The sequence below is a fragment of the Mercenaria mercenaria genome, chromosome 9, assembly GCF_021730395.1.
Source record: "Mercenaria mercenaria strain notata chromosome 9, MADL_Memer_1, whole genome shotgun sequence".
NCBI classification, from domain to species: domain Eukaryota; kingdom Metazoa; phylum Mollusca; class Bivalvia; order Venerida; family Veneridae; genus Mercenaria; species Mercenaria mercenaria.
Genome location: NC_069369.1, coordinates 4820277 through 4936371, shown reverse-complemented (window position 1 = coordinate 4936371; position 116095 = coordinate 4820277). Strand labels below are relative to the sequence as shown.

The following is a 116095-nucleotide window of genomic DNA, read 5'->3' as shown; positions in this document are numbered from 1 at the left end:
GACGTGAGCTTTGATTGGTGCTATTTATAGAACTTGTTTTTGATTGGTCCAAATTTGTACATAGTATTTTATAACGAGTACTTGCTCTATCAAATATCAGGTTCCCTTTAACTATTGTTTATGACATAATGTGTGATGCTGGGATCCAACTATCGGCAAAATGAGCCCAAATCAGCCACACATGACCCAAATCTTATTATTAACAGCAATTCAACAAAAATTATAGAAATGATAGCATGAAAAGGGAGTCCAGCACTATCTGTGCTTATGTGTTACGTTATCAATATATCAGATATACAAATTTTTCTGACACGGTCTGCATACAGAAAGCATCACTCGATAGAAACTGCACTTCTCAAAATTCAAAATGACATTCTTCAATCCCTGGATCAAAATGAAGTCACGTTTATTGATTTGACCTACTTTGTCTTAAACCTAGATGATTTTAGGTTCTTTAAGTTTTTGTGTTCTTTTTTATTCGACTCCCTTATACTTCTATCATATGCTTTTATTTTCTGAACTATACCGCAGGAATTCAAACTGACAAGCAAAAAGTCAAGATTTCTTGTCTGAATATTAAAAAACTAAATAAAGGAACATATTACCAACGTCTTATTAAAGCCAAAGCATACAGAAAACCGTGATACGACAAGTAAAAGGATAAGACTTCAATCACCTCTCAAAAGGCTCGATCAACATAAGAGTCATTGACTTTTGATTTATTTTTAGATGGTAACACTTCCTTTCTTTTACTTTCAAAATAATGATGAATTCTCAATTTTACAGTAATATGGGATATTACTCCATTTTAAACTCTCGAAATAGTTACATTAAAATGTCACTTTCTAATTAAATATAATTCATAAAAAGCAAGAAAGGAACCAACAACAAGAAAACAGTTGACAATAGTTTTGACTACTGACTGCCCAGCCTTTCAGTAAGTGTTATATTATATTACATCAGATATTAATTTTTTCAAGTCCAGAGCACCAGCTAAGCTGCGTATTAGCGTAAATGCCCAATTAGATTTGTAAACTACCCAATAAATAAATAAAACTCATGTGTAGAATCAAAATACATGTACTCGGAATTTAACAGTTGCTGCTCGTAATATCTGACAGCTGCTAACCGGAACGTAATCCGAAAATATCAAAATAAAAGTCTTCACTTGTTTATGGTGTGGCTGAAAGTATCTGGCTCTGGAGTAACTGTTTAGGTGGTAACGAGGCTCTGCCGAAGGCTTCTCCTGTTACCCAAAAGCCAGATATTGCCACCCACGCCTACTACCAGTGATATAATTTCTTTTTCTTGTATATCGTATTCTTTAAATAATGGACGAAATAAGATATTTTTAAGCTCTTTTTCTTATAGTAACGTATGAATTTAAGCATTAATACATAATTCACAGCACGTGAGTCATCTTACACCCATGACCTTGCCTCATGGGGTATAAAATGAGTTATTGCAGAAACGGTAAAACATGGGAATGCAAGGAATGTAAATAAAGCACTAAAATAAGCTTCTGTATGCACAATGGTGGAAAGAAATAATTTAAAAACAGAAAGCTGTAATTACCACATTTTTTCATACAAGTAATCGGCCTCGGTTTCGGAACAACATTTTCAATAATGTGATACAAAGTTGTCCGATGTATTTTGTAAATAAGAATGTTGATAAGGAACTTTAGCATTCTAGCAATCGTGTGATTAAAAAAAACCTTTAAGTGAAACGGCAAAAAGTATCTATGAAGAAAAACTATATAAAACCCATGTGAACAATTTAACTGAATACACATAGTGATAGAACGTCCTTAATTCTGTTTATTTTTTAGTACTACAGTTTCATCCGTGATGAAAGCATAAACAAGTTAATAAGCTCCCACTGTTATGCATGGATACAAATTTAAAGCAAAAAAAGTTCAATTTAGGCCATACACACAATTCACACTAAAATGACGGGATAATATTAAAACTCATCCTGAACATGCATGCACTGTATAATATCAAAACTGTTTACATATTAGCCAAGTAAGTACGTGTTGAAAAAGACCAGTCAAACAGCACAAACTATGGGTCGGTGATTTATGCAAGTAGTAATGTATAAACATAAACTATTTCTAAATGTTGAGTTAGTATGGGTATCTGGATGCAATGGTCAAAAGCAAGTCAAATCCCAGGAAAAATGAGGTTTATTAAGGTTTAAAGCCCAGACCGAACATAAAAGGAATCGGGAACACCATAATGCGTTGCAATTGTATCCACCGCCCACTTAGTTTTAGTCATATATAGTCGATCATTTTATGTACCTGTACTGAAATAGAGAAAAGTGGAAACTTCACAGGTCGCTCAACACGACAAAAACGAAAATGTTGCAGGCTCGGTTTTATTGGAAATGCATGCTACCTTCCACGCCCTCTAGCCTCGGGTTGAGCAGAACTCAACATTTACTCATGCTAAAAGTACAAAAAACAATTTAGAGACATCCGCAGATGTATTCAAACGGTGGTGAATATGGAACCTTCAATGATACACGTGTTGAGGCGTGTAAATCCATGAAGAGCGGCGTTTGGTCCCCAGATAAAGTAAAGGGTTTGCCCCAAACGAGAAAACAATGGGCAGAACTAAACAAACTGGAATTTAGGAAGGGGATCTGAGGTTATGGAGCCTGCGTATCACAGGAACTGTCGAAAGACAAAATTAAAAAGCAGGCACCATATCCAAGGGGTGATTAAACAATACCCAAGGCTATGAAAGCGGAGGTATTGGAACCACCCAGGCCGAAATGGTTATGTTGAAAGTTCACCGAATACAAGGAAATAGTTGTTGTCTGATAGTGTCATACTTACGCTGTGATGGAAACATGATCAAACATATACAAAATTACAACCACTTTAAAAGAAATTCTATAACATCAGCAGTCCCTCGTCAAACTGTATAAAAGTGTTTACATTAATGGCAAAGAAAGGTATGAGCTGTGTGATATTATATACCAGAAGTGGATACAACAGGAAAATTAAATTCCATATCAAGAAACAGAAGAAACTAAATATAATCAAAAGCACTAACAAAGTTAATGGGGACAATGTGCTCCCTGACAGCTACCTAATTTGAATAATGTCATAGTGGGCCGGCAAAGGGTGTGAAATTATTTAAATTAGCCGTTTCAATCCATAAAATTAAGTTCACATTATACAGATATCAGGAAACTGCCGATCATGGCTTTAGACTAATTAAAATAATAAGGACCACCTAAAGAACATTCCTGTTTCTGTTGAAAAGAGCGACTATGTCCTCATCCTCCGCCTTGAAAGGCAGGTTTTTTTCCTTCTATATACATAGGGGCCATTAACAGACCCTTCCACTCAGAACATGTCTTTTAAATCATGAAGTTAGCACAGTCCTGTCCCCTTCCCCTCTTGGTAAAAAAACCTGCCGAAAGGGGACGGTGATCCGACCGTCCGTCTAATACTCCAAGTGCCCTCCCCCTCCCCACCCTTCGGATTAAGATCGACAACTCAATAACGTTTCAGTGCCTGGGCTTCATACTTGGAAGGCAGGTTGGTCGCGATTGGCCAATGACATTTCACATCTACATTTACGACTGTCTTAACTTCAGCTGTGTCTAATAAGCTCTATGAAATTTGTATTTACAAAGAAAGTATTTTTATGCATTTCCAATTGCAATACCCTCTTTAAACGTGTTATTTACAGGGGAAACCTCTTTCTACAGGAACAGCACCCTTTGCATGTACATTTAGTGACCTACACTTTATAAATTGTTCTCAACTGATATGTAAAGTCAGTGTTTTTTGTTGCTGTTTTTTTAGTTTGTTTGTTGTTGTTTTCTTTTTGTCATTTGTTTTTTAAATAAATTATGCATCCCGGCCAACGGCAGCAACGTCCTCATGCATTCAGACTGTGTAGATCGATAGGCAGAATTCGTAAAGGACAGGGAAAGCACATATGTTTCAAAGACAACTGTGTGTGTAATAAAAGTTTTTTTATAATTAATACGACAAATATATTCAGATCGTAAAGTATTTACTTATCCGAAGCACCTACCTTTAGCTGCATTTATGTTGCATCTCTCAATAATGCTGTCCACTTCCGTTTGTCCCGCTTCAAGAGAGTCGTATTCATCATTACCTTTATGTAAATCTCCGGAACCCATATCAAATATATCCTGTTTAATTTCATATTTTTCTGTTTGGTTTACAGCTTTAGTCTGTTTTTTGTCATCTAAACCGGGTTGGCAAACCAGCGGTGAAATTCTTTCTGTAAATATATCACCACTAGAGTCTTCTTTAATTTCGAAGAAAATGTCGTCAACAGCAATAATGTTTTCATCTAAATACACTTCCCTTGCATTGTTAGCAAATTGCAAATGTTTAATTTTACCGCCAGCTTTTATTATCCAATGTTTTCCAACTTTTTTTAACTCGTAGTAGTTTTTTTGCCGCGGGTCGATTGCCCTTTGTTCAAATTCATTAGATGCCATAACTGCTTATTAAAATGGCGTTGGAGAATGAAGTATAGGCATATCTGAAAAGAAAATATGATATGTAATTAATCGTGATTGATCTTTAAGTTGTTTGTTATATCATATCTGCTTTTGGTGGAAATTGTTTGAGAGGTCCATGTATATTCATTCAAATATATTGGTAGATCTTTTTGTGCCCAACGCGATCGATTCATTTTTAACACCACACGTCTCTTTGCAGGTAGCACTGACAAAACAATAATGTTCTTGCAAGTTTTTTCTTCGATTTTGTGTTATATAATCTAACTTGTACAAAAAAAGTTAAATGCCCTTTCAAAGTTTTGTTGAATGGGATGTGGCCATGAAATTATAATACGCTTACATTTTTGTGTTAATATTTCTTTATTACATAACATTTACAATATATTTGCCTAAATGTGTGCCAAATTTCAGAATAAGTGTACCACAGATAAGGCTGATATTTTGGCAAAATGTCAGTTAAGTGCTTAATATTAATTATATAAAATGACTTAATTATATAAAGTTCATATAATTTAATGCTAACATATACGCTGACAAAACTAGCGGAAGTAATAAAACATTTAGATAATAACTTTAGTTTAAGGTAATGTTTAGCACTCTGTATTTGAGTAATCGTGAGATAATGTCATATAACGTTAGTGAAATATCAAAAGTTAAACTCTTTCTTTTTTTTGGGTTTTTTTCGTTTTTTTTTTTTTTTTTATAAACTTAAATGTTTTGAATAAGACATTTATGAGTGTAATACCCGAAAGGGCCACAAATATCGGTAAAGAAAATAGCTTATCTTATCAGATTTCATATTATTGATTTCTGATAAGTCAATATTTAAACTGTACTACCTACATGAAAATATATTGAATAAAATCAGCCTTTGGCACCAGCTGTTAATTTAATATCTAATCTTCACTTTCTAAGTTTCTTTAATAATTTAAGTTTTTATAGCAACGTTAACTGGCATTCAAATATTCCTATCAAATACATGAAGTCAAAATAACTCGTCATACGCTGACCTCGCTATACATTTTCTTAGCATAACTTACCACATATTGAATCAAACATTCCCTTGGTCAAACAACACTGTTTGCAATTTCACATGAGAATGAATAATTTAAAGCAGGTAAACCGACTTAAACTATGTAGGAAACATATTTATCGAATCTTGTATTCTCAACCTGATAAAACTTTAATTATCTAAAATCAAAATCAAAACTATTTACCTTTGTTTGACCTTCGTAGTGTTTAAATAAAATTAAGTAAAAGCGAAAGTAGGAATAGCCCGTATTTAGGTTACAGACCTGTAAATATTGGCCTATATGATATTTAGAAGTAAGTAAGTAAGTTTTATTTGGCACAAGTGTACATGACATGGCAATATAGCGATAAAACAAATGACAAATCAATGCATAATAAATATTACATAGTGACAAACCAACAAATCATTAGACAGTTATATCATAGTAGACCTTTCTAACGTAAACGTAAATCGGAAACGGAATACTGAATTCGTAAATGTTATTTGCAAATAATGGTCTAAGGGAGATACTGTTGCATTAATATTGGATGAAATTGTCTCCCCTAGACCACAAATTAGCCTAAAATTTTACGAATTCAGTATTCCGTTTCGTAATTACGTTTACGTTAGAAAGGTCTATTACTCAGCAAAGCCATGTAATGCTCACCAATACCAGGGATAACACAAAAAAGATGAAATGATTCTTCTTATTTCCATTGTGGTCCCTGTTATTGGCGGCATGACACAGAAAGTCATGTTTAACTGTTATATTTTGAGTAATAAAGCAAGATACATAATCTTAAATACTGAATAATTTATGAAAGCTAATTTATCACATAATATTTCATGAGGAATGATCAGTGAAGGATAAGATGATCACAAAGTTGTCAGCCAAAATAGAAAACTCACTACTTCTGACGAAAATAAAAATATTTATACTTTAAAAATGTAAGTATAGCTACATTTAAATGAAATCAGTACAGCAGCAAAAATAAAAAAAATATAAATGACTGAGATAAGAATTATATTGTCTGTTTAAATCAATTAAAAGATTTCAATATGCTACAACTAAGAGACTATTAAAATCAATTAGGCATTAAAAAGGATTTGATGGCTTGCTTAAATGAATGGGAAGATTCAATATCCCTAAGATGTTGAGGGAGACCATTCCACAAAACAACCCCATTGTAAGCAAAAGACTTTCTACCAAAGCTACCCATCCTCTCTGGCAAAGAAAACCGACCAGTATCAACAAAGGAATAATTAGAATCAAAAGAATTTGATGATGGAAGTGCAGACACTCTAGATCTGGTAAAATGGTCATGGGCTGGAAAATGGGATGTAAAATGCCCCTTAAGATAGGTTACAGACTAGAAAATGGAAACATAAATACCTTGAAAGTGTGTCTCTTCTAACTCACATACAGCTTTGCAATGCACTCCATTTTGCAGAAACGTCGTTTAAAACCTTTACAAATGTACATACCTTATGCTTTGTATCTGGTTTTAATTAATATAAATTGAATTGAATTTACTTGCAGAGCATACTTAGTTATACAGAATTTTTTATTCTGAGTTCAGTGGTTTTTGACACTTTCTTAATGTGTTGAATGGCATCACTGTCCTGAAATAAGCAAAATGTTTCATTCCCTCTATACCCCAAGATTATTTAAACCGAAAGTTTTATGTTTTATGAATACTATGATATTTTTATAATATAAAATGATTATATACTTGCAATCATATTTTATCAATCAGAGGATCGAACACACAGTAGTCTCCCTAGACAAAACTGATTTTTGCCGAAGTTTTGTATTCAATTATTATCATTTATTATGAGAGAACATATCGTATTTTGAACAAACAGGGAACATGTGTACGAATCTGGCAGATTATAATACCCGGTATGTAAATATTTATCTTAATGAATTTTATGTTACACCTATGAAATTATTACGTCCGACGTATAACCGCCCATTGTGCATAAATAGTGTTAAAACACTCTTTTGCTATAAATTATTTCTTAAGCAAATCGGTGTTTGAGTATTATTGTTTCGATTTTACACGTTATCGAAGATTATTATGTACAGCTTTGATGACATTCTAGTTTAGTTTAATCACACTTTATTGTATACCTATATGTTTACATATTCTGTTCACACAAATACAACAAGCATACATAAATACATCAATGTAAATATACAAAAGAGTTGATTCAGAAGTTAAAACAACATTGTCAGGAACCCTCCCCTGAAAAAGCAGACTATATGTTGTTTAAAAATATTGTCTTTTTAAGTGCGCTGCCTTATGCCGTTTGACCTTATGACGTAATAATTTTGGGTCAGAAAAATGACTTGTTGCATATACTAACACGACCAGCAAATAACCTACATACATGTGCGTGAACTTAGCCAGAGCAGCCATAGTTCAGCCAGAGTAGCCAGAGATCAGCCAGAGTAGCCAGAACTCTGGTTACTCTGGCTAAATCTGGCTGGCAGAGTAGCCAGAGTAGCCAGAGTAGCCAGAACTATGGTTGCTCTGGCTGGCCAGAGTAGGCAGAGTTCAGCCAGAGTAGCCAGAACTCTTGTTGCTGGTGGCTGGCCAGAGTCCAGCCAGAGTACCCAGAGTTTCTAGGATTTTTACATGTTCAGGCTACTCTGGTCAGCCAGAGAGCAGAGTAGCCAGAGTAACCATGATTTAATATGTTCTGGTTATTATGACTGGCCAGAGTAGCCAGTGATCAGCCAGAGTAGCCATAACTCTGGTTACTCTGGCTGACCAGAGTAGCCAGTGATCAGCCAGAGTAGCCAGAGTTTCTAGGATTTAACATTTTCTGGCTACTCTGGTCAGCCAGAGTAACCAGGCCCCGTGTTCACATTAAACTGAATTTCAAGGTAATAACTATTTTCAAGTGGCTATTTAGTTTTTATGGTCAGTTTCAGTTGGAATTGAACCTTAAAGATTTCGTAAAATTGATATTTAAATTTCAAACTCAAACTCAGGCCAGGATTTCATTTGCTCTGGTTACTCTTGCTGACCATAGTAGCCAGAGTTTCTTTGATTTTAACATGTTCTAGCTACTCAGGTCAGCCAGAGTAACCAGAATATCATTTGCTCTGGCTAGAATTTCCGAGATGCCCATTGGTACTAGCTACCCTGGCTAACCAGAATAGACAGAGAAAATACAGAAAAAAAACTGTTTCCAGAGTAGCCAGAGTAGTCAGAACTCTTGTTACTCTGGCTGACCAGAACAACCAGTTTCATAATTTTCACATAGTCTTGCTACTCTGGCTGGCCAGAGTAACCAGGAATAGCTGAAATGCGCACGGGTTCTGGTTACTCTGGCTGGACAGAACAGACAGTGAAAAAACAGTCAAACATGTAAACTAGAGCCATTTTTTAACTGTATGACCCTTTTTTTCATAATAATCATATTATATATAATTAGGCTGCACTAACTGTTGTATAAGATTATTATGTAAATAAAAAGTTAGACCTGCTGTGCGTCGTGTGTGTGGTATATGAAGGTTGAAGTTCACATAGATCAAAGCGGACAGGTCTATATCTTTCAGGTAGATGGAAAATCTAAATCATTAAAACAAGCAAAAAACAACAACAACAAACAAACAACAACAAAGAAACTGTTAGACAGCATCATTTTCGGACAAAGTTAAGAGTAACACGTCTCGGAAAATGACACTTTCAAAAAAGTAACATGGTATATGCAGTAAAAGCTGTTTGTTTATGTACATTGTAATTGATGATTAGGCATGTTTTATTTTTATATAAATTATAATTATACAATGTAGCCTACAAGGTCTGTTGCAGTATATATCAGCATTGATATTTGATATTACAGTCAACATCTTATTTATTTTGAACTGGTAGGCGTCCAGGATTTTGGACGTTTTCGATCCACTACTTTTGAAAATATTCTGACAAAATATTAAATTGACTACTTGAATAAATATGCAATCTTCAAATAAGAATCTTGGAATTCCTTCAAATTACTTTAGTTTCAACGTACCCCAAATTGGGTTGTACAGTTTTCCATATGCTTATGCAGTTCATTTTCAAATACATTGTTATCAAGACTCTAAATGTAAAAATAAAAGTCGTAAAAGCATTTCAAGTCGGGATATTAAAGATTATATTGTACACAAATACTAGTCATATGCCTGTATCATGTAAAAAGGCATTTTCCAGTACAAGTTCTTCTGTCCTCTTAACAGTTTATACAGGTTCTGGCTTCTTATTTATTTTTCCACAACTAGCAGAAAAGATATCATATCCTTCGCACTACCATAAGGTTTCCAAAGGGTTTTTGCTGCACCCCACCGCTAAATTCAGCTTCCCACGAAGGGTAGATACGACTGGACTGTGATTTAGTGCGACCTGGTTGTCATGGTGCAACGTCGAAAAAACTTCTTTTTTTTCTTTTTGTTTTTTGCGAAACATGGACCCAATCTGGATCTTATTCATGGCATATTTATCCCAAGTGTATATCTCATATTCCTTTTGTTGAATAAAACATAATTTTTGGCGCGGTTTTTAAAGAGCTGTTTTGGCGGTAAGACTAAGTCAAATTAAATGATATTTTATAATTCCCAATATATTGAATGACCATTATACACTATACTTGAAAGGTTCTTAGCTCAGATATCACAGTTTGACAAGGTGAGCTTTTGTGATTAACTTTTATCTGTCGTCCGTGCGTGCTTTTGTCGTGCTTATCTATTTACATAAACTTGTATAAGCAAGAACATTAAATTTCTCCTTCTCAAAAGCACAAGGCCCAGGGCTTAGATACTTTATGTAGCATGACCTAGTGAAACTCTCTATAATTTGCCCAAATCATGACCCCTTAGTTATATAGTAAAACATCTAAATATCTTCTTCTCAAGTATCTCAAGACCCAGAGCTAAGATATATTAACAACATTCGATAAATAGCCCCACCCTGAGGCTTATCAGTATCACATAGAGTTCATTTTTTTCGAAATGATTTCATGACTATATATTTGTTATTGTGAACATTGACTCTTGTGGATTAAATACCCGTTGCGGCCCCACCGTCACATTAATACACTATTAGATGCTTTGGGACGAAATAGTGTGTAACGGGCATCTCTGATGATGTCAATGATGTCAATGGTAGGATATGTGTCTTGTCTATCATGTTGAGTCACGCTCTTTGACTGAACTCAGTATTCCATTTTATATAGAAAAACTTTTAAAAATCTTCTCAAGTATCACAAGACCCAGAGCTTAGGTATTTTGCAAGAAACATTGGCAAGTATATCTCTTTCAAAATTGTTCAAATCATGGCCTCCGGGGTCATATTGGATCTGCCTTTAGGCTTATTAGTTTCACATAGAGTAATATATTAAAACCTATAAAAATATTCTTATTTTCCCTTACGCCCAGGGTATAGATATTTTGTATATAGCATTGCCTAATGAAGCTCTCTTAAAATTGTGCAAATCATGTCCCCTGATGTTATAATTGCCCCCGCTTGTGCTAATGAGCTTGCATAGTCGTACAGGAAAAATCTTTTAAAAATCTTCTCAAACGAATTGCAATGACAAGAGTTAAGATATTTTACATGTAGCATTGGCAAGTGGGACTTTTTCAAAGTTGTTCAAATCAATACCCCCAGAGTCAAAATGTCTCCTACATAGTTTTATATAGAAAAACATGATATGCACATTGCAAAAATCTTTTTCAGAGCCACAAGGCTAAGAGCTTAGATATTTTGCATGTAAAATTAGCAACATTTATAATGAAGTTCTTTCAAACTTGAATCAGCACCCTCAAGGCAATATTAGCCCCACGCTGTGGATCATCAATATAAATTAAAAATCTTCATAATGCCCAGAATTTTGAGTTAACAGTTTCAAATTGTGAATTTTTACTATGACCCACAAGGTGCGGGTGAGTGATTCAGGACCATATTCAGGACCATATAGGTCTTCTTATTTATATTGATATCATAAACAATTACAGTGAATTCCATATAACTTTGCTTGTAAAAATAAAGAATATTCATTTGAAGGCTTCTTGTTTTGTATTTATTTAACTTCAGTGTTTGCCTTGAATTTGTACTAAATATATTTTTCATACTTGTTGACAGCAACCAATTCCTGAAAATTGCATTTTAAAGTTGTTAAAGTTGACGAAATGTTGACATGTGAACATCTTCAAAAGCTAGTAACACTCTCAGATTTATAAAAAGAAATGTACAATGTAATAACTGTAATATCAATGAAACTGCCTACAAAACATACGTTCGCCCACAATTAGAATACTGTAACACAATATGGCATCCATGGCAGAAAAATTTAGCATATGAGATAGCAAAGGTACAAAGAGCTGCAGCCAGATGTGTTTATAAATGACTACTCATACCAAAGCAGCGTAACATCAATACTTGAAACTCTTAAATGGCAGACACTAGAAAAACATGCATCCCTAATAATGTTGTACAAAATACCATATAACCTTATCTCTGTAGACCATAACCACCTGACAGCCTCTAGAAATTAAAATTTTATTATTCCATCTTCAAGAACACAAGTATCGCACGGTCAGATACTGGAACGCCTTCCATAATAACTGAACCTTCAGTGCATGACATCTGGCCTAGTCTCGTATATGTACTAATGTCATTATCCTGTTTATTTTTTGTTGTTGTTGTTGTTGTTGTTGTTGTTGTTTTTGTTTTTTTTTAACATAGCTGTATATATTACTGCTCTTACTCTCTTAACACATGAATATCATGTAACATAGCAACATGCTCTTAACAACTGCCCCGAACTCCCAATTATAATCAGTAATTGATTTTGGGAGCACTTATGTAGATGTACATGTAGATTTCGCAACAGGTTTTGCTGTATTTTCTCTCTAGCCAGGGTAGCTAGTACCAATGGGCATCTCGGAAATTCTGGCTGTTCTGGCTAGCCACAGTAGCCAGGGCAAATGATATCCTGGTTACTCTGGTTAAAATCCTAGAAACTCTGGCTACAAAGGCTGCTGTCTGAAAAATAAGACAATTCTTTGAAGTCCGATTGATTAATCACTTGATACATAAAACAAACAGAGACTATAAAAAGGGTCATTTCGCGACAGGTTTTAATGTATTTTCTCTGGCTATTCTGACTAGCTAGGGTAGCTAGAACCAAATGGACATATAGGAAATTCTGGCTGTTCTGGCTAGCCAAAGTAGCCAGAGCAAATGAAATCCTGGTTACTCTGGCTACTGTCAGGATACTGGTTATATGACCCAGGGAAGTGCCTACGCCTTTAGTATCTTGAACAATGGTTTGGGTCCAATCGCTAAGGTGACTATGTCTTAGACTAGCTGACAAACGAATGTAGAATGTCCTTTGTTAAAACGTAGAGCTGGTGAGACCAAATATCTCATATATAGAATTTTCCTCTGGCTACCTTGCCTAATGATTCGTGTACCAATGATTCGTAAATGATTTTTAATATGAGCTAGACAATTTCATGGATCAGGCAAATCACTAAATGTTTCAAACTAACAATCAATTAAAAATGATTAGCTCAAACTCCTATAGGCTGGAGACTCTATACTTGACTGGTCTTTTTGTTGAAGTTCCCGTTAGACAATGTCTTTGAATCAACAACATACGAGTCCTATCGCATAGATGCTCGGCCTCTGTCCTCTCAAACTTTATATGATTGCCCTGACTCCTGGATGCTCAGCGCCTATATGCTATCATATGTAGCATTCAACTACCATACAGGTATATCCACGATACCTTGGCTGTACTTCGCCAATAACGCTGAACCGTCTATAAGCTGGAACTCTCCTACTATCTCAGTAGATTACCAAACTCTGGGTCTCTGTTTCAGCTTCCCGATGCTCAGCCTGTATATGCTATCGTCTATAGCATTCAACTACCCTTAAGGTAAAACCCCTATGCGCTGGCCCTATAGCTCGAAACCTTATCGAAATTCTGCTACTCTAATCTTCTTTAGTCTAAGAACTTCCAAAGTCTTTTTTTTAATAATTTATCCGCCCTGACAGGGTAACTGCAATAGTCTCCTTCTCAAGGTACTGGGATAAATTATTAGTTGAATCCTCGATGTGTCTTCTTCGACCGCTGGATACCGAATGAGCTCTCTGTCATCTATCTTCCTATTTATACCCCAGCAGACGTGCTATTTTTAGAACTTGTTTCTGATTGGTCCAAATTTAAACATAACGTTTTACAACGAGTACTTGCTCTATCAAATATCTGGTTCCCTTTAACTTTTGTATATGACATAATGTGTGATGCTGGGACCCAGCCATCCACATCATGAACCCCATATCAGCCACAAATGACCAAAATTCTATTATTAACAGCAATTCAACAATAATTATAGCAATGATAGCAAAGGGAAAGGGAGTCAAGCACTATCTGTGCTTAATGTGTTACGTTATCAATATATTAAACATACACATTATTCTGACAGCTACTCTGGCTGACAAGAGTAGCTGGAACATGTTAAAATCCTAGAAACTCTTGCTGCTCTGGCCAGCCAGAGCAACCAGAGCAAATGAAGTCCTGGCTGTTCTGGCTACTCTGACCACTCTGGCCAGCCAGAGTAACCAGAAAATGTTAAAATCCTAGAAACTCTGGCTACTCTGGCTGAACCCTGGCTACTCTGGCTGAACTCTGACTACTCTGGCTGCTCTGGCTAAGTTCACGCACATCCTACATACATGTAGAGCAAAATATATCTCGGGTTATTCAGCAATAAACCACTCGCGAGCAATGACGTCATCCGATCCAGTTGCGTAGCACGGTCGTAAAAAGTAGTTACCATTTTTTTTTAACTAGTATGTCGTGTTAGAGCCAAAATAACAAGTTCCCAAGTGTGATTTGTCGTAGAATAACCCGAGTGTTTTGTTTTTATGCGAAACAATACGGCCTACAGCCTTCGTGATATATTCTTATCCATAAGAACTCAAAGCACAGGTTATTCTAAGATAAACCACGTTTGGGAACTTATGATTTCTTAAATAACACAAGCTTTTGCGCCTTCTGAGATTATAAGAAATAACAACGGGTCTGGTTAAAATGAATACTAAATCAGAGAAATGAATTTACTACATCTACATGTTGTTGTTTTTTTACATTCATATCTTTTCCAAACTCTCATTAATTTCTGTTTTCTAAAATTCTAACTTTATGTCTTTTCGTTTGTTGCCGCAACCTTCCTTTTTAACGTTATTTACGTTTGTGCACGTGTCAACGCCACACGTTTTTGAAAACGATTTATTGCAATCGCTTATTATTTTTAACACTTGATAGGATATGTCAACATACGACATTCGAAACATACTTGAATGGCATGCAAAAAGCGACACTATTAATACGACTTTTGAACACTGACTTTTTGTAGAAAAATTTAAATGTTGTCCAGCACATGACATATCGAGGACTGAGCGCGAAACTATTGTAACTGTATATGAATAAAGAACAAGATGCAATAGTTTCGCGCTCAGCCCACGATATGCCATCTGAAAACAGTTCGATTGTGCGAATGTTGTTCAGCACAAGACCTACCACATAACTACATCTGAAACAAGAAATATCTTTAAAAATGATGGTCGGCGAATTGTAATAAGGAAAGAAGTTTATGAATTTTTCATCTAACATTCATCTTTCATCTAACATTTTTCAAATTGCACAACTAAACACCGCACTTTAACAATTTAAATGGTTCTCTTTTAATTTTTCGCAAAGGTTTCGTAGGGTTGCAATTTTGTTTCGTTTATCCTTAAACGAATAATTACAGCAGTAGTTTGATGAAGATTCATGAGGCGGTTCATGAGAAGAGGTCATTAAACGTGTTAATATTTTTAGCTAAATTGGTCCCTATCCCTATTTGTAACAAAATAGCAGGAGACCTTACGATATTGTTACACATCGAGTTTGATAAAAATCCATTACATTTTAGTGGTTAATGCGAAGAAAGGCATATCTACTTTTAGCTATAGTGGTCCCTAATAGGGCCCAAGTTCCTATATAAATAAATTTGGAAAAGGACCTTATAATGATGCTCCAGACCAAGTATGACAAAGATCCACCAAGCTGTTCATGAGACGCTGTATAAAGGCATTTCTAGTTTTAGCTCTAGCAGCCCCTAAAAGGGGTTAAATGTCCCAGCTGAACAAAGTTGGCTGCGGGCCTAATAAAGATGCTACAAATCAAGTTTGATTAGAATACATGAGAAAAAATCAATTAAAGGATTTTTTTATTTATTATTTTTATTTATTTCTAAATTAGGCCAACTGATCCCGCTTTAACAAATGCATATTCGCTATTCATGAATCTTTGGACAATGACGTCACACCTATAAAATAGTGAAGGTCAAGCAAAACATACAATTGTAATTATTTCAATATTTCTGTTTCATAAGCAAAGTTTGACCGTAGTCATATCACATAGCTAAACTGTATGCAGCGTACCTTCATTTCAGTGTAATGAGATTCAGTCATTATATAGCATATATATAATAAAACAGATTTCAACTGAGTTCAATATTTGCATACCATACTAAAGAAAAATATTCATATATTATTATTATACCAGATTTATATAGCGCCCTTTTCATGATAAACACGTTCAAAGGCGCTTTACAGAAACTGCAGCCACACAGGGCGCGAAATCACCCTCTACTAGTACAGACACAGAGCGATCTGACCAGAGGGACAGAGTGAGACAAAGCCCCCACAGAGAGATCAGAAATCAGATACAGGCTTAGCCTAGCTCGTTGCGAATAGACAGCCTGGTTCTTTAACGTTCCCAGTGTATAGCACTGATACACGCAAGGATTGCCTGGGTTCCTGACCAGTACACCTCTAGCTGGGTGGGAAACACTGAAAAGCGTTTCTGAAAATTCCCGAGTAGCTGCCGGGGATCGAACCCCCGACCTCAGGATTGGAAGGCCAGTGAACAAACCACTGAGCTATCCGTCCATCCAATATATAATAAATCAGTTAAATAATTTATAACAAATATATCAAAGCAAACAAGTACTCATTTTAATATGCAATCTGAATAAGTCACAAAAGCAAGAAACCTTTTCATATACAGACAATTGTAACAAGGAAAATCTTTTAAAAAGCACTTCTCTACATAAAAGACTCTTATCACACCCTTATTCATGTGATACGCAGACCGTATTCAGCTCTTTCTTTAATTTGATATATGTTGGTATTTGAACAGGTTTTTATCATATTTATTAAACTTACTTATCATTTTGAGATATATCAATATTTTTACTAAATATACTGAGCCAAAGTTAGCTTTAAAACTGTGAACAGTGTCGTTTAGGATAAACGCTTTGTCTACATTTCACTCAGCGTAGCACAATCAACAGAGTGAAGGAAATTGACACTCTCGTCCAATCAGGCAGAGTGTTGCATAAATCTTCCATTTTGATAAATTATCTATAATGCGTTATCAAGTAGTTTGTTTTGCAAACTGAAGTCACGTGGCATAGGTAACGAAAACGAATTTAGACGGCGTCGCCGAAAAAGTGGATGTCGGACAATTTTGTTTGTTTGATTTGGGTTTAACGCCATTTTTCAACAGTATTTCAGTCATATAACGGCGGGCAGTTAAACCTAACCAGTGTTCCTGGATTCTGTACCAGTACAAACCTGTTCTCCGCAAGTAACTGCCAACTTCCCCACATGTATCAGAGGTGGAGGACTAATGATTTCAGACACAATGTCGTTTATCAAATAATCACGGAGAACATATGCCCCGCCCGAGGATCGAACTCGCGACCCCGCGATCCGTAGACCAACGCTCTACCTACTGAGCTTAGCGGGCGGGTGGATGTCGGACAAACAACATTCGATTTCGAACTGTGACACATTTTATTAACGAATTTTTAATAATCATCCTATGTTATCAACATATAGTACACTACAATTTGTTGCACCTTTCTGGAGCTGCTATCTTTTACACATTTTACTATCGAATTTCTATCAATAATCCTATGCTACAAACATATAGTGCGCTGCAATTTGGAGCATGTTCAATTGCGCATCTTTCTAGAGCTGCTAACTGTTCCACATTTTACTAACGAATTTCTGTCAATCATCCATCTTAACAATTTAGATTTGCGGGTTTGTTACAGAACAAAAGTTATAAAAAGTATATACCAATGGATTTGTCTTGGAACGAAGTATACGACCAGATAATCAAACTACGACTACGATACTTTCATAAGTCGTACGATGACGAATTTGATAACAAAATTGGTCATGTTTTTTTTTCAAAATCAAAGGCTGCTTCAAAATACATGTAGAGTCCATTCAAAATGTATTACTAGACAGACAAGCCATGTATCTAGTTCCTGCCACCCTTCAAATTACCCAAACTTTTTTTAAAAGGCTGACGATTTACGCTTAAAAATATACTTTAGACTGCTTCAAACGATTGTTTTCCTCGTCCTTTGTTGACATGACGGACTACCTTTTAGTTACTATAAATATTATTATTGCACGGAGAAATCGTGTCCGATTCCCGCCAAATATAATAAAGGATAGTTAATCACGCCGTTTACCTGAAGGGAAAGTTCTTTATCCCGATTATCATTCTCGGCAGATGTTATAGATCCAATAACAATATTCTAATAGTACAGTCAAAAAGTATTTCATTTAATATGATAAAAGCGTTATCGTTCCAAACTTTGTAAAATTTCTTACTTCCATTACCTCTTTTAAATAATTTGACTGCCAGACTTGTTATTGTAATTCTTCAGTCTGTACGCAGAAATAATTACTGAACAAAATTCAAATCGCGGCCATTTGAACTATTCAAACCTGATGGAGCTCTATTGTATAAAATAAATGTAATTATGCCTAAAACGGCCGTCGTTTGGGGTTTTTAGTATGCCTGCACCTTAAGCCTGACAACAGAACAACTTCATGATCTCTGCATGATCTCTGATGACCTCGTTGACACGCTTAAATGTTATAAAACACTGCTAGTCCCCTCGTCCGACAGCGACCTTGGAGGCCTTAATCATACCGAATGGGCTGGTCCGGATCCAGAAAAACCTTTATTTGATGTAGCGAGGCATCAGTTTAGAAAGAAGGGGTCACTAGCGAGACGCATAGCTCCGAACGTGAGTAGGAGTCTGGTGCCCGCCCCCCCCCCCCCACCCCCACCTCCACCACATGCAAAAAAAGTTTGAAATATAGGCATGTAATGATGGCCTCTGATGGACTTTTTGGTCTGAATTTATGAGAAAATATTATTGTCAAATTAGTTGGGTGCAACTTTGATGAGAATAGGACACTCGGCGGCTAAAACATATGCATTACTTTAGACGACTTTTCAAGGCATTCGGGTTTATCTCAGAATTTTTTGAAAAACATATCAGGATAAGTCTGTGGAACCATTATCATTTATTGTTTAGCTCTTCCTCTACATAATGTACATATTCATCGAGTGCTTTTATAAACAAGTACTGTCAAGAGGTCATGAAATCGTAACGTTTATAAAAAATACCGACAACTGAAACTGAAAGTACTTTTTGTGTGAATGCCTAGCTGTGTTCCTCTTTGTGAACTTGTAATACTTTGCATTTCTGTACAAGACTGATGATAGACAAACGGATGTTGGATTTCTTTTTACACAAGGTCTAAGAAACAAGATTAACTTTTTTATATTAAATAGTCAAGTATAACATATTTACAACAAATGTGTTAGTATACAGCATCTTCTGTAAACGGTAAATAGGATGAAAGAGACAACAAGTTAAGTAATTCATAGTGACTGTAGTAGTGATTTTGCAGTATAACTAATTCATGCATGTTCACACAAATAAAAGTATATATTATCAATACACAATTATGCATAAAAAGTTGTGCTACATAAGGAAGCAAACTCTTCCCCTTATCAGTACAGTTGACAATATTCCTTCACGGAGGTTGCAAAGGGAACTAGAATGGTGTCGAGAAAATGTTTCATTCAATAATTTAGTTTATTACATGAGTACCTATAAATAGTAACAAATTTGTGTGGAAAATTCTCCCATTATCGCATTGCGTCATGCATTATCACATTATCATAATAAGCCCCGGGGCCATTATCGATAATGGCCCTGGCGTTAGCGCGGGAAATTAACGTCTGTAAACAGAAATGACGTCATGGCGTTTCGTGGAGGTAAAAAAGCGAATATTTCCGTTTTATTTTATCATCTTGAGCGTAACATCGTGTATTCTTCGTGAAATATCGTATTTTATCCCTAAATTATACAATAAGCAAGAAAGTACAACTATCCAGGTATTTGATTTTATACAGTAAATAGACTGTTATACAAATAATATAGAAACTGAAAAGCTGAAATTTATTGTGCCAGAAGATGCAAGTACCCATAAAAATGACACAAAAAAACCCCATTTCTTACTATATTATAGGTAAACATGTAATAAACAGGTAAATACATGGGAGAGCGGTGCCTTTGAGTGATAATGGCCCTGGAAGAAGATAATAGCCCTCGGGCTAAAGCCCTCGGGCTATTATCACCTTGCCAGGGCCATTATCACTCAAAGGCACCGCTCTCCCATTTATTAACCTATACATAATAACGGCTCAATAATGGTATTAAGTAAAAACTACATAACTAAAACAACTGAATACAAAACAAATGCGCATGTCTACATAATGTTCATGATGCTTTATTTGAAATGAAGAGAAATGTAGGAAACTACAATGTAGTTGTCATTCGTCGTTAAAGAAGGGCCACAACTCCAAACAAAATAATCGATCATAAATGTCAGGGCAACATGTACACATCCACTTCATGCTGTTGATGTATACCAAGTTTCAATTCAGTTGGATGGAACAAAATATAATAAGAGTGCCAGGATGTTACAATATATGCCCGTCATGTAGATGTTACAATAAAATATATTCTGCACAAAAGTATAAGTTTGGTAGACAGTAAGGTCAAACAATGACATATCTATGGTAATTCTAAAAACCAAGATAAAAAGTTTCAAGAATATTTTTTTTTATAGTAGCAACAAAGGGAAGTAAGTTTTGTTGGTTTTTTTAAGTCCACAAAAAACTCTTTACCAGGAAGAGGTACCTTAAAATACACATATAATTTGAGAAAAAGAAAAAGAATGGCAGATTGTTACAAAATACGCCCGTCATCGAATTTGGCCTAATTCAAGGGCCATAATCCATTAGTGCCTGGGGCGATTTGGCTTGTTATCGAACTTGGCCGAGATATTATGCCCACAAACATTGTCACCAAGTTTGGTGAAGATCGGATGAAAACTATTTGACCTAGAGGGCAGACAAGGCTAAATTTACAGTATTCGCAGATTATCGAGTAATTCAAGGGCCATAACCAAAGAGTACATAAGGCGATTTTGTTGGTTATCAAACTTGGCCGAGACATTATACCCACAAACATTGTCACTAAGATTTGTTAAGATCAGATGAAAACTGTTTGACTTAGAGAGAGGACAAGGCTAAATTTGCAGATTTTGGAGTAATTAAAGGGTTTTAACTCCAGAGTACCTTGAGCGATTTTGCTGGTTATCGACCTTGGCCGAAAAATTATGCCCACAAACATTGTCACCAAGTATGATGAAGATCGAATGAAACTGTTTGACTAAGAGAGCGGTCATGCTTTTGGTCGCCGACCGCCCACCCGCCCGTATTATACGCCCCGCTCTTCCAGAGACGGGCGTATAAAAACGATCTTGATTCTGGCAATAGTTACAATATTAGCTATTTATCGTAACAGCAAATGAAGGTAATTCTAAATCAGAGACCTGGTCCTTGCACATGACACTCCGTCTCATGATGAACATTTTTGCCATTTTACATTAAAATCGCCCCATGCACGAAGAAGGAATGCTTCGGACATAGTCATTCTTGTATCTGATTTTTGGCCTTTAAGTGTGACCTTGACCTTAGAGCTAGGGGTCTTGGTCTTGATCTTGTGCATGACACGTCGTCTCATTAATACGGTGAACATTTATGCCTAGTTCCTTTATGGATCGCAGAGTTATGGACCGGTCACGAAAAAGACTCTGTTAACCTTTGACCTCTAAGTGTGACCTTGACCTTGAAGCAAGGGGTCTGGGTCTAGCGCCTGACATGTCGTCTCATTATGGTGAACATTTATGCAAAGTTATTGGAAAATCCCTTCATGGATGGCAGAGTTATGGAGTGGACACGAAGCGGACGGAAGATCGCAGCCTTCTATGACCCCATTTGTTTCTTTGAAAAAGGCGGGGGACAATTAGGCAAAAGTCCCTATGCAATGCTGAAGTCCCCTTCATGTTGATGATGTTAACAGAATTTTATATTAATATGATGGCAAATGTATGTGTTAAGTTCTTCGACATCGGAGACATAAAAGGAGTTTATTATATATTTTGGAATAAGTACGCTTTAAAAGTTTTCCTAATGTACTAAGCTAGTTTAATTTTAACCTTGTTTAATGGGATAAATTCATTTTAATCTAGGTTAAAGGGAGCTCCTATATATAACACTGACTTTGAGCTAGAAGTCCGAGTCATAAATTTTACATGTCATTTTGTTATGATAAATATTTGCGCCACGTTATGACTGTGAGCTGCAATACATTCATAAAAAGTTACAGACAAAACATTTAGTTTTTGACTACTTAATTGGCTATTATTTGAATCTAGCATGTGTCACATCGAATGATAACATTTAATAACCGTGCCGTTGAAAATACACTCAATCATGGAAACGTTACTGACAATGAGAAAAAAATATCATTTGAATCCCACTTTCCACACCACAAAGAAACAATAGCACATTTACATTGAAACATCATGAAACTTTTCCTATTAAACAAATACGAAAGTCTTACACTTTTTCAACAAGATTATATAAAATAGAAAAAGTGGAAACTCCACAGGTCGCTCAACACAACAAAAACAAAAATGCTGCAGGCTCGGTTTGATTGAGCCTGTTCATGGACGGTAGTAGTTACAATTTTTATGTAGAACTATGCTCAGAGAATTGAAAAAAAAATATTGTGCCAATAGATAATTAATCAAAGTGCACGCTTTTAAACTTCCATATTTATAATGTCATTAACATTGTAAGATTTCAAAGTATTTGTAAATTAATAAAAAGCAACTTCTTCATGCATGACAAATATTTCTTTTTCCCTAATTCTTGATATGTTTCTCTGATTTTCCCAATTTGTGTCTGGAGATATGATTAAACATTCTGTAATATCAATGTAGCCATGTTACAATTTTTTATATAGAATCGTGTAGAATTATGCTCACAAAATTGAAAGTAAAAGAATATTGTTGTACTAAACACATATTTTCCAGAAGAGTACACCTTTCTTAACTTCCTTATGCATTATGCAATTCGCGCTTGTAAGATTTAAATGTATTTTGCAAATTAATCTAAGGCAGGTTCTTCATACATGATGCATACTTTTCTTTCTCCCTTATACTTGATATTTCTATTTCTCTGATTCTGGAAATATAATAGTATATTCTGTATGATCCATCAAATAGTTCAGTTTTTGTTGACCAATGCTTAAAACACTTGAGGCCCTTTTGATGATCATCTGAAATGAGAAAATTTAGTCATTTTACACTAATATAAATCTTACATGTTTTATATGTTCATAAAAAACCCACATTTTAGAATATAAAATGTAAAATATTATATCTTAGAATTATAACATTATCAGTCTGAAAGACAGTATTCAGAAAATGTCATGACTTAAGAAGTGGAAAATCAGTACTCTACACAAGTAATAAAGACTAAGACCTATGAATTTTAACAGATGATATATATTTGTCTCTATGTCTTCATGCATCTTCATTTTCAACTAACACTAGCACATTATCACTTCTTGTCCATAATGTATACTAAATTTCTTTTGAATTGTTTCTAACTGTGGGTAGGCTTACACAATGTTCAAGTGTATTTGTGATATTTTAAAGTAAAGGACATTACTCAAGAAAAAGTAACCTGAAATGGAAGTCTTGCAATATGTGCATGCCTACTTCATGTTGTTAATTTCATATCAACTTACTTTTCCATTGTGACACAGTATGAAAACTTTAGGAGAAGAAGAAATATAATTCATATAGTTTAAAATGGGGCATTACACTCTAAATTAGATAAAGGCCTTTACATTTATGGTAAAAGTGTATTACAAGTTTCAAGGGTATTGGATAGAAAGTGGGGGAGGAGCTGAGTACATGAAGGACAAAAGAATCTGTAATATTAAATTCAAAATCCTTAAAGGGCCATAACTTTAGAAAAGGGTCACCAAATGTAAAATTCACTATAGTATGTGTATGTCTGCTGCCTGGCCATGAAGTATACCATGGCTATGATGGAATCTGCAGAAAGAGTTTTAATGCACAAGGTATGGAGGAAGGTATGATATGATAACTTGAAAACAAATTGCATGTACCAAGTTTCATTTGAACCGATTATTAGTAATATTACATGAAAGAATTTTAAACTATCCTGTACCTTTTTGATGTCTACTGTTAATGGTCTAACCAAACTCCATAAGGCTGCATTGAGGGCTTTTTGTTCACCATATCATACTGTAACTAAAATAAAAGACCAACATGCATATTAATAAATTTTATATATACATACATTTTACTTTCATAATTAACTGTGTTTTCTCTATAAATTTCAGTTGCTGAAACTTTATATTAAATCAATTTTGAGAAGTACATAAATATAAAATCAATTATCATAGTTTGTAAAATAAGTGCTAAATGCCACATCTATTTTCAAAATACTTACACCTACCTGTATAAAATGGAGTGTAAATAGTGCAGTCTTCTTCTTGGTAAATATTGTATTCATTGTCCCATTACTTCTTTGGATCAATTTACATCTTCATCTGAAATAAGTACAGTATAAAAAGCTATGAGGAAACTTATAACGAAATTAGCATTATATGGAATCTTGACAAGAGTGGATTTATGTATTTTAAAACTACTCATGTAGCTTCACTTCTTAAGCTTATTCTGTAGGTCTACAGCACAGTTGATGTACAAATGTAGTTGAATAATTCATGCATGCTATGAAAAATAATTATTATACTATTTATTAATTAAATCTGGTGTAATATGTCCATGTTATTTTATTCAACTTGTATAAATGTGTTGATATTTTAGTGCATGCGCATGCTTCATTCAGACCCTTGACCTTGACAGCAATGCAGAGGTGTCCTTTCTTTGGCTTACCTACAGACATCGTTCATTTTTCATACAAAATTATTGTAGATTCTATACTGTTTAAAATATTGACATTTACCTTTTTGTACTGTTGGTTGCCATTATGCATTCTTGTTGAATAAGAAATGTGCACGCCCATCACAGGTTCAAACAGTTTACAAATGACATTATTTCCATGGTGCAGGTATTCATTCATCTGAAACAAACACAAGACAAATAAAATGCATGCACGATAGGCCTAATTAATGTTACTTTAGAAATCTTAATGGTTTTTACCGGATGATTCACACAGCACGTCCAGTCAAACATACAGAGGGTTTCTGGCCGTTCAGTTTATGTCAATTCGAATGCAAAAAGTACATCAACGTGCAACTGCATCTACCAGTAACGATAAACTCTGGTATCAACCTTGTTTTGAACTCATTGCAAAATAATTACATGTAATTTATATAGATCTAAATAATTTTGCACTTACCGTCGTTCCTATCACTTGTAGTACCAGAGCAACTGCACCTGTCAAAATGTAAACACACGGGAGGCCTTTTGACAGCACGGTCATTTAAACATACGAAGGAAATAGTCCAAATTTTTTCCAGTTTCCAGTTTCTTCCATATGCGATATTATAGAGAATTGTCATATGCATAATGTATCGCATGTCGATTTTGAAAAAAACATGACCTCCTAAAAAATATTCTTTCTGTCTTCTGTCCGGATTTTCGGGTACAAGTTGGAATTTATTTTTCAAGATTTATACTTCAAAAGATGGCTTAATCATTTCCAATAGGCGTTTCATTCATCAAATTGTACAACTCTTCAGTAAACATTCGCAAAATGGTTGTAAAGAAAAGCACTAAAATATCGATATTTCGGCTGTAGAATGTACCTTAAAATAATAAGTTAAATCTTTAAGAAAAAGGGGAAAAGTAAAATGCAGTTTCTTGTTAACTCAGAACAACTAATTTGTAATGTAACAAAACGTGTTCTTCGTGCGAAATTGACAAAATCCCGCGCAATTATATATTCAAAATCATACATATTAACAAAAAATACGAAACAAATCTTTTTTCAGTATTTTCAGTTTTAAAGATAATGATAAGGGTAGAGTCCGTCGATACATATCTTGGTAATATATTAATACCTTACACGAGGCTCTCCTTTTCATTTTCAGTGCAACCCTAAGTTTTATAGACAAAAGTGTCTCCCCTATAAAAGAGTCGTGGTTGTCTCGTTAATTTAGTTCCGAGACTTATTGATCATGTATTATTTTAATCCGGAAGTAGATGGAAATTTTCGACATAAACTTAACTTAAGTCATTGAAAAGATCTCCTTTTTGTAATTTTATATCGGTTCAAAAACAAAACATAAAAGTAAATGTTTATTCAGCAGTTGATATAATCTAAAGTGTCTATTTAGTAAAACTTGTAAAGAAATAATGCACATTTTGTACAATTGTATAATTTAACAAGAGGGTCTTGATGACCCTGAATCGCTCACCTGAGTATATTGAACCACATGTTTCAAATGGCAAACTGGTGCTTAAATATTAGAAAGTAGATCAGTAGGTCAAATTTATGGTCACTGAAAGACAGTTTAAAGATTGGTGTGCAAAGACATCCAAATTTCAAGGCTGGATCTTAAACGAGAGTTGTCACAAGCAAAAGTTTACGCACGGACACACGGATGACGTAGACCTACTGACCTAGTTTTTGAATGCAGTTGACCCAGTTTCGAACATGACCTAGATATCATCAAAATGAATATTCAGACCAATTTTCATACCCCAGATCCCATGAAAAATATCGCCTCTAGAGAGGTCAAAGGTTTTTCTATTATTTGACCTACTGACCTAGTTTCTGAAGGCACGTGACCCAGTTTCAAACTTGAACTAGATATCATCAAAGTGAACATTCTGACCAATTTTCATGAAGATCCATTGAAAAGAATGGACTCTAGAAAGGTCACAAGGTTTTTATATTTTTAGACCTTCTGACCTAGTTTTTGACCGCACGTAACCCGGTTTCAAATAAAACCTAGATATTATCAAGGTAAATATTCTGACCAATTTTCGTGAAGATCCATTGAAAACAAGAGCTGTCTCCATAGGATGACACATGCCCCCGATGGCACTTTGAATGAATAGTTATGGCCGATGTTAGAGTTTAGGACCTTTGACCTACAGAGCTGGGTCTTGCGCGCGACACGTCTTACTGTGTCACACATTCATGCATAGTTCTTTTAAAATTCATGCATGAATGACAAAGATATGGACCGGACACGCCCATCAATGCACTATCATGAAAAATGACCTTTAACGTCTAAGTGTGATCTTGACCTTTGAGCTAAGGACATGGGTCTTGCGCGCGACACGTCGTCTTACTGTGGTACACATTCATGCCAAGTGTTTTGAAAATCCATCCATCGATGACAAAGATATGGACCGGACACGCCCATCAATGCACTATCCTTTAACGTCTTAGTGTGACCTTGACCTTTGAGCTACGGACCTGGGTCTTGCGCGCGACACGTCGTCTTACTGTGGTACACATTTATGCCAAGTTATTTGAAAATCCATCCATCGATGACAAAGATATGGACCGGACACGCCCATCAATGCACTATCCTTTAATGTCTAAGTGTGACCTTGACCTTTGAGCTACGGACCTGGGACTTGCGCGCGACACGTCGACTTACTGTGGTACACATTCATGCCAAGTTATTTGAAAATCCATCCACCGATGACAAAGATATGGACCGGACACGCCCATCAATGCACTATCCTTTAATGTCTAAGTGTGACCTTGACCTTTGAGCTACGGACCTGGGTCTTGCGCGCGACACGTCGCCTTACTGTGGTACACATTCATGCCAAGTTATTTGAAAATCCATCAATCGATGACAAAGATATGGACCGGACACGAAAATTGCGGACAGACCGACAGACCGACAGACAGACGGTTCAAAAACTATCTGCCTCCCTTCGGGGGCATAAAAATGGCCTCTAATGAGGTCACAAGGTTTTTCTATTTTTAGACCTACTGACCTAGTTTTTGATTGCAGTTGACCCAGTTTCAAACTTGACCTAGATATTATTATGGTAAACATTCTGACCAATTTTCATGAAGATCTATTGCAAATTATGGCCTCTAGGGAGGTCACAAGGTTTTTCTATTTTTAAACCTATTGACCTACTTTTTGACCGCAGTTGACCTAGTTTCAAACTTAACCTAGATATCATCAAGATGAATACTCAGACCAACTTTCATACAGATCCCATGACAAATATCGCCTCTAGAGAGGTCACAAGTGTCACGATACGAGTTATATGACCCAGGGAAGTGCCTACGCCTTTAGTATCTTGAACAATGATTTGGGTCCAATCGCTAAGGTGACTATGTCTTAGACTAGCTGACAAACGATGTAGAATGTCCTTTGTTAAAACGTAGAGCTGATGAGACCAAATATTTCATATATAGAATTTTCCTCTGGCTACCTTGCCTAAATGATTCGTGTACCAATGATTCGTAAATGATTTCTATTATGAGCTAGTCAATTTCATGGATCAGGCAAATTACTAAATGTTTCAAACTAACAATCTTCAATTAAAAATGATTAGGTCAAACTCCTATAGGCTGGAGACTCTATACTTGACTGGTCTTTTTGTTGAAGTTCCCGTCAGACAATGTCTATGAATCAACAACATACGAGTCCTATCGCATAGATGCTCGGCCTCTGTCCTCTCAAACTCTATATGATTGCCCTGACTCCTGGATGTTCAGCGCTTATATGCTATCATATGTAGCATTCAACTACCATAGAGGTATATCCCCGATGCCTTGGCTGTACTTCGCCAGTAATGCTGAACCGTCTATAAGCTGGAACTCTCTTACTATCTCATTAGATTACCAAACTCTGGGTTTCTGTCTCAGCTTTCCGATGCTCAGCCTATATTTGCTATCGTCTATAGCATTCAACTACCCTGAAGGTAAAAATCCTATGCGCTGGCCCTATAGCTCGAAACTTTATTGAAATTCTGCAACTCTTCTTTAGTCTATGAACTTCCAAAGTCTTCTTTTTAATAATTTATCCGCCCTGACAGGGTAACTGCAATAGTCTCCTTATCAAGGTACTGGGATAAATTATTAGTTGAATCCTCGATGTGTCTTCTTCTACCGCTGGATACCGAACGAGCTCTCTGTCATCCATCTTCCTATTTATACCCCAGCAGACGTGCTATTTTTAGAACTTGTTTCTGATTGGTTCAAATTTAAACATAACGTTTAACAACGAGTACTTGCCCTATCAAATTTCTGGTTCCCTTTAACTTTTGTATATGACATAATGTGCGAAGCTGGGACCCAGCCATCCACATAATGAACCCAAATCATCTACAAATGACCCAAATTCTATTATATACAGCAATTCAACAATAATTTTAGCAATGACAACATGAAAAGGGAGTCAAGCACTATCTGTGCTGCTTATGTGTTACGTTATCAATATATCAGATATACAAATTATTCTGACAACAAGGTTTTATTTATAATAAGGTTTCTATTATTTGGCCTAATGACCTAGTTTCTGATGGCATGTAACCCAGTTTCGAACTTAACTAGACATCATCAAGGTGAACATTCTGACCAATTTTCATGAAGATCCATTGAAAAGTATGGCCTCTAGAGAGGTCACAAGGTTTTTATATTTTTAGACCTTCTGACCTAGTTTTTGACCGCACATGACCCAGTTTCGAACTTAACTAGATATCATCAAGGTGAACATTCTGACCAATTTTCATGAAGATCCATTGAAAAATATGGCCTCTAGGGAGAGCACAAGGATTTTCTATTTTTAGACCTACTGACCTAGTTTTGGACCGCAGTTAACCCAGTTTCTAACTGGAACTAGATATCATCAAGGTGAACATTCAGACCAATTTTCATGAAGATCCATTAAAAAATATGGCCTCTAGGGAGGTCACAAGGATTTTCTATTTTTAGACCTACTGACCTAGTTTTAAATAGCAGGTGACCCAGTTTCGAACTTAACTAGATATCATCAAGGTAAACATTCTGACTAATTTTCATGAAGATCCATTGAAAAATATGGCCTCTAGGGAGGTCACAAGGATTTTCTATTTTTAGACCTACTGACCTAGTTTTGGACCGCATGTGACCCAGTTTCAAACTTGACCTAGATATTATTAAGATGAACATTCTGATCAACTTTCATAAAGATCCCATGAAAAATGTGACCTCTAGCAAAAGTTTACGCACGCACGGACGAACGCACGGACGGACGACGGACGCTGTGCGATCACAAAAGCTCACTTTGTCACTTTGTGACAGGTGAGCTAAAAACAAATTGTAAAATTAGTGGCACTAATGGAATTTGTAATTCCAAACTGATTAAACGTGAAATCAACAGCAACGAAGCATATGATATTTAGCGTACAGAATAGAACAAAAGATAATAGGTAAGGGTAGGTTTCTCAGAAGCAGAGAGCACCAAAAACGCAGCCCCAGAGCCACGCATTTACATAGTAGGCCCACAACAAAAAGAAGCTGTAATGGAAACATATTTCAGACGGGTTGCTTCGAACATCCAACAAGTACATATTAATTTATGCTAAATATTGATGGAGGGGAAGGAAATGGTAATGGGCGAAATAGGGTCGGGTTCGGGGGGGGGGGGGAATCCGAAGGGGAAAGTTGAACAAGGACGAATATACAAAAGAAAAATGAACAAGCAACACGTAAAAAAACAGTAGGGCACCGTTATAGACTCACAAGCATACAAAAGCACCCACACAATTAGGAAAAACCAATCAAGTACCGTCTTGGGATTTGGCTGCCAAAACAAAATGGGGGGCCACGAAAACTTACTAAAAGTAAAGGGGGAGGGGATGCAAAATGCAAAAAGTAGCGTAAATGCAAGGGAAAGGAGAGGGCAATTGGGGGAGTGGGGCGGAGGAAAAACGCTTACAACAAACAAGAAAACATATGCAACAGACAATACGAGATAGACAAAACAACCAGCTGAAAATAGGGGCGCCACCTTGGAACGGTCAGTAACCTAAATAAAAGAAACTGGGGGTTTAAACACGTTTAGGGCATGCCACCCTCGCACTTACCCTATTACCAATGTCTTCAAATGAAAAGTCAATAACAAAAGGTGAGCCATTATTTTTTAATCTTTGCATTTAAATATTCAATAGCAATTTTAAAATTTGCAGTAAGCCATTGCCATAATTAATAAAAAAAAATAATCAAGGAAATATCTTTCACATCATCATTTAATAGAATCTATTTCACTGTTCCAAAGCTACAAACAATTCGTATGAAAATCATAAATTCGCGCGACGGAGCACCTCACTAAAGTACTAAAATTTGAGTATTTCTGGAATATGTTCCCGTTTTATTCCATAATTATATACGAATTTATAGCACTCGCCATTTGTTTGACCGCATTTTACATTAGGTAAAACATCTTTTCTAATGTCTGTTTTTGAACATAGGTATTAGGGTATTGACTTCATACTGCTGCTTTATTTACCATTGACATAAAGCGCGTGATTTTCGTTCTCCGTCTTATCCCCGGTAGGTATTATAATGGAAATGGCTAATTGTAATTGTGATGATTCCATTCTGTTTACTTAATTTGTTTTGCGGATGTAATAAGTAGCCTCCGTTGGACAAATATATACCTAAATGATCTATAATTGAGTTCTGTTCCGTTCTGTTTAACTGATAAATTCAGACAACAGACCAAGTTAAAAAGTTTTTATGCAGAAACTACATTAATATTTTTGACCCTGAAAATGAAACTTTTTAATCAAGTTGCGCACATATGATTAATATCAAATTCAAACATGGCTGGATTAGATTGCCACTTAACAAAAAAGAAGCTCAAGCTCTGTATATTCTACGAAAACAACGGTTGACACGAGAACAGGTACGACAGAATTAATAAGACATCAATTATGGCGTCAAATTGCCACATGACATGTGATATCGTGCACCTGGGTTTTTATTTTTGATATTGTTGGCGTTTTAAGCCATTGCTTCCTTAATGCAATATTAGGTCTAAAAGTACTAAATAGCTAATCAAGCAGCACTTTCCGGACTCAGAGCATGGCGGAATACAAAAAAAAAACCTAAAATATTTGGTAGCATTTTCACGTGGAGATTTTTTGCATTTATAGAAATGTAAACATTTATCACGAAAGCGATTCTTGGATGATTTAGCAGAAGTTTCAATGTGATTTATACATTGTCCCAGTGACTCTTGAGTTAACTCCCCTGAATTGCGAACATTGGCAGTGTTCCCTGTCTAACTTTAACAGTTCTTATCTAGTGTTCACAAAACTTGATCACAATGTTTATGGGTATAATATCACAGATATATTCGATAACAAGACAGATACTCACAGTCACTTGAATTCACTGTGTCCAATTAATAACTTACGCAATCCAATGTTCACCAAACTTAGTCAGAATCTTTATCGATATACAATGCATAATCTTTGCCAGGTTCGATAACCAGCAAAATAGTATTTGTTACTCTTGAGTTATGGTCCTTGAATTAGTTGAAATTGAGCAATTTAGAATTTGTCTGCTCAGTAAGTAGAGTAGTTTTAAAGTCAATAGTCATTTATTTTGTGGGAGTTTGCCACTCCTTTGAATGTTTGATTAAACTTCTTGCACTTTTACTTATTTTATATTTCAATTTTGGTCGCTATACCTCATTCCTTACTGAAGTTATTGAGCAGAAACAATTTTCTTTTTTAGTAATAGTGACCTTGAACTTGGCCCCAGTGACACATTTTATCTCAGTCAACAAGAAAGCTACGTATGTACTAAACTCGGTGACAATATTCCATAGAAAAATGGATCTATGCCATTTATTTGTCCTTACCAATTTAGAAATAAAATAACATTAAATCTTTAAAATACGGATATTAGCATTTGAAAGCATTCACCAACTATCGATTTATAGACATTTTCAAACTTCATAACAACTTTGTGAGTTATATGATAGATAATTATGATTTAAATACATTGTTATAATGTTGCCCTATTACTTAGATGTTTTATTGGCATGCAACATGTTTTGTGAAAAATGTCTTTAGGCGGAGGACGTTGCTAACTCTGTTACAAATTCGTGCTTTATAACCAATACGGTAAATATATTCAGATCGTAAAAGATTTACTTATCAAATACACCTACCTTTAGCTGCATTTATTTTGTATCTCTCAATACTGCTGTCCACTTCCGTTTGTCCCGCTTCAAGAGAGTCGTATTCATCATTACCTTTATCTAAATCTCCGGAACCCATATCAAATATATCCTGTTCAATTTCTTATTTTCAGCTTGGTTTATAGCTTTAGTCTGGTTTTTGTCATCTAAACCAGAGTGGCAAACCAGTGATGAAACTCTCTCTGTAAATGTATCACCACTAGACTCTTCTTTAATTTCGAATAAAATGTCGTCAACACCAATAATATTTTCATCTAAATATACTTCCCTTGCATTGATAGCAAATTGCAATTGTTTTACTTTACCGCCAGCTTTTATTATCCAATGTTTTCCAACTTTTTTCAACTCGTAGTAGCTCTTTTGCTTTGGATAAATTGTCCTTTCTTCAAAAATATTAGATTCCATAACTGCTAATTAAACTTTTGTTTGAGAAGGAAGTGGGCATAGCTGAAAAGAAAATACATTATGTAATTAATCTTGATAGATCGTAAAGCTGGTTGTTACATTATATCTGCTTTGGTGGATATTGTTTTAATTGGCATATTCAAATATTGTTGTTATATAAGCTATAACTACACAAAATTGATGGGAAAATGTACAATTCTATAAAGAACATATACGCTAGTTCCGTGCCATGCGTTAGAATAAATAATAAAATGACAAACTGGTTCAATAACATAGAAGAAACCTAACTATGTACTTGTACCATTACTTTATACAAACACTTGAAGCCTTGTACACAGGTGAGCGCTTTAGGGTAAATGACCCTCTTGTTTGTATTGTATGGCCGAAAGTCCGAATTTTGTGCCCGTTTTACATGTATTTACGGTAAAAAACGAAATAGCTATTTACGATCGCGCCGTATGAAATTTTACTGGTAATTTTGTATAAAATCGACCTTTTGTGTTTTCGTTATTTCGACATTTTGCCTTGCCGACACGACCACACGAAATGGCAGAAATCAGCCAACAAATATTGAAGCAATTAATACTGAGTATTTTCGTTAATAAACCTTCTTCTCCTTCTAATGACTATACTCCTTCATAACTTTGAAGATAATGTGTAGGCGCTGAATAAAATTTTATGATGTTTTACATATATCAAGTACATGTCTCAAAACAATAAAACTTTCCAAATTTTACAATATTAAAACGTTGTACACTGAGGACAGAGATTAGAACTGGCAAAGTCATTAAAGCTTGGAAGGAGTCAGCGGTGGCTGCTGTATGTGCGACAACGGGCAACATGTTCCACTGACCTACCGTTCTTGGGAAAAATGAATATTTATAGTAATTTTTGGATGCGCCTATGTGTCAGAAGCTGTACGTGTTACCATTCAGCTGTTATTGATAAATTCTTTTCCGGATATATATAGCTACTACATGGTTGATAATCGTAAAGAACATTAATGAAATTAATCAACACTGATCTAAATATGTTTATAAAATAATTAGTATTTCAAAGAATTATTTGAATCTTCTACCCAAAACCATAACCGATAAAATAAACACAACCATTAATTAACTGAATTAAGCTGTCAAATTGTTTTACATATTTTATAAATAGCAGGTTACAAAAGGGGGACAAAAAATAAATATTTACAAACCAATATGATACTGAAGTACTCAAGTCGTTTTTTGCTTATTATTTTATATTGATATAACCACCGGACAACAATAGAATAGAATACCCTTAAGGAAATATGTGAAATATACTAGAACAACTACATACATGTTAAAGGCGATGGCGAAGAAACAGAATGTAGGAGTTGAAAAGAGGAACAAATACACTACAGAGTCGAAATACACTACACAGATACATTAGATAAAAATGTAGCTAGTTAAATTGTCATTGACTGAAAGGGTGCCCGGCAGTAGGAATAAACGGTGTGAAAAAATTGTGCCATATTCAAAAACGGTATACTTTTGAACAGTATTTTATTGTTATAAATGAGTCTCTCGTTAGGTCAAGTAGAACTAAACGTAGAATAAGTACCCAGATGTAAGAAATAGAAAAGCGAATATGGAAAACACTCTGTTAAAATGTCAGCTAAAATATTTTATATTTCTGATGTTTTCTTAATTGTCAAAGCCTTTGGCAATCTTATAGTACATATTCCAAACGACTGACACTAAAAAATCTTTATCTCTGTCAATGTTGTAATCACAGATTACAGCACACTTTACCGTCTGGATTTAAGTGCTTTACGGAATAGTTTTGTTTTTGTTCAACACGATTTTCTGCAATATGATGCGTTAGAGACTAAATATTCGTAAGGAGATGGAGCGCGGGATAACAGATCCCAAAACGCTTCTTTAAGACATTGCTTATGTTTTACAAGTACTGTTTTCGAGATATTATTCTTTTGTTATTTTTCAATGTCGCAGATACTTTTTACATCAGACTTTGAGAATTACTGTTTTACAGTAGTAACTTAAAATGTATGCGAGTTGCTTGAGATGAGCATACCTGGACATAATGGAGACAAAGGCGTAGATATTTAGATTTAAACAAAATGGTTAAAGAGATTATTTTCTTCCTAGCATTGACCAACCGAAGATGTAACTGTAAGTTTTTTCTTCGACTTGTGATATAGTCATGTTATCTTGTACAAAAATACGTTAATGCGCTTTTTTTGAGAGTTTTGTTTATGGGATGTGACCATGAAATTATAATATGCTTTGATTTCTTGTGTTGATATTTCTGTATTACATTTACAATATATTTGTCTGAATGTATGCCAAATTTCAGAAAATAGGTACTATAGGTAAAGTTGATATATTGGCAGTTGTCAGTTTTGTGCTTTTAAAGATATTAATTATATAAAATGGCTTTGTAAACTGTTGTATAGAGTGCATATCATTTATGTCTTACATCTACACATTTTTTTCTTGAGATAATGTTTATAGTTTAGTATGAAAACAAATTAAATTCCTTCTTTCAGATAGGGCTATTACTCTTGATAAATATCCTGAAGTATTACATATTTATTCATAATTTGTTTGTTTTTCATAAACTAAAATGTTAAATGTATTAGACATTTGTGGATATCGAGTGTAATACCCGAAAGGGCCACAAATTTCGGTGCAGAAAATAGCTTAACTGATCAGTATTGATTTCTGTACTATTGTGTAAGGGTGTGAGGCTCTTTTTTTGACGGCATGCTGTGTGCTTTTTCAGTTATCTGTTTCATGAAAAACAAAATGCTTGATAGAGAGCGCTTCCTTCTCCTACAAGTGCACGTGATCAGATTCAGAATCCAATCAAAACTAAGAGTTTGACAGCGTTCACCGTCTCGTAAGTTTCCCAAATGGCGGCGCCTCGTCAATATTTCAAATGTACTACCTACATTAAAATATTTTGATTTAAATCAGCTTTTTGTATAGCTGTTAATTTGATATCTAATCTGTATACTAGTCCAAACCATAGGACGTTTCGGGACAGCGATAGAGGTATGACAACTATAAAATATCTGATCAGAAAAAAAGTCATCCCGATAAGCCAAATGAGTAAGGCTTAACTTTATACATTAACTTCACTTACTTTATAGTAAGCATTCTCAAGTTATTTTGACAAAAAAATTCTACTGTTCTGGGTAAATGTGACATTGACCTTTGACCTACTGACCTCAAAAGCAATAGGGGTGATATGTTTGTCATGACCAACCTTCCTATTAACTTTCATGATACTAGGTCAAAGCGTTCTTGAAATATCCGGAAACCGATTGGTCTACGGGCCGACCGACCGACATCTGCAAAACAATATACCCCTCCTTTGAAGGGGGCATAATAAATAACGTGTCATTTTGTGAACATAAAAAATATTACATACTTAATCAAACATTCCCTTGTTCAATCAATACTGTTTGCAATTTTACATGAGAACGAGTTAAAGCGGGTTCGGAAATTGACTTAAACTGTGTAGAAAACATATTTATTGAATCTTGTATTCCCAAGCTAGTAAAACTTTCGAAAAACAAACTATCTACCTTTGTTTGACCTTCATTAAGGCATCGCCACAGTGGCGGCCATTTTACTAAATATTTTACATGCAAATTTTCATAAAAATAAAAGATGACTAGGTGGTAACAATAAAGACAATAATTTTGTCATAATTATGTTCTAAATATCTATGTTAACATATGCAAGTAAAAAGATGTGCATTTCACTACCTGTATTATGCCTTTATTCGATATTTTTCTCTGGCCAAGATAACAAAATGTTGCTATTTTACGCGCAGTCAAACTCAATATATATTCAATATACATGTAAAAAATATTTACAGCTTAGGGGTTTATTTTGAAATTTTACCTGGATACTGAATTATACACAGAAATCCAAACACCATCAATTTATCCAATTTGTTTTATCTGTTCACACATAATTTACATGTATATAAACAGGTGATATTATAGGACCTCGACTGTTCAATGCAAAACTATGTTATATCCCTATATAAATCAATATAGTTAGCGTAGTGTTGCGTTGAACCATCGAATTAGTGCACCGGTTTACCTATTTAGCTGTGGTCAGTAATGCATGTACAAACAACATTTTAAATTAAATTTACATGGGGTTGTCTTTTTTGTGTCCAATGCAATAACCAGGAAAACTTTCGACAAAAATTCCGTAAGTATGTAGTATACATATTGTACTTCAAAAAGAACTAAATTTTGTCTTTGTAATTTGTGTTATAATGGAGTTTGATTGCGCGTAAGATTTCAATATTTTGGGGTAAACTTTCGGTCTAAATGAGACTCAAACATTTTACAAGAAGCGTATGTACTATAAATCATCATATGCTTCTATGTTGACCAACTGTTAAGGCTTGAGAGCAATTTTCAAGAGAAAAATACTCGGCCTGAAAATATGAACTGATATTGAGTTGTGTGACTTTGGCGATGCATTAAGCGATTTCGAAAGTAGGAATAACCCAATCACAAATAACCTATAATATTTAGGTTACAGACCTGTAAATATTAGCCTGCATGATATTTATGTTACTGACCTGTAAATATTAGCCTGCATGATATTTATGTTACTGACCAATAAATGGAATCAAAGTACCTTGAGACTGTATCTCTTCTAGCTCTCATACAGTTTTGCAATGCACTTCATTTTGCAGAAATGTCGGCCAAAAGCTTTCAAAAGCTTTACAAATGTACATATCTTATGCCTTGTAACTGGTATTTAAGCCGACAGTTTTATGATTTATGAATTAAATGATATTGTTTTATAATGGAAAATAATTATTTACTTGCAGTCATTTTTTATCAATCAGCAGATCGAACACATACAATATCTTCCCTAGACAAAACTGACTTTTGCCGAAATGTTTTATTTGGTAATTATCATTTATCATTAGCGAGCATATCGTATCTTGGGAACATGTGTACGAACTGGCAGATTAGATTACCTATCTAAATAATGAAATGTTTATATCTAAATTAACCCTTACCCTGCTAAATTTCTATAATGAACTTCTCCATCTTTCAATTTAAACAGTACCATTAGCTGTTAAAAGGGGTGCATACAAAAAAAAGACAGTTCAACTGAATGGTGAACAGTGCAGGCACGGATTTGCAGGCTGATCTTGATCTGCACTTGTCCCAAAGGCAGAATCAATCATGTCCAGCATGATAAGGGTTAATGAATTTTATGTTACAACTATGACCAGTTTTTTTTAACTCTGGAACCAACGAAGGTTTAAACCAGTATTAATTAAGCCTCGCATTCTAACGGATTCTTTCTGAAACTCGGCGCGTTTTTTTTTTGCGAAGTGTAAGCTTAGCCTTCGTCACACTTTAAATTTGTTAATGCATTCGGTATGTTACATATAAAGTAGTTGTCTTTTATTGTATAATAAAAAATTATCCTCCTTTTAAACAGTTTATGCGCCCATACCCCACCCCCGAACGGGACGGCATAAAGTGATCGGCACTCCGTCGGTCGGTGAGTTGCCTTTGTTTTCAATTGATAACTAAAGAATGCTTTGGCGTAGGAACCTCAAACTTGTTAAGCAGGCTCGTCGTGACCGGCAGATGAAACGCTTTGATTTTAAGGTCGATTGCTTAAAAGTCAAGGTCGCGGTGACTTCGAGCTGAGAATTGGTTTCCGATCAACAACAGAAGATTACAATGGCCTACATTCGTCAATTGTCAAAATTTGATTGTCAGTGATCAGTAAATGAACTCCATTGTTTTGAGGGTCGGTAGTTCAAAGGTCACAGGACTGAAAACGACTGCCGCTCGGTAACTTAAGAAATCTTATAGCTTACTGTCTTCAAATTTCATATGATGATTATATGTAGTCAGTAGATGGGCCTTATTTTGTTGGGAGTCCGTAAGTCAAAGGACAATGTCACAGAGACATCGGGAAAACATTCACTTACCCACTTCGTTTGAACAATTTTTTTATAAGGTTTCCATTTAAAAGTGTAATTTATCTATAGTTCTTAAACCTGTCTTAAGAAATCTAACAAACCTTTGCCACATTTTGCAGTGGTATATTAAAAGTGACAGTAATCAAAGCGAAAAGTAGGGATGATTGTCTAAGAATTCTTAGACAGATTGTTCTGTCAGAACATGCTTTATAATTAGTATTATTGTGTTGATCCTTCTTTACCATATGCAATTTTATATTGAAACATGTTAGAGATATGCTTACAATGAAATGTTATAGAAGCTTGGGTCTTTAATGCGACTAAAAATAAAATATTCGTGGCAATAGATCTATTCCTCTTTCTTTATCCTTGATAATCCAAGGAGACTAAAATCATTACAATAAGATTAATTTGTTAAATGCGACAGAGACAGACTCAGTCTATCAATTTTCAACACTTGTCTCATGACCTCAATTTTAAAGATATTCACCAATAGATAAATATTTAGCCCCAGTATTTTTAAACCACCTTACCTCCAAGTTTAAAATATCAATAGAATGATAGGTCCTTGCTTAAAGCACTTTTTAAAGGAAAAAGTGGTTTTCTGTAATAGTGCCTGTTTCATTTATATAGTAACAGTAGCTTATATGCATCTAAAATACCAAGTTTAAGCTTGATAAAATCTCTTTCAAGGTTTAATTGCATTTTCAGAAACGTGTGTCACTGACATTGTTTTGAAAAAAATGCACCCAAAACAGGTTGCTTCAAAAATCCAACAAGTACATATTAATTTATTCATTTTATGCAAAATATAGAAAAAGGGGAAGGAAGTGGTAGGGGGTAAAATGGGAGGGGGTGGGAGTGAATGAGAAAGCGAAACAAGGATGAATATTCAAAAGGGAATGCTACGTTCCTTAATCACAGGTACCCTACAACGTATCCCCAGCAGCACAGATACTCATGTACAAAAGACATGCACGCACGCACGCACGCAAACACACACACACACGCACACACATATCTAACTTACATAGATAAACAGATAAGTAAGATATAACAACACTGTAGGGCACCGCCCAAGACACAGAGACGCACATCACACAAACGCACACACATAAGCAGGAAAAACAACAATCGGGCACCGCTTTAGGATTCCGGCAGCCAAAATTAAGATGGACACGATAACTTACTTATGACAAAAGGGGAGGGGTGGGGATGCCAAAGCAGAGGAGCGCAGTGCAAGGGGGATGGAGGGCGACAATAGTGGGAGAAAGGAGAAAGAGAAAAGAAACGCTAACAACAAACAAGACAACATACGCAACACAAAGTACAAGACAGACAGAAAACAAGTTGAAAATAGGGACACCACTTTGGAACGGTCAGTAACCTATATAGAGGAAACTGGGCATGCCTAAAATATAGGTCCACAATTAAGTAAATCATGAAAATGCCACTTTAACTAAGAAAGAATTGAGAAGTCCGGAATTGCTGCTTGATTACCTATCTAGTACTATTTTTCATATTAAGCTGAAAAAATCCAAATGAAGATAAACTTTTCTCGTGCTCCGATATTCACCTACTGACTAAGTCGCTGTTAATACATGAGACACGCCCTAACCCAGAGGTTAAGTCACCCCTTAGCAGGTGAAAAACTGGCCCCAATTTCGCAAAAAGTCTTAAATCTGTTGTTATTACTAAAACTCAGTAGTGTATTCATCTTTAACTTAACTTGAGTAATTATATGAGATGCGTTTCACGAACATTTTATCGACTCAAGTACTCAAACATTGAGTTTATATGGGACAGCTCTAAAGCTTACTCAAATCATTGGTAAGTACTCAAATGTGGCCGACTTCGTAAGACGCTTAGAGAGACTTCGTCGGCGACAGCGTATTGAAAGGATACCAGATTTGATAAAACCTTTAGAGGCGTTATCTAGGTCTGATATTAGGAGCGCTGTAGGTTCCAGCCGGAACGTTTGTTGTCGCAATCTTCCTTTTTAAGGTTATTTACGTTTGTGCACGTGTCAACGCCATAATGTTTTGAAAATGATTTAAGTCCGTTTTCACCCTATGATTGCTATTATTTTGGAACACTTGGTGTTTTCTTTTACATCTCTCGCCGTGGTCTTTTGTTGATCTAATATGATTAACATTTTCGCTGGGGTACAAGCTACACGATGGTAAATAAAAACTGCTACAGTTACAGAGGGAATGAAATTATCTATAAGCCAAATGTGGTATAAAGAAATGTATATCGTATTATTATTCAACAACATTAACTGCCTTTATTTCCCACATTGCCCTGAAATCGGCTTAAGCCTCAACTTCAGACGCGGCCCTAGTACAAGTATACATTATTCAAACATCAATTCTTTAACATTTTCAATAAAATAATACGTCAAACTTTACAGGAAAAAAAAAGAAAAAAGTAAACAGCAATTTCTTTTCAGTTCACAACAACTAATTTTTAATGTAACAAATCGTATTCTTGGTGCGAAATGGACACAATCCCGTGAAATCATATATTTAAAAGTGTGCATATTAACCAAAAACAGAACAATTTTTTTTCAGTATTTTCAGTCTTAAAAAAACATCAAGATAATTTTAAGGATAGCAGTCCGTCGATACATATCTTGGCAATCTATTAATATCTTACACGTGGCTCTCTATCTCTTTAATGCAGCCCTAAATTTTAAAGAAAAAAGTGTCTCCCCCATAACAGAGTCCTGGTTGTATCGTTAACTTAATTCCAAGACAAATTTGTTCATGTATTATTTTTGTACTTTTGTTCAATAGCAAAGACGCAAGCCTGAAATATTGAGACAAACTCTACTCTTAAGAAAATCGAGACTTTACCTCTGTTATAAATTCGCGCCCATTTTCAAGCCGCGCTCGATCGGCAGACTCATATTACGGAAGTAGACGGACATTTTCGACAAAAACTATACTTCAGTCATTGAAAAGATCACCTAATGTAATTTTATATTGGTTCAAAAACAAAGCATAAAAGTAAATGTTTATTCAGCGGTTGATATAATCTAATGTGTCTATTTAGTTAAACTTGTGAAAAAATATAATGCACATTTTATACAATTGTATAATTTAAAAACAAATTGGAAAATTACTGGCACTAATGCAATTTGCAATTCCAAATTTATTATGCGTGAAATCAACAGCAAAGAAACACATGAAATTTAGTGTGTAAAATAGAACAAAAACAAAACCAATGTCTTCAAACGGAAAGTCAATAACAAAAGGTGAGACATTATTTTATACTCGTTTGACTAGATAGTATTATTATTTTGCATTTAAATATTTAATAGCAATTATAAAATATTTAATACTTTCATTGAAAATAAATCGTTGCAATAAGTTAATGCCATAATTTAAAAAATATTTCACATCATCATTAATAGAATCTATGATTTCCCTGTTCAAAAGCCTCAAACAATTATTATGTAAATCATAAATTGCGCGACGGATCACCCTGCTGAAATACTAAAATTGGAGAATTTCTGGAATTTATCCCCATTTTATTCCATATATTCGACTTTCTAGCACTCCCAATTTGTTTGACCACATTTTACAAATGAGGTAAGACCTCTTTTCTAATGTCTGCTTTCGACCATAGGTATTGGGGTATTGACTTCATACTGCTGCTTTATTTAACACTGACATAAAGCGCGTGATTTTCGTTCTCCGTCATATCCCCGGCAGGTATTATAATGCAAATTGGTAATTGTAATTGTGTTGATTCCATTCTGTTTTCTTGATTTGTTTTGCGAATGTTATGAGTAGCCTCCGTCGCACAAATATATTTCTATAATGATCTATAATTAAGTTCTGTTCTGTTCTGTTTAATTTAAAAATACAGACCACAGACCAAGTTTTTATTCAGAAACTACATTTATCATGTGGCAATTTGACGCCATAATTGACGTTTTAATTCTCTCGTACCTGTTCTCGCGTCAACCGTTGTTTCCGTAGAATATACAGAGCATTAGCTTCTTTTTTGTTAACAGGCAGACAAATCCAGCCATGTTAGAAATTGATATAAATCATATGCGCGCGTCGATTAAAAAAGTTTCGCTTTCAGGGTCAGAAATATGACATGTGAAATCAGGCACCTATTTTTTTATATTTTTAGTATTTTAGTATGCTTAACACACTCCACAAAAATAATCCTCTTTTGGAATGTGCTCTAGTTAAACTTTTCATCTTCGGCGACGAGCTTCATTGTCTGCTGACAACTCGTTTCTCTCTAAAATTGCAGTAGCTCTCGCATTTTTACATACAATGGATATTAAATACAGCATATAAGGGCTATATACAATACTCGAATAATTACCATTAAAAGGACTGGGTTCAAAATTTGGGCTAAAATAACCTTTCTTTAAAATAGAAGTTTGGTCATATTATGAGCATAAAAGCAAGCGGTTTTGTTTCTAAACTATTTAAAAATGCTAAATCAAGATAGGCATCGAACGGAGGTTGTTCCCTCGGCAACAAAAACGGAGGAATCCGTACTTAACGACTGGATATTTGTAATTAAAGCAGTTTCTTTTCGATACCCTGGACAAACGTTTTTTCTTTCAGCTTTGATTGGAAAAAATAGTAAAAACAACTAATAGCCATGTGTTTACCTAACATGCCTTCTTAAGAAATATAGGAATAATTTCATGACGTAAGAAGATACCGAATGAAAAAGTATGCCTTGTTTATTTTACAACTGATTAATCATAGCAGTTTAACGCCTTTGAATACATTTTGATGGCGTTTTAAGCGATTGCTTGTTTACTGCAATATTAGGTCTAAAAGTACTAAATAGCTAATCAAGCAGCACTTTCCGGACTCAGAGCATGGCGGAATGCAAAGAAAAAAAAACTAAAATATTTGGTAGCATTTTCACGCGGAGAATTTTTGCATTTATAGAAATGTAAACAAACCTTTTTACACACGTGTTTATACCTACAATTTACCTGTCAGTTTGGAAGATGTTCCATGGTGGTGACCTGTCAGACAAAAACTCTCTCTTACCCCTATTTTTCTTGATGTTTTGTGGTTTATGTAAAATGTAGAAATGGGTTATTGCACATTTCATTACCTCCTATGAACAAACGCAATCAAATTGTGTCTGATAAGCTACTATTTAGTTTGGGTGTTTCTATGTTTCCAATGAATCTTTTTAAAGATGTTATTATTGAATTCCTAAATAAATAAGGGCAAGAGGGGTTGAGGGGAAGGCGTTTGTTTCAGATTGATAAACGCCCCGTAGTATTGGCTTAAGCTGAATTCATTGAATGGACTCTGTGGGAAATCTAACAGTACCGTGTCCAAGTACGAGACAGTTTTTAAGGCCGACTCACGAACTAAACTTAAAGAGATATGAGATTCTATTAAAAGATCCTTGATTAAGTCTGTTCACGAAATGTACAACCCTGCTCACGTCACGTCTCTTTAGTCAAATTATATTTAGATAAGATTTAATTGTCTGTATTGTGGGTACAGGTTTGAAAATTATGTCAAATTTACAAGTCCTGTATAACATTAATATGATATTGTATACTTAATTTATAGAACAAGCTAAATATCGATATTCAGTAGAAAATTAGATCAATATAAATAAAGCATACAATACAGTGTGCAATTGTTAAAGACAAGTTTAATTTTAGTTATCGTATTACATTCCGCGATTAATACCAAGAAAGACATTAAATAGTCTATTGTTCCTTACAAAAGAAGACTATCTAACTATTACTATTGCACAGACATGCGATTAATTAAGGCTTTCTAAACTCGTGGTGGAACTGTCCTTGAAAAGCTTATATATTTGTTTTTGTTTGGTTTCATGTTGCACCGACTCAACTATATAGGTCATATGGCGACTTTCCAGCTGTATTGGTGGATTGAGACCCCTGGTGCTCCTCCGTGTTTTGAAGTCCCCGACCTTAACCACTCGACCATGGTCGCCCCGAAAAACTTTATAGAGGTTGTCGATGTCAGATACTAGTACCAGTTATACCCACATAGCTATACAGTTCTTCACGTGTTGTTAACACAGTCTTCATTCAGCCCTATAAGGCGGCCAATACATACATCCACAGCACAGTGACTTAGCAATTGCTGACAGACAATTACATATGCCTTAGCATAAATGTATTTGCAATCCTATGTTAGAAACAGAAATGATTTTTAATGCAAAAAAGGAAAGAACATAAAGAAACAAAAATAAAGAAAGAATCCGTCGCGGTAAAATCTATATTGTTTTTGCGTCAATCACCACCTGAAGAACCCTGTGGAGGAGTGAAACGGCAGTGTTTATTTTATTCATAATTTAACGCAACGCAAAGGGTATCAACGATTGTAGAGGTCATTTTGAAATATTATCATTTTCACTTGACCAAGATGTGTTGAAATATATGGAAGAAAATGATTCAGAATACACTCTTTTTTTGATCTACGACTCTAAATGTTCTGTTAGAGGGACACCAGCAGGACGGGGAAACAGCCTTCTCCATCACCTTATGCCTCGCAGTGCATATCTTTTTGTTCAAGCATTGGCATAAAGCTAACTATAGACGATGTCTAAAAGCAGTAACTAAAGCGAGACTGGCATAGGTTCAAAAGGTTAAACTATTCAAGTCAGTCTTGTACATGACTATTTTTCGGTATAGCACAACATTGAAATAGTTTTCCAAATATTCTTTTGTCTCCTTAGTATTTGAATAGAACGAACAGAACAGAACAGAAATTTTATTTGGCATTAAAACCATATCATCAAATTTTCGAAACAATTTTACTGAGAAAGTTTGTTTCGGGTTTAACGCCGTTTTTCAATAGTATTTCAGTTATGTAACGGCGGGCAGTTAACCTAACCAGTGTTCCTGGATTCTGTACCAGTACAAACCTGTTTTCCGCAAGTACTTGCCAACTTCCCCACATGAATCAGAGGTGGAGGACAAATGATTTCAGACAAAATGTCTTTTATCAAATCGTCACGGAGAACATACGACCCGCCCGAGGATCGAACTTACGACCCCGTGATTCGTAGATCGGCGCTCTTCCTATTGAGCTAAGTGCGCGGGTCTTTTCTGAGAAAGTATCTATGTGATCGAATCTCTTATAAAGAAAAAACATAGGAAAATGAAACATTAATTTATTTCTCTAAGTCTATTGGGCTTAAGCACATCTCTTCAGCGACCTTTTCTCCCATAATATTAAATGTATAACATTTTATTGTTACTTTACAGGAAACAAATATGTATGACAGCGACCAGAATCTTCAAGACGACGAAATATGCCGCGTTTTGGACATTTCTGGGGGCTTATTATATATATAATCACATAATAGCAAGAGTGTAAACTTTACCGGTGTAAAAGAACTTTTAAAGCCCTTTTCCGTTTGTACCGAATGTTTTCTAATATGGCATCCTGGCGCAAAGGAAAAACACGTCATGATAAGGTAAGAAAAAACTTGGTGCTGAAGGCCAATGGTAAAATAATACAACTAGAAGTCTTTTATAATGCAGATAAGGAACATATAGTAGAAGATATCTTATCTGCTGATGATAAAGTATTTAAAATAAAGAAAGACAATGATGGTAACATATGTATGGAGAAAATACAAGAAGAACGTAAAGAAGCTGATATTTGTCAAGATGACCGTCACGATGGAAAAACACTTGAAATAAACGATGAACGGTCGGATGATGATCATCACCTGATGAAAGGTCAAGACGAATATCGTTCACCTAACAGTAGCGACTCTGCAGACGAACACACTTTTGCCAAAGTTCATTCAATTGACAAAACAGGTAACTATATTTCTTTTGATTCAAGGGTAGCAATGTCAGTTCATGCATATTCTTAGGTCATCTCCTGTACGTTTTAATACAAAGACTTTGATATGCTGCACATATATACGATAGGCCGGATGTTCCGTAAGTGAACAAACGGCACAAATACGCGAAACAAGACGATTGTCTTAGAATTTAAATCATGAGAAGGGTATGAATTACTCTGTAATTGATTGTTTATTCAATGAGGCCGTCCATCATTAAGAAAAAAACATGTCAGAAGAGTTATATTCTTCAGGTTATACTCCGTAAGTGTGGAAATATTTTGGTAAAAAGTACAGTCTGCTTTTATTAACTTAAAGACACTACATAAAAATCCGAGGAAAGCTGAAACACCCAGGTATCTGTTGAAATAAGTAATATCAATAGAAATAAATTAGCGAGTAAAATAAGCTCCAGGTTCTGTTTCACGTAATTATGGCATTTTCTTACCTACATCACTACACAAGTAACTCAATGTCCGATCTTATTCAGTGTTAGGCTGGTAAAGGTATTTTAAGGAGAATTCGACAACATACATTCTTGTTTCTTGTTGTTTACCCTGTTTAAAACTAAAAGGTACAGATGGTTGAGGAGAAATAAATGAAGAACATTAATATATATCATAATAATGAGACAAACCTTTCTCGGTCGATGAGCTGCACGCAGGGCTACTTTTGACTAATTTCAGTAGAAGGACAACAATACTACCCGAACCGAAGCTTATTAGATACAGTTCACTTTAACAGTGTGGTTCATCAACAGAAAGATAGAGGTAAGTATCAAAACCAAGTCTCCGATAAATCTTTATGTTAAAAATTCACTGATATGCAAATATTACAGATAATTGTTTATCTTTTAAACTATATTTGAATTTTTTACCAAGGAAAATAGATATCACTATTAATTTATTATTTAAAATTTGATCAGGAAGTCCATCAAATAAGTACAAAAGCTTTGAATTTTTGTTTTAAAGCAGTTCCAGGTTTGAAACTGTTCAACTGTTCATTCAATAAATAATGCAAATGTGTAAGTCTACTTTCAAGTACATCGAATACATTTATATTTAATGTATCAAGTACAAGGGTTCTTCTAAGGAAAGACATAGAGAGAGCAGGAACACTTCCCAGGGAAAGTAATTTATCATTACTATTTGGATTATCATTCACATTTGATATTCATCTAATGAGAAATTATGAATACCCGAAATAGCATCATTAGTTTTCAATGTTTGCCAAGGTCATGGTGAATTTCTCATTTGTCAGGTACGTATATGTCAAGTTGGAAAACATTACATGCGATATTTGCTGAACAAATACCTGCTTACATGCAAACGAAAGGGTTACCACAATAGCTTTAGTATTAAAAAAAACGTCCAGCTAAAAGATCTTGATCTTATCTTGCCGCTCCGTTTATTTCTAAATTAACTGTAAGTTTCTTCTAAAACATGCTTCTGAATAGTTATTTATAGAGACAGTTTTTAGTAAGATATGCGACAGAATCATAACATTCCATTCAATTTGACGGACATTTTCCAGACATTGATAGTCGCCGTGTATGACGGACATAAAAACGCGCTTTCTGAAACGTTTCGGTTGTCATAATATATCTTTCGACAAGCAATTTAGTACAATTGATATCAATTTCGATAAAACTTTACATTTCCAGAAGACAGCATTGCGACGGAACGTTCCGTGATAGACCTTGATGTAGAACAAGGACTTTATGAAAACACTGAAGTAGGTTTGATGTCATTGATATCGTAAGCTGACGCATTATTTTGAATTATACTTTATATGCAACAAACATTTTCCTGTTTCCTAAGGTTATACTTCTTCCCAAACCATTTTCCATTTCATACTCCTATATGTCCACTATCCGAGGTTAACATGTACAGAGACCTGCTTTATGACTTTATATGGCTATATACAGCTGCTCGAACCCTACCCTGTACCCCTGTAATATTTCGGAAGTTGCATACATTGACCATTTTTAAACAACGATAACATCACAACGAGACAATGTTGAAATAAATCACTTTACAACAGTGAAACAATACATAGGTGTTTATAACTGCATTATTTATTTCATTCTGATAAACTTCATTTAGACCAATCATGTTTGTGTTCATGACCTGAGTTAAAACATAGCTTTACCCTTGGTAGGGTGAACCAGTTTACAAAACATAACAAAAGATATCTGTCCATATTCTTTGATATACAAAATGTATAAACTTTTGAAACATCAATTGTTATCAATTGTTCAATGGTGTTTGTTTTAGTTTCTAATAACCTATGTAATGATATTTGACATGGAAACCTTGTGTATGTATTTTGTACTGTGACCAGTGCATTCTGCGTCATGAGACATAGTGGCATTCAAATAAATCAGTTAAGCGAAATAGGAAATCTATAATCATTGAGACAGTCTCTGAATGACAGATGCTTATTTCATAAAAAATTGCACCACAAAGCCGGAAGATGGATTTCCAACCCCGGTCATTTTAATTTTTAGGTCGTCCTTACATTTCATAATATAGAACCGTGTCCATGAGTTTACAGTTAACAGACAAAAGCGATTGATATAAATCCACACAGCTCCGAAATTGTGACATACTGAAATGTCTAATAATATCATGAAGGTAGACATATAGTAAAATCTACGGTTCTTATATCGTCATTGATTATACAATCTCGTTGTATCTATGTTGTTGTTATCGCAAATATTTCGCATTTACCTTTTCTCGTGGTGAAGTTATTGCTCTTAGAAATAAAAAAAAATGTTATTTGAGGATTAAATGTTTTTTATCACGAAAGCGATTCTTGGATGATTTAGCAGAAGTTTCAATGTGATTTATACATCGTCCAAGTGACTCTTGAGTTAAGTCCCCTGAATTGCGAAACATTTACAGTGTTCCCTGTCAGACTTCAGCAGTTCATATCCAGTGTTCACAAAACTTGATCACAATGTTTATGGGTATAATATCATAGATATATTCGATAACCGGACAGATACTCACAGTCACTTGAATTACTTGAAATTGTAAAATTTATGTGTATATGTAATAACTTACGCAATCCAATGTTCACCATACTTAGGCAGAATCTTTATTGGTATACAATGGTTCGATAACCAGCAAAATAGTCCTAGTTACTCTTTAGTTATGGCCCTTAAATTGGTTGAAATTGAGAAATTTAGAATTTTTCTGCTTAGTAAGTAGAGTAGTGTAAAAGTCAATAGTATTTTGTGGCAGTTTGCCACTCTTTTGACTTTATGCTTAAACCTCTTGCAGTTTTATTTCTTTTATATTTTAGGTGTTTCAGTTTGCAAAGAGAGGACATAGTAGTAGTAGTATCTACTGTACGTACATACATAAAATATATTTGTTTTTAGATCTTATCATAAAAATAGTAAATATACATAAGTCGTTAAATTGATAATAGATTAAAATGAAGAAAGTCTTCCTTCACTTTTGGTCGCTATACCTCAAGTTTCTTACTGAAGTTACTGAGCAGAAACAATTTTCTTTTTAGTAGATCTAATAGTGACATTGATCTTGGCTCCAGTGACCAGTACGCATATTGTATCTCAGTCAACAAGAAAGCTACATATGTACTAAGCTTGGTCACAATATTTCGTAGAAAACTGGCCTATGCCATTTGTAAAGCTATAACATATATATATATTCTAATACGATCCGATTCATTTTCCTATTAAACAAAGAAGGCAGAAAACGTTGAATTATTATACAACAAATCACTGTTCTGACGTCACAATTATTACGCCATGACGTCAAACGGCATAGCAGCGCGCTGGAAAAGAAACCGATTGAAGACGTGCAAATATTTAATGAATGTCGTCAAAGATGTACTTAAAAATCCTTGGTAACGTGTTAGAATCGAAAAAATATATCTCATTCAGTGATTTGCTTTTAAGTAAATTATTGTTTGTCGTTCAGATGCGTATTATTATATCACTCGGGCTGCGCCCTCGGGATATAGAGCGCTCTAATTCCTTCGCATCTGAACTCCAAAACATGATTTATTCAACAACAAATCACTGGATGAGATATATTATTTCTTAAGTAAACAATGTATAAGTACAAAGGGTCATAACTCCTGTGTTTCTCAAGGAATTTTATACTTCCCAATAACAGTAATCATTATTACCATGCTTTATTGAAATCTTTCAAACGTTGTCTGAAAATGACTCCGGGTGGACAGAGAGTGAAATAAAAACACAATTTATGCAATAAATATATAAGTTCAAGGGTCCATAAAACATGTTTTCTTTAAGCAATATGACTGAAATGTGTAGAACCGCATTTCCCTACAGCAGGTAACACTTCTACCATGTGTTATTAAAATCCTCAACTATGCCTCGGATATGACCCAGGGCGGAAATGGAACAAAAACACTATATATGTAATAAATATAAATGTACAAAGGGTTACTCAGGTAATCAGCAGTTTACATATCTGCAATATCTTATCTAAATATTCCGAAGCATGTCATACTGCAATTCTTAGGTGGGGGTGGGGGGCGAGGGTGGAGGGGGTTCAAGCCCTACTGGGACCAAACACTTTTTTTCCTTATTTTCCCTCTTTTTCTAGTAAGTTTTTACTTCTTTCAAGACTTATTATTGATTTCTTGTACAAAAATGGAAGCGATTTCTTGGTGTTTAAAGTGAATTTACTACTTAAACAGAAGGAATAGAGTTATGCTTCTTTAAAACTATTGAGTTACACGCGGTGAAAGTTCTCTATTTTGCTTTCACTCTTAGATTATATATTGTGGAAGAAATTTAGGTAGGTTTTACGTCTGCCCTAAGGTTATTTTTAAATGGAGTAAGCAAAATTCGAAACAGAAACACAGCATTCAACCTTATTTTTTCAATGTTGAAGTATGAATTCTGTCTCATTAAATCCGTTTACTTGAGGCACCATAGAAATCAAAGCCTTGAGATGTCTGGTGGTTGCGGTTTCATTTTAAATGCCAATCTATAAATACACGTGTATAAGAAACAAATACTAATGTGCCTCATATCTAAGATAAACTCTGCCTGACCTTACATGAACAACTGGATATCAGTTATGTAACCATGGGCTGGAATACCTAATCATTGACAGATCTTATAAAATCTAAATGGCTAGTGTGAATGGATAGAGGATGAATAAGAACTGCTTGATCATTGATAATTCATCCGCATTGTTCATGAATGGGACTACTTTGTGTAGCACATGAACATCCTTTGTAATGTGATTTGGAATCAAATAAAGATGCTACATGATTGTCAGAAATACACTTAACTTTGGTAGCGGGATAAACCCGCATTCAAAAATGATATTGACATTTTTATTTTGTGTTTTTTAATTGTTTACCAATAGTTTGATGTTTCTTTTAAAATTAATGGTAAAATGAGTTCTTGCAAACGTTTTGGATAGTGGCTATCACTTTGAAATTTGTCTCTACTCGAGCTTGAGGAGATACCATAAGTTATATAAAATTTACAAAAGTAAGGGAAATGCGGTTCTACACATTTCAGTCATATTGCTAACTTATTTTCATGATTATTTCCTGCTGACATTTGGCCCTCTTATTGAGTGTTTTAACTAAAAAATCGGTTATAAATAAAACGTTCACTCCGCTTAGCCCCATTTCCAGAAAAAAAAACATATTCATTAACTAGTCTTTAATCTACTGTATACTATTTATATTGTTTTATTGATGTATTACTACAGCAATGGAAAATCTGGGAACCATTGCGCACTTGGACCTAGATCAGGAAAGGAATCTCATACTTGGAGAGGATGATACAACAAAAGATCATGTTCATCAAAGAGAGGAAACGGAACTAAGTTACCCATTTAGCAAAGCAGAAGTTCCACCTGGACTTAGCGAAAGAAAATACACTTGTTGTTTTGGAGAAGACAAAAAGTTGTACATCTATAGTGGATCTATCCTGTCAATCAAAGGGGTAGATATTGTCGCTTGTGGTAATTCTCCTAGTGGAAAATCAAAAGGTTCCCTCCTTATAGCTATAGAGGAAATGGGCGGCAGAACTTATAGAGATGCAAGGCGTAAAGCTTTTAGAAGACACACTCAGATTGAAGAAGTTATTGTGTGCGGAAGCGGGGATATAATGAATTTCAAATGGGTTGCACACGTACTAATGCCTCGTGAAACTGAAGGAGGAGCGAAAATCCAATTAGCATTTTACAAAATATTTGAAACTCTGAAAGAAAAACGGTGCCATACACTGGTACTTCCGTTGATTGGAACAGGTAGGAGCCAACGTTTCACATCTCAGTAGATATAAATAAACAGTAAAACAATGATTACGATAATGGGAACTGTTATGTTACATTAAACGATTTTTGGGAATATATCATTCATCACTAATCCTTTATCGATTCACGCAAATCAAATATGGAAGTCGATCGAGGTTATATTTTAGGCAGTTAACTTTAACAGGCACATAGAAAATTAAAAGCAGCAAGAAAGGTGTCTTTTTCTAATAAAATGCATGCAAGTTTGATATACAAAACTACACTTCATACCGGATCATTGTTGTGAACTTTCATCGAAATAAGCACAATTTATATCCGTAATGTTTATGTATCTTCCGTTTTCAATATACCGAACAGAAAGGTAACTAAATCACGTGCACCGTATTCGTTTTCTTACAGGAAAAGGAAGGGGCGACCCAATACTTTATGCAGTGAGCTTCTTTGATGGTCTTCTGAGATTCTACAGACGTAACAAACACTATCGGTTTGAAATCCATCTTGTTGATACAGAAAAGGAAAGGATAAAGACAGTTGTGGATGAAGTGAAGAAAGCTGCCAGAAAAGCAAAACAGGAGTCTTCCAGTGAAAAAACGTCCCATGGAACAGATACTTCTGCTGACGTAAATTCAAAGAACAAACTTTACGACAAAGAATTGACCAGCGTTAGTGAATATACCGCCAGAGATGTGCGTTCGTACTCAAGTACCAATTTTGGCAGTAGAGAATACCGTGCAAAGAAGGAAATGCTGTACGGTTTCAAGCGGTCCAGTCCAAGGTAAGATTTATTGCTACTTTGTTTTTGAAACACCAAGCGAAAACATTTCTTACAAAGGAAACAACTGACGGGATAAGACTGCTAAAGTTCATATACTGTATCTGATATCTGCTAATGAAGACGGCTCTTATTTAAGAATACAAATTTATTTAATTCGATAGGAGGTTCGAACCTTTCTTTCTTGGCTTGGTTACGTTTAAAAGATGTTCTATCAAACAATATATTTGTATAAACAAGTTCTAAATAAGATAGATATCATTTTTAACAGATTGCTAAATGGAACATGACAATGTTTGTCATCAAAACAATTTAGCTATTGTAAAAGAAGATCTTTAATAAAAAGATAGTTTAAGCCCAGATTTGCAACAAATAATCCTATAGGCAACGTATAAGCTCCTTTTACATATTATCCTTGTGTATTGGCAGGTATCCGCGGAAGACAATGGAGAAAAATCTATCAGTTGACTCCGATTCTTCATCATAGGTAGAAATTACCACGTACGGTAATAGAGTGTTTGACAATATTCCAAAGCGAACGATGAAAAAAAATAATCAAATATTGAAAACAACTACAACTTATTGTGCTATTACTACATCTGCAGATATTCTTATAATTATCACGCGGTCGTTTCATTAGATATTTAGCGTTATTAGGACCTTGAATGTGTTATGCACAATTTACCACACAAAACTGAAAATTACTAGGAATAGTTTTTGTATACAATAAGATGCAAGGGGTGTACGGAATGTAATGCTTGTTATTGTAACATTGACCAAAAAGAACATTTTAAGCTACTATTTGTTTTTTCATCTTCTCAGCTTCGAGCGGTGAAGATATTTTTTGAACGCATCACAGTAGACTGATTTAGGTGAATGTACTGGTGCTCCGTAGTCTTTTAAATAATGCCTGCCCGTCCAGCTACGAAGTTCATCAAAACTGGAAAATTTTAGAATTATTGGATCTAGGGAATATAAATGACAGTGTAGAATTGTTACATTTCCTGTTTTCGGAAAGACCTTCACAATGTCGATCATGTTTGTAAACATGTATAAGGACGTCTTTTAAAATAATTTATGTTCGGTTTCTTCATTATTACATCGCAGCAGTTTTCCAGTATGGCACCTTTTCCTCTTTTATGTAAACTCGTTTCAAATAGCATCTTATATAAAAAGAAAACAGCATTCAAACCCAACTTGTACTGATCGTTTTTTACATACAGGAGGTATTTGACATTAATTTCTTTCGGAGCCTAGGACCATCATTGCCCTCTTGTTATTTTATCACATACCATCCGAACTTTTGAGGAATAACTTCACAAAACAAAAATAAAACTTCTTAAATTGGTTTCATACACTTGGAAATCGTAAAAGAGAACGATAATTAAAATTTGTTTCTAAAACTACCATTTTGGAAACAAGGGGAAAGGTGGTACCGATGGATGCTCTTCGATGGCGTTTCATATTTTTGAGAGCAACGTAGGTTGTTTCACAGATTTAATTCTGCAAGAACTTTATACTGACTGAAAACTTATGAAATGCCTCCTGTATTCTTATGCGTTTTGCGCCGGAAAGAAAAAACAAAAACAAAAGTGTTGCTATCGTGAAATAATCATCAAAATACGCATTTCCTGTTGATAGCAAAGTTTTCAATTAAATTTAAACGGCTATAACTCTGTGCAGTATTCGTTTAATACATGCCGAAACTTTTTTCTGACTTTTTGATCAAGAAAGCTACCAAAGTGTAACTTTGGTCATAGTTATATATTTCACAACGAAAAACATACTAAATAAAAAGTAATCCGAGTCTAACAAATGCCGACTGAAAATGTTTAACTCGGCATGTGTAAATAAAGCATTATAAGCTTTCCATAGTATTTTCCTGGCGATGGTTTTTGAGCCCAGATGACTCATATTTAACCTTGACCTAGATTTCATCAAGACAATCATTCTGCCTAAATTTTATGAAAAGCTAGTGTAAAATGCAGCCCCTATTGCGTACACAAGGTTTCTCCTTAATTTGACGGAGTGGCCTAGTTTTTGACCCCAGATGACCCATATTCAAACATAACCTAAATTTCATCCAGATAAACATTCTGATCAAATTTCATGTAGATCCGGCGTAAATTGCAGTCACCATTGCATACACAAGTTTTTCTTTGGTATGACCTAGTGACCTAGGTTTTTACCCCAGATGACCCACATTCAAACTTGACCAAAATTTCACCAAGGTTATCATTCTGACCATTTTTCATAAAGTGTGTATGTGTGTGTGTTCGGGTTTAACGTAACGACGCACATCGAGCGATAACAATAACTCACCTTAGCATTGATCAGGTGAGCAGAAAAGGGTGTGCATGATTGGGGTGGTGGGGTGGCTGGGTGAAGGAGCGAGGTGGGGGAGGGTACAGCTTTGCGTGTAATAGATATTCATAGAAGATTTAAGATTCAAAAGAAAAAAGAAAAAAAAGGCAGTCTGAAAGACAGCTATATCCCCCGCCATTGTTACGGATAGTGATGGGGTTTACGGTATTGGGTGGAACCATTAAACAATCGATTTGTGACCTTGACCTTAAGCTGGCAGGGGTTAATTTTGAATTCTGCACATTGTGTTGATAAATGGAATATTACAGCCAGGTTAAGAAGATACTGAGCGGACATGAAATGGAAGGCTCAAACACTTGATCTTGAGTTGTGACCATGACCTTTAGTCAACAAGGCTGACCCATGAGTTCTGCACATTGTCTTGATGAGGTGATTAATTGACCAGAGTCTCATGAAAATCTTTCAAGGGGTTTAGGAGATACAGAACGGACAAAAAATGAAGGGCTCAAACATTCGATCTCGAGTTGTGACCTTGAGCTGACATGGCTGACTCGTAAGTCTTGCACATCGTCTTGATGAGGTGAACATTTGACCAAAGTTTCTTAAAATTCCTTCAAGGGGTTAAGGAGATACAGAGTGGACACAAAACTGAGGGCTCAAATCTTTGACCCAGATTTGTGACCTTGACCGTGAGCCAACATGGCTGAATCATGTGTTCTGCACATTATCTTGATGAGGTGATCATTTGACCCAAGTTTCATGATAATCCTCCTAGGGATTTAGGAGATACAGAGAGGACACAAAATGAAATGCTCAAACATTTGAACTTGACTTGTAACCTTGACCTTAAGCCAACATGGCTGACTCATAAACTCTGCATATCATCTTGATAAGTTGATCATTTGACCCAAGTTTCATGAGTATCCTTCAATGGGTTTAGAAGACATAGAGACACAAACTTGAAGTCTCAAACCTTTGACCTCGGGTTGTGACCTTGACCTTGATCCGACAGGGCTGACTCATAAGTTCTGCATATCGTCTTGATGAGATGATCATTTGACGTAAGTTTCATAAAAATCCTTTAAAGAGGTTTAGGTCAGATACAGAGCGGACACAAAATTGAAGGTTCAAACCTTTGACCTTGAGTTGTGACCTTGACCTTGAGCCCATATGGCTGACTCATAAGTTTTGCATATTATCTTGATCGTTTGATCCAAGTTTCATGATTATCCTCCGATGGTTTAAGGAGATACAAAGCGGACACTCCTCCAAGGGAGATAAAGAGTGGACACAAAATGGAAGGCTCAAACCTTTGGCCTTTCACTTGTGACTTTGGCCTTGAGCCAACATGGCTGACTTTTAAGTGCTGCGCATCATCTTGATAAGGTAATCAAATACATTTCAAAATGATTCAAAATCATCTCCAATATTTGTGCTCATATTGACAGCTGCTTGTTCCTTTTAACACAGGGAGCATCTAAATCACTAACCTTATTTATACTTGTTTTCTAAGTATTTAAGGTGAGTTTATCAACACTCATAGGCATCAACTGTTATTTTTATCATCAAGAAAGATCTGAAACTCTCTAAATATATCTCATTTTTACATAACTCATGCAGGTTTAGATGCTTAATGTTTCAGAAAACCTTTAGTGAAATGCGTAAGGTTTTCAATGATCAAAAAAATAGCAAACAGTTCACCATAAAATTTTTCCTTACTGTTCTACAGTAGTCCTCTTTGGCACTGTCTGACTGCCTTGTTTTATTTCTCCAAGGTGCCATTACACCAAATGCAACAAACGAACACTTCAACTCGTATCCATTCAAAACTGCTATTTCTCCAGCCCTAACACCTCCTGGATAATCTCTGTTCATTTCATGCTGAAGTTCTCCTCCAGCGCGGTCAAGCAATGCTTTTGATACTATCCCATTCTCTAGATTTAAGGTGGAGGACATTGTACAAGCTACCATATCAGCCTACAAAAACACAACATGTATAACATTATGGTTCCCACATGACCATTATAAATCATCACTTCAGCTTAAACTATTAATAAGTCTGTGAGAAGTAACCATATTTTATCTCTTTTGAACCTTTAGCCTGCTGCTGGCAAGTGATTCTGCCTTTGCAACCAGTGCAGACCAAGATGAGTCTGCACATCTGCACAGGCTCATCTTGGTATGCACTGTTTGCCATTCAGGCAGTAAATTTTCAGTGAACACCCTATTGAACTAGAGTTGTCACAGGAGTGATGAATTATACCCCAACAATATGGCCTTGTCACAGAACTAAGCCAATGTCAAAGCTGAACTTGCTTGACCTTTTACCTTTTGAACTCAAAATCAATAGAGGTCATCTGCTGGTCATGAGCAACCTCCCTATTAAGTTTCGTGATCCTAGGCCTAAGCATTCTGAAGTTATTGTCTGAAAACTGTTTAAATGTTCCGGGTCACTGTGACCTTGATCTGTGACCTACTGACCTCAAAATCAATAGGGGTCATCTGCTGGTCATGACCAACCTACCTATCAATTTTCATGATCCTAGGCCCAAGTGTTCTCAAGTTATTATCCGGAAACCCTTTAACTGTTTCGTGTCATTGTGACCTTTGACCTAGTAACCTCAAAGTCAAACTTGACCTGTGTTTTATCATGTTAGACCTGTGTACAAACATTTATGATCCTAGGCCCAAGCATTCTCAAGTTATCATCCGGAAACCATTTAACTGTTCTGGGTTACTGTGACCTTGACCTTTGACCCATTGACCTCAAAGTCAAATTTGACCTGTATTTAAGAATGTTACACCTGTGTACCAAAATTTATGATCCTAGGCCCAAGCGTTCTCAAGTTATCATCCGGAAACCATTTAACTGTTTAGGGTCACTGTGACCTTGACCTTGGACCTACTGACCTCAAAGTCGAATCTGACCTGTATTTTCTGATGTTACACCTGTGTACCAAGAATTATTTAAATCGCTCAAGCCTTTCATGAGTTATTTCCGGAAATGATGAAAACCAACAGATCGACCGACCGACAAGCTCACTCTTATATACCCCCCCCAAACTTCATATTGTGGGGGTATAATAATAAATGGTATTGCTTATATTGAACGATAGACCAGTACATTTTAGAAATTTTAAAAATTAAAAGTTAAACAATATCACCCTTCAATCAATTCTGATAACAATTTATTTCAACTTCTGTTTTTTGTTTTCCGTGAAGAAATTGAAAATGTTCAAATATCAAAATGATTTTTTTTTAAATCTTTGCTTCTTCATCTATACAGTTACAATAGTTTAGTGTAGAGGGGATAAAGTTAAGGTTCTAGTGCTTACATTACGGTCGATATTGGTCAGTTAATTCCTCTAAATTAACAACTTTGCACATAGGTGGCACTACAGGTCAATTACAATTTCTTATTTACTTCTGCATTCCTTTAATAATGTGGCCTTGAAAATCAGTTTATATCTGCAAAGTTATTCAACAAATTGTCATCAAAATTCACAGCTGTTTATCACTTAAACAATTGAGGAAGCAGCTTAATCTCAGCAATGCGGAACTATATATCATCAGTGGGTAAAAGTATTAGAAAAGGTGCATTTCGTTGTGCGTTTAATGGGACCTGGTGGGGCAGAATTAATCTCTGATTATGCAAATAGTGGTAGGTCACTGACCCTAAAGCGCTCACCTGTGTACAAGGCTTCAAGTGTGTTTTTGTAAGTACAGAGTTAGGTTTCTTCTATATTAGCCTATATTATATACATGTCACACACACACTTTTGAACCTAGGGCAATAATTTGAACAATTATGGTAGACATTACAAATCTGATATCACACTCCAAATATCAAGGCTCTAGCTATTATTGATTCAGAGAAGGAAAGTGACTACGCCCCCTGGCAGCCATGTTTTTTGACAAATCAGAATAATTTGAACAATCTTGGTAGAGGGTGACACAAGAACCATTTGTGAAAAATTATTTTAAAATCGGGCTTGCAGTTTCAAACAAGATTTTTAAAATTTCCACTATATACATATAGGGTAAAGTGACCACGCCCTCTGGCGGCCATGTTTTTTGACGAATCAAAATAATTTGAATAATCTTGGTAGAGGGTCACACAAGGACCATTTGTGTAAAATTATTCAAAAATCAGGCAAGCAGTTTCACACAAGAAGATTTTTAAAGTTTCCACTATATACATATAGGGAAAAATGACCACACCCTCTAGTGGCCATGTTTTTTGATGAATTGTTAAAATTTGAATAATCTCGGTAGAGGGTGACATAAGGACCATTTGTGTGAAATTATTTCAAAATTGGACCATCGGTTTAGGAGGAGATGTCGTTTGAAGTTTTTTCTATTTTTAGCTCTGGCAGCCCCTATGTGCAACCAAGCGGAACCGTTTGAACAACTTTGGTAGAGGACCACCCAAGGAACATCATGGCCAAGTTTCATCAAAATCCATTCATTGGTTTTGGAGGAGATGTCGTTTAAACACAAAAGTTGACGACGGACGGTTGCGAGGATGGACGCACACATGCACGACAGACAAAGCGTGATCACAATTGCTCACTTTGTGCTCAGGTGAACTAAAAATTGCTGTATTGAAACAGCAAACGCTCATAATAGTATCAACCACACAAAATAATGATTATGATTATCCAATTTGTTAATTTCAGTTAACTAATTATCGCCAATTGACTGCCTAATCAAATAAAATTGTTGCAAATTGGCTCCCCTCCTTTCAATAACAGATGTTGTTTATATTACACAGATTATCGATTTTTCACACCTTTTGGTCCACAAACACTGTGTAACAGACATAGCTTCGGGTCATTTTCACCAATTAGAAGCTGTCATTAGACAAACCTCGCCTTGCGATCACCTGTCAATGGTGGTTTAACTCCCCCTTCCATACCTTACTGCTTACGTCACACATATCATTATTAGTGTATGCATGCTTTCAGTGGCCGCGAGTGTTTATTTAGAATACCTAAGTTAATTTTGGACACAGTTTTATTGTAGGAAATGAATGATAACATAAAGGATTATCAAAGGAAAATGCCCCCAGGTCCCCGAGTGACACACAGGGAAGTATAATGCCAGGTCCTTTGAGCATCTTTTGAAAATCTCCCGGGTCGGCCCCCGGGGTCCCGGGTCAAATAGAACCCCTGCATGTGACACATTTCATTTGTTATGGTTAAAGTTTGTGTCAAATTATTATGGTTACTTATTTTTCAATTTTGCCTCTCTTTAACTATTAAGCATTAGTCTCAATGTTATAATTTATATAGATCTACTTAAATATTTTGTACAGCAAATGTTTGTTTTTTATTTAACATCGCATTGACACAATTTAGGTCACCGAGCGACTTTGATGGTGAAGGAAGACCCCAAGTGTCCCTCTGTGCATTACATCTATTTAGAGGGGTACCTAGGTAGAACCACCTAGCTAGATGGCTTTCTCACATGAAGAATTCAGTGCCCCAAGTGAGGGTCGAACCAACATCGGTGAGAGGAAATAGTTCAAAGTCAGCGACCTGAACCACTTGGCCAAACAACCTTCTATAGTACATAATATGTTTTTCTTGTTAACTTTCTATTAAAACTTTAACTGCATGCAACTATGTATATTTAAAGACATGTTCAAGTACCATAATATCATCAAAATGGTGATCACAGAAGTAAAATGTTACCTCTTCTAAATCAAGGCAGCCATACTTGAAACAAACATGTCTACTTTGTCTTCCAGTATTTGCACCTGCACCTGCAATGTCAATGCATCATTTATAATTAAACTCATAAAATCAACAGCCTGCCTAAGAGAACACTCAATGGCACTGATAGCATTTGACAACAATGTGAACAAACATAGTAAAGGGTCATCCAAAATTTCTGTGAAATGATTTTAAAAGTCACTCAAAGGTTGCTCTATTTTAAGCTCTGGCTACCATGTTTTTTGACGAATCAGGATGATTTGAACAAACTTCACTCAACAATAATTTGTGTGAAATTATTCAAATTAGTTCTTAATTTTCTACTACCTACCCGTCTGTACTTTTTCCATGGAAAGCTTGGAAAAACAGCTTGGAAAAAAACCATGGAGTATTCGGACTCTTTTATTTTGAAAGATTTTGACCAAAGAAAAAAAATCAGGGAATAAAACCTCGGAAACCTGGGCGAAATAACCTCGTAAAATGCACATGCATGGAAACCTTGGAGTATTCGGACAACTTCCGTGGTACTTAACCGTGGATATTTTCCGCAGCAAAAAACCTTGGATTTTTTCCATGGATAGAAACCTTGGAAACCTTGGAGTATTCGGACAACTTCCGTGGTTTTAAACCTTGAATATTTTCCGTGGTAATAAACCTCGGAAACCTTGGAGTATTCGGACCAAATCCGTGGTACAAAACCTTGGATATTTTCTGTGGTACAAAACCTCGGATATTTTCCATGGTAAAAAGGCCCGGAACTCTTGCAGTTCTCCGTGTGTTTTTTTCCATGGTCCATAAACGAAAACCACGGAAATCCTTGTAAAATATCCAAGGTTCTAAAAACTGAGAAGCATATAAAATGTTCTCAGTTTAAAAAAACCACGGAAACCTTGGAAAATTTCCCAGGTTGAAATTTTCTTTGAATTTTTGAGTAGAGAAGTCTGAAAATTAATTTGAATTTAAATTCACATACCCAGGGGAACATGCAGTTGAAAATCGGCATGGAATTCTTTGAAAATTCATTGGAAATCATTGCAGTAAAGTTCAAGGAATTTCTAAGCATTCTTTGCAAAAGTTTGGAAAGGTTTGATGGAAAACCATTGGAAAACATTGCTGGTATTGACACAAATTTCCAGTGAATTCCTATGAATTCCATTGAGATTTGTTATGAAAATCCAAACAATTTCAAAGAATTGCAACCTAGAAAAAGATTGAAAATCTTTGGCATTTCTGAATTAGGCCTGGCACTGAGGAAAAGTGGAAAGAAAAAAAAAGAAATATTATTACAAAATTATTTTAATAAAATATTGAGACAGGTCTGGGTTTCAAAAACACAAAAAGTATAAAATTCAAAGGGGAATAACACATTTGCCAGCAGCTTTTACATCTGTGGTTAAGAAAAATAAAAATTTACTTAGCTTAAACTTGAAAATTAAACTAAAAGGTATATTAAATATCAAAATAATTTGATAGAAAATTTTTGGAGTATCGTAGGCTCAATACAAGGTGGCATCAGAATGTCTCTTTGCTTTTCCAAAACCATCACCAGTGTCAGGAACTTCATTCCAGCCATTTCTGAAAATGATATAACATAATTTTAATTAATTATAGAAACAAATTATATTAGTAATTGCGATTAAAATATAATTTTAGGTAATACAGTATTTGTAACCTAGTATAGTAGTATGTGAAATGACAACTCTAAAGCCAGTTTTAATTTGTAGTTAAATTACCATTTAAACATTCTACATGTATCAAAACCATTTATTTATTTATTTATTTATTGGACACTGAAAAGAAAATATTGAGAGCACTGCCTGTGGGTACTATCCCTCATCTGTGTAAGTGCTTGACCATACAATAATGCAAGTTTATTTTTTAATCAGACAAGCTTAAAAAGAAATTTTAGAATTTAGAACTGACAAAAAAATAATGTCATAAAATGTTGGTGTAATGATCAACCTGTTAGTGTGATGTTAATACCAACAAAATAAATAATTTATCAACCTTTTATAGTAATTGTATAGTATAAGACAGTTTGCAAATTTTAACTTACAAATTATAGTTGAAATATTCTGTAATTTATGCTTGATCCTTGATGAAATTTCTGTCTGTAACCTCATATCATCCTGTAGCATAGTCACTGAAGCCATCTGATTTCTCTGACTACATCAATTCATACATAGGCATACTTCAAATAACTAGATATGCACCCTCTTTCATCTGAAAATGTTTAGTCAGAGGTTCAAAGTGATTTTACTAACATATTTGTACTTATTACAAGTAATTAATTATTGAAAACTGCAACAATTAAGTATGCATAAACTAGCTGTTTTCTCAGAAGCAGTATAAATTATCATTCAGTCATATACCTGAAAAAGTTACCTGTAACCAGGTGAAAGTTCAGTTTACTAAGATGAATAAAGTTCCTGCCTCAGTCTGTTTATTCTAGACCTGTGACATATAGCTTTAAAACTTAAATTTTACATTAGAAAGTTTGATGTTCTTACCTGATATCTCTCTAAAAGCATTTTAGAGTTTCAAGTTAGCTCTATTCCGTTTGCCTCCAACAACATGAACAAAGAACTTCCTGTTTACATTCAAATTTTTGTATTCATGAGCCATTTTCTTTGGTACAATATAGTTACTGAAGGGAATATATAGAATGTTCTTAAAATATATAAGTATACAGTTCATGGGGAAATTTGACCATTTATTTGCTCACAGCATTTGCAAAGATCACATTAAAAAAAAACAAAAAAAAAACAAAAAAAACAAGCAGAAATATTGGGATTATTTTTTGGGGTACAGGTGTAAAATGGCTTCAGAAGCCTGTATTTTCATTGGTCCTTATCTTGATCAGATAAGCTGTATCTCTGTGTGTTAACACATCTGTATACATTGAACAGCAGTATATTAATTGGCTGTAAAAGCAAGATAATTAATCACTGCCAATCATCAAAAGAATAGACTTATTCAGTTATGATGATGTAACATTATATTACAAGCATAATATCATTTACAATTTATTGTACTTATGACATGTCTTTTAATGCCTATTATCAGGTGCTGTTGTTTGAGGTGTTCAATAACCAAAAAATAAATAGCTTCAATATAAATAGGACCTTAATAATTTTCAATGATATATCTTTTTACATTATTATAAATAAAATGATAGAATTCTAATTTACATCCTTTTAATACACAAAATGTAAACATTGACATAAATTTTAATTAGTTAAATTCCTTGTTTCATTTCAGTTAATTTGAATACCTAAGTATAATCCAAACAAATCTTGAGATTTTCAAAATGAATGAATTCTTTGCTGCAAATTAATATTATTTTAAGTGGTCTTTGTTTACAGATTGTCTCTCTAAACTGGTTAAATAATTCATTGATAATGGTCTGACTGGAGAAAAAAATTATGGTCTTTTCAGACAGGTTTTGTAAAAGTGGTCTTTGTTTGCAGGTGGTCTTTTAACACAGGTTTTGACTGTATTCACAATTTCCATAATTGTGAAAATTGAGGGCTGGCTTAAATAATAATTATGTATGAATATATGCATGTGCAAATAATGCATTATAAATGAGAATATATAGAACAGGATTTCCATATTCACAAAATTTCAATCTTGAAAGGGTATCTGATTTTACAGTATTTGAATGAATATTCTTTTGAATGAATAGCTGCATAAATATTGCACTCCATGGTTTAAATATGTCTAAAATATCTAGCTAAAATTCTAGCTATCAGTGTGGACTTAGTCTAAATTTTGCACGGAAACATTCCGTGCCCTTTTTCCGTGCCAAATTTTGACTAAGTCGAAATTCTTTATGCTAAAATTTTCCTAAGTGTGAGTTTCCGTGCTTAATTTTTTCTAAGTGTTAGAATTTCTTCATCTTAAATTTTCTAAGTGTCAGATTCCAAGGTTTTTTCCTAAGCTTTTTCAGTTTTCCGTGGAGTTTTGATGGCATTGCCAAGGATTTTTTCCGAGAATAGTAAGAAAATGCACGGAAAATAGCAACCACGGCAAAAATCCATGTAAATCTTACATGAAAACCTTGAAATTCCATGGAAGTTTTATTACTTTCCATGGTTTTTTCAACAAGAGCACGGAATAAGTACAGACGGGTACATCCAAAGAAAAGTGACAATGCCACTCTGCAACCTGTGCTTTAGCTATAGCTCTTAATCAACTGCCAAGTTTCAACCTCACATCATATGAGTTTTTCTTCTATTTCTATGTGACCGCATCACACAAATAGATGTGTAAAAAAATAGTCCCATATTTACTTTTTATAATCTTGGTATTGTGTGTGTGTGTGTGTGTGTGTGAGAAACTGAGGACTACTGTTATAAACAACAAAAACAAGCAGCAACGGATTCTAGAATAATTATGAATTTGAAATATTCCGAATCACTCCGCTCTAGGGTTAGGGTTTAGGTTTAGGGTTAGGGTTGAAATCGGCCCCATCAGGGGGCAAACATTTTTACATAGAGTTGTACAGGGAAAAGCTTTAAAAATCTTGTCTTGAACCACAATGTACAGAGCGTAGATATTTGGCATGTAGCATTGTCTAGTGGACCGGTCTATGCACAATGAAATGTTGATTCTTCAGGTGTATTGGCTGAAAAATTACTCAATAAGCACTGGCTATCAGTAATTTTTAGTGCTAATTGTAATAATTTGGACAATATTTTAAAAAAAAGAGGGCAATGATGGGCAAGGACTGCTCACCTCAGTTACTAAGATTGCTTGAACAGTTTTGGCACATGATTATACAAGTGTAACATGTTTACGGTTGATTTACGAGATCTACGTAATTATTGTCCAAAAGATTATCTCACTGCTGCTACCAAATTTATGTAACTTGCATGTGGAAGACTTGTGCAATGAATGTATATTGCTTAATAGAATAATCCAATGGATGTCGTCAAATTTTGTAACATGCTGCAGTTTGTGGTTATGTACACTAGCCGTTAAGCTAATATAATTAACTCAGTATAATAGAAAAACTTCTCAATTTGTGACGGAGTATTTAAAGACTCCAAAATAATGATTGATCTATGTTGAACATATGACTATATGAAAATGTACAATGATAACAATAATGAAAACACGCTATTTGTTTTATGTGGATAAGCCTCAGATAACTTGCTGAGGTACTGAGCAATGAGTAAAGATGATCGTTGCGAACTATTATGAAAATAGACACTGTCTGTGTTCATAATGGAAGTTACTAGATATAAAAGTATTTCTTCAACCCGGGGTGACTTAACAACAGATTGTCACACTTTATTTACCCTAGAGTCACTTGGTTTGAGTACGCACTATGTTGAGCTGTGGCTGTAGGTATATTGCAGCTTAATGGGTCGCGGGATGTCAGATACTGACTGGATGCAAATGTAAAGGCTCGTCTACACTATTCAAGAAAACTTGCACAAGATATAAATCATAGCAACTTGTATAGTGTAGACAGTACATTGTGTCCCCCATTAGTGTCTTTTTGAGTGGCAGTTTCCAGATAATTTTCGGCTACAAGATCTTGTAGCTTTTAGAACTCATCCTATTTTTCTTGGATGGTAGTGCTGTCAAATGCTCTGATAAAGGGTTTTTGATGAGGAGCACCTGCCCAGTATGCTATTTTGTTTACATTTTTTCATTAAATGTGTATTGAGATCTAATAAAACCATCATTGAAAATGAATGTTTGGCTTTGATAATTTAACAATAAACATGGCAGTGTGGACAGCAGAAAAAATGATGTTTTGATTGAATGACATGCTCAAAAGCCAAGTTTATATAATTCAATAATAAAATTATATCTAGTACTCCACTGGTAGAGTAACATCAGCAAGTCTGGTGTTCTCAAAAAGTATTTTTACATTATCAATGATGTTTCTCACAAGGTTACATATTAACAAAATATGACTGTTTTATCATATTTCCTGAAATAATATCTTTTAAGTAGCTTTGTTCTTCTACTGGATATGTATCACTTCAACTAGAGTTTTTCTCAATCAATGTTTTCACCAATGATTCATTTTTTAAATGTACAAATATTTGATCTTTACAGGGGTGTAAAAAAAAATTTCACACCACTCGCCCTGCAGGACTAGTAGCCAGTAATATCTACTCGCCCTTAGTGAACAGCCACTCGCCCTAATAATTGACACTTTTAATACTGTCACTTTTAGGAAAGGAGTATTATGTACAATAGTATTATTTCCCGAAAAATATTTATTTTGAAAACTGTAAAGTGTCTAAAAAATTTGGACACAATAATTGTCGTCCATCCACCCGTGTTGAAAGAGAGGAAAAAAACGTTAAAGATTATCGGTAATTATTCAGTTGATAATCTAAGTAATTGACCTTGTTTTCATGATCAATTTACACCCTCTCAAAGAGCTAAAAAAAGTGTGTCAGTATCTTGACATCTGAAGTGGAGATCAAAGCAGTATTTTTGCTCGAGATTGTCATGGCATTACGTCATGTTTTAGCGCCATGTGACACAAAACTGTCTGATCGTACCGCATTGGTTCTTAAAATTGCTGAGAAAAAGAAATCAATAAAAAGTTTCTTCTTTAATTTGTTATCAAAAGCAAATGTGCTATATTCCATATAAAAGGTAAATGTCTCAAACGATAGTTACTATAGTGGATATCCTACCTCTGTGACCTATTTGCCCTCAAGGAATTTACATTATTGTTTTACAAAAAAAACTTTTAAATTGTTGGTCAAAAAATACATGTACAAAGATTCATTTAAAACTTATTAAAAACCGCAATGACATCACATTGCTTTATTTTAAAATCCCATTTCTATTTACGTTCACGAGGTCACATAACCTATTCTGCCGCACTAACAGAAATCTGTCTGCCAAAAATCGTTTTACTCCAAGTATTGTAATTGCTGCCGCTTTTTCATTATTTAAGATTTTTTTATTCTGTTTTTTGTTCTTTCTGGTCAAAAGTTTGAATTTTATGCCCAGAGTATTCATCATTTATTTACTTTTAGAAAGAAATAAGTAACTAAGATCGCGCTGTTTGAATTTTTACAAATGATTATATGAAAATTCGACCGTTTTTATAGAATTTTGCCTACATTTCTGTCGATATCTTATTAAAATCATTATAGAATTCAAATAGTATTATTTCTCAAGAGGTGTTGAAAACTTGAAGCGAAAATGTTAAAAAATGAATGCACTACGCACGGTTTTTGTGTAGGTGTAATAAGATAGGTCGCACGTGCTTGTGGAATGGAAAATTACCAGCATGACGTTTTGATAATTATCTTTACGATTTGCGGGTAAATTCCAGTCAATCCAGGTAGCGACTGAACCATCTCAAAGTTTGTTGACGTTTTGGAGTTGTAATTTCTGAATTTTGGTAAAGTAAGGACGTAAAAAACCACTCGCCCGATCGGTCGAGTATACAGCGAGGTCCACTTGTCCTACTATCATTTCGGCCATTTTTTTATTTACCTGTCATGATTTCCCTCCATTTTAAAATTAATGTGTCTTCCAAGTTCAAGAAATATTGCAAAGCACTAATTGCTTGTACAAGATATAAATTATCTAGTGATTTATGGGCCCTACAAGATTTTCTTGAATAGTGTAGACGAGCCTTAAAAAGAAGAAGACTATCAGGCTTGAGATAAGGAGTTTGAATGTACCTTTAGAAGGAAGCCTGCGCAAGTGAGCACGGTTGTTACGCACTGTGTGAGATAGTCTGTATGGAAAAAGGGGGTGCGTATTATATGTGATAGAGGGGTGTGACATGTTGTATACATTGTACATCACGTTGGATAGGGTTATAAGCAGGCATTTAGTGAGCAATCAAGCTGTAGATGAACAAAATAAAGAGACATGAATGCATGTTGCTTTGACTGACAAATTGTTAGCTTCACTTGAGCTAATTACAATGAGTTAACGACTTTATGATATGTTGCTTTCAAGTAAATGAGTTGTTAACAAAAGCGGTGTGTAATAGCATCAAGTTGCAAAGGTCACTTTGTTTGGGATGAGAGAATGACACTGTAAAAGGTTGATGAATAATGTGCATGGAACTTGTTCAATGTTACAAATGAGCTAGTAACAAATGAGAGCAAATGACATTGGGTTATGTTGACGAGCACAATGTTGTCTTACAAATGAGCTGGTGACATTGCGTTATGTTGATGAACACAATGTTGTCTTACAAATGAGCTGGTGACATTGCGTTATGTTGATGAACACAATGTTGTCTTACAAATGAGCTGGTGACAAATGAGCGAATGACACTGCATTATGTTGACAAACACAATGTTCTTTTAGAAATGAGCTGATTACAAATGTATGCAAAGTTACAGTTTGCAGTCCGAGCTGTTCGGGAGATATGAACTAGCTATTTTGTTATCAGAAAAGCAGCAATTAAAATGGGAGCTCTGACACTAAGACAACATATTCAGTGCAAAATGCAATTCTAATACATTGTGTTATAAGACTTGGGCAAGTTGTTCTGATGCAGAATGCTCGACTGATGTATCAACAGGTTGAAACAAACAAGCATTCTTACCAAGGTAGAAGAGTATTGTTCAATATCACTATTTCTATTATTTGGCTGTTGTTTATTGATCGATGTTGCTCGTAGAAAAGACTGAGAACAAATGGGGCAAATAACTGAGAATTCAGCTATTTATAATAAAAGTTCATGACCTCTCTGTCATGAATAACTAATAAGAAATATTACCTTTGTCGGTTGGCGCTTGTTGTGTATTGAGAATGTGTTATGAAAGCGTCTCAGTAATGACGAAAGCGCCCTCTACAGACTGAATAAACTAGAGCTATCACTAAAGGTGATGAATGTACCCCCCGCATGCACTGACACAGTACATTGCAACTTGACGCACACAAGATTGCATAATTTGTGGACTGTATGTATATAGACTGTATGTATACAGTATAGTAACAAAAAACAAAGTCCCATAACTATGCAGATGTTTATCTAAAAGAATGTAACATGCACCATGCACAACTAGGGTTGGTACTGATCACTTGTGTGAAGTTTCATTAAATTGTGTGTAAGGATTTGGTAGATTAGGCACGCACAAGATTGCATATGCAGACTGTATGTACATAGTATGTTAACAAGAAACAAAGTCCCATAACTCTGCAATTTTTGTCGCTGAAAGAACCTAACATGCCCCATGCACAACTACTGTTGTTACTGATCACTTGTGTGAAGTTTCATTAAATTGTGTCAAGGGGATGAGGAGAGATGGTGCGCACAAGATTGTGTCTATGTATATAGTATAGTAACAAAAAAACAAAGTCCCATAACTCTGCAAATTTTTTTTCTGAAAGAACCTAACATGCCCCATGCACAACTACTGTTGTTACTGATCACTTGTGTGAAGTTTCATTAAATTGTGTCAAGGGGATGAGGAGAGATGGTGCGCACAAGATTGTGTCTATGTATATAGTATAGTAACAAAAAAACAAAGTCCCATAACTCTGCAAATTTTTTTTCTAAAAGAACCTAACATGCCCCATGCACAACTACTGTTGGTACTTATCACTTGTGTGAAGTTTCATTAAACTGTGTCAAGGGGATGAGGAGAGATGGTGCGCACAAGATTGTGTCTATGTATACAGTATAGTAACAAAAAAACAAAGTCCCATAACTCTGCAAATTTTTTTTTCTAAAAGAACCTAACATGCCCCATGCACAACTACTGTTGGTACTGATCACTTGTGTGAAGTTTCATTAAATTCTGTCAAGGGGATAAGGAGAGATGGTGCGCACAAGATTGCGTCTTTGGACAGACAGACAGACGGACAGACAGACAACCTGAAACCAGTATACCCCCCCCCCCCCTTACAACTTTGTTGTCGGGGGGTACAATTATCGTTTAAGAAAGAACAATTTTGATTAGCTCAAAGTTTAGAAATGACTGTTTTGATTGGTCACTAATCTTTGCAATTCACCGGATGTACCTTATAGCAAATTATAGTGGGTGGGGTAATTTCCAAATGAAAAACGTTTGTAACAGCGATTGGAAAACGTGTAAAGGTTATTTATTACCTCATGTAGCATCTACGCAAAGTTCTAGACAAAATAGATTCGTTTATTGATAAAGAAAAGTGTTTTAATAGACGAACGGGCTGTCGGTAGTTTTCGTACATAAGTACGACGCAAACCGGAAGTAAACAAACAAAATGAAAGTAGAGAAAAAAAATCATCACACAAGGAAAATAGATACCAGTAATGTGGGGGGGGGGGGGGGGGGAAGGATGTTTGGGGTGTAAAGGGGGCAGCAACACTGAGATAGAATACTAACAGACAATATAAAAAAATTATAAAGTGCTTTTCATCCTTATATAATGGAGGCAAATATTAAACAATTCCCCAGTTGAAAAACATTATTTTCCCAACTGTGGCAGAGAATCTTCCAAAAAAGCTAGGTAGTATTTCCCAAAATCATTAGGTTTTGTTTACATTTTAAAATATCTGCCAGAAAAGATTGTCATCCTACTAGCGCAACAGCACAGTCATGGAATAATGTACACTAGTCTAATATGATATGTTCAATTGTATTGCATTCAAGGGAGATTACTTTAATTCCACTTTCATTTTATTTATTTCTGCTGTTGATATTTTGCAGTTTTACTTTTCTTGGATGAATTTATATTAATTATTGTCTATCGGACACTAGTTACTGTCAATGTATATGGTTTCAATGCTGTCAGCGTGCTTGCCACCTTCGCCTGAAGATGTAGCCACTTTTGGTCCCACTAAAAAGGAAATAACAATCAAATGATATTTTGTGTTGCAAACCTCTGTTTGCAGCACACACTTTTAAAAACTTGTACTAAACCTCCGTTTAGTCAAGTAAGGTTTATTTTATACGTTAAAAAAGCGCTCAAAGCAAAACCTCTGTTTCGTCGAGCTTTGTCTCTTGATTAAGAAACTCTGTTGTTAAAGTCATTTTGTTTCCTTGACTTCTGTTAGCTACTGTTTGTACCTAATCATTACCAACAACAGTTCAAAGATATTATAAAATTGGACAACATTTAACTCAATTTAAACAAATGGCCAAACAAGAGGGCCATGATGGCCCTATATCGCTCACCTGTTATCATTGCACTTGAGGACAAGAAGGTCCTCAGAAAAAATATCTAAGTCCAAAGGACAGGAACAACAAGCAAATTCGATGAATTGGAATCCCCCGCTGAAAGGGTCAGAGTTGAGGAACGGCAAAAAAATATATCCAGCAAAAATTTAAGAATGTTACCAAGAAGCAAATAATTTCATTAGTCAAAATCAAATTAAAAGAAAATGAATGGTTTGTTTGGATGGGGGGTGGGGTGAGGATACAACAGTTTACATGTTGATTATAAATATTGATAGAAAACGAAAAATGAAAAAAAAAAAAAAATTGGGGGAGTGGTTGGGGGGGGGGGGGTAACCAAGGTAAGGTGGTGACCAGGTGTAGGTACATCACATGTTTATAATCAAAGGCCTGAAGGGCCTGAGTCGGCTAATGATTGATGTACTGACAGTATAGTCTACCAGTTTCAGTTTGTTTTTAGTTTTTTTCTTAAAATTTCATAACACAGCTCGATATTTACCCAAAATATTATATCCGGATACGATTACACTTTTCTCCAGTTTGAACAATATATTTTACAAATTGTGATGATACGAAGACATTTAGCAGCAATTGGCAGTATCTGACATTGAAGTTCATGGTTAAATTACCTTTTATTTAAATCTTTTCATAAAAAAGTTGTTTCGTTTCGTGAAAGCAGCCAAACATAGACGATCTACTTTCGATTTCAAAAACTACAGGAAAATACAATTTAATGTTTCGCCGATTTGTTTATTTCTCGAAAAATAAGAATTAAAATCATTTTTAATATCAGTAGTAACTAAACAAACCAGTAAGAGCTTCTTCTTCGATAATTTATCCGTTTACTGACTGCAAATTTCAACCCACGCAAAGTTTATAGAAATCATACGATGCGTGTTTACGTTCAATGTGGGAGAATTAAGGCTTATCGGCTATGTTACCTAACGCATCCAGACGATTCAGATTTTGTTTTTAAAAAAGCATTGTGTGCGTTTCTGTAATTTTATATACGTTTTTATACGCTTAGAAATTATTAGACATGTGTATTTGCATTATTTCTATACGTAATTTACGCTAATACGCATCTTATCTGGAGCCCTGTGAAACTATTTTTGTCTTTCGCTGGATGTTACCCAAGCTTTGTAAGCCTGCGCAATTCTTAAAATGCACATTTATGCTTAATGAGTTACATTCCAGTATTGCACAATTACAAGTCATAAATATGACAGATTACATCGTATATTGGTCATAGCAAAGGGAATTGACACAACTTAACTTCATTCATGCAGTGAACTGTTTGAAGTTTGAGAAATCTAATGGAACTACATCCCTTCACGTGTTATTCGGTCCATTTAGAGAATCGCTGAACAGCAAGGACTCGTCAAAAGGCTTTCAGCCTTTAGCCGACTCAATAAATGTTCATGGAAAAGAATGAAAGAAGTTTAATGAAATTCTTCCAATTGGTTGGTTTGTTATGTACAGATCTGTGGATTTTTAAACAATTAAAGGGCAATAACTATATGGAAAATTGACCAATCGAAAAAAAACTTGAAGGGCATCGTCGCAGTATCTTGGTTCATGTCTATTTCAAGTTTGATGAAATTTTACCAGGTAGTTACTGAGCAATGGCTGCAGACGGACATTTTTCATTAAATCAAGGGCAATAACTCCGAGGGAAATTGACCTATCAAAAAAAAAACTTGACAGACATCAGCGCAGTATCTTGGTTCATGTCTATTTCAAATTTGATGAAATTCTACCTGTTAGTTACTGAGAAATGGCTGCAGACGGACATTTTTTATTAAATCAAGGGCAATAACTCTGAGGGAAATTGCCCAATCAAAAAAAAAAACTTGACAGGCATCATCGCAGTATGTTGGTTCATGTTTATTTCAAGTTTCATGAAATTCAACCAAGTAGTTACTGAGAAATGGCTGCGGACGGACGGACGGACGGACTGACGGATGGACAACGCCATTTCAATACCCCCCTCCCGATTTCATCGGCGGGGGATAACAGATATGTCAAAATACACCTAAAAATTGGAGGTACCATCCATGTTGTACCACAGAAAAGTGGTCTCGGTTTTTCACTACAGTCAATAATAAAAAAGTTACTAAAAATAAGCTATTTATATTAACGTTTGTTTGTTTGTTTGTTTTGGGTTTAACGCCGTTTTTCAACAGTATTTCAGTCATGTAACGGCGGGCAGTTAACCTAACCAGTGTTCCTGGATTCTGTACCAGTACAAACCTGTTCTCCGCAAGTAACTGCCAACTTCCCCACATGAATGATCAGAGGTGGAGGACTAATGATTTCAGACACAATGTCGTTTATCAAATAGTCACGGAGAACATAAGCCCTGCCCGAGGATCGAACTCGCGACCCCGCGATCCGTAGACCAACGCTCTTACCTACTGAGCTAAGCGGGTGGGCTCTTTATATTAACGTAAAAGGGAAGTATTAACGTAAAAGGGAAGTAATTAAAAAGAAAATTATTGTAAGTGAACAAAAGAAGGATCTGCCAAATAAATCTGTTGACATAAATGAAATTTCAGATCAGTATCTTCATTAGTTACGGAGATATACCCATTTTAATTTGAAATAAAGGGAGGTAATTTGACATATAATCAGTCCATAGTTATCTACCCTGATTGGCTCACTCCAACTAATGACAATAATGAAATTTCAAATAAGTCCTATTAAGTACTTACTGATATAAATCCATTTTGATTACAATCAGGGGAGGTAATCCGATATAAAACTAGAGCTATCACTAAAGATGATGAATGTACCCCCCGCATGCACTGACACAGTACATTGCAATTTAACGCACACAAGATTGCATAATTATGTGGACTGTGTGTATATAGACTGTATGTATACAGTATAGTAACAAAAAACAAAGTCCCATAACTCTGCAGAATATTTATCTAAAAGAATGTAAACATGCACCATGCACAGCTAGGGTTGGTACTGATCACTTGTGTGAAGTTTCATTAAATTGTGTGTAAGGGTTTGGTAGATTAGGCACGCACAAGATTGCATATGCAGACTGTATGTACATAGTATGTTAACAAGAAACAAAGTCCCATAACTCTGCAATTTTTGTCGCTGAAAGAACCTAACATGCCCCATGCACAACTATTGTTGTTACTGATCACTTGTGTGAAGTTTCATTAAATTGTGTCAAGGGGATGAGGAGAGATGGTGCGCACAAGACTGTGTCTATGTATACATAGTATAGTAACAAAAAAACAAAGTCCCATAACTCTGCAATTTTTTTTTCTGAAAGAACCTAACATGCCCCATGCACAACTACTATTGTTACTGATCACTTGTGTGAAGTTTCATTAAATTGTGTCAAGGGGATGAGGAGAGATGGTGCCTCAAGATTGTGTCTATGTATATGGTATAGTAACAAAAAAACAAAGTCCCATAACTCTGCAAATTTTTTTTCTAAAAGAACCTAACATGCCCCATGCACAACTACTGTTGGTGCTGATCACTTGTGTGAAGTTTCATTAAATTGTGTCAAGGGGATGAGGAGAGATGGTGCGCACAAGATTGTGTCTATGTATATAGTATAGTAACAAAAAAACAAAGTCCCATAACTCTGCAAATTTTTTTTCTAAAAGAACCTAACATGCCCCATGCACAACTACTGTTGGTACTGATCACTTGTGTGAAGTTTCATTAAATTCTGTCAAGGGGATAAGGAGAGATGGTGCGCACAAGATTGCGTCTACGGACAGACAGACAGACAGACAGACAACCTGAAACCAGTATACCCCCCTTACAACTTTGTTGTCGGGGGGTACAATAACTCTGGAACCTACGATTGGATCTGATTTGTCATGGAATCCAAGATTTATTGTTGCTGAAGATATTTTGGAAGTTTGTATCAAATAAAACCATAAATGAAGTCTCTATATGGCTGCAAAAGCCAAAATAGCCAATTTTGGACCTTTAAGGGGCCATAACTCTGGAACCCATGATGGAATCTGGCCAGTTCAAAAAAGGAACCAAGATCTTGTGGTGATACAAGTTGTGTGCAAGTTTGGTTAAAATCAAATCATTAATGAAATTGTTAATGTGCAGACAAGGTCAAAATAACTAATTTGGGCCCTTTCAGGGGCCATAACTCTGGAACCCATTATGGGATCTGGCCGGTTCAACAAAGGAACTGAGATCTTATGGCAACACAAGTTTTGTGCAAGTTTGATTAAATTCAAATCATAAATGAAGCTGCTATTGTGCAGACAAGGTCAAAATAGCTAATTCTGGCTATTTCAGGGGCCATAACTCTGGAATCAATAATGGAATCTAGCCAGTTCAAGAAAGGAACCAAGATCTTATAGTGATACAAGTTGTGTGCAAGTTTGGTTAAAATCAAATCATAAATGAAGCTGCTATTGTGCAGACAAGGTAAAAATAGCTAATTCTGGCCCTTTCAGTGGCCATAACTCTGGAACCCATAATGGGATCTGGCCAGTTCAAGAAAGGAACCAAGATCTTATGGTGATACAAGTTGTGTGCCAGTTTGGTAAAAATCAAATCATAAACTAGAGCTATCACTAAAGGTGATGAATGTACCCCCCGCATGCACTGACACAGTACATTGCAATTTGATGCACACAAGATTGCATTATTATGTGGACTGTATGTATATAGACTGTATGTATACAGTATAGTAACAAACAAGAGCTGTCTCCATAGGATGACATATGCCCCCGATGGCACTTTGAATGAGTAGTTATGGCCGATGTTAGAGTTTAGGACCTTTGACCTACGGAGCTGGGTCTTGCGCGCGACACGTCGTCTTACTGTGCCACACATTCATGCGTAGTTATTTTAAAATCCATGCATGAATGACAAAGATATGGACCGGACACGCCCATCAATGCACTATCATGAAAAATGACCTTTAACGTCTAAGTGTGACCTTGACCTTTGAGCTACGGACCTGGGTCTTGCGCGCGACACGTCGTCTTACTGTGGTACACATTCATGCCAAGTTATTTGAAAATCCATCCATGGTTGACAAAGATATGGACCGGACACGCCCATCAATGCACTATCCTTTAATGTCTAAGTGTGACCTTGATCTTTGAGCTACGGACCTGGGTCTTGCGTGCGACACGTCGTCTTACTGTGGTACACATTCATGCCAAGTTATTTGAAAATCCATCTATCGATGACAAAGATATGGACCGGACACGCCCATCAATGCACTATCCTTTAATATCTAAGTGTGACCTTGACCTTTGAGCTACGGACCTGGGTCTAGCGCGCGACACGTCGTCTTACTGTGGTACACATTCATGCCAAGTTATTTGAAAATCCATCCATCGATGACAAAGATATGGACCGGACACGAAAATTGCGGACAGACTGACAGACCGACAGACTGACAGACTGACAGACCGACAGACCGACAGACTGACAGACGGACAGACGGTTCAAAAACTATATGCCTCCCTTCGGGGGCATAAAAACAAAGTCCCATAACTATGCAGAATATTTATCTAAAAGAATGTAACATGCACCATGCACAACTAGGGTTGGTACTGATCACTTGTGTGAAGTTTCATTAAATTGTGTGCAAGGGTTTGGTAGATCAGGCACGCACAAGATTGCATATGCAGACTGTATGTACATAGTATGTTAACAAGAAACAAAGTCCCATAACTCTGCAATTTTTGTCGCTGAAAGAACCTAACATGCTCCATGCACAACTACTTTGGTACTGATAACTTGTGTGAAGTTCATTAAATTGTGTCAAGGGGATGAGGAGAGATGGTGCGCACAAGATTGTGTCTATGTATATAGTATAGTAACAAAAAAGCAAAGTCCCATAACTCTGCAATTTTTTTTTCTGAAAGAACCTAACATGCCCCATGCACAACTACTGTTGTTACTGATCACTTGTGTGAAGTTTCATTAAATTGTGTCAAGGGGATGAGGAGAGATGGTGCTCACAAGATTGTGTCTCTGTATACAGTATAGTAACTAAAAAACAAAGTCCCATAACTCTGCAAAAAAATTTCTAAAAGAACCTAACATGCCCCATGCACAACTACTGTTGTTACTGATCACTTGTGTGAAGTTTCATTAAATTGTGTCAATGGGATGAGGAGAGATGGTGCGCACAAGATTGTGTCTATGTATATTAAGTATAGTAATAAAAAACCAAAGTCCCATAACTCTGCAAACTTTTTTTCTAAAAGAACCTAACATGCCCCATGCTCAACTACTGTTGTTACTGATCACTTGTGTGAAGTTTCATTAAATTGTGTCAAGGGGATGATAAGAGATGGTGTGCACAAGTTTGTGTCTATGTATATAGTATAGTAACAAAAAAACAAAGTCCCATAACTCTGCAATTTTTTTTTCTAAAAGAACCTAACATGCCCCATGCACAACTACTGTTGGTACTGATCACTTGTGTGAAGTTTCATTAAATTCTGTCAAGGGGATAAGGAGAGATGGTGCGCACAAGATTGCGTCTACGGACAGACGGACAGACAGACGGACAGACAGACAGACAGACAGACAGACAGACAACCTGAAACCAGTATACCCCACCTTACAACTTTGTTGTCGGGGGGTACAATAAAGCTGCTATTGTGCAGACAAGGTCAAAAATAGCTGATTTTGGCCCTTTCAGGGGCCATAACTCTTGAACCCATAATGGGATCTGGCCAGTTCAAGAAAGGAACCGAGATCTTATGGTGATACAAGTTGTATGCAAGTTTGGTTAAAATAAAATCATAAATGAAACCACTATCGTGCAGACACAAAATTGTTGACGCACGCACGGACGACGGACGAAGTGTGATCACAAAAGCTCACCTTGTCACTATGTGACAGGTGAGCTAAAAAACCAAGCCATTGTGATCAGATAGTCTGAACAATCTGTTGATTCAATAGAAATTAAGCTTTACTACAGATTCATTCTCCGAATTATCGACCAGGCTTAACACACCGTTGATGATAAAGTAGGTGGTCTCGAGAAGATAAATGAAAATTATTTTGATCTTGTCTGCGTATGTTATGCCCCAATTTTTCATTTCTTTGTGTTGAGAATTTATGAAATGCTACTAATAATTATAGAAGCTGTCAAGCATGTAATATAAATTAGGCAAGAAATGTTCGTCTTGTGACTTCTGCCAATGTCGTGTCTGTTAAAAACAGGATTGCTGGTTTTGACTAAATCCAATAAACATTCATATGTTATTTTCCCAAATCTGCTGCTATGACATCAGTATAATGAATGGTGGTTCCCCCAATTTGGGATTTTGTCTTAAATTTCTTCGACAGTTTTACGAACGTGAATGAAAAATGTTTTTTAAATTACTTACATGGAGTACATCCTTGTCCGAAGTTGTAGATCAGAAATTTATCAACTAAATTTACTTTGAATAATATTCATTCACGTTCTAAAAATTTATTGACTTCCTTAGATGCTGATAAGCTTAGCACAGATTTAGATGCTGGTAACAACCATGTGATCTCTGCAGTGTGTGTGTGGGGAGTTTTGCTGTCTGTTTGGATGCTACAGACCAAGCTTTCTGATGATCATTCAGCTGGTGTAAGAGGAGAAAGGTTAAAATGTTTCTCTATTCAATCAAACAAATCTGACAGAGAACCTTACTAGAATGCTACAGACCAAGTTTGGTGATCATCCATCAACTGTTTCATGAGAAGAAGTTGTTTTGAAAATGTTTCTATTTTTGGCTCTGGCAGCCCCTAAAATCAATCAAGCAGAACCATTTGAACAAATCTGAAAGAGTACCTTACAAGGATGCTATAGACCAAGTTTTGTGTTGTCAATCAAGTGGTTCATAAGAAGAAGTCATTTAAAGGTTTTTCTATTTTTGGCTTTGGGGGCCTCTAAAATCATTTAAACAGAACTACTTGAACAAATCTTACAGAGGACCTCACTAGAGTGCTACAGACCAAGTTTGGTAATGATCCATCATGTGGTTCACGAGAAGAAGTCAGTTAAAGGATTTTCTGTTTTTTCGCTCTGGCAGCCCCTAAAACCAATCAAGTAGAACCATATTTTTGTAAGAGGGCCATGATGGTCCTATATCGCTCACCTGAGTTAAGTTGCTTGCTTAAACAAATTTCTTTGCTAAAGCTTCAAAACAAGAAAGTAGGTCAGTATGTCATATTCATGGTCACTGAAAGTCAGTTTTAAGATTAGTGTGCAAAGCTGTACCTTAAACAAGAGGGCCAAGATGGCCCTAGGTCGCTCACCTGAGAAACACACCATAACACACCATAACAGTGTAAACATGTTTGACCTAATGATTTCATGGAAAAAAATATTCTGACCAATTATTAAAATTGGAGCTTAAAAAATCTTGAGTATAAATAAGTATTTTCTTTGATTTGACCTAGTGACCTAGTTTTTGACCCCAGACTACCCATATTCGAACTTGACCTAGATTTCATCAAGCCAACCATTCTGACCAAATTTTATGAAATCCAGTGTAAAATGCAGTCCCTACCCATAAAACACGGTTTTTCCTTGATTTGACTTAGTGACCTAGTTTGCAAACCCAGATGACCCATATTCGAACTTGACCTAGATTTCATGAAGGCTATCATTCTGACAAAATTTCATGAAGATCAGTTGAAAAATACAGCCTCTATCGCATACACAAGATTTTTCTTTGATTTAACCTAGTGACCTACTTTTTGACCCAGATGATCCATAACTGAACCTGACCTAGATTACATCAAGGCAATCATTCTGACCAAATTTCATGAAGATTAATTGAAAAATACATCCTCTATCGCATACAGAAGGGTTTTCTTTGATTTGACCTAGTGACCTACTTTTTTAGTCCAATGACCCATAATCAAACTCAATGTAGATTTTATCAAGGCAATCATTCTGAGGAAATTTCATGAATATCAATTGAAAAATACAGCCTCTATCGCATACATAAGATTTTTCTTTAATTTGACCTAGTGACCTAGTTTTTGACCTCAGATGACCCATATTCAAACTTGGCCAAGATTTCATCAAGGCAATCATTTTGACTTAATTTCAGGAAGATCAATTGAAAAATATAGCCTCTATCGCATACACAAGGTTTTTCTTAGATTTGACCTAGTGACCTACTTTTGACCCTAGATGACCCAAATTCGAACTTGATCTATATTTCATCAATGCAATCGTTCTGACCAAATGTCATGAAAATCAATTCAAAAATACAGCCTCTATCACATACACAAGGTTTTTCTTTGATTTGACCTAGTGACCTAGTTTTTGACCCGAGATGACCCATTTTCGAACTCAGCCTAGATTTCATCAAGGCAATCATTCTGACCAAAGTTCATGAAGATCAATTGAAAAATACAGCCTCTATCACATACACAAGGTTTTTCTTTGATTTGACCTAGTGGCCTAGTTTTTGACCCGAGATGACCCATTTTCGAACTCGGCCTAGATTTCATCAAGGTTATCATTCTGACCAATATTCATGAAGATTAATTGAAAAATACAGCCTCTATCGCATACACAAGGTTTTTCTTTGATTTGACCTAGTGACCTAGTTTTTGAACACAGATGACCCATTTTCGAACTCGGCCTAGATTTCATCAAGGTTATCATTCTGACCAATATTCATGAAGATTAATTGAAAAATACAGCCTCTATCGCATACACAAGGTTTTTCTTTGATTTGACCTAGTGACCTATTTTTTGGGACCGAGATGACCTTTTTCGAATTCGGCCTAGATTTCATCAAGGTTATCATTCTGACCAAATTTCATAAAGATCAGTTGAAAATAAGCTCTATCGCAACACAAGCTAAAGGGTTGACAGACAGACGACAGTGACAGACGACGGACGAGGACATCGGCGATCAGAAAAACTCAACTGAGCATTGCTAAAAAAAAGGGAAAGTAGGTCAGTAGGTCACATTCATGGTCACTGAAAGTTAGTTTTAAGATCACTTTGCAAAAACTGTACATGCCATCCAAATTTCATGGTAATCTTAAAAACAAAAAGTGTCGTAAAAACGGGGGCCCCCAGCTCGTACTTTTTGAAATATGGGTCACAAAGGGAAATTTTTACCCAAAAAATACAAAAGAGTTTCCCCCCGGTTTAATTGAAATGGGGACATAATTTGGGGAAAAAAGAAAATCAGATTTAGGGGTTTATGCTAAATTTATTTTATAAAAAATGAAATTTTAAGTTGTTTTTTCTATAGGGCATTGTTTTGGGAAATGGAAACTGGGGGGTAAAATTTCCAGAATTTCAACCAAAAGGGGTAATTCCCAAAATTTTTAAGAGTTATGGAATTTAAATTTAAGGGGTTGGTAACTTGAACTAGAAAAAAAAAAAATTTACTATAGGAACCTTGTAATAATTAAAATTAAATTCACCAAAAACGGATTTCCTAGGTCCAAAAAGGGCTTTTTTTCCCAAAATAATTTTCAATTATGATTTATTTACAACTAGGGTTTTAAAAAAAAAAAAAAAAGAAGACACACTTTGAAGTTTCAAATTAATATCTTGGTTTTGGGTTTTTGTTAGAGTGGTTTTTTTCCCTTGACTTTTGAAAATTTAAAAAAAGGGATTTTTAAGTCCAAAAGGGGAAAATTTCTAAAAAGGCTGGAGGGGACCTTGCCATGAGGTGGTAAAAGTGATTTCTTAAAAAAGAAAAAAAAGTTCAAATCAATTGCCTTTTGGGGTATTGGGCCTGTAGGGACTTCCCATGCACTTTTAACAGAATTTTCCCAAATCCAAAAAGGGGAAATTTGGCAAATTTTTTCTTGTACCTTGATTAAAGGGCCCTTGACCAGGGGGATGGTAGGTAAATTGTCTGAAAGGAAAAAAAATTCAAAATTCCTTTTATAAAGGATTGTCCCGGCCCCAAATTTTTTTTAATAAAAAGGGGGGAATAATAAAAATAGGCAAGTTAGGGATTGGGTCTTCAACTGTTTTTCCCAAGGCACATGTGAAGTTTAAAAAACCCTCATTATTTTGGGTTAGTAACGCGAAAATTTAAAGATTTTTGTAAAGGGGGAAAATTTTCTCAAATACAGGAAAGAGTTTGGACTGACCCCAGTGAGGTTGAAGTTTGAAGAAAAGAATTTTAAGTTTCCAAAAATTTTAAATATAGTAAGAATCTCAAAATTAAACAAGGGGTTTTTGCGAACCCCACCCCCAAGTGATAGTGATTGAAGTTGATATTCTTCAAGTCGGAGTTAGAAACAAAGTGTTGGGAAAAGGGGTGGCCCCCCAGGACACGCACAAATAAGGGGATTTCTAATTTCCTTAATTTGGGGTTGAAAAAAATTAAAGAAATGGATTCATTATTCTATACCATATACATGTACTTTTTGAGCTAGGAGCATCACAAACAAAAAACCAACTATTTTGGCTATTTCAAGGGCCATAACTCTGTAATAAATACTAAATTTCTGAAGAAGAATGCCAAGTGTGATAGCTAGGTCACATTATGATAAAGACTCAAGCAAGGTTTCATGAATTTACATTAAATACTTTTTTGAGTGAGGCACATAATTAGGTGAAAATGTGCATTTTTTACTATTTCAGGGGCCATAACTCTAGAAATAGTGGGGGCAGACCCAGAATGAAAAACAGGAGATGTGCAAGTTCATACCATGATAAAGACTCATGCAATGTTTCATCAATTTATATCAAATACTTTTTGAGCTAGGCGTGTCACAAGGAGAAAATGTGCATGTTTGACTATTTCAGGGGCCATAACTCTAGAAATAGGGGGCGGACCCAGATGAAAAACAGTAGGTGCGCAAGTTCATATCATGATTAGGATTCATGCAAGGTTTCATGAATCTATATCAAATACTTTATGAGCTAGGCGTGTCACAAGGTGAAAATGTGCATTTTTGACTTTTCAAGGGCCATAACTCTAAAATTAGTGGGCTGAGCCAGACAAAAAATAGAAGGTGCGCAAGTTCATATCATGATAAAGAATCATGCAAGGTTTCATTAATTTATATCAAATACTTTTTGAGCTAGGCGTATCACGAACTTCGGACGGACGGACGGACGCACGATTTCAACTTTCAGACAAGAGGATTTTTATGTAAAACTTGGGACCCACGGGGCAGGGCCTCTTTTACCCCTGGGGCATAATTTGAACAATTTTGGTAGTAGACCACTAGGCAATGCAAAGTTTTTTCCTATATATATTTATGTAAAACTAGGGAACCCCATGGCAGGGCCTCTTTTCAACCAAGGGGAACAATTTGAACAATCTTGCTAGAGGACTACAGTGCAATGCTACATACCAAGTATCAAAAGCCTAGGTTTTGTGGTTTCAGACAAAAAGATTTTTAAAGTTTTTTTCCTTTACAAGTCTATATAAACCATGTGACCCCCCTGGGCAGGGCCATATTTCAACCTAGGGGGATCCTTTGAACAATCTTGGTAGAGGCCAACTATATGATGCTACATACCAAATATCAAAGCCCTAGGCCCTTTTATTTTTGACAAGAAGATTTTCTAAGTTTTTCCCTATATAAGTCTATAGAAACAATGTGTTTGTTTGTTTGTTTTTGGATTAACGCCATTTTTCAACAGTATTTCAGTCATGTAACGGTGGGCAGTTAGCCTAACCAGTGTTCCTGGATTCTGTACCAGTACAAACCTGTTCTCCGCAAGTTATACTGCCAACTTCCGCAAATGAATTACCAGAGGTGGAGGGCGAATGATTTCAGACACAATGTCTTTTATCAAATTGTCACAGAGAACATACGCCCTGCCCGGGAATTGAACTCACGAACCCGCGATCCATAGTCCAACGCTTTCCCTGCTGAGCTAAGCGGACAGGCTAGAAACAATGTGACCCCTCTGGACGGGGCCATAATATATCCTAGGGGGATAATTTGAAAAATCTTGGTAGAGGCCCACTGGATGATGCTACAGACCAAATATCAAAGCCCTAGGCCTTGTGGTTTTGGACGAGAAGATTTTTAAAGTTTTTCCTTTTGGTTGCCATGGCAATCAAGGTTCTGTACAGAATTCAATTCTTTGAACACTTTTTATTTAAGGAAGACCATCCAAGAATTATCCATGTGAAGTTTCATCAAAATTGGCCTGGTGGTTTAGGAGATGTTTTTTCAAGGAAAGTGTGGACGGTTGCCGGACGCACGCCGGACTGACGGACGATGAACAAACGCCGGACGGTGAGCGATCACAATGGCTCACTCTGAGCCTTTGGCTCAGGTGAGCTAAAAATGAGAGAGGACCTTGCCAGGATGCTACAAAACCAAGTTTGGTATAATTCTTTATTCTAATATGCAGTGCATCTCAACAGTCCATGCTGTCATCCCAGACTTTATCAGACAAATTGTCTGAATGTTGATAGAGGTACAGCTATATAAAATGTAACAAGAGCTCGTAGAACAGGAAATGCCCCCCTTGATCCATTCAGTAATTGCACAAGGAACAGAAATTATTTGATCACTGTACTAAAATTTCCCACTATTCTGGGTCAATGTGCCCTTGATCTTTGCCCTACTGACCTCAAATCATAGGGGTAATCTGTTGGTCATGATCAACCTCCTATTAATTTTCATGATCCGAAGCCCAAGCATTCTCAGTTATCGTCTGAAATGGTTTAATGTTCTGGGTCACTTTGACCTTGACCTTTGACCTACTGACCTCAAAATCAATAGGGGTCATCTGCTGGTCCTCCCTATCAAGTTTAGTGACCCTGGGCCCAAGCATTCTCAAGTTATCGTCCGGAAACAGTTTAACTGTTCCAGGTCACTTTGACATTGACCTTTGATCTTCAGACCAAAAATCAATAGGGGTCATCTGTGGTATGCCCAACCTCCCTATCAACTTTCAGATCTTAGACCCAAGAGTTCTTGAGTTATCATCCGGAAATTTTTAAAATTTTTCCCGGGTTTTGCTTGACCTTGACCTTTGACCTACTGACTGAAAAAATCAAAGGGGTCATCTGCTGGTCATGACCAACCTCCTCGTAAAGTTTAATAATCCTAGGTGCAAGCATTCTTGAGTTATCATCCGGAAACCGTTTAACTGTTCAAGGTCACTGTGACCTTGACCTTTGACCAACTGACTTCAAAATCAATAGGGTCATCTGCTGGTGATGACCAACCTCCATATCAACTTTCTTGATCTCTTGAGTTATCATCCAGAAACCAATTGGTCTACATACCAACAGACTGACCAACCGACATCTGCAAAACAATATACCCCTCTTTCTTTGAAGGGGGGCATAAAAAGGATTAAATTAACTAGTAAGTCTGACTATAACTGAAAGTAACATTGTGTTTATGGAATGCAACAATAATAGGTACAAGCAGATATTTCTAAAAAGGCACTTTTTGCCTTGTCAGCACACACCAACTGCATTCCATGGGCTATGTGGAGAACCCTGCATTGCACCTAAACAGGGATAAAGTGAAAATCTACTGGATCATCTTGGCTAGGACAACAAGCAAATTCGATGAATTGGTATCCCCGGCCGAAAGGGTTTGCGGTGAGGAATGGCAAAAAAATATATCCGGCAAAAAGTTGTTTTTTTTAAAGGATGTTACTAAGAAGCAAATAATTTCATTAGTCAAAATCAGTTTAACAGAAAATGAATGTTTGTTTTGTTTTTTTGGGGGGGGGGGTTTGGGAGGGGGGCAGTAGGGGTGACTGGGTGAGAGTACAAAACTTCACATGTTGATTGTAAATATTGATGGAAAATTAAAAATGAAAAAAAAAAAAAATTGGGGTTGGGGGATGCATGATCGGGGTGGTGGGCATGACTGGGTGGAGGAGTGAGGTGGGGGAATGGTACAATTTTGCATGTTGATAAATATTCATGGAAGGTTTGAAAAAAAAACAAGTGAATGAAATATTGCCATGCAATACAAAGTCCCATACTGGAAGGCACCTAATTGTCTCTCCTGCAGTATAACATAATGAACTGATATCCGTCAGTAATGTATAAACAATATTGTACTATATTTACATTATGTTATAAACAAAACACTTGGATTAAAATCTGTATATATAAAGCCCTATAGTTGTTTTCATACTGCATTTTTGGCCGATTATCAAAAAGATATCATATAAGTAATTTATAGGAAAAAAAAAAATTCTATTAAGTCCAAACAAAACTCTTTACCAGGTAGAGATAGGTCAAAATGCACCTAAAAATTGGATGTAACATGCATGTTCTACCACAGAAAACTGGTCTCCATTTTTCCCTACTGCCCGTAATAAGTAAGTTACAATTTAAGCTATTTATATTTACAACAAAGGGACATAATTCAAAACAAGAAGCTGCGATCAATAAACGCTTGATGCCCCTGGTGGCATACTTGTTGATACAAAGCAACCTAAGTCCAAAATGAGGTCAAGTTCAAGGTCAAACTGAGGTCAGGTGATGTCTGAAGATGAGGAATGGTCACAGGTTACATCTGCATTAGTATCAAGTCATTCTAGTAAGGGGTATTGATGCTAGACGAAATGGTCCCATTTGGTAAACCTCTTATGGACGGACAGACAGACAGGACAATCACTAAATGCCACACGTATCAGTAGATGCCGGGTGCATAAAAACAAGAGTGCCTCATGGTGGTGAACATTTCTGCCAAGTTACATCAAAATCCCTCCATGCATAAAGAAGAAATGCTCCGGACATTTTTAAGTCATTCTTGAATTATGCATTTGACCTCTAAGTATGACCTTGACCTTAGACCTAGGGACCTGGTTATTTTGCACAGCAATCCGTCTCATGGTAGTGAACATTAATGCGAAGTACATCAAAATCTCTCCATGCATGGAGAAGAAGTGTTCCAGACAATGTCATTCTTGTATCTGACCTTTGGCGTCTATGTGTGACCTTGACCTTTGACCTAGGGACCAGGTTCTTGCGCACAACATTCCGTCTCATAGTGAACATTTGTGCCAAGTAATATTCAAATCCTGTTTTGTATGACAAAGTTATACACCAAACAGGAAAAATGTCCCATTGACCTTTGATCTCCAAGTGTGACCTTGACCTTTAAGCTAGGGTTGTGGGTGTTGTACATGACAAGTCGTCTCATCATGGGGAACATTTATGCCAAGTAATATTAAAATCCCTTTATGCATGACAGAGTTCTGGACCTGACAGGAAAAAAAACCCTATTGACCTCTGACCTCCAATTGTGACCTTTGACTTTGAGCTAGGGATCTGGGTTTTGTGCATGAAACATCATCTCATCATGGGGAATATTTGTGCCAAGTAATATTAAAATCCCTTGATAGATGACAGAGTTCTGGACCTGACAGGAAAAAAACCCTATTGACCTTTGAACTCCAATTGTGACCTTGACCTTTGAGCTAGGGGTTCGGGTTTTGCGCACGACACGCCATCTCATCATGGGGAACATTTGTGCCAAGTAATATTAAAATCCCTTGATGGATGACAGAGTTCTGGACCGGATAGGAAAAAACCTTACTGACCTCTGACCTCCAATAGTGACCTTTACCTTTGAGCTAGGGATCTGGGTTTTGTGCAGGAAACATCTTCTCATGGGGAAATTTGTGCCAAGTAATTTTAAAACCCCTTGATGGATGACGGTTTTGGGAAACTGAGGGGAAAAAAAACCCTATTGACCTCTGACCTCCAATTGTGACCTTGACCTTTAAGCTAGGGGTTCGAGTTTTGTGCAAGACACGTCGACTCATCATGGGGAATAATTTTGCCAAGTAATATTAAAATACCTTTGTGGCAGAGTTATGGACCGGACACAAAACAGACCCTGTTCATGCATGTTAACATTTGACTGCCAAGTGTGACCTTGACCTTTGAGCAAGGGGTCTGAAAGTTGCGCAGGACACATTGTCTTATTATGAAGTACCTTTGTGCCAAGTAATATTAAAATCCTTTCATGGATGGCAGAGTTCTGGACCGGACAGGAACAAGAGCTGTCTCCATAGGATGACACATGCCCCCGATGGCACTTTGAATGAATAGTTGTGGCCGATGTTAGAGTTTAGGACCTTTGACCTACGGAGCTGGGTCTTGTGCGCGACACGTCGTCTTACTGTGTCACACATTCATGCGTAGTCATTTGAAAATCCATGCATGAATGACAATGATATGGACCGGACATCCCCCCATCAATGCAATATCATGAAAATGACCTTTAATGTCTAGTGTGACCTTGACCTTTGAGTACGGACTGGGTCTTGCGCGCGACACGTCGTCTTACTGTGGTACATTCATGCCAAGTTATTTGAAACCCTCCATCGATGCAAAGTATGGACCGGACACGCCCATCAATGCACTACCCTTTAACGTCTAAGTGTGACCTTGACCTTTGAGCAAACGGGGACCTGGTGTACTTTGCGGCAACAACGTTCGTCTTCCAACTTTGGTCCCACTTTCATGCCCCAACGTTTTTGGGGAAAATCTTTTCCATAAAGGGACAATGATATGGACCGGAAGCCCATCAATGCACTATCCTTTAATGTCTAAGTGGGGCCCTTGACCTTTGAGCTACGGGCCTGGGTCTTGCCCCGGGACACGTCATCTTACTGTGGTACACATTCATGCCAAGTTATTTGAAAACCCACCCATCGATGCAAGATATGGCCGGACACGAAATTTGGGACAGATTGACAGACGACAGAGTGACAGCCCGGCAGACCGACAGAGGTTCAAAAACTATATGCCCCCCTTCGGGGGCATAAAAAACCATGTTGACCTTTGACCTCAATTTGTGACCTTGACCTTTAAGCTAGGGGTCCGGGTTTTATGCATGACATGCCGTCTCATCATGGGGAACATTTTTGCCAAGTAATATTAAAATCCCTTCATGGATGACAGAGTTATGGACCGGACACGAAATTGCAGATGGACGGAAGGATGGAATGATGGTCGGACAGAAAAGCGCATTCCTATAGTCCCTGAAACTGGTTTTCAACCAGTAGGGGACTAATAATAACAAGAGGGCCATAATGGCCCTATATCACTCACCTGTTATCATTGCACAAGAAGGTCAAACAAGAGCACCGCCTTGCGGGTGCTGACGCTCATCTGATTTTTTTTTTTCTAAGTCTCCCTAAAAAAGGGCCATCATTCTTGCAAAAAGCAGGACAGAGTTTTGTTTCTTGATGTACAGTGTCCATTATGATGGTGAAAAACTGTTGCAAGTTTTTAAAGCAATAGCTTTGATAGTTTATGAGAAAGTGACTTAAACATAATACTCAACCAAGAAAATGATTTTCTAAGTCCCAAAAAGGGGCAATAATTATTGCAAAAAAGCAGGGATGGAGTTATGTTGCTTGCTGTACAGGGTCCCGCTTATCATGGTGAACAAGTGTTTGCAAGTTTCAAAGCAAAAGCTTTGATAGTTTAGGGGAAAAGTTGACCTAAACATAAAACTTAACCAAAAAATCTGATATTTTTTAAGTCCCAAAAGGGGCCATTTAAAACTTGCAAAAAGCAAGGGTGGAGTTATGTTTCTTGCTTACGGGTTTAACTTATGATGGTGAAACAAGTATTCCAAGTTTCAAGCAAAAAGCTTTGATAGTTTAGGAGAAAATGCCCCTTGAACTAAAACCATTTAAAACTTAACCAGGGCAAAGGCAACACCGCCGGGGAAAAGCCCAGGACCCCACCGACACCGACAACCGCTCAAGTGATGACATAACTCATCATTTTTTTCCAAAAATCAGATGAGCTAAAAATCATAATCAAGATCAATCAAAAGAATTATGACATAACAAGAGCGTTGCCAAGCGGTGCAATATATGCCTGAAGGATTACATCAGTGGAGGATAGGAGCAAAATTTTGACTGATGAAGCCCAAAGGACAGGAACAACAAAGGGAAAAAATTAAAAATAAATCTAAGTCCTCAGAAAAATATCTTAAGTTCAAAGGACAGGATCAACAATGGGAAGAAATTTAACCAAGAAGAAAAAAAAAATTCTTACAAGGTACAAATATGTCAAAATACACTTAAGGAGGTAGGTTACCTTGTTACTAGGGTAAATTCAAATTAGTTGAACCGCAGCGATTTTTTGTATTTCTAGTAATTTAATGTTTTAACTGCTTCAATCTCAGTTCCGTTTATCTCTGTCCCTTCATGTACAATTTTTATCCAGGTTTGAAGATCATGACCCTCTTAGGGTATTTTATATTGAAAGAAGAAGGAAAATACGGATATTTAACTTTTCAGGTATTTTGGTTTCATTGTTATCCGTAGAAGACTGCATAATTTTTTAGTTTTACTAGTATGCACTAGCTTTTATAAAAGCTTAAAAAAGTATATGTCGCGGGGCTCGTGTTTCCATTGGTAACGCTTTTCATCATTTTTTCAACAATTATGTATGAAAAACGGTTTTTTTACGGCTCCAGTGCCATTCTGTTATTGACCAACATGGAATATTTGGGTAACATGATTAGCAAAATACCAAGAACTTTACATGGTACTATGTTTTCTTAAAGTTTTGACTAACCATGGCAACAGACATGTTTGCTTTTTTTTTATCATAATTTCTTATAAAAACTTATTATATAAAATATCTTCCTTGTTAAAGTAGCTTTAAAAAATCTTATTCCTTATGTAAATAATTATTTTAGTATGAACTGTTTATTTAAACAAATTTTTTGCTTTAAAATACTTACAGCAGTGCCCCTCGTCTGACATTTTTATCGAAAATCTTCTGCATGCTGCTATTTTCTCATGGTATTTTTGAAATGAAAATAAAAGCTGTATTCCTTAAACAGACCAGTGTCAACGCTTTTGAAATTTTTCAATTAGACATTAGGTCACGGGCTTGTTTCCATGGGAACTCAATTTAATTCAAGAACCACAATTTTATACTGAAAATAGACAATTTTAGAGCTAGTTTTAGTATTTAAGTAACAAATTATCAACGGAAACTGGAAAATAGGTATAACAAATCAAACTGTCCAATTTTTATTTGTAAGTGGCCGTAATAAGTTACCTTTCACCCAATATATTCCCAATCACATCAGTTAACATCATCCATTTTCTTACATTCCGCACAACATTTCAATATAATTACATAAAAGAAGCAAAATATTGATAATTTTTCAGAGCAAAAGGCTAACAAGAGTGCCAGAATGTCACAATATACACCTGTCACAGCAAATTTCTTTACTCCAGTTGCTGTATTGCAAATGAATTATAATTTTGTGGTTGTTTAGTAATCATTGTAAGTCTTTTGTTTTTCTAAGTCCACAAAAAAACTCCTTGCCAGGTAGAGAGACTTAAAATTTCACCTAAAATTTGAAAGTACATTATGTTGTACCACAGAAAAGTGGTCTTGGTTTTTCCTAGGTCAATTATTTAAAAAGATGTCAACAAGGGGAAGTTAAACTTTTAAAGAAAATTTTAAGGAACAAAAATCTTTACTATGATTGGTCAATACGCCTTAAAATTGAAAAGTAGGTCATGGTTCAAAAAAGGGTTTATTTTTTTCGGAAACACAAAACTATTTAAGTAACAAAAGGGGAAATTTCTTAGAAAGGGAATGGTCACTTCTCTCAAGTCGTTAATTTCCAGTTTCACAAAACCCCATGCTTGGGTGTTCCAAATTTGAAGGCCCTTAGTTGGAAATTTGAAAAGGTAGGACACGCGGGGGTAAAATCAAGGTCAAATTTTTGGAAAAAAAACTATCATTTTGGTTTCCTTTGAAAGGGGCCTTTACCTTAAAATGGTGGAAATAGGTCATAGGTCATAAAAGTTAAATTTGCTTCGAGTCACAAGTTTCATTTTTGTGTTTTCCCCTAATTGACCCTTTCTACTGGACTGTTCTCCAAAGTTGATAAGACAATTTGCAAATTACAAATTCATCATAGGGTTTGCAGTTTTACTGTTCTTGCTCAATGTACTGCCCTTTGACCTAGGGGGGTGTTCTTGCGCAAAACTCGTCATGTGGTAACATTTGAATTAATTCAAACCCTCCATGCATGGGAATATTCCAAAATTTTTTCTTGTATCTTTGACCATGTGACCCCCCTTAGCCCGGGGAGATTTGACCAGACCTTTAGGGAAAATTTGCCCAAATTTTAAAACCCTAGATGAGACATTAGAAATATCAAGCCATAGTCTTTGTGGGTTTTGGACACGAAGCTCGTTTAAAAATGTTTTCCCTATATAAAATATTTGAAAAATGGCCCCCTTAAAATATTAAATTGGGGAAAAATTGAACTCTTTATAAGGCATAATGATGGTAATACACAAATATCAATGCCCTTTTGGCCTGTTTTGAGGGTTTTTCAAATTTTTTTTCCTTATTAAGCATTAAACCATGGGCCCCGGAGGGGCATATTTACCAAACAGGGAAATACAACAATTTGGTAGGGAAACTAGTTTTGCTCACCCAATACAAACCCTAACCTATTTACAAGAAGGGACCAGAACTTTTTAGTTCCTGGCCAACGACCTTGACTTTACCCAAATAAAAACAATAGGGGTTCGGTTTCCTGGCCAACCTAATTTTTTCCGCCACCCAACTTTTTTTGTTTATTGCCGAAAACCTTTTTAAGGGTTTCCGTTTGTGACCGACCTTGCTTTGTCTCAAAATTTTTTTAGGGGTTTAAAAGTGGTCTTTTCCAAAACCCTGTTCAATTTTGCCCTAGCGGGAAGGTTTGGAGTTTTCTGGCCCTTTAATTAGTTCAGGGTCATGTGACCCACCACCTGACCTAATCTGGGGTTTGTTTTGTACCAAACCTCATTTTTAAATTTTAGATCCTGTGAAAAATTTTGATAAACAATCGGAAGACGCGTTATTGTTTGTTCCCTTTTTAATTGCTTAAACTATGATTACAAATTTTAAATAGGGTTTTTAACTTCTGGTGATTACACTAAAATCCTTTATTTTAACTTTCATTTAAAAAACTGGCCCAGGTTTTGAATATCCAAACGTTTTTTTGGGTCAAAACCGACCCCGCCTCAATTCTATAGAGTCATTGTGGTTGCCAACTTTATCAATTTCATTTACCCAAGCGTTTTGTGTTATCAATCTGAGGAAACGGGACGGTCTTAAATTCCGATTAAAAAACCAAAAAGCGAAACAAAGATTAGAAAAAATTGAAAACAATATTTTTCCCTTTCCTTCCCCTTGAAGGGGGCATTATTATATGTTATTTTGTAAAAATTTTTAGGGAATTAATCTCAAAAAAAAAAAAAAAAAATTTTAAAAGAAATTGAAGCCCCCAAAATTTACCCTGAAGGCAAAACACCTCAAAATTTTGAATTTGAAAATGTTTTCAAGAAAAATTGGCTATTTTCCAGATATAAAAAAGGAAATTACCTTTTTAGTAACAAAAAGGGAAAGGTAATTAAAGAAAGGCTGCGCATGCCCCTTCCTTCCTTTTTGGTGTTTTATTTAATTTTATTTACACAAATCCACCAATGATAAAAAAGGAAAATGGGGGCGGGTTTTCAAAGGTATTCTTTTTGACCTTGTGCCTTTAAGTTTTTGATTTTATTTTAACCAAACTGGCACACAACTGGTATCACCATGAGATCTTGGTTCCTTTCTTGAACTGGCGAGATTCCATTATGGGTTCCAGAGTGATGGCCCCTGAAAGGGCCAGAATTAGCTATTTTGACCTTGTCAGCACAATAGAAGCATCATTTATGATTTGATTTTAATCAAACTTGCACACAAATTGTATCACCATAAGATCTTGGTTCCTTTCTTGAACTGGCGAGATTCCATTATGGGTTCCAGAGTGATGGCTCCTGAAAGGGCCAAAATTAGCTATTTTGACCTTGTCTGCACAATTGCAGCTTCATTTATGATTTGAATTTAATCAAACTTGCACAAAACTTGTGTCACCATAAGATCTCGGTTCCTTTCCTGATCCGGCCAGATCCCATAATGGGTTCCAGAGTTATGGCCCCTGAAAGGACCAAAATTAGCTATTTTGACCTTGTCTGCACAATAGCAGCATCATTTATGATTTTATTTTAACCAAACTTGCACACAACTTGTATCACCACAAGATCTTGCTTCCTTTTTTCAACTGGCCAGATTCCATCATGCGTTCCAGAGTTATGGCACCTTAAAGGTCCAAAATTGGCTATTTTGGCTTTTGCAGCCATATAGTGACTTCTTTTATGGTTTTATTTTAAACAAACTTCCAAAATATGTTCAACAACAATAAATCTTGGATTCCATGACAAATCAGATCCAATCGTAGGTTCCAGAGTTATTTTATATCTGATTACCTCCCCTGATTGTAATCAAAATGGATTTATATCAGTAAATACTTATAGGACTTATTTGAAATTTCATCATTGTTATTAGTTGGACTGAGACAATCAGAGTATATAACTATGGACTGATTTTATGTCAAATTACCTCCCTTTATTTCAAATTAAAATGGGTATATCTCCATAACTAATGAAGATACTGATCTGAAATTTCATTTATGTCAACAGATTTATTTGGCAGATCCTTCTTTTGTTCACTTACAATATTTATTTTTTTAATTACTTCCCTTTTACGTTACTATAAATAGCTTATTTTTAGTAACTTTTTTATTATTGGCCGTAGGGAAAAGCTGAGACCACTTTTCTGTGGTACAACATGGATGGTACCTCCAATTTTTAGGTGTATTTTGACATATCTATACCTTGTAAGAATTATTTTTCTTTTTGGTTAAATTTCTTCCCTTTGTTGTTCCTGTCCTTTGGACTTTGATATTTTTTCTGAGGACCTTCTTGTCCTCAAGTGCAATGATAACAGGTGAGCAATATAGGGCCCTCTTGTTCAAGTTAATTACAAAATGTACAAATGTACAAATTACATCAGATGAGGGCCTGTGCCTAAATTCTTTTTTTCCAAGTGACTTTTTTCCTGGCCTGTGTTTGGGACTTAGTAATATTCAGAATACATAAATAAACTAAACAGGGGTGGCGAAATCTGATTCTGACTTGCTTGTCCGTTTTTGTCAATTGCTATTTTTTTACTTGTCCGCATGATAGTTATATAGTAAATTCTGGTCAAATTTCACTTGTCCGTACAAGCTTTGGGACAACCTGGGCAATACGGACAACTGAATTTGCTGCCCCTGCTAAATATATTACATATCTGCATCTTTGACTTGTGTTATAGGCACTTTTCTAACCTGAATATCCAGGTCCTGTGAAGGTTATGTTTCACATGTCAAACATTCACTTTGCAAGCTATGCTACTGCAAACATAAAATTAAAAGAATGAAATAAATATAAAGATCAGGAGAAGAAAGCAATATAGTAGCAAGGAAATTTCATGAAAAGAAGGTTAACATGCTGCAGGGAGTGATTAGTAACCAAAGGGTACATAAAAAGCACCGGTAAAAAAAAAAAAAATCCCTACCTACCTACCCTATTTTTTTTGGCCATGTAATAGGAACCACACATATTTTTTTTTGGCCCTATGTAAAATTCAATTGACCCCTGGGGCAGGGTCAATTTTGACCCCAGGGGTCATAATTTGAACAAATTTTGTAGAGGTCCACTAGGCAATGCTACATGTTAAATATCTAAGCTCTAGGCCGTCTGGTTTATTTTTAGAAATTTTTTGAAGATTTTCCTATGTAAAATCAAGTGACCCCTGCGACAGGGTCAATTTTGACCCCGGGGTCATGATTTGAACAAATTTTGTAGAGGTCCACTAGACAATGCTACATTTTAAATATCTAAGCTGTAGGCCGTCTGGTTTATTTTTAGAAAAATTCTGAAGATTTTCCTATGTAAAATAAAGAGACCCCCTGGGACAGGGTCAATTTTGACCCCGGGGATCATGATTTGAACAAATTTTGTAGAGGTCCACTAGGCAATGCTACATGTCAAATATCTAAGATTTTCCTACAGAAATCTATGTAAAATCAAGTGACCCCTGGGGCGGGGACCCCTTGGTCATGATCTGAACGACTTTAGTAGAGATCCACTAGTCAATACTATTTATTAAATATCTAAGCTCTAGGGCTTCTGGTTTTTGAGAGGAAACTTTTTTAAGATTTTCATATGTAAAATTAAGCGACCCCTGTGGCTGTGTCAATTTTGACCCCGGGATCATGATTTGAACAAACTTGGTAGAGGTCCACTAGGCAATGCTTCACACCAAATTACTAAGCTCTAGGGCTTCTGGTTTTTGAGAAGATTTTTTAAAGTTTTTCCTTTCGGTTTCCATGGCAACCACAGTTCTGCATGGAATTCAATTCTTTGAACAACTTTGAAAGGGGGCCACCCAAGGATCATTCCTGTGAAGTTTGGTGTAATTCTGCCCAGTGGTTTTCAGGCAGAAGATTTTTTTAGAAATTGTCGACGGACGATGCACAACTGACGACGGACTACGCACAAGGGATGACTGACATCAAGTGGTCACAACAGCTCACCTTGTCACTTTGTGACAGGTGAGCTAAAACATCTTTTTTTTTGTTTTTTTTAGTGGGGGGGGGGGGGGGGGGGGGGGGGTTGGAAGGGGGAGGGTGTGTGACCAAGGCAAGGTGGTGACCAGGGTGTGGGTACACAACTTCACATGTTTATAATAAATGTTCATGGGAAAGAATGAAAGAAGTTTAATGAAATTCTACTAATTGGTTAGTTTGTTATGTAAAACTCTGTGGATTTTTAAACAATTAAAGGGCAATATCTCTAAGGAAAATTGACCAATTAACAACAAGAGGACCATGATGGTCCGGAATCGCTCACCTGTTCCCACATGACCCAGTTTTGTGTATGACATCGTTTTTTCTATTATCTGACAAAGTGACCTAGTTTTTGAGCTCATGTGACCCAGTTTTGAATATGACCTAGATATCATCAAGATAACAAGAGGACCATGATGGTCCTGAATCGCTCACCTGTTCCCACATGACCCAGTTTAGAGTATGAGGTCGTTTTTTCTCTTATTTGACAAAGTGACCTAGTTTTTGAGCTCATGTGACCCAGTTTTGAACTTGACCTAGATATCATCAAGATAAAAATTCTGACCAATTTTCATGAAGATCCATTGAAAAATATGGCCTCTAGAGAGGTCAAAGGATTTTTCAAATTTTAGATCTAATGACCTAGTTTTTGACCGCAGTTGACCCAGTTTCAAACTTAATTTAGATATCATCAAGATGAACATTCAGACCAACTTTCATACAGATCCCATGAAAAGTATGGCCTCTAGATAGGTCACAAGGTTTTTTTATTATTTGACCTACTGACCTAGTTTTTGATGGAACGTGACCCAGTTTCAAACTTGACCTAGATATTATCAAGATGAACATTCTGACCAATTTTCATGAAGATCCATTCAAGGGTATGTTCTCTAGAGAGGTCACAAGGTTTTTCAATTTTAAGACTTACTGACCTAGTTTTTGATCGCAGTTGACTTACTTTCAAACCTGACCTATATATCATCAACATAAACATTCAGACCAACTTTCATACAGATCCCATAAACAAGAGGGCCATGATGGCCCTATATCGCTCACCTGTTATCATTCCACTTGAGGACAAGAAGGTCCTCAGAAAAAATATCTAAGTCGAAAGGACAGGAACAACAAAGGGAAGAAATTTAACCAAAAAGAAAAAAATTTTTTTACAAGGTATAGATATGTCATATACACCTAAAAATTGGAGGTACCATCCATGTTGTACCACAGAAAAGTGGTCTCAGTTTTTCCCTACGGCCAATAATAAAAAAGTTACTAAAAATAAGCTATTTATAGTAACGTAAAAGGGAAGTAATTAAAAAAAAATATTGTAAGTGAACAAAAGAAGGATCTTCCAAATAAATCTGTTGACATAAATGAAATTTCAGATCAGTATCTTCATTAGTTATGGAGATATACCCATTTTTATTTGAAATAAAGGGAGGTAATTTGACATAAAATCAGTCCATAGTTATCTACCCTGATTGTCTCAGTCCAACTAATAACAATAATGAAATTTCAAATAAGTCCTATAAGCACTAACTGATATAAATCCATTTTGATTACAATCAGGGGAGGTAATCAGATATAAAATAACTGGAACCTACGATTGGATCTGATTTGTCATTGAATCCAAGATTTAATGTTGTTGAAGATATTTTGGAAGTTTGTATCAAATAAAACCATAAATGAAGTCTCTATATGGCCGCAAAAGTTAAGGAGCCATAACTCTGGAACGCATGATGGAATCTCGCCAGTTCAAGAAAGGAACCAAGATCTTGTGGTGATACAAGTTGTGTGCAAGTTTGGTTAAAATAAAATCATAAACGAAGCTGCTATTGTGCAGACAAGGTCAAAATAGCTCATTTGGGCCCTTTCAGGGGCCATAACTCTGGAACCCATTATGGGATCTGTCTTGTTCAGGAAAGGAACCGAGATCTTATGGTGACACAAGTTTTGTGCAAGTTTGATTAAATTCAAATCATAAATGAAGCTGCTATTGTGCAGACCAGGTCAAAATAGCTAATTCTGGCCATATCAGGGGCCATAACTCTGGAACCCATAATGGAATCTCGCCAGTTTAAGAAAGGAACCAAGATCTTATGGTGATACAAGTTGTGTGCAAGTTTGGTTAAAATAAAATCATAAATGAAGTTGCTATAGTGCAGACAAGGTCAAAATAGCTAATTCTGGCCCTTTCAGGGGCCATAACTCTGGAATCCATAATGAAATCTGGCCAGTTTAAAAAAGGAAGCAAGATCTTATGGTGATACGAGTCCTGTGCAAGTTTGGATAAAATCAAATCATAAATAAAGCTGCTACTGTGCAGACAAGGTCAAAATAGCTAATTTTGGCTGTTTCAGGGGCCATAACTCTGGAACCAATAATGGGATCTGGGCAGTTCAAGAAAGGAACCGAGATCTTATGGTGATACAAGTTGTGTTCAAGTTTGGTTAAAATAAAATCATAAATGAAACCACTATCTTGCAGACAAGAAATTGTTGCCGGACGGACGCACGGACACACGACGGAAGACGGACGAAGGGTGGTCACAAAAGCTCACCTTGTCACTATGTGACAATATGACCTCTAGAAAGGTCACAAGGTTTTTTCATTATTTGACCTACTGACCTACTTTTTGAGGACACGTGACCCACTTTCGAACCTGACCTAGATATCATCAAGATAAACATTCTGACCAATTTTTATAAAGATCCATTCACAAGTATGGCCTCTAGAGAGGTCACAAGGTTTTTCTATTTATAGACCTACTGACCTAGTTTTTGACCGCACGTCACCCAGTTTCGAACCTGACCTAGATATCATCAAGATGAACATTCAGACCAATTTTCATACAGATCCCATGAAAAATATGGCCTTTAGAGAGGTCACAAGGTTTTTCTATTATTTGACCTACTGACATAGTTTTTGATCCCATGTGACCCAGTTTCGAACTTGACCTAGATATCATCAAGGTGAACATTCTGACCAATTTTCATGTAGATCTTATGAAATATATGGCCTCTAGAGAGGTCAAAAAAATTTTCTATTTTTAGACCTACTGACCTAGTTTTTGACCACATGTGACCCAGTTTCGAACTTGACCTAGATATCATCAAGATGAACATTTAGACCAACTTTCATACAGATCCCATGAAAAATATGGCCTTTAGAGAGGTCACAACGATTTTCTATTATTTGACCTACTGACCTAGTTTTTGATGGCACGTGACCCAGTTTCGAACTTGACCTAGATATCATCAAGGTGAACATTCTGACCAATTATCATGAAGATCTTGCGAAATATATGGCCTCTAGAGAGGTCACAAGGTTCTTCTATTTTTAGACCTACTGACCTAGTTTTTGACCCCACATGATCCAGTTTCGAACTTGACCTAGATATCATCAAGATGAACATTCTGACCAACTTTCATAAAGATCCCATGAAAAATGTGACCTCTAGAGTGGTCACAAGCAAAAGTTTACGCATGCACGCACGCACGACGGACGACGGATGCTGTGCGATCAAAAAAGCTCACCTGACAGGTGAGCTAAAAATGAAGAGCATCATGAAGTATATTGGTTCATATTTATTTAAAGTTTCATGAAATTCTACAAGCCTGTTACTGAGAAATAGCTGCAGATGTGGATTTTTCATTAAATCAAGGGCAATAACTCTAAGGGAAATTGACCAATCGAAAAAAAACTTGATGGGCATCATCACAGTACATGTATGTTGGTTCGTGTTTATTTCAAGTTTCATGAAATTCTACTTACTAGTTACTGAGAAATGGCTGCGGACGGACATTTTTGGCATTTTTCATTAAATCAAGGGCAATAACTCTAAGGGATATTGACCAATCAAAAAAAAATTTGACAGGCATCATTGCAGTATGTTGGTTCATGTATATTTTAAGTTTCATGAAATTCTACCTCCCAGTTACTGAGAAATGGCTGCGGAAGGACGCACGCACGTGAAGAACAGACAACGCCATTTCAATACCCCCCTCCCGATTTCATCGGTGGGGGATAACAAGAGCTGTCGGATGACAGCGCGCTCGACTATTCGAAGAATTGATTGAAGAATGGGGTCAAAATATTTCCATAGATTTTCAGACAAAAGAAAAAAATGGGTTCAGCAAAAAATGTTCCTGTATTTGTGGATTTCGATTAGTCTTGCACTAAATGGCAATGTGTGTCCTTGATGGCAAATATGTTATTAAGTTATATGTTAGGCAAAATATGGACTTGTATGAAAAATTTAACTAATTTCCAAGTCCAAAAAAGGGTCATAATTCAGTCAAAATAGTTGACAGAGTTATGTACACTTGCCTACAGATGGAAATCATGTTGATATACTAGTGTTAAAAGTTTCAAAGCCATAGTTCAAATAGTTTTGACAAAAATTTCGAAGTCCAAAAAAGGGCCATAATTCAGCCAAAATAGTTGTCAGAGTTATGTACTCTTGCCTACAGATGGAAATCATAATGATAAACAAATGTTTAAAGTTTAAAAGCCATATGTCAAAATAATTTTATAGTCTTGACAAAACATGGACATATACCAAAACAGAACAATTTCCAAGTTCAAAAAGGGCCATAATTCAGCCAAAAAAGATGACAGAGTTATGTACTCTTGCCTATTGATAGAGACTATAATACTGAACAAGATATAAAAGTTTCAAAGCCATTTCTCAAACACTTTACACAAAATATAAACTGGTACGAAAAACTTAACCAAGATTTCTAAGTCAGAAGGGCCATAATTCAGCCAAAATTCTTGATGGAGTTATGTACTCTTGCCTACAACTGGATCTGGTGATGGTAAACAAGTGTTGAAAGTTTCAAAGCTTTATCTCAAAAGACTTTGTCAAAATGTAGACTGGTACGAAAAACTTAACCAAGAATTCTAAGTCAAAAAGGGGCAATAATTCAACCAAAATGCTTGATGGAGTTATGTACTCTTGCCTACAACTGGACATGGTGATGGTAAACAAGTGTTGAAAGTTTCGAAGCTTTATCTCAAAAGACTTTGTCAAAATATGAACTGGTACGAAAAACTAACAAGATTTCTAAGTCAAAAGGGGCCATAATTCAGTCAAAATGCTTGACAGAGTTATGTACTCTTGCCTATAACTGGACATGGTGATGGTAAACAAGTGTTGAAAGTTTCAAAGTTTTATCTCAAAAGACTTTGTCAAAATGTGGACTGGTACGAAAAACTTAACCAGGGTGTGACGCCGACGCCGACGCCGTGGTGAGTAGGATAGCTCTACTTATTCTTCGAATAAGTCCCACTGAAAGTACAACAAGAAGTTCAGGAGAAAAGATTGTTTAAAGGCCTGTCTACTTTCAGCCCTAGCATCCTCTAAAACTGAGGGAGGACCATGCAAGGATGCTTCTGAAGATTCATCAATTGGCTGATGACAGAATGTTTAAAGTACAAAAGCTAACAATCAAAAAACTTAGCTGTATAATAAAATTGGTAACTTACTTGACTCTGTGTGACCTCTTCCTATCACCGTGTTACAAACTTTGACAGCTTCATCAAAACTGTAACTTTCCAGTGAACAAAACGTCAGTTTAACAGGATAATTTTGTTTCCTTACTTCTTTCAAATGAAGAAATTCCTTCAGTATTATCTCACAAAATTCACTTTTTGTCCAAGTCTCTAAATGCTTGATTGGGACTGTTATGAAATTATCTTCTTCTCTTACATAGTCACTCATAAATATTGTGAATGTTTCCTGCAGAATCACTCTAGATTGTGTTTGTCCACGTGATGGAACAGGGAAAATTACACGTAATCTTCCTGCACGTTTTTGTGACTTTAATTCTGAAGAAAAAATGCACAAGTTCATGATAATTATAAAGTCTTGCTCAAAATGCTGCAGGTAAACTATCTCCATTGTTGACAGGTCTTTTCAGTTTAAAAACTTGTTCTTTTTTGCATTTTTTAAAGATGTCCATTTTTCTCCTGGAAATTAGATTTAGAAACAAGAGCTGTCCCTAATAGTGACAAATGCCCCCAGAAGGGTGCCCAAGAATGCTATAATTGTTTGATAAAAATATGCCAGAAAAGTTTGGATATGAATCGTTTTGTGTCCTTGACTTGACCTGAGAGACCTGGGTCATAAGTGTGACACACCTTCTCAATATGGTTAACATTTGTGTCAAATTATTTTCGAACCCTTTGACAAATGGGCCAGGCAAGAAACAGGCCATGTTAAGGACTAGCTATGCTATTTTAAAATTATGAATTATGTGGGTGGGGTACATGATACTATTTCTGAGGCTACTGTTAAACAAACTTTGTTCCAATGTGACAATACAATATAACCATTAAGTGTTGAACTCTTTAATACTTTAATTAAAAGACGTAAGTGGGAAAAGTTATCAGTATGTTCTTGTCATAATTTTCGGTACAAATATTCTATGTCATCAAGCATAAATGCAAAACAGTATAACATACATAATAAAGCTGAACTATCCATATAAATGAGCTGAGAGCTATTTTTCTATTTTCATTTAGTACTTTTCTAAACAAGAGAGCCATGATGGCCCTAACTGGATCACCTGAGTACCATTCGAGGGGTGAATGTGAAAAAGTTCTAAGTGCTTCTTTATTTATATGCACTTAGAACTCTTTCGCATTCACCCCTCACATTGCTCTTAATGATGGGATAAAGTTTTGACATAGATCACATGGGCATACACATTAAATATCATCAGGATAAAAATATTTTCTTGTAACAGTCCCTTTTGACCTATTGGTCACATACTAGTCAAGGCTACTCTCCATATCAAGTTTGAGGGTTCTAGGCTCAAATGCTGCATTTTTGTACTAGCATGGCTATTTCTTACCCTGGAAGACTTAAATAACATTTAAAACCAATCTCATTAGATGCTGCAGAGGTATATTCCTTTACATAAAATAAAGGGAGGTAATTTGTCATAAATTCAGTCAAAAGTTATCTACCCTGATTGTCTGAGTCCATCTGATGTCATAAAAGACATTTCAAATCAGTATCAAGAGTTATCTATCATGACCATTTCTTACCATGGAAGACATAAATAACGTTTCAAACCAATCTTATTAGAAGCTGCTAGGTATATTCATTTACATAAAAAAATAAAGGGTGGTAATTTGTCATAAATTCAGTCAATATTTATCTTCGCTGATTGTCCAAGTCAATCTGATTGGATAAATGAAATTTCAGATCAGTATCTTCATTAGTTATGGAGATATACCCATTTTAATTTGAAAGGGAGGTAATTTGACATAAAATCAGTCCATAGTTATCTACCCTGATTGTTTCAGTCCAACTAATGACAATAATGAAATTTTAAATGAGTCCTATAAGGACTCACTGATATTAATCCACTTTGCTTAAGATCAGGGGAGGTAATCAGATATAAAATGACTCCGGAACCTATGCTTGGTTCTGACAGATTCATCATGGAATCCAAGATTGATTGTTGCTGAGAATATTTTGCAAGTTTGTATCAAATCAAACCATAAACTAGAGATGCTTTTGAGAAAAGCGCACGTCTCCCACAACTGCCCCTATCAAAAATGTCTTTTCTCTTGATGGTTTAGACGAGTAGATCCAATTAGATGGTCTGGACGAGTGGATCCAATCAGTAATTCAAGGACCATAAATCAGAAGTGCCTGGGCGGATTTGGCTAGTTATCGAACTTGGCTAAGGTCTTATGGCCAAATACATTTTGTTCAAGTTTGGGGAAGATTGGATGAGAAATGTTCGACTGAGAGAGCAGACAAGAGTAAAAAGGCTGATTTTTTGATAATTCAAGGGCGTAATCCAAAATGCTTAGACCGATTTAGCTAGTTATCGAACTTGGCCGAGGTCTCATGGTTCAAACATTTTGTTAAGTTGGTGAGAGGATGAGAAATGTTAACTTAGAGTGGGACAAGATTAAAAAGGCTGATTTTTGGTAATTCAAGGGCCATAACTCCAATACGCCTGGACCGATTTGGCTAGTTATCGAACTTGGCCGAGGTCTTATGGTCAAACACATTTTGTTTAAGTTTGGTGAAAATCAGATGAGAAATGTTCAACTTAGCTTGTGCTTTGTGACAGACAGACACACAGACAGACACACAGACTGGAGTAAATCAATATGTCTCCCACACCACTATGTGGTGGGAGACATAATAACGTCTCAATATGGCTGCAAAAGCCAAAATATCAAATTCTGGATCTTTAAGGGGCCATAACTCTGGAACCCATGATGTGATCTGGCCAGTTTTCGAAAGGAACCAAGATATTATGCCAATACAAGTTGTGTGCAAGTTTGATTAAAGTTGATTGCAAAATGTTGTGCATATCATGTTCACAAGGAAATTGCGGACGAAAGGCGATCGAAAAACCTCACCTTGTTGAGGGGCCATAACTTTGGAAACCGTGATGGGATCTGGCCAGTTTTTGAAAGGAACCGAGATATTATGCCCATACAAGTTGTGTGCAAGTTTGATAAAAATCAAATACAAAATGTGGTCTCTATTGTGTTCACAAGAAATTGGGACAGATGGACAATAGACGAAGGGCGATCGCAAAAGCTCCTCTTGTCACTACGTGGCAGGTGAGCTAAAAAGGGGCATAATTTTGTAAAAAATGCAAAGTAGAGTTATCAAACCTTTGCAACGCATGTCATATTATGACAGTGAACAAGTGTGTGAAGTTTTAATCCTTTCCCGTTAGTGGATGCCGAGATACCAGTTTACATACAAAAACTTAACCAAAAATGCTAAGTTGAAAAAAGGAGCATAATTTTGATAAAATGCAAAGTAGAGTTATGGGACCTGCACAGTGCATGTCAGACTATGACAGTGAACAAGTGTGTGAAGTTTCAATTCCTTCCCAGAAGTGGGTACTGAGATACAAGGTTACATACTAAACCAAAAATTTCTAAGTCAAAAAAGGGACATAATTTTGTAAAAAAAAGCAAAACAGAGTTAAGGAACCTGTGCAGTGAAAGTCATTTTATCACAGTGAATAAGTGTGTGAAGTTTCAATTCATTCCCATGAGTGGTTACTGAGATTACATACAACAAGAGCTGTCAGTTGACAGCGCGCTCGACTATTCTCAGTGCTTGATAGTATAATATAAGCTGTGAGTAAAACTTTAACATTACAATTTATAAGCATATTCTAAGTGGAAAAGTGGCCATAATTCAGTCAAAATGCTTGATCGAGTTGTCTTCTCCTTTTTACAAACTGGGGTCATGATGGTAAACAAGTATGCAAAATATGAAAGCAATATCTCAATGGACTTTGAAAATATTTGGGGTGGTACGCAAACTTTAACATTACAATAAGCATATTCCAAGTGGAAAAGGGGCCATAATTCAGTCAAAATGCTTGATAGAGTTGTCTGCTCCTATTTACAGACTAGGGTCATGATGGTAAACAAGTATGCAAAATATGAAAGCAATATATCAATGGACTTTGAAAATATTTGGGGTGGTACGCAAACTTTAACATTACAATAAGCATATTCCAAGTGGAAAAGGGGCCATAATTCAGTCAAAATGCTTGATAGAGTTGTCTGCTCCTATTTACAGACTGGGGTCATGATGGTAAACAAGTACCGTAAAAATTCGAATATATGACGCAGTTTTTAAATTTTTCATTTCTCAAGGATTGGAAATATTACAAGGTAGAGCTTCAAATTTTTCATTGAAATACCGAATATCAGCAATTCCAAAAATCGGACAATTTTGTCAACTGTCATGTGTTTACATTTTGGGCCGTGCTTTTTTAACCTCCTCTTGAAGAGTGTTTTATTGGGCGGGTCTAAAAACACGTACGGAACAGAACCTCTGATGATATATGGTAAAGTTGATTTTATTTGCGAGTTTAAATTTTTTGTATTTGTAAATTTAATTAAGAAGTATCGTACATATCCAGAGCACCGGATAATGTGTCAGTTTAATAATTAGAAAAAATACAAAATTTTGCAGTTCCGGGTTGTAGGTGTTTGATAATTAAAATCATTATCTTTCAAGGATGCTCAAATAAATTGCAATTAAAACAGATCGTTTGTTATTTCTTTATTTCCAGCAAATTATTACTGATCAATACAGCAGCTCGTACATCACGCTAATTAGCCGCGATTTTCTCTTTTGATGTGCCCATAATTATGAGATGTTTGTTCGCACGTCTGTTAAAGTGTACTAAGGTGTTGACAGCTTGAGAAAGTTCTCAAATACTTTAGAAAGAATTTGTCTGTCAGTTATTGTCACTGTTGTCTGTAACTGATTATGCAGCAATTGCGATTTTCACAAGAAATCGTTTTTAGGCATGCCGCTAATGGCCGCTTTCAACTTTGTAAACAACGTTTTCGACTGATTTTTCGGTGCGTGATATATTCCAATGTAAGCATTTTTCCCAAGATTTTGATACAAGATCGGGGATGCGTAATATACATGCTAGCGTGATATATTCGAGTTTTTACGGTATGCAAAATATGAAAGCAATATCTCAATGGACTTTGAAAATATTTGGGGTGATACGCAAACTTTAACATTACAATAAGCATTTTCCAAGTGGAAAAGGGGCCATAATTCAGTCAAAATGCTTGATAGAGTTGTCTGCTCCTATTTACAGACTGGGGTCATGATGGTAAACAAGTATGCAAAATATGAAAGCAACATCTCAATGGACTTTGAAAATATTTTGGGTGTTACGCAAACTTTAACATTTGTGTGACACTCACGCTCACGCTAACGTTGACGCCAGGGCCAGTAGTATAGCTCCCCTATTCTTCATATAGTCAAGCAAAAAACTTAACCAAATCGGGACATGGACACCGACATGGGCGTCAACGCATGGGTGAGTCCAATAGCTCTACTATTCTTTGAATAGTCAAACTACAAAGCAACAAGAGCTCGTAGAGCACATAATACCCCCTTGATACATTCAGTTACTACACAAGGAGCAGATATTATTTGGTCACTGTGCACTGTAAGTTTGATGTATTGACCTCAAATCAATATGAGTCATTTACCAGTCTTATGTGACCTCTGTATCAAATGTGATCTTAGACCAAAGACTTTTCTAGTTATTTGGCAAAGAAAATTCTATATACAAATGTATATATAGGAGTTTTGTGATCCTAGGCCAATGCATTCTTGGTTTATCCTCCAAAAACAGTTTAACTGTTCCGGTTCACTGTGACCTTGACTTTTGACCTTCTAATCACAAAATCAATAGGGGTCATTTGCTGGTCTTGTTCAACCGCCCTATCTTGAATTATCATCCGGACACCAATTTGTCTGCAAATCAACTGACCAACCATCATACCAACCGTCCGACAGCTGCAAAATAATATACCCCTCCTTCTTTGAAGGAGAGCATAATAAATTGCTGTTTCCACTAGAACATTATCTGGAGACAATATTTATGGCTGTTACAGGTAAAACTAGAGTTGTCACAGGAGTGACGAATTATACCCCCACAATATGGCCTCGTCACAGAACTAAGCTGAACTTACTTGACCATTGACCTAATGACCTCAAAATCAATAGAGGTCATCTGCAGGTCACGATCAACCTCCCTATGAAGTCTCAAGATCCTGGGCCCATGAGTTCTCAAGTTATTGTCTGAAAAAGGTTTAAATGTTCCGGGTCACTCTGACTTTTGACCTTTGGAACTCAAAATCATTACAGGTCATCTGCTGGTCATGACCAACCTCCCTGTTATGTTTCGTGATCCTAGTCCCAAGCGTTTTGAAGTAACTGTCCGAAAACAGTTTAAATGTTATGGGTCACTGTGACCTTGACCTTTGACCTCAAAATAATTAGGGGTCATATGCTGGTCCTAACCAACCTCCCTATCAATTTTCATGACCCTAGGCCCAAGCATTCTCAAGTTATCATCCGGAAACCGTTTAACTGTTTCGTATTACTGTGACCTTGACCTTTGACCTACTAGCCTCAAAGTCAAAAATGACCTGTATTCAATCATGTTACACCTGTGTACAAAACTTTATGATCCTAGACCCAAGCGTTCTCAAGTTATCATCCGGAAACCATTTAACTGTTCCGAGTCACTGTGACCTTGACCTTTGACCTACTGACCTCAAAGCAGAACTTGACCTGTATTCAATTATGTTACACCTGTGTACTAAAATTAATGATCCTAGACCCAAGCGTTCTCAAGTTATCATCCGGAAACCGTTTAACTGTTCCGAGTCACTGTGACCTTGACCTTTGACCTACAGACCTCAATGTTGAACTTGACCTGTATTATCTGATGTTGCACCTGTGTACCAAAAATTATTTAAATCAGTCAAGTCTTTCAAGAGTTATCATCCGGAAACCATGAAAACCAACAGAACAACCGACTGACCGCCAAGCTCACTCCCATATACCCCCACAAACTTCGTTTTGTGGGGGTATAATATATGCAAAAAGGACTGTTTCCCCTGGACGCTGATGAAAATGGACAAAGAAGAAAAGTCTGAAGCTTTAACAGAATTTGCAGTCGCAAATCCTGCAGCAAATCAGTTCAGTCATGAATCACCTTGTATCTGTCTTCAAATAAATTCAATTCATCATTTGTCGTACAAACAAGTTAATGAATGCATCAGTGGCATCATGAATTTAGTAATATTGTATGTTTACTTGTAATTTAAATATACAGGAAATAATTTTGCTATTTTGCATGGTTTTCCAAAGTAACTGAAAAAAGTGCATTATGCAATGTTCGGAGCACACCTTGCACTGTATGCCACCTTTGGACAATAATTTCTAAATAACTGAAAAATATTATTTCCTTATTCAAAATCACCGCTCCATTTGATCCAAGATCATACATTACTGATCCAGATTTTCAAAGTAATGATTGGATGTTCAGGTACAGAAGTGAATCAATGCAAGTGACACACTTTCATCTTATGCTTAATATTTGTATGAAGTTTCACTGGGATCCTATGAATTAGATCTATGTCATAGCGTTTCAGAAGGACAAAGTTTTTAACTTCTGGAATAATCAACCTTCCAATAACAAAAATCTTACCAACATTTTGTTTATCTGTAACAAAGCAATCCAAAATAATGTTTGCATTTGTATACTCTTCATTATCCTTATATACAGCAACCTCATGTAATTCATCTATGTGCCATGTACATGGTTTTTGTGCACTAGCTGCTGCTGCCATGGCAATTCTAGTAGTTTTCACTGACAGTTCTGAAATAAACAATGTAAATACTGTTTAAAAATGCCAATGCTGCTGGAATGGAATTACGTTTCTCAGACATATTTTCAGTACTGTATCTCGATCACCCAGGTACTCTTTCCTTTTTCAATAAGCTTATTATACATTTACAACCTTCAAAATAATTTTGAACAAAATTTTTTTAGCTTGAATTATTAAATCTGATAAATCAGAGCCAACTCGTCAGTATAAAACTATGTATACTGCAACATCTGCTGCTTAAGAAAGTTGTAAATAAAATAATAATTTTCATCTGGAATATTTTTAGAAGTCCATCAGGGTGTCTAATTTGGCTGAAAGATTTCAATTGAGAGAAATGGACAATAATCCTAACAAAATCCATCATGACTGACAATGTAGATGCAAACATTGGACAGCGTTTTATACTAAACATGCATACTTTACTCTTGTTTTCATTAGATGTCCATATCAGTCATTGTGAATAAAAATATTGCTGCACCGTTTTTATGCTTAAGCCTTAAGGTGTCGAATATAGGCCTACACGTAATTGCTCAGAATACTGAATGTTGAACGTAAAGTGACAACTTTTTCAAGTCTAACAAGGCAGTCTGAAAGACAGCTATATCCCCTGCCACTTCTATTGATAGTGAAAGGGTTGATGGTATTGGGTGGAAGCATTGATGTTCTTAAGTGTATTTCATGACGAAATCAATGAATTTGAAAATCTTTCCCTTAAAATGAAAGGCTCAAACCATCTTTGACCCCATGAGTTGTGAGTTGTGACCTTGACCCTGAGCGGACTTCACTGACTCATGAGTTCTGCACGTTGTCTAAATGAGGTGATCATGACTCAAGTTTCATGAAAATCCTTCAAGAGGTTTAGGAGATACAGAGCAGACACAAAGTGGAAGGCTCAAACCTTTGAACTTGAGCCAACATGGCTGACTCGTGAGTTCTACTAGTCCAAATAATTGGATGTTTTGGGAAAGCGTGAATACTTTTGACTGTCGCTGTCTCTTTGCTTCCCTAGAGACAATATGGCATCTTCTGACAAATGTTTTATATTCTTTCATTTCTTATATAGTCATTAATCTAACTAGTCATTAGTCAAGTTATTATTCCAGTCTACTATTTCTTTAATTCTAGTCAAGTAACTAGTCTTTGTTGTTGCTTTTAATAAATTCAGTCTTTCTGAGAGTTTTTCAATATTTTTTTGACCACTACCATAGCTGTAAGTCTTACCATAAAAATGGTGGTATATACCGTGGTATTTAGGAAAAAACGTGGTATACCACGTTATATTTTTCAAGGCGGTACCAAGCCCTAGTTAGTGAAACTAATCCAACGCATACAGTTAGTTTTATATTGTGACAGTCAAACTGTAATGTTGCAGAGGCTGCAAATGTTAGTGGACACATTGATCAAGATGGCTTAGACGCTTTCCTACAGAGGTTAAAGCCCCCGGTTCTATTCCTGGATACTCCCATTGCGGTGTGTCTTTGGGCAAGGGACTTAATCACAATGCCTCAGTCAACCCAGCTGTAAATGGGTACCATCAAATTGCTGGAGGTGAGGTACATAATTGGTTTTAACTGTTCTTAAAATTCGAACCCTGGGCCTTCACCATACATGTGATCTCCTGCGCAGGAGGATCAAAATCCTGATTTTTAAAACCTCCCCTACTGTCTCCCAATCAAACCCATAATTCTCCCGCTTTTCAAAAAAAAGAAATAAATTTTAAACTTTTTCCTCGCAGCACTATCATGACTATTATTCTGACTCGGCTGATAATTACCAAAGACTGCCAAACATGTTTACGCAGTTAATCAAAGCATCATCGACTGTTGTGTATTATGCATGTCTGACACACATGCAGCTGGAGGAAAGAGTTGTTAGTTTGAATACATGTGTCAAAAATAAAACATCCGCATGTACTTCTATACTAAGGACCATAAGCATCCGTAAAATTTCAACGAACATGTCAATAAAGCCACTGGCACCAGAACCGTAAATTTAGCTTTGGTTGTCCTATTTCATTAAAAAATATACCTTATTTTCATTTTTTTTTAAAAATATGGAAGAAATGGTGCCTTCTAATTTATTACAGTTCTACCCTCTGTTCCTATAATTATTAAAACAGGAACAGAGGGTATAGACGTAATAAATAAGAAGAAAATTTTTCTTCGATATTTTTTAATAAATTGAAAATAAAGCATATATTTTATGAAAAAGGCCGCCCAAAGCTTAATTTACGATTCTGGTGCCAGTGAGTAAAACAGAACAACTTATATTTGGTGAAAATATCTGTCTGTCTGCCCGACAGTCTGTCCATCCGTCCTTAAATCCGGCCACCCAACTTGGTACCTGTACGTGTATACTAGACAAAGATTACGGCAAAGTGTTCACACAGTGGTTCAAGTGGATTGAAGTCATTTTAAGAATAAAATTGCTCTTTTATAAAGAAAGATTCGCTATCAGCCTCTGATGTATATAATAAAATTAATTTCGTTTTGTGTTTCAGATTATGGTAAACGGAATTTATACGGTTTAGTGGGGAAGGAAGGACAAGGTTGACACAGCGGTGGTGATTGCAGCTGGCAGTGAGAAGGAGATGAAGGCAGAATGTAAGAAGTTACAACGTGAGCCTGTCGCACATACCCGATACCGCAACATCCATTGCAACGACGAAAACAAAGGTAACTATGTAGTGACAAGTCTACATATATTTTCACAGTAGTTAAGTGTAAAAGTCGTTTCTTACTTTGCCTAAAGCAGTTTTGTCACATAATAATTTTAGTTATAAATTAGAGTTTCTGGTGTAAATGACAAATGCAAACATGCGAGAATTTCGAATTTGCATAAGAGGGCAATAAGTGTTCTCTCTCCTTTTCTTAATTCAAACAAATGTGATGCGCCAGTTGGAACGGGTAGTTTGGCTGAATGACGTTAAATATCAAGAAGACGGCAAACGCCACCGTTGGTACCATTGTTTAAGCATAGTGTATGTTTTTATGTTTTACATACAGTTAAACAGAAATTTATTTACACGTGAAATAAAATATAAATTTTCTGAAACTGTAAAAAGCATCTTAATCAAGACTGACATACAGTTTATCTTTCTTTTCTCAGACTCCAAAGCCAAGACAGCCCGCCAGTGTGATACGGATTGTATCTCCACCTGGTTTTTATCCAGAGACAACTGTAACTGTGAGCGATAGTGACAACATCATCCAGTCAGCGCAGCAACGACAGGGGTACAGGCCGTTACTTCATCCGCCATGACAACAGCCATGTCTTCATCCGCACTGACGGTTGTACCAGCCATCACTTCATCTGTCGTGAGCACAGGAATATCTACACAAGAGCAGCATCGCCGACGTCAGTCAAACCTGCCGTGGATGCTGTGCTTTCCGGCAACACTCCAACCACGTCACGTCCGGGATTCCTAAGCAGAGCAGGCCGTCCAATGGGATTTTGGACCACTCCAGAGCAACTTGTTGGCATTGGAGGCATTCGTTAGGTCTATGGCAGCAGAACAGGTTAATTTACGAAAGCTTTTCGAAGCCGAGAGACGTGAAGTGCCAGCTCAACACCATATTCCAATGGAGGGCCTTCGAGACCTTCACAAGGCGTCATCTGGACCTGGGAACATGGCGGCACATCTAGGGCAGCGTCTCTATCCAGAACTTTTTGGAGTAACGAACTTACGATATATGTATAGTTGGAATGGTGGGGGAAATCTAAATAAGAAAGAACTGTGCGAGGAAAGGAAGACTGTTGTGCAGCAGTATGTATGTTTGTTCTATCCGGAATGTTGAAAGACGTTGTAGTTCCTAAGGTTAACAAACTTTTACGCCGTGTGAGCAGACAGGACCGCAAACAGAAAAAGCAGCCGCCGACGTGCAATCAAGGGCAAAGTCCAGCACTCAGCATGCCAGATATAAACTTTTCATGCATGTCGGACGACTTTGTGTCATATATG

At 35.9% G+C, this 116095-nt stretch overlaps 2 protein-coding genes and 1 long non-coding RNA gene across 3 annotated transcripts; 1 reads left to right on the top strand and 2 right to left on the bottom strand.

Moving 5' to 3' along the window:
- The first annotated feature begins 42440 nt into the window (after positions 1-42440).
- LOC128559374 (uncharacterized) lies at positions 42441-55131 on the top strand. The gene is made up of 8 exons (XM_053550719.1): positions 42441-42693; positions 46687-47250; positions 47963-48046; positions 48940-49010; positions 50586-50631; positions 53012-53554; positions 53960-54335; positions 54762-55131. Exons 2-8 carry the CDS (start codon positions 46848-46850, stop codon positions 54817-54819), a joined length of 1581 nt encoding a protein of 526 aa, XP_053406694.1. The 5' UTR covers positions 42441-42693; positions 46687-46847; the 3' UTR covers positions 54820-55131.
- Positions 55132-58058: 2927 nt separating this feature from the next.
- LOC128559650 (uncharacterized) lies at positions 58059-115626 on the bottom strand. The gene is made up of 6 exons (XM_053551961.1): positions 115503-115626; positions 111954-112124; positions 104404-104745; positions 62354-62424; positions 58377-58634; positions 58059-58115 (listed from the first exon to the last, which is right to left on the bottom strand). Exons 1-6 carry the CDS (start codon positions 115624-115626, stop codon positions 58059-58061), a joined length of 1023 nt encoding a protein of 340 aa, XP_053407936.1.
- LOC123525110 (uncharacterized) lies at positions 62710-65141 on the bottom strand. Its single transcript, XR_008372294.1, has 3 exons — positions 64885-65141; positions 64431-64597; positions 62710-63949 (listed from the first exon to the last, which is right to left on the bottom strand). It is a non-coding gene; the product is annotated as an uncharacterized LOC123525110 (long non-coding RNA).
- Positions 115627-116095: the final 469 nt, after the last annotated feature.

Excerpts from the sequence above, each read along its gene's own strand:
- LOC128559374 (XM_053550719.1), top strand. The coding sequence starts at position 46,848 with ATGTTTTCTAATATGGCATCCTGGCGCAAAGGAAAAACACGTCATGAT. Across the intron at positions 48,047-48,939 it reads TCATCAACAGAAAGATAGAG|AAGACAGCATTGCGACGGAA; the intron begins GTAAGTATCAAA and ends TTACATTTCCAG. Across the intron at positions 49,011-50,585 it reads GACTTTATGAAAACACTGAA|GTGTTTCAGTTTGCAAAGAG; the intron begins GTAGGTTTGATG and ends TTTATATTTTAG.
- LOC128559650 (XM_053551961.1), bottom strand. The coding sequence starts at position 115,626 with ATGCCTCCAATGCCAACAAGTTGCTCTGGAGTGGTCCAAAATCCCATT. Across the intron at positions 104,746-111,953 it reads TACAGATAAACAAAATGTTG|AATTAAAGTCACAAAAACGT; the intron begins GTAAGATTTTTG and ends TTTTTTCTTCAG. Across the intron at positions 62,425-104,403 it reads AAGAGGTCACACAGAGTCAA|GTGCAGGTGCAAATACTGGA; the intron begins GTAAGTTACCAA and ends TTGACATTGCAG.